General features: G+C 44.7%; 1 protein-coding gene across 2 annotated transcripts; it reads right to left on the bottom strand.

Annotated features, from left to right (window-relative positions):
* Positions 1 to 31,490: 31,490 nt before the first annotated feature.
* Positions 31,491 to 133,914, bottom strand: LOC138667041 (oocyte zinc finger protein XlCOF8.4-like). 2 transcript variants are annotated; one of them, XM_069755294.1, is made up of 7 exons: positions 133,868 to 133,914; positions 54,429 to 54,578; positions 54,123 to 54,299; positions 53,910 to 54,033; positions 53,729 to 53,826; positions 51,770 to 51,860; positions 31,505 to 32,432 (listed from the first exon to the last, which is right to left on the bottom strand). In XM_069755294.1, the coding sequence occupies exons 2-7, from the start codon at positions 54,504 to 54,506 to the stop codon at positions 31,750 to 31,752; spliced, it is 1,251 nt and encodes a 416-aa protein (XP_069611395.1). In that variant the 5' UTR covers positions 54,507 to 54,578; positions 133,868 to 133,914; the 3' UTR covers positions 31,505 to 31,749. The 2 variants fall into 2 exon arrangements, with proteins under 2 accessions (XP_069611396.1, XP_069611395.1); XM_069755295.1 differs by lacking the exon at positions 54,123 to 54,299 and having other exon boundaries at positions 31,491 to 32,432; positions 54,357 to 54,578.
* Positions 133,915 to 144,179: the final 10,265 nt, after the last annotated feature.

Genomic DNA, 144,179 nt, shown 5'->3' with positions numbered 1-144,179 from the left:
CATATTGAACCGTCACTGGTTGGTATTAAAAACTGACCCTATCCTGCGGGGATGCCTACCACAAAGACCTCTGATGACCGCACGGAGGAGTAGAAACCTTAAAGATATTGTTGTAAAAAGTCACTATGTACAGAAGAGAACCAATATTTTTGGAGTTGGTGATCCCAGGACGGGCTTCTACCTATGTGGTGGATGCCTGGCCTGTAAAAATTTGAGACGTGCCACATCCTTCATGTCATCAGATGGCCAGAAAGATTACACTATAAGGGATCACATTACCTGTAGCACTACTAATGTGGTGTATTACGCGGTGTGTCCCTGCAATTTGGTGTACGTAGGCCTTACATCTAGAGAATTGCGTGTCTGCATATGCGAACACGTAAGGCTAGGTTCAGATTGCGTTAGAGCAATCCATTTAGCGCTAAGTGCTAGCGGGTTGCGCTAACGCAATGTGATTTTCGGGGTCGCGTTTAACGTCCCCGCTCTCGCAGATCCCTGATCTGCGAGAGCGGGGAACGGACCTCGGGCGCGCCGCGGACGCTGCAAGCCGCGTCCGTGGCGTGCTACAAAACACCGGCACATCGCTAGCGCGTGCCGAAAATGACACGCGCTAGCGATGCGCGTTCCCATTGCCTTGAATGGGCGCGCTAACGGACGCGTTGCACGGCGTTAATTTCGCCGTGCAACGCTGTCCGTTAAACGCGATCCCATAACGCAATGGGAACCCAGCCTTAGGGATATAAGGGCCGCACATGACATGGAGGATGTGGCCACAATGAAACCAATTCCGAAGCATTTTCGTCTCAAACATAACAGCAATCCTGATGGCTTCAAAGCTTGGGGGATCGACAGAATTCGTGTGGTCATAAGGGGTAGTGACACTAAGCGCTTGCTGGCTCAAAGGGAATGCCGGTGGATTACGGTATTAATTACCGTGACACCGGCAGGCCTCAATGAACAGGTGAGCTTTGGTTCATTTTTGTAAGTGTAATGTGCGATATCCCAGTCTTGGTTTTTAATTCTTTGTGTGTTTTGTGGGTTATGTATGTTATGTCTTTGATATTAATTTTTGTTTTTTATTTTCAGTATTGTTCTGTTTATATCTATTATTCCCTTGATGTGTGAATTGCATAACCACCTGGGCTGCATAGTCATGCTGGAAACGATATTCTGACAGCATGAATCGGAAATATGGAGGACAGGCTGGACACTATCACCATTATCACGTTATATGAAAATGTCATGATTTTAGTATTATTATTAATTATATATTTTCATTTATTTTTTGTTATCAATTAATCAACAATATTTATATTGCGTCATTATTATTATTCACGCTCACGGTCTTTTGACATTAATTAATTAATATATTATTATATACATGATTATGTTATTTGTATTATGTATTTATTATAAATATTGTATAGTCACTGCTAATATGCATTTTATATGCGGTAATACCTTTCTGTCCCTAAGATCCGATACTTGCCCCAGTATTTTCTATCTCTATACCGGATCCTGTAGTGCGCATGTCCTCTGTGGCACGGCCCTGAGCATCGCTGATGGCGAATAGGGATGACACATGCGTTCCAATGACGTCATATCGACATGGACACTGGCACGCAGTGTTGTTCTGCCCGCCGGAAGTGATGTTCATTACGGCGTGCAGGTCAGGAGACATGCGCCAACTATACAGTTTCCGGCGCTTATGGGTATTTAATCTCGGCCCTCACACACTTTATCACCGCACCTTGAAAAAGAGCAGCGAAATGCGCGTCGGTGGCGGCGTGACACGGGTCCGGCTCCTCATTACATTATGGGTAAGCTCCCCAAATGAGTACTATAACTCTGCTACATATTATTATGCCGCAACTCTGCAAGAACCCCTGATGTTAGCTGGTATGTGTTGTTGGGAAAAGCTTCCCGGTGAAACTATGGGCACTATGCACTTTATGGTTTGATATTACTTGCCGGTACACCTGTGACTACCCTAACCCTGTATATGTGAATTCTTGTTATTATTGTATTAATTATTGATGTAATAAAGCATTGTACACGTTTTTACAAATTTTTGGACCGAGTACTCCAATTGTTTTTCTGGGTATATATAGCTCTCACGGTCAGCTGACCGTGAGAGCTAGAGTGTAGGTGATCGCCAGAGAGTTATCTCCACTGATCATCTACAAGCTCTGCTATGTTTGGATGTCAGGCATCCAGAGGTAGCAGAGCTGGACTCATCGTGGGACACTTATTAAGGACTGCGTCAAACTCAGGGAGTATACTGTTGTGTTTTTTTGTTTTTTTTTCAGAAGATCGATGGCTTTGCTTGGATTACCAGTGTAATAAAGATGGCAAAACTGTGTGGTGTTTTATTTCATTAAAATACTTTATTCTGCATGTGTGTGTTTTAATAACCCTTTACCAACTATAGGATTAATAATGGTAGGTATTAGTGATGAGCGAATATACTCGTTGCTCGGGTTTCCCACTATCACACTACAGCGAGATACAGCCGAGTCTCGCAGATTAAAACCAAGCTCTGGCACCGGCACTCCAGAGGGAGCGTGCAGCTCCATGTATTGCTATGCGGCTGCACGCTCCGCTCCGGAGTGCCGGTGCCAGAGCTTGGTTTTTAACCTGCGAGACTCGGCCGTATCTCGCTGTGTGTGATCCCGGCCTTAGTGTTCGGAGATTTAGTTTTCATCGCCGCAGCTGAATGATTTACAACTACAAACCAGCTTGAATACATGTGGGAATTCCCTAGCAACAAGACAACCCCCACATGTACTTAGGATGGCTTGTAGCTGTAAATCATTCAGCTCCGGCGATGAAAACTAAATCTCCGAACACTAACAAATAATCGGAGATCACCCGAGATCATACTAGCTCATCACTAGTATGTATCATATTGACACCTCTCCATTACTAAGCCTGCTTAATGTCACCTTACAAAGGTGACATTAACCCCTAATAACCCCATATGCCACCGCTACAGGGCAGTGGAAAGGAAGAGGCTAAGTGCCGGAATTGGGGCATCTTACAGATGCGCCATTTCTGGGGCGGCTGGGAGCTGGTATTTGTAGCTGGGGGGGGAAGCAATATCCATGGTCCCTCGCTTGGCTATGAATATCAGCCCACAGCTGCTTGCGTAGCTTTTCTGGCTATAAATTATTGGGGGACCCCACATCATTTTTTTGGTGGGCCCCCCTATTTTAATAGCCAGTAAAAGCTAAATATACAGCTGCGGGCTGATATTCATAGCCTGGGAAGCTCCAAGGGTATTAACCCCTTCCCAGGCCATAAACATCGGCCCCCAGTTGCTGGCTTTCCTTCTTTGGTACAGAAAATTGTACAGGAGCCCAGGCCATTTTTTTTTTATTACTAAATTAAACAGATATTGCATTTAAGGCCGGAGTCACACTTGCAAGAAACTTGCATGAGACTCGCACCTCAGTACCCGTCACTCGGGACCGGAGCGTTCAGCTGCATAGAAATACACGCAGCCACAGGGTATGTGCGCACGCTGCAGAAAGGTGTGCAGATTTTTCCGCACTGATTTTGGTAAATCCGCAGGTAAACCGCAATGTGGATTTATCGCGGAATTATTGCTGTTTTTCCGCGGATTCCACCTGCGGTTTTACACCTGCGGATATAGCTGCGGAACCCGCACAAAGAATTGACATGCTGCGGAATGTAAACCACTGCGTTTCCGCTGCATGTGCACTGCGGATTTTGTTTTCCAGAGGTTTACACGGTACTGTAAACTCAAGGAAAACTGTTGCAGATCTGCAGCGTCAAATCCACTGCGGATCCGCAGCGAGTGCACATAGCCACACACCGGTCCCGAGTGCCGGCGGCAGTGCCGGGTATTGAGGTGCGAGTCTCATGCAAGTTTCTTGCAAGTGTGACCCCGGCCTAGCGCAGATTTCGTGTGTGTCTGTCTTTATTTAAGGCCGGGATGACACATAATAATAATCTTTATTTTTATATATTGCTAACATATTCCCCAGCGCTTAACAGTTTGCACACATTATCACCGATGGGGCTCACAGTCTAGAATCCCTATCAGTATGTTATTGGAATGTGGGCAGAAACCCACGCAAACACGGGGAGAACATACAAACTCCTTGCAGATGTTGTCCTTGGTGGGATTTGAACCCAGGACCCCAGCGCTGCAGTGCTAACCACTGAGCCACAGTGCTGCCCCTGCATAGAAATATATGCAGCCGCACACTCCGGTCGCAAGTGCCGGTGGCAGTGCCGGGTATTAAGATGTGAGACTCGTCCGAGTTTCTCGCATGTGTGATGCCGGCCTAACTCTTTATGTACCATTTTATCATGTTTATTACTAAACATCGGGCTTGGTATTATCTATCAATATATCTATCTATCTATTATCTATTTATCAATATATCTATCCAGCTATCTATAGATCTATCTATCGATCGATATATCGATAGATAATAGATAGATACGATAGATAGATCTATCGATAGATACGTTAAATAGATATGTTGAATAGATACAATAGATAGATGCAATATATATATATATAGATAGATCTATAGATAGCTAGATCTAGAGATAGATACATGTGATAGATAGATCTATAGATAGATAGATACAATAGATATAGCTATAGATAGACAGATACGATAGATATACTGTAGCTATAGATGGATCTATCTATAGCTACTAGATTGTGGCCCGATTCTAACGCATCGGGTATTCTAGAATATGCATGTCCCCGTAGTATATGGACAATGATGATTCCAGAATTTGCAGCAGACTGTGCCCGTCGGTGATTGGTTGAGGCAACCTTTATGACATCATCGTCGCCATGGCAACCATTATGACATCTACGTCGATACTGTGCCCGTCGCTGAATCAGAAATGTGGGATTTCTACGTCCTTTATGACATCATCGTCTCTGTGCCCGTTGCTGATTGGTCGAGGCCTGGCGGCCTCGACCTATCAGAGACGCGGGATGTCTATGTCCTTTATGACATCATCGTCGCTGTGCCCGTCTCTGATTGGTCGAGGCAACCTTTATGACATCATCGTCGCCATGGCAACCATTATGACATCTACGTCGATACTGTGCCCGTCGCTGAATCAGAAATGTGGGATTTCTACGTCCTTTATGACATCATCGTCTCTGTGCCCGTCGCTGATTGGTCGAGGCCTGGCGGCCTCGACCAATCAGAGATGCGGGATTTCCAGGACAGACAGACAGACGGAAAAACCCTTAGACAATTATATATATAGATATCTATCGTATCTATCTATCAATATAGTGAAAAATTTTTTAACAGCACCAGACAAAATACCTTTACACAGTGCACGCATCCCCAGCCAGCAGTCATAGAAGGCTCATATAGAAAATGAAAGAAAAAGGGGAATCTGCACAGCAAACTTCCAAAGAAAGGTGATTTTAATGCCCAAACAGCGTGGCGACGTTTTGGATACAATCCTTTCTCAAGCCATGAGTATAATCAAAGTGCAAACATACGGTATATAGGTGCTTAATTCATCAATTCAGTACATCAGTTAATCGCAAAATATTAAAAAGTATACAGTGTATATGTAAAATATACAAAGTGCTCAGTGCATATATAAGTGATCATTCATAAAATATCATTATTGCAATAAACCATCTCCAATACTGTGCACAGTACAACTGAAATGTCATAAATAGTTAAATGATTCCAGGTGTCGCATCCCAATAGGAACCGCACTCACATGTTCCAAATAACGCTGCACGCCATGTCCTCGGTGTCCATATAATTCCATTGCGCATATCTGTGATGACACAAACCTTCCCCATAGTTCCATATACCCGCGCATGCGCACGGGCAACCATGAGGCTCATATCGCCATTTTGGAAAAGGTTCCTTTTTTTTTAAGTCTGCTGTGCTGTTTCTCCTTTTTATTTCATCAGCTATCGATATATCTATCTATCTACAGATAGATAGATTCTTCTGTTCTGTCTAGAAAGTCTTCATTCTCTTTGATGAGTTTCAAAGTTGCTATTCTTTCTTCCAGACCCCGCACCTTTTCTTCTAAAAGGGCCACTAGTCTACACTTCTGACAGGTGAAATTTGATTCTTCTTCTGGTCGATCTGTGAACATGTAGCACATGCTGCAGCTCACCATGTAGGTTGTCACATCTGCCATGTTGCTCCTAGATCCTGCTGACTTGCTGTGTGTTTTCCTTCTTGTGTAATCTACTCAGCCAAGCTCTCTTGCAATAATGTCCTACAGGCAAAAATTTGCGCGCCGTACGGCGCGCGGTTTGGTGATTCTTTCCAAGCAGCTGGTCCCGGCTGTACCCAACGATCTTCTAGCTTAGGGATACGATAGATATAGCTATAGATAAATAGATAGATGATATGATAGATAATAGATAGATAATAGAGATAGATATAGCTATAGATAAATAGATAGATGATATGATAGATAATAGATAGATTGATAATAGATAGATACTGTAGACAGATATAGCTAAAGATAAATAGATGATATGATAGATAGATAGATAGATAGATAGATAGATAGATAGATAGATAGATAGATAGATAGAGCTATAGGAGTCCAAAAATCAGAGGCAGCACACATTATAGGTTGAAGTTTTTAAAGGTGCTTAAATTTAATAGCGCATTACGGCAATGTTTCGGCCCATGGAGAGACTTTCTCAAGCTTTATGGTGTGCTGCCTCTGATTTTTGGAGTCCTATGACAAGGTTTGGTACATGCCTGGGGGTTCTGCACCTTAATTTTGCTTTTTGCTTTTTTGTAATGCTCTTAAAGGGAACCTGTCACCTGAATTTGGCGGGATCAGTTTTCGGTCATATGGGCGGAGTTTTCGGGTGTTTGATTCACCCTTTCCTTACCCGCTGGCTGCATGCTGGCCGCAATATTAGATTGAAGTTCATTCTCTGTCCTCCGTAGTACACGCCTGCGCAAGGTGACTTCAAATTAAAGTGGGGGGATTGCAAATGATGAAGTGGGGAGAGGACGGGGACTGCAAATGATAAATTCAGTGTGAGGGAGGGCCCGGGGACAGCAATTTAATTGAAAGTGGGGGGTAGGTAGAGCAAATGATGATCTAGGGGGAGAACAAATAATTAATTTTGAGGGTGGGGGAGTAAATTATGTATTGAATGTGGGGAAGAGCAGTTGATAATGAATAGAGGGTGGGAGAGAAAGACATGACAATGAATTGGGGCAGGAGGGGCATGTAAATATAATGAGTCGGGGTTAGGGTTAGAGCAGGAGGTACATAGTGGGGGGTGTTGAGGATGTGGTGACTAAGCAATTATATATTAACTAGATGGTGGCCCGATTCTAATGCATTGGGTATTCTAGACTATGCATGTTAGTATATTGCACAGCTCACGTAGTATATTGCCCAGCCACATAGTATATTGCCCAACCACGTAGTATACAGGTCCTTCTCAAAAAATTAGCATATAGTGTTAAATTTCATTATTTACCATAATGTAATGATTACAATTAAACTTTCATATATTATAGATTCATTATCCACCAACTGAAATTTGTCACGTCTTTTATTGTTTTAATACTGATGATTTTGGCATACAACTCCTGATAACCCAAAAAACCTGTCTCAATAAATTAGCATATCAAGAAAAGGTTCTCTAAATGACCTATTACCCTAATCTTCTGAATCAACTAATTAACTCTAAACACATGCAAAAGATACCTGAGGCTTTTATAAACTCCCTGCCTGGTTCATTACTCAAAACCCCCATCATGGGTAAGACTAGCGACCTGACAGATGTCAAGAAGGCCATCATTGACACCCTCAAGCAAGAGGGTAAGACCCAGAAAGAAATTTCTCAACAAATAGGCTGTTCCCAGAGTGCTGTATCAAGGCACCTCAATGGTAAGTCTGTTGGAAGGAAACAATGTGGCAGAAAACGCTGTACAACGAGAAGAGGAGACCGGACCCTGAGGAAGATTGTGGAGAAGGACCGATTCCAGACCTTGGGGAACCTGAGGAAGCAGTGGACTGAGTCTGGTGTGGAAACATCCAGAGCCACCATGCACAGGCGTGTGCAGGAAATGGGCTACAGGTGCCGAAATGGGCTACAGAGAAGCAGCACTGGACTGTTGCTAAGTGGTCCCAAGTACTTTTTTCTGATGAAAGCAAATTTTGCATGTCATTCGGAAATCAAGGTGCCAGAGTCTGGAGGAAGACTGGGGAGAAGGAAATGCCAAAATGCCTGAAGTCCAGTGTCAAGTACCCACAGTCAGTGATGGTGTGCGGTGCCATGTCAGCTGCTGGTGTTGGTCCACTGTGTTTCATCAAGGGCAGGGTCAATGCAGCTAGCTATCAGGAGATTTTGGAGCACTTCATGCTTCCATCGGCTGAAATGCTTTATGGAGATGAAGATTTCATTTTTCAGCACGACCTGGCACCTGCTCACAGTGCCAAAACCACTGGTAAATGGTTTACTGACCATGGTATTACTGTGCTCAATTGGCCTGCCAACTCTCCTGACCTGAACCCCATAGAGAATCTGTGGGATATTGTGAAGAGAAAGTTGAGAGATGCAAGACCCAACACTCTGGATGAGCTTAAGGCCGCTATTGAAGCATCCTGGGCCTCCATAACATCTCAGCAGTGTCACAGGCTGATTGCCTCCATGCCACGCCGCATTGAAGCAGTCATTTCTGCCAAAGGATTCCCGACCAAGTATTGAGTGCATAACTGAACATTATTATTTGATGTTTTTTTTGTTTGTTATTAAAAAACACTTTTATTTGATTGGATGGGTGAAATATGCTAATTTATTGAGACAGGATTTTTGGGTTATCAGGAGTTGTATGCCAAAATCATCAGTATTAAAACAATAAAAGACGTGACAAATTTCAGTTGGTGGATAATGAATCTATAATATATGAAAGTTTAATTGTAATCATTACATTATGGTAAATAATGAAATTTAACACTATATGCTAATTTTTTGAGAAGGACCTGTATTGCCCAGTCACGTACTATATTGCCCAGTCACGTAGTATATTGCCCAGCCACATAGTATATTGCCCAGCCACATAGTATATTGCCCAGCCACATAGTATATTGCCCAGTCACGTACTATATTGCCCAGTCACATACTATATTGCCCAGTCACGTGCTATATTGCCTAGCCACATAGTATATTGCCCAGTCACATAGTATATTGCCCAGCCACGTAGTATATTGCCCTGTCACGTACCATATTGCCCAGTCACGTACTATATTGCCCAGCCACATAGTATATTGCCCAGTCACGTAGGATATTGCCCAGTCACGTAGTATATTGCCCAGTCACGGAGTATATTGCCCAGCCACGTAGTATATTGCCCAGCCACGTAGTATATTGCCCAGTCACGTAGTATATTGCCCAGTCACGTAGTATATTGCCCAGTCACGTAGTATATTGCACAGCCCGCGTAGTATATTGCACAGCCCGTGTAGTTGATTCCACAGTCCGCGCAGTATATTGCCCAGCCCGCGTAGTATATTGCCCAGCCCGCGTAGTACATTGCCCAGCCCGCATAGTATATTGCCCAGCCCGCATAGTATATTGCCCAGCGCATGTAGATTGCCCAGCGTGCGTAGTATATTGCCCAGCACACATAGTATATTGCCCAGCATGCATAGTACATTGCCCAGCCCGCGTAGTACATTGCCCAGCCCGCGTAGTACATTGCCTAGCCCACGTAGTATATTGCCCAGCCCGTGTAGTATATTGCCCAGCCCACGTAGTATATTGCCCAGCCCGCATAGTATATTGCACAGCCCACGTAGTATATTGCACAGCCCGCGTAATATATTGCACAGCCCGCGTAGTATATTGCACAGCCCACGTAGTATATAGCAATGTGGACATCATATCCCGGTTAAAAAAAAAGAATTAAAATAAAAAATAGTTATATACTCACCTTCTGTTGGCACATAGTATATTGCCCAGTCACGTAGTATATTTCCCAGTCACGTAGTATATTGCCCAGTCACGGAGTATATTGCCCAGCCACGTAGTATATTGCCCAGTCACGTAGTATATTGCCCAGTCACGTAGTATATTGCCCAGTCACGTAGTCATCATCTCGTGAGATCGCAATGCATGGACCGGTCACCGGAGCTTCGCGAGGAGCGGGAAAGGCGCCGGAATGTGAGTATATGATGATTTTTTAGTTTTTTTTTATTATTTTTAACATTAGATCTTTTGACTATTGATGCTGCATAGGCAGCATCAATAGTAAAAAAAGTTGGTCACACATGGTTAATAGCAGCGGCGTTAATGGAGTGCGTTACACCGCGGCATAACGCGGTCCATTAGCGCTGCCATTAACCCTGTGTGAGCACTGACTGGAGGGGAGTACGGAGCGAGCACTGACTGCGGGGAGGAAGGAGCGGCCATGTTGCCGCCGGACTGCGCCCGTCGCTGAATGGTCGTGGCAATGGTCGTGGGCGTTTTGCCATGACCAATCAGTGACTTGGATTCCATGACAGACAGAGGCCGCGACCAATGAATATCCGTGACAGAAAAAAAGACAGACAGACAGAAGGACAGAAAGACGGAAGTGGCCCTTAGACAATTACCATATATACTCGAGTATAAGCCGACCCGAGTATAAGCTGACCCCCCTAATTTTGCCACATAAAACTGGGAAAACTTATTGACTCGAGTATAAGCCTAGGGTGGAAATGCAGCATTTACCGGTGAATTTCAAAAATAAAAATAGATCATTCTTGCCCCATAGCTGTGCCATATAGTGCTCTGCACCGTTCATATTTCCCCATAGCTGTACAATATAGTGCTCTGCACCGTTCATATTTCCTCATAGCTGTGCCATATAGTGCTCTGCACCGTTCATATTTCCCCATAGCTCTGCCATATAGTGCTCTGAACCGTTCATATTTCCCCATAGCTCTGCCATATAGTGCCCTGCACTGTTCATATTGCCCCATAGCTCTGCCATATAGTGCTCTGCACCGTTCATATTTCCCCATAGCTGTGCCATATAGTGCTGTGCACCGTTCATATTGCCCCATAGCTGTGCCATATAGTGCTCTGCACCGTTCATATTTCCCCATAGCTGTGCCATATAGTGCTCTGCACCGTTCATATTTCCCCATAGCTGCCATATAGTGCTCTGCACGTTCATATTTCCCCATAGCTGCCATATAGTGCTTGCACCATTCATATTGCCCCATAGCTCTGCCATATAGTGCTCTGCACCGTTCATATTGCCCCATAGTTGTGCCATATAGTGCTCTGCACCGTTCATATTTCCCCATAGCTGTGCCATATAGTGCTCTGCACCGTTCATATTTCCCCATAGATGCTCCACATACAGTTAGGTCCATATATATTTGGACAGACAAAACATTTTTCTAATTTTGGTTATAGACATTACCACAATGAATTTTAAACAAAACAATTCAGATGCAGTTGAAGTTCAGACTTTCAGCTTTCATTTGAGGGTATCCACATTAAAATTGGATGAAGGGTTTGGGAGTTTCAGCTCCTTAACATGTGCCACCCTGTTTTTAAAGGGACCAAAAGTAATTGGACAGGTTCAATAATTTTAAATAAAATGTTCATTTTTAGTACTTGGTTGAAAACCCTTTGTAGGCAATGACTGCCTGAAGTCTTGAACTCATGGACATCACCAGACGCTGTGTTTCCTCCTTTTTGATGCTCTGCCAGGCCTTCACTTCGGTGGTTTTCAGTTGCTGTTTGTTTGTGGGCCTGTCTGTCTGAAGTTTAGACTTTAACAAGTGAAATGCATGCTCAATTGGGTTGAGATCAGGTGACTGACTTGGCCATTCAAGAATATTCCACTTCTTTGCTTTAATAAACTCCTGGGTTGCTTTGGCTTTATGTTTTGGGTCATTGTCCATCTGTAGTATGAAACGATGACCAATCAGTTTGGCTGCATTTGGCTGGATCTGAGCACACAGTATGTCTCTGAATACCTCAGAATTCATTCGGCTGCTTCTGTCCTGTGTCACATCATCAATAAACACTAGTGCCCCAGTGCCACTGGCAGCCATGCATGCCCAAGCCATTACACTGCCTACGCCGTGTTTTACAGATGATGTGGTATGCTTTGGGTCATGAGCTGTACCACGCCTTTGCCATACTTTTCTCTTTCTATCATTCTGGTAGAGGTTGATCTTGGTTTCATCTCTCCAAAGAATGTTCTTCCAGAACTGTGCTGGCTTTTTTAGATGTTTTTTAGCAAAGTCCAGTCTAGCCTTTTTATTGCTGATGCTTATGAGTGGCTTGCACCGTGCAGTGAACCCTCTGTATTTACTTTCATGCTGTCTTCTCTTTATGATAAATTTGGATATTGATAAGCCTACCTCCTGGAGAGTGTTGTTCACTTTGTTGGCTGTTGTGAAGGGGTTTCTTTTCACCATGGAGATTATTCTGCGATCATCCACCACTGTTGTCTTCCGTGGGCGCCCAGGTCTTTTTGCATTGATGAGTTCACCAGTGCTTTCTTTCTTTCTCAGGATGTACCAAACTGTAGATTTTGCCACTCCTAATATTGTAACAATTTTTCGGATGGGTTTTTTCTGTTTTCGCAGCTTAAGGATGGCTTGTTTCACCTGCATGGAGAGCTCTTTTGACCGCATGTTTACTTCACAGCAAAACCTTCCAAATGCAAGCCCCATACCTCAAATCAACTCCAGGCCTTTTATCTGCTTAATTGAGAATGACATAACGAAGGGATTGCCCACACCTGCCCATGAAATAGCCTTGGAGTCAATTGTCCAATTACTTTTGGTCCCTTTAAAAACAGGGTGGCACATGTTAAGGAGCTGAAACTCCTAAACCCTTCATCCAATTTTAATGTGGATACCCTCAAATGAAAGCTGAAAGTCTGAACTTCAACTGCATCTGAATTGTTTTGTTTAAAATTCATTGTGGTAATGTCTATAACCAAAAATAGAAAAATGTTGTGTCTGTCCAAATATATATGGACCTAACTGTATATCTGTGCCATTGCTGCTGCTGCTGCAATAAAAAAAAAAACCACATACTCACCTCTCTTGCTTGCAGCTCCCAGCGTCCGGTCCCGGCGTCTCTCTGCACTGACTGATCAGGCAGAGGGCGGCGCACACACTATATGCGTCATCGCGCCCTCTGACCTGCACAGTCAGTGCAGATAGACGCCGGGAAGATGGAGCGGCGCCCGGGGGCTGGAACGGGGACAGGTAAATATGCGATACTTACCTGCTCCCGGCGTCCGGCTCCTTCCCCCGTACAGCTGGTCTTCGGTGCCGCAGCTTTTTCCTCTATCAGCAGTCACCGGCACCGCTGATTAGAGAAATGAATAGGCGGCTCCACCCCTATGGGAGGTGGAGCCGCTTATTCATTTCTCTAATGAGCGGTCCCACGTGACCGCTGAACAGTGGAAGAACTGCAGCACCGAAGACCGTGGGACAGGCGGGGAGCGCCAGGATCGCTGGAAGCAGGTAAGTATGCCTCAGCGCCCTCACCCGCCGACCCTGCCACCCACCTTGACTCGAGTATAAGCCGAGAGGGGCACTTTCAGCCCAAAAATTTGGGCTGAAAATCTCAGCTTATACTCGAGTATATACGGTATATAGTAGACTAGATGGTGGCCCGATTCTAACGCATCGGGTATACTAGAATATGCATGTCCACGTAGTATATTGCCCAGCCACGTAGTATATTGCCCAGCCACGTAGTATATTGCCCAACAACGTAGTATATTGCGCAGCCACGTAGTATATTGCCCAGCCACGTAGTATATTGCCCAGCCACGTAGTATATTGCCCAGTGACGTAGTTTATTGCCCAGTGACGTAGTATATTGCCCAGCCACATAGTATGTTGCCCAGCCACGTAGTATATTGCCCAGCCACATAGTATATTGCCCAGTCACGTAGTATATTGCCCAGCCACGTAGTATATTGCCCAGCCACGTAGTATATTGCCCAGCCACGTAGTATATTGCGCTGCCACGTAGTATATTGCTCTGCCACGTAGTATATTGCCCAGCCACGTAGTATATTGCCCAGCCACGTAGTATATTGTCCAGTCACATAGTATATTGCCCAGCCACATAGTATATTGCCCAGCCACATAGTATATTGCCCAGCCACGTAGTATATTGCCCAGTTACGTAGTATATTGCGCTGCCATGTAGAATATTGCCCAGCCACATAGTATATTGCCCAGCCACGTAGTATATTGCCCAGCCACATAGTATATTGCCAAGTTACGTAGTATATTGCGCTGCCACGTAGTATATTGCCCAGCCACGTAGTATATTGCCCAGCCACGTAGTATATTGCCCAGCCACGTAGTACATTGCCCAGTCACATAGTATATTGCCCAGCCACATAGTATATTGCCCAGCCACATAGTATATTGCCCAGCCACATAGTATATTGCCCTGTTACGTAGTATATTGCGCTGCCACGTAGTATATTGCCCAGTTACGTAGTATATTGCCTAGTGACGTAGTATATTGCGCAGCCACGTAGTATATTGCCCAGTGACGTAATATACAGCACAGAGCTACTTAGTATATTGACCAGTTATGTAGTATATTGCCCAGTGACATAGTATACAGCACAGAGCCACGTAGTATATTGCACAGCGACGTAGTATACAGCACGGAGCCACGTATATTGGCCAGTCACGTAGTATATTGCCCAGTTACATAGTATATTGCCCAGTGACGTAGTATACAGCACAGAGCCACGTAGTATATTGCACAGCAAAGTATTATACAGCACAGAGCCACGTAGTATATAGGCCAGTCACGTAGTATATTGCCCAGCTACGTAGTATATTGCCCAGCCAGGTTTGTCACAGGTTAAAAAATAAACATATACTCACCTTTCCGAGGGCCCCTTGTAGTCCACGGCAGCTTCCGGTTGCAGGGTTGGTATGAGCGCAGGACCTGTGATGACGTCGCGGTCACATGACCGTGATGTTGTGGCAGGTCTTTCTAGTGCAGGCGCGCAGGGCCTGTGATGATGTCGCGGTCACATGACCGTGATGTCATGGCAGGTCTTTCTCGCACAGGCGCGCAGGGCCTGTGATGACGTCGTGGTCACATGACCGTGACGTCATGGCAGGTCCTTCTCCCATACCATCTTTGCCACCGGAACCTGCAACGGAAGATGGCGGCTGGCGTCTCCCAGGTGGCTTGTTGCAAACTTTAAATGACACTTTTTATGGATATCTTTGAGAAATGGCTTTCTTCTTGCCACTCAGTGTGTGCAGTGTATGACTGAATATTGTCCTATGGACAGACTGTCCCGCCTCAGCTGTAGATCTCTGCAGTTCATCCAGAGTGATCATGGGCCTCTTGGCTGCATCTCTGATCAGTCTTCTCCTTGTTTGAGATGAAAGTTTAGAGGGACGGCCGGGTCTTGGTAGATTTGCAGTGGTATGATACTCCTTCCATTTTAATATGATCGCTTGCACAGTGCTCCTTGGGATGTTTAAAGTTTTGGAAATCAATTTGTATCCAAATCCGGCTTTACACTTCTCTACAACAGTATCACGGACCTGCCTGTTGTGTTCTTTGGTCTTCATGATGCTCTCTGTGCTTCAAACAGAACCCTGGGACTACCACAGAGCAGGTGCATTTATACGGAGACTTGATTACACACAGGTGGATTATATTTATCATCATTAGGCATTTAGGACAACATTGGATCATTCAGAGATCCACAATGAACTTCTGGAGTGAGTTTGCTGCACTGAAAGTAAAGGGGCCGAATAATATTGCACGCCCCACTTTTCAGTTTTTGAATTTCCACAAAAATGTAAAATACCGTATTTTTCCGACCATAAGACACACTTTTTTCCTCCAAATTTGGGAGGAAAGTGTGGGTGCGTCTTATGGTCGGAATGTAGCATGTGGGGAGGGGGCAGTGGCGAGTGGGGTCGCACTGTGATCCCACTTGCAGGAGGCAGAAAAATGTCCCAGCTGCCTGGAATCTAGTGCTGGGGAAAGTGCAGTAAATATTCATTAGCAAGAAGGAACATAAACCAGCTCACCCATGATTCAGCAACCAAACCTCGGGAGCACGGACCCGCTGTGTCCAGGCGTGCAAGATCCAAAAAAAGAGAAAGAAATGTCCAGCTTCACCGAGTCCGCAAAAAGGCGACTTCCCCATTAAACTTTAAACATGGAGGATACAGACTTCAGCACAACCATATGGGCAAGAATCTCAACGCGTTTCTGGAGACTAGGCTCCCTTAATCATGATTAAGGGAGCCTAGACTCGGTGAAGCTGGACATTTCTTTCTCTTTTTTTGAATATTCATTAGCCCCTTCCCCGCCCACCTGTCAGCTGAGCATGAGCGGGAAGCAGCAAAAGAATAGTCCTTCACTGAAACACACATGGTTTCCCCAGCGCTGGATTCCCGCAGCTGGGTAGATCAGTGTGTCCGGTGTAGGAGCGGGCAGCAGCAGGGGCCAGAGGAGACAGCTGCATACCTGACAGCACAGCTTCTGCCTGCCTGGCTGTGCTGGATGCTGCTGCATAAGGACCTGTGTGATGTCATGAAGTGGGCGGGCTGGAGAATCACATGACGGCACAGAGCCCTCCCTCTTCTGATGTCATCACAGGTCGTTCAGACACCCACTAGAATCTTCTGGCTTCCTCTTATGACCTGTGCTGTGGAGAGGCAACAAGAGGGAGGGCTCTGTGCAGGGAGAGGAAACAAAGGGTGGTTATTAATAGAGCACACTCGGACTGGGTCGCGGTTAGCAGTGGGGTACCACAGGGGTCATTATTGGGCCCTCTTTTTAACATATTTATTAACCCCTTAATCCCATTTGATGTACTATCCTGTCAAGGTGACCTGGGACTTAATTCCCAGGGATGGGATAGTACGTCATAGCGATCGGCCGCGCTCACGGGGGGAGCGCGACCTATCGCGGCCGGGTGTCAGCTAACTATCGCAGCTGACACCCGGTCAGCGATCTGTCACTTTACTGTGATGTCCCCCCCCCCCGGGGCAAAGTAAAGATTTAAAAAAAAATATTTACATGTGTAAAAAAAAATTAAAAATACAATTCCTAAATAGATAAAAAATATATATATATATTGTTCCAATAAATACATTCCTTTATCTAAATAATAATAATAAAAAAAGCAACAAACCGACCTATAAAACTGGCCCACTAGTTAACCCTTCAGTAAACACCGTAAAAAAACGAGGCAAAAAACAATGCTTTATTATCATACCGCCGAACAAAAAGTGGAATACCACGTGATCAAAAAGACGGATCTAAATAACCACGGCACCACTGAAAACGACATCTTGTCCCGCAAAAAACGAGCTGCCATACAGCATCATCAGCAAAAAAATAAAAAAGTTATAGTCCTCAGAATAAAGCGATAAAAACTATTTTATAGAAAAAATAATTATTTTTGTATCGTATAAAAGCGCCAAAACATAAAAAAATTATATGAATGAGGTATCGCTGTAATCTTACTGACCCGAAGAATAAAACTGCTTTATCCATTTTACCAAACGCAGAACGGTATAAACGTCCCCCCCAAAAAAAGAAATTCATGAACAGCTGTTTTTTGGTCATACTGCCTCACAAAAATTGGAATAAAAAGCAATCAAAAAATGTCACGTACCCGAAAATGGTACCAATAAAAACGTCAACTCATCCCACAAAAAACAAGACCTCACATGACTCTGTGGACCAAAATATGGAAAAAATTATAGCTCTCAAAATGTGGTAACACGAAAAAAAATTTTTGCAATTAAAAGCGTCTTTTAGTGTGTGACGGCTGCCAGTCATAAAAATCCGCTAAAAAACCTGCTATAAAAGTAAATCAAACCCCTCTTCATCACCCCCTTAGTTAGGGAAAAAATGTATTTATTTCCATTTTCCCATTAGGGTTAGGGCTAGGGTTTGGATTACATTTACGGTTGGGATTAGGGTTAGGGGTGTGTCAGGGTTAGGGTTTCAGTTAGAATTGGGAGTTTCCACTGTTTAGGCACATCAGGGCTCTCCAAACGCGACATGGCGTCCGATTTCAATTCCAGCCAATTCTGCGTTGAAAAAGTAAAACAGTGCTCCTTCCCTTCAGAGCTCTCCCGTGCACCCAAACAGGGGTTTACCCCAACATATGGGGTATCAGTGTACTCAGGAGAAATTGGACAACAACTTCTGGGGTCCAATTTCTCTTGTTACCCTTGGGAAAATAAAAATTTGGGGGGCTAAAAAACATTTTTGTAGGAAATAATGATTTTTTATTTTCACGGCTCTGCGTTATTAACTGTAGTGAACCACTTGGGGGTTCAAAGTTCTCACAATACATCTAGATAAGTTCCTTGGGGGGTCTAGTTGCCAACATGGGGTCACTTGTGGGGGGTTTCTACTGTTTTGGTACATTAGGGGCTCTGCAAACGCAATGTTACACCTGCAGACCATTCCATCTAAGTCTGCATTCCAAATGGCGCTCCTTCCCTACCGAGCTCTGCAATGCTCCCAAACGGTGGTTACCCCCCACATATGGGGTATCAGCGTACTCAGGACAAATTGAACAACAACTTTTGGGTTCCAATTTCTCATTTTCCCCTTGGGAAAATACAAAACTGGGGGCTAAAAAATAATTTTTGTGGAATTTTTTTTTTAATTTGCGTCATAAACTGTAGTGAAACACTTGGGGGTTCAAAGCTCTCACAACATATCTAGATAAGATCCATAGGGGGCCTACTTTCCAAAATGGTGTCACTTGTGGGGGGTTTCAATGTTTAGGCACATCAGGGGCTCCCCAACGCAACATGGCGTCCCATCTCAATTCCAGCCAATTTTGCATTGAAAAGTCAAACGGTGCTCCTTCCCTTCCGAGCTCTGACGTGCACCCAAACAGTGGTTTGCCCCCACATATTGGATTGGACCAAGGGAACCCAGTGGATGTAGTGTATATGGACTTTTTAAAAGCTTTTGATACGGTGCCACACAAAAGGTTGATACATAAAATGAGAATAATGGGGATAGGGGAAAATATGTGCAAGTGGGTTGAGAGCTGGCTCAGGGATAGGAAACAAAGGGTGGTTATTAATGGAGCACACTCGGACTGGGTAGCCCGGTTAGCAGTGGGGTACCACAGGGGTCAGTATTGGGCCCTCTTCTTTTTAACATATTTATTAATAACCTTGTAGAAGGCATTCAGAGTAGAATTTCAATATTTGTAGATGACACTAAACTCTGCAGGGTAATCAATACAGAGGAGGACAATTTTATATTACAGGATGATTTATGTAAACTAGAAGCTTGGGCTGATAAATGGCAAAAGAGCTTTAATGGGGATAAATGTAAGGTCATGCACTTGGGTAGAAGTAATAAGATGTATAATTATGTGCTTAATTCTAAAACTCTGGGCAAAACCGTCAATTAAAAAGACCTGGGTGTATGGGTGGATGACAAACTCATATTCAGTGGCCAGTGTCAGGCAGCTGCTACAAAGGCAAATAAAATAATGGGATGCATTAAAAGAGGCATAGATGCTCATGAGGAGAACATAATTTTACCTCTATACAAGTCACTAGTTCGACCACACTTAGAATACTGTGCACAGTTCTGGTCTCCGGTGTATAAGAAAGACATAGCTGAACTAGAGCGGGTGCAGAGAAGAGCGACCAAGGTTATTAGAGGACCGGGGGGTCTGCAATACCAAGATAGGTTATTACACTTGGGGCTATTTAGTTTGGAAAAACGAAGACTAAGGGGTGATCTTATTTTAATGTATAAATATATGAGGGGACTGTACAAAGACCTTTCTGATGATCTTTTTAATCATAGACCTGAAACAGGGACAAGGGGGCATCCTCTGCGTTTGGAGGAAAAAAGGTTTAAGCATAATAACAGACGCGGATTCTTTACTGTAAGAGCAGTGAGACTATGGAACTCTCTGCCGTATGATGTTGTAATGAGTGATTCATTACTTAAATTTAAGAGGGGACTGGATACCTTTCTGGAAAAGTATAATGTTACAGGGTATATACACTAGATTCCTCGGAACCAGGGAACTAGTCTGATTGCCGTATGTGGAGTCGGGAAGGAATTTTTTTCCCCAATGTGGAGCTTACTATTTGCCACATGGGTTTTTTTTTGCCTTCCTCTGGATCAACATGTTAGGGCATGTTAGGTTAGGCTATGGGTTGAACTAGATGGACTTATAGTCTTCCTTCAACCTTAATAACTATGTAACTATGTATGTAACTATATGGGGTATCAGTGTACTGAGGACAAATTGCACAACAACGTTTGGGGTACAATTTCTTCTGGTAACCTTGGGAAAATAAAAAATTGGGGGGCGAAAAGTTCATTTTTGTGAAAAAATATTACTTTTTATTTTTACGGCTCTACATTATAAACTTCTGTGAAGCACTTCAGGGGTCAAATTGCTCACCACACATCTAGATAAGTTCCTTAGGGGTCTACTTTCCAAAATGGTGTCACTTGTGGGGGGTTTCAATGTTTAGGCACATCAGGGGCTCTCCAAACGCAACATGGCGTCCCATCTCAATTCCAGCCAATTTTGGATTGAAAAGTCAAATGGCGATCCTTCCCTTCCGAGCTCTGCCATGCGCCCAACCAGTGGTTTACCAGCACATATGGGGTGTTAGGGTACTCAAGACAAATTGTACAACAATTTTTGGGGTCCATTTTCTCCTGTTACCCTTGGTAAAATAAAACAAATTGGAGCTGAAGTAATTTTTTTGCGAAAAAAAGTTAAATGTTCATTTTTATTTAAACATTCCAAAAATTCCTGTGAAGCACTAGAAGGGTTAATAAACTTATTCAATGTGGTTTTGAGCACCTTGAGGGGTGCAGTTTTTAGAATGGTGTCACACTTGGTTATTTTCTATCATATAGACCCCTCAAAATGACTTCATTTTTTTTAGGGACAACGTCACATTTGGTGTTGTAAAAATGAGAAATTGCTGGTCAACTTTTAACCCTTATAATTCCCTAACAAAAAAAAATGTTGTTTCCAAAATTGTGCTGATGTAAAGTAGACATGTGGGAAATGTTACTTATTATGTATTTTGTGTGACATATCTCTGTGATTTAAGGGCATAAAAATTCAAAGTTGGAAAATTGAGAAGTTTTCAAAATTTTCGCCAAATTTCCGTATTTTTCGCAAATAATTGCAGGTACTATCAAAGAAATGTTACCAGTATCATGAAGAACAATATGTCTTGAGAAAACAATGTCAGAATCACCGGGATCCGTTGAAGCGTTCCAGAGTTATAACCTCATAAAGGGACAGTGGTCAGAATTGCAAAAATTGGCCCGGTCATTAACATGCAAACCACCCTCGGGGCTTAAAGGGACTCTGTCACCTGAATTTGGAGGGAACAATTTTCAGCCATGGAGGCGGGGTTTTCGGGTGTTTGATTCACCCTTTCCTTACCCGCTGGCTGTAATATTGGATTGAAGTTCATTATCTGTCCTCCATAGTACACGCCTGCGCAAGGGAAGATTGCCTTGTGCAGGCATGTACTACGGAGGACAGAGAATGAACTTCAATCCAATATTGCAGCCAGCATGCAGCCAGCGGGTAAGGAAAGGGTGAATCAAAACCCCGAAAACCCCGCCCCTTTGGCTGAAAATTGTTCCCTCCAAATTCAGGTGACGGAGTCCCTTTAAGGGGTTAATGACCTTGTAGGGGGCATACAGAGTAGAATTTTAATTTTTGCAGATGACACTAAACTCTGCAGGGTAATCAATAAAGAGGAGGACAATTTTATATTACAGGAGGATTTATGTAAACTAGAAGCTTGGGCTGATAAATGGCAAATGAGCTTTAATGGGGATAAATGTAAGGTCATGCACTTGGGTAGAAGTAATAAGATGTATAATTATGTGCTTAATTCTAAAACTTTTTGCAAAACCATCAATGAAAAAGACCTGGGTGTATGGGTGGATGACAAACTCACATTTAGTGGCCAGTGTCAGGCAGCTGCTACAAAGGCAAATAAAATAATGGGATGCATTAAAAGAGGCATAGATGCTCATGAGGAGAACATAATTTTACCTCTATACAAGTCACTAGTTCGACCACACTTAGAATACTGTGCACAGTTCTGGTCTCCGGTGTATAAGAAAGACATAGCTGAACTGAATCGGGTGCAGAGAAGAGCGACCAAGGTTATTAGAGGACTAGGGGGTCTGCAATACCAAGATAGGTTATTATACTTGGGGCTATTTAGTTTGGAAAAACGAAGACTAAGGGGTGATCTTATTTTAATGTATAAATATATGAGGGGTCAGTACAAAGACCTTTCTGATGATCTTTTTAATCATAGACCTGAGACAGGGACAAGGGGGCATCCTCTACGTTTGGAGGAAAAAAGGTTTAAGCATAATAACAGACACGGATTCTTTACTGTAAGAGCAGTGAGACTATGGAACTCTCTGCCATATGATGTTGTAATGAGTGATTCATTACTTAAATTTAAGAGGGGATTGGATACCTTTCTTGAAAAGTATAATGTTGCAGGGTATATACACTAGATTCCTCGATAGGGCGTTGATCCAGGGAACTAGTTTGATTGCCGTATGTGGAGTCGGGAAGGAATTTTTTTCCCCAATGTGGAGCTTAGTGTTTGCCGCATGGGTTTTATTTTGCTTCCTCTGGATCAACATGTTAGTCTATGGGTTGAACTAGATCGACTTAAAGTCTTCCTTCAACCTTAACCCCTTTAAGGTTTGCACATTAATGCCTGGGCCAATTTTTACAATTGACTGACAACTGTCCCTTTATGAGGTAATAACTCTAGAATGCTTCCATTGATCCCGGTAATTCTAACATTGTTTTTTTGTAACAGATTTGGTGAAAATTTTGAAAATTTCGCATTTTTCCAACTTTGAATTTTCATGCCCTTAAATCACAGAGCTATGTCACACAAATACTTAATAAGTAACATTACCCACATGGTTATAAATACAGACACTGGCGCTCACCCAAAAAACCTAGCGATTCTCAGCTGCTGGCATAAATCAGGGTAGTGCCCCCCTAAATAGCAATAAAATTCAATACAAACAGATAGATGCCGCGCTAACATACAAAAATCGATCCTATATAGTACATAATAAATAGCAAAAACAAAAGAATAATCAGACCCTCCCCGTGAATGCACAACGTCAGAGGCTCCTTACCCCAGAAACAAATGTTCCCCTCACCGCTGCAGTACCGCACTAGCAGCACAGTCTGTTTCTCAATATATTAGGTGCCAATCCCTTCAGTTTACCTACTTATAAGACTGTCACCGCCACGTGCAAGTCCGCGCTGAGTGTGGGTAGGTGTCCCTCTGCCTGGTATGAATCACCGAGGGTCCCGGCGTGGTGCGTGCCAAAAAATACTGAGCAGCGTACCTCAGGGAAGCCCCGGCCGTATTGTATTGAAAAACATTACCCACATGTCTACTTTACATCAGCACAATTTTGTAACCAAAATTTATTTTGTTAGGAAGTTATAAGGGTTAAAAATTAAACAGCGATTTCTCATTTTTACAATACCATGTTGTTTTTAATGACCACCTCACATTTGAAGTAACTTTGAGGGTTCTATATGATAGAAAATACCCAAGTGTGACACCATTCTAAAAATTGCACCCCTCAAGGTGCTCACACTCAAGATGTTTATTAACCTGCTTCACAGGAATTTTGGGAATGTTTAAAAAAATTAACATTTAACTTTTTTTCACAAAAAATTTAATTCAGACCAAATTTTTTTATTTTACCAGGGGTAACAGGAGAAATTGGACCACAAAAGTTGTTGAGCAATTTGTCATGAGCACGCTGATACCCCATATGTGGGGGGGACCACTGTTTGGGTACTTGGCAGAGCTCGGACTGTAAGGAGCGCCATTTTATTTATTCAACGCAAAATTGGCTGGAATTAAGATCGCACACCATGTAGCACTTGGAGAGCCCCTGATCTGCCTAAACAGTGGAAACCCCCCACAAGTGACAACATTTTGGAAACTAGAGCCCCTAAGGAACTTATCTAGATGTGTGGTGAGCACTTTGAACCCCCAAGTGCTTCACAGAAGTTTATAACGTAGAGCCATAAAAATAAAAAATCATTTTTTTTCATAAAAATGATATTTTTGCCCCCAATTTTTTATTTTCCCAAGGGTAACGGGAGAAATTGGACCTCAATAGTTGTCAATTTGTCCTGAGTACGCTGATACCCCATATGTGGGGGTAAACCACTGTTTGGGTGCATGGCAGAGCTCGGAAGGGAAGGAGCGCCGTTTTACTTTTTCAGTGCAAAATTGGCAGGAATTAAGATCGCACACCATGTTGCGTTTGTTGAGCCCCTGATGTGCCTAAACAGTGGAAACCCTCCACAAGTGCCACCATTTTGGAAAATAGACCCCCTAAGGAACTTATCTAGATGTGTGGTGAGCACTTTGAACCCCCAAGTGCTTCACAGAAGTTTATAACGTAGAGCCATAAAAATAAAAAAATCATATTTTTTTCACAAAAATGATCTTTTTGCCCCCAATTTTTTAATTTCCCAAGGGTAACAAGAGAAATTGGACCACAAATGTTGTTGTGCAATTTGTCCTGAGTACGCTGATACCCCATAAGTTGGGGTAAACCACTGTTTGGGTGCATGGCAGAGCTGAGAAAGGAAGGAGCGCCAGATTTTACTGCTATGGTTTGCAGATACCATGACCTACTGGGAGAGCCCATGAGGTGCCAAAACAGCAGAACCCCCATAAGTGACCCCATTTTACGAACTACACCTCTCAATGAATCATCTAGGGGTGCAGTGATCATATTTACACCATGGATGTGTCACAGAATTAGATACCAGGACAAAATGATTATGTTTTTACCACCAAAATTTAGTTTCAGCCAAAGATTTTACATTTTCACACAAGAAGTGGGTAAAAATGGCAACAAAATTTGCTCTACAATTTCTAGTAAACCTCGCAATACCCCATATGTGGCTGTACAGTGCTACTTAGCCATGTGGAGAGACTGGGGAGGAACGGAGCACTATTTGTGTATTCAAGTGAATGGGTCTGTGCACGTCAGTGTGTTTCCACGGACAATGTGTCCATGGGAAAAAAACACGCTGGCATGTCTATTTTTTTATGTCAGCAAGGGCCATAAAATGTCCAGCACACGTGCACACAAATAACACACATGGATGTCATCCATGTGACACGTATCGGCGCCTGGGAAGAAGCGTTACAGTAAGCGCTGCTCCCCGGCACTGTGTGTTGAACACTACTCTCCTCATTCTTCCCTGCTCTGCCGGCGATCGGCGCGAGCAGAGGAGAATGATGAGAGTTATATTTAAGTAATAACAGAGGCAACAGGCAGCTGATGGGACTATTACTCCCATCAGCCTACCCCTGCTGCTGCTGCTAATAACAGTGACAGCAGGAGTGGCTTAAGGGAGTTTTCACCTGCCGCTCCTGCGCTGTAAATAAATATGGTAATTAAAAAAAATACGGCGTGCGTTCACTCCTATTTTTGATAACCTGCCAGACAAAACTCACAGCTGGGTGCGGCAACCCTCAGCTGTCAGCTTCAGCAAGGTTGGATATCAAGAATAGAGGGGTCCCCATTCCATATTTTTTAATTATTTAAATAACTTATTTAAATAAATAATAATTTTTCGAAGATAAATTAAATTTACTTTCTGAATCACCACCTCTCAACCAAACTATGTAATTTTTTATTATATATTTATATACAAATACCAGTTCTCCCTCAATTCCATAGGTTCTAAGGTAAGATTTTATTATAGAAATAATACAGAAATATAGTTGAAAACACAAGAGTATAAGTTTTAAAGCTCATGTCAATTAACGATTGGTAATAAGTTGAAAATGGTTTATACAACACCTCTCTGTTCCACAGGCATGTGCGACTCTACTGTACATGATGGGGACAACTGTCAAGGCCACTATTTGATTCTCAGCTATTCTCATCCAGTGCTGAACATTCTCATTTCCAATGGTATCTGCATCTTCAGGACATAGATCCAGTTGCATATGTAATGGTAAACACAGTGGGCGCATTATACTGTATTTGGGAAGCCCAATGGTGACCTCCTACTGAATTAGAGAACATACTGGGGGCATCATGATGTATTGGAAACACTGTGGCAGCCTCATCATGTTTTGGGAGAACAGTGGTGACTTCAGCAGGCATTGAGGGCACTGTGGGGGCATAAAAAAGTGTGTGAGGGGCTTTATGAAGGGCCTCATACTGTGTGGGAGAACAGAGGGGACATCATTGTGTAGGGAAATGCACAATGAAGACATCATACTGTCCATGTGAGGGGTAACAAAGGAGTAAAATGTGTATATGGAATTGTGGGGACATTATACTGTGTGGGGGGGATCAAACTTGTACTGTGGAGAACTATTGTGTGGGTGTTGTACTAGGTGATCATGCGTTATTGTATTTTAATGCAATGTCGTGGAGACCAAAAAAAAGTAATTCTGGCATTTTAACTTTTTTATCGCTACGCCGTTTAGAGATCAGGTTAATCCTTTTTTTATTGATAGATCGGGGGATTCTGATACCAAATATGTGTATATTTGATTTTTTTAATGTTTTATTTTGAATGGGGCAAATGGGTGGTGATTTAAACTTATTTTTTTAATATTTTTTAAAACATTTTTCTTTAACTTTTGCCATGCTTCAATAGTTTCCATAGGAGACTAGATGCTGCCATAGCCCGATCACCTCAGCTACTTAGTGGCGATAATCAGTTCGCCTCTATGTACCTGAATTACTGAATTGCATATCAGTCCTCTTTTTCTCTGAAGAGGCAATTTGCATATGACTTGCTATGAACGCCAACCACTGGGTGGTTGTTGTGAATTCTGTGGTCACAAGTGGTATTGCAGTCTCTGGGCGTCCTCCCTCAGGTGTTTTGGTGAGCTCGTTGGCTGCCTTGCTATTTAGCTCCACCTGAGTCTGTCTTCCTTGCTCCTTGTCAATGTTCCAGTGTTGGATCTGAGCTACTGCATCTTTCCTTGGGCCTGCTGCTCTGCTAGATAAGTGCTTCTAGTTTGTTTTCTGTTTTTTCTGTCCAGCTTGTTATTATCTTTTGCTGGAAGCTCTGAGAAGCAAAGGGTTGCTCCGCCGTGCTGTTAGTTCGGCACGGTGGGTCTTTTTTGCCCCTTTGCGTGGTTTTCGTTTTAGGGTTTTTTGTAGACTGCATAGTTCTCTTTGCTATCCTCGCTCTGTCTAGAATATCGGGCCTCACTTTGCTGAATCTATTTCATTCCTACGTTTGTCTTTTCATCTTGCTAACAGTCATTATATGTGGGGGCTGCCTATTCCTTTGGGGTATTTCTCTGAGGTAAGTCAGGCTTGTATTTCTATCTTCAGGCTAGTCAGCTCCTCAGGCAGTGCCGAGTTGCATAGGTAGTGATAGGCGCAATCCACTGCTGCTTCCAGTTGTGTGAGGACAGTTCAGGTACTGCAGTCTACAGAGATTCCACGTCTCAGAGCTCGTCCTATTGTTTTGGGTTTTTGCCAGATCTCTGTATGTGCGCTGATTACTGCACGCTGTGTTGCCTGATTGCCAGCCATAACAGTACTGTTGTGAATTCTGTGGTCACAAGTGGTATTGCAGTCTCTGGGCGTCCTCCCTCAGGTGTTTTGGTGGCCGTGGAAGCTTTTCAGGAGTTGAAGCGTCGTTTTTGCTGTGCCCCTGTGTTGTGTCAACCTGATGTTTCTCTTCCGTTCCAGGTCGAGGTTGATGCTTCTGAGATTGGTGCAGGGGCGGTTTTGTCACAGAGAGGTTCTGGTTGCTCAGTGTTCAAACCATGTGCTTTCTTTTCCAGGAAATTTTCTGCTGCTGAGCGTAATTATGATGTGGGCAACCGAGAGTTGCTGGCCATGAAGTGGGCATTCGAGGAGTGGCGTCATTGGCTTGAGGGTGCTAAGCATCGCGTGGTGGTTTTGACTGATCATAAGAACCTTACTTATCTTGAGTCTGCCAAGCGCTTGAATCCTAGACAGGCCCGTTGGTCGTTATTTTTTGCTCGTTTTGATTTTGTGATTTCATACCTTCCGGGCTCTAAAAATGTGAAGGCGGATGCTCTGTCTAGGAGTTTTGTGCCCGACTCTCCGGGGTTATCTGAGCCGGCGAGTATCCTCAAGGAAGGAGTCATTGTGTCTGCCATCTCCCCTGATTTGCGGAGAGTGTTGCAGAAATTTCAGGCTAATAAACCTGATCGTTGTCCGGCCGAGAAACTGTTCGTCCCTGATAGGTGGACTAGTAAAGTTATCTCTGAACTTCATTGTTCGGTGCTGGCCGGTCATCCAGGAATCTTTGGTACCAGGGAGTTGGTTGCTAGATCCTTTTGGTGGCCGTCTCTGTCGCGGGATGTGCGTGCTTTTGTGCAGTCCTGTGGAATTTGTGCTAGGGCTAAGCCCTGCTGTTCACGTGCCAGTGGGTTGCTTTTGCCCTTGCCGGTCCCGAAGAGGCCTTGGACACATATTTCGATGGATTTCATTTCTGACCTTCCCGTTTCTCAAAAGATGTCTGTCATTTGGGTGGTCTGTGATCGCTTTTCTAAAATGGTCCATCTGGTGCCCTTGGTTAAATTGCCTTCCTCCTCTGATTTGGTGCCTTTGTTCTTCCAGCATGTGGTTCGTTTACATGGCATTCCTGAGAATATTGTTTCTGACAGAGGTTCCCAGTTTGTCTCAAGGTTCTGGCGAGCCTTTTGTGGTAGGATGGGCATTGACCTATCTTTTTCCTCGGCCTTCCATCCTCAGACTAATGGCCAGACCGAACGAACCAATCAGACCTTGGAAACATATCTGAGATGTTTTGTTTCCGCTGACCAGGATGATTGGGTGTCATTTTTGCCGTTGGCTGAGTTCGCCCTGAATAATCGGGCCAGCTCGGCTACCTTGGTCTCTCCATTTTTCTGCAATTCTGGGTTCCATCCTCGTTTCTCTTCAGGACAGGTTGAGTCTTCGGACTGTCCTGGTGTGGATTATGTGGTGGACAGGTTGCAGCAGATCTGGACTCAGGTAGTGGACAATTTGACCTTGTCCCAGGAGAAGGCTCAGCTTTTCACTAATCGCAGACGCCGTGTGGGACCCCGACTTCGTGTTGGGGATCTGGTTTGGTTATCTTCTCGTCATATACCTATGAAGGTTTCCTCTCCTAAATTTAAACCTCGTTTTATTGGTCCGTATAGGATTTCTGAGATTCTCAATCCGGTGTCTTTTCGTCTGACCCTCCCAGACTCCTTTTCCATACATAATGTATTCCATAGGTCGTTGTTGAGGAGATACGTGGCACCTATGGTTCCATCTGTGGAGCCTCCTGCCCCTGTTTTGGTGGAGGGGGAATTGGAGTATATTGTGGAGAAGATTTTGGATTCTCGTGTCTCTAGACGGAAACTCCAGTATCTGGTCAAATGGAAGGGTTATGCTCAGGAAGATAATTCCTGGGTTTTTGCCTCTGATGTCCATGCCCCAGATCTTGTTCGTGCCTTTCATGTGGCTCATCCTGGTCGGCCTGGGGGTTCTGGTGAGGGTTCGGTGACCCCTCCTCAAGGGGGGGGTACTGTTGTGAATTCTGTGGTCACAAGTGGTATTGCAGTCTCTGGGCGTCCTCCCTCAGGTGTTTTGGTGAGCTCGTTGGCTGCCTTGCTATTTAGCTCCACCTGAGTCTGTCTTCCTTGCTCCTTGTCAATGTTCCAGTGTTGGATCTGAGCTACTGCATCTTTCCTTGGGCCTGCTGCTCTGCTAGATAAGTGCTTCTAGTTTGTTTTCTGTTTTTTCTGTCCAGCTTGTTATTATCTTTTGCTGGAAGCTCTGAGAAGCAAAGGGTTGCTCCGCCGTGCTGTTAGTTCGGCACGGTGGGTCTTTTTTGCCCCTTTGCGTGGTTTTCGTTTTAGGGTTTTTTGTAGACTGCATAGTTCTCTTTGCTATCCTCGCTCTGTCTAGAATATCGGGCCTCACTTTGCTGAATCTATTTCATTCCTACGTTTGTCTTTTCATCTTGCTAACAGTCATTATATGTGGGGGCTGCCTATTCCTTTGGGGTATTTCTCTGAGGTAAGTCAGGCTTGTATTTCTATCTTCAGGCTAGTCAGCTCCTCAGGCAGTGCCGAGTTGCATAGGTAGTGATAGGCGCAATCCACTGCTGCTTCCAGTTGTGTGAGGACAGTTCAGGTACTGCAGTCTACAGAGATTCCACGTCTCAGAGCTCGTCCTATTGTTTTGGGTTTTTGCCAGATCTCTGTATGTGCGCTGATTACTGCACGCTGTGTTGCCTGATTGCCAGCCATAACAGGTGGTGCTCATAGCAATCCGGTACTGACAACCATAGAGGTCTCTTGTTGTCTTGCCAATAAACCGTTGACCCCCGATCACGTGACGGGGCTGATCGGTGTGCGTATTTCCAGCACAATTGCCGGAAGCACCATTTAAATGCCATTGTTAGAGTTTGACACCAGCATGTAACTAGTTCATAGCTGCGGGTGGATCGCGATTCCACCCGTGGCTATTGTGGGCACATGTCAGCTATTCAAAACAGCTGACATGTCCCAGAAAAGATGTGGGCTCACCGCCGGAGCCCACATCAAAAGGGGGGGTACCAACATCGGTGTACTATTACGCCCAATGTCGGTAAGGGGTTAATTGGATCATAGAATCATAGAATGTTAGAGTTGGAAGGGACCTCCAGAATCATTTTGTCCAATCCCCTGTTCAATGCAGGATTCACTAAACCATCTCAGACAGATATCTGTCCAGCCTCTGTTTGAAGAATTCCATTGAAGACTTAATTTCCTGTCTCCATCTTCTTTCAAGATAGGGAAGTCATTTGCCCTTCTCCAATCTTCTAGGACTTCTCATGTTTTCCAGGGTTTTCAAAGATTTTGACTAGCAGTTCTGCAATTTCCTTGGCTAACTCTTTCAGTACCCTAGAATGTAATTCATCTGAACCAGGAGATGTTCATGTTAATTCATGTTAATTAGCTAAGTGTTCCTTCACCAGCTCTCTGTTTATGGATAGTGTGGATTCTTTTATTCCTTCAATGGCACCGTGAACATTAGTTGATGTTACAATTGCTTTCTTAGAGAACACAAATGCAAAACAGAATGTTCGATCTTCTCAACATAATTTTTGACCACTTCATCCTGTAAAACTACTAAAGCATCTTTGACTTTTCTCTTGCTTTTAACATACCCTCAAAATCATTTTTCACTGCTTTTGGTCTCCCTTGCAAGCCTTACTTCACTACTGGCTTCAGCTCTTCTAACACTTGCCCTGCATTGGATGAGACAATCAGGCATTAAATGGTTACCTTGGCAACTGATCATGTATAGCACAATCTTTCCATGGTCAATGTCGAATAGGATGGGAGCAAGCATCAGACAGCCCTTTTATACTGTAGTTATACAAAGGTAAAATACATACTTTGTTCAAATATAGGTGTTTTATTTTATATTTATCATTTTTCAATAACAAATGGTCATTGATAATTGTATACATTTTCTAATAATCATTTAGTGCACAAAATTGCTTCACCTTTCTTTTGTAGACAATTAATGTTACTATAACTTATATGCTTTTCTATTACATGTTATTAATAAATCAATGAAAAAATAAAATGGCTACTTTCCTGTGTGAGTTCTCTGATGACTGACAAGATTTGTTTTCCGATTAAAACCTTCCCACAATTTCAACATGAAAATTGTTTCTCTACTGTATGAGTTCTCTGATGTCTATCAAGATTTGATTTTCGATTATAACATTTTTCGCAAAATGAACATGAAAATGGCTTCTCCCCTGTGTGAGTTCTCTGATGTATAGTAAGTTCTGATTTATCCCTATATCCTTTCCCACATTCTGAACATGAAAATGGTTTCTGCCCTGTGTGAGTTTTCTGATGTACAGAAAGTCTTGCTTTACTAATGAAATTTTTCCCACATTCTGAACATGAAAATGGCTTCTCTCCTGAGTGAGTTAATTGATGCCTAATAAAATTTGATTTCTGATTAAAACATTTTCCACATTCTGAACAGAAAAATGGATTCTCCCCTGTGTGAATTCTCTGATGCATAACAAGACTTGCTTTACTACTGAAATATTTTCCACATTCTGGACATTTCAGTGATTTCCTCCTTCTGTAAACTATTTCATTTTCACTAGCACTTCTCTGACTTTCATTTTGCATATTTGTCTTTGATGAAGCAAAAGTGAGAACCTTTTCAAAATGATCAAATGGTAGATTATTTCTGAGTTGAGCTTGAGGTGTATTTGCAAAAATTATAGGTTCTTCACATGTATCTTGGGTGCTACTATGATTATCAGCTGCAAAATCTGAGAATAACTCATGCCCCTCGGAGCTCCTGGTAATGTCATCTGCCAAGAATAAAAAGGATTTTATTATTTTTATATAACATGCATTTTATTTAATTTTTTATATATACTTTATATCATTTCCATAAAAACTGTAATAAAATTCAATTACCAACAGACTAAGGCAGTAGAGCACAAAGATGGGCTGGTAGTTTTCATGTTAGGCCACCAGATTATAAGCTTTCAAATTTTCTCTTCTCTATTGTAGCAATATTCTCTGTAGGTTCATGTTTCACTGTGTCTGTCACCAAACATTTCCTGCGCTGTATATAGGGGTCTCTATGAGGGCTACTGCGCTATATATAGGGGCTCTGCTAGGGCTCCTGCGTTGTATATAGGGGGCTCTGTGATGGCTCCTGTGTTGTTTAGAGGGGGCTCTGTTAGGGCTCCTGCGTTGTATATAGGGGGCTCTGTGATGGCTCCTGCGCTGTTTATAGGGGGCTCGGTTAGGGCTCCTGCATTGTTTATAGGGGGCTCTGTGAGGGCTCCTGTGCTGTTTATAGGGGGCTCTGTGAGAGCTCCTGTGCTGTATATAGGGGCTCTGTGAGGGCTCCTGCGCTGTATATAGGGGGCTCTGTTAGGGCTCCTGCATTGTATATAGGGGGCACTGTGATGTCTCCTGCGCTTTATATAGGGGGCTCTGTGAGGCTGTGTGTGCTAACACTGTATATAGAAGGCTATGTGAGTGCTCATTCTGTACAATGGGAAGCTATGTGGGGGCACACACTGTAGTAAGTCTTTTACAGGATACTGTTGTATGGAATAGTGCAGTCTAGTACAATATTCCATACTTTTATTTGTGGCGTACCACCAGATGCCAGACATATAATGTAATCTATATATATAAGAGGCATCATGATTACTCGCTAATCCCGCCCCCTGCACAGTAGCTCTGCCCCCCACCACATCACCACAAATAATCCCGCCCCCCACCCCATTACCACACACAATTCCGCCCCCTCCACATTACCACACACAATCCTGCCCCCCACCACATTACCACACACAATCCACACCACATCACCACACATAATCCTGCCCACCCACCACATCACCACACATAATCTCTCTCCCCCACCACATCACCACACATAATCCTGCCCCCAACACATCACCACACATAATCCTGCCCCCCACCACATCACCACACACAATCCCACCCCCCAACACATCAACACACATAATCCCGCCCCCCACATCACCACACATAATCCTGCCCCCCACCACATCACCGCACATAATCCCACCCCTCCACCACATCACCACACATAATCCCGCCCCCACCACATCACCACACACAATCCCGCCCCCACCACATTACCACACATAATCCCGCCCCCCACCACATTACCACACGAGGCTCCGTCCCCACACATTACCACACGAGGCTCCGTCCTCACACATTACCACAGGAGGCTCCGTCTTCACACATTACCACACGAGGCTCCGTCCCCACACATTACCACACGAGGCTCCGTCCTCACACATGTGATTGTGTTTACAGAGAAATTTTAACTTAATTTATGTTTCGTTATGAAATTTGTTTAGATGCTGGAATGAATAAAAAATGCACATCTTTCTGAATCCAGTTTGTTTTTGATTTTACACTGTGAATAAAATGTATTATTCAGATTTCTAATGATTACTATTGTTATTAACTTCATTTTAAGTTAATTTACCAACTGCGAAAGCGCTATTGAATGTTGTCATTATTTACTTTAGTTTAATCACCAGCAGCGTTAATTAGATAGCAATGAGCGTGCCGAGCGTTAGCTGGCTGGAAACAGCTAGTATAATTTATACATGGTTGGTCTCCGCTGGTTCCAGCAGTTATCACATAACCATAAGGAGGCGCTTTACACATTTGGTGGCCTGTGCCAACTAGAGTATCAGCTACGTCTTGCAATGTTCTCCTATTCACCGACATAGCTGACTTTCGAGTTGTCACCTGACAGCAAGTATGGCTGCGCTGGAACTGACAGAACCAAGTCGTAACAGATATATAGTGTATATATGGGGCCCTGTGAACTCTGTATGCCCCTGCTTGAAGGCAATAATAATGAGGGCAATCTAGTTTGTTGATGGGGCTCCCATAGCCAGATTCCTCACATCATGAGCAGCGTGCCAGGCAGGGTAGGGGGCTCAGACATATTTCTTACACAGGGGCCAAACACTGTCAGTGTCCTTCTCTGGGTCAATGTAATGACAAATTTGTAAAAAAAAAAAAAAAAGAATAATAAAAAAAGTGAGCTGAGGTAAAACAACAGGAACGTTTACTGGGAAAATAGCAAGCCACACCAGTTTCACAGAAGCAAGTCAGATCTTAACTGGAAGTGGACAGCAGGATTTTAGGAGCTTAAAGGGAACCTGTCACCTGAATTTGGCGGGACTGGTTTTGGGTCATATGGGCGGAGTTTTCGTGTGTTTGATTCACCCTTTGCTTACCCGCTGGCTGCATGCTGGCTGCAATATTAGATTGAAGTTCATTCTACGTCCTCCATAGTACACGCTTGCGCAAGGCAAGATTGCCTTGTGCAGGCATGTACTACGGAGGACAGAGAATGAACTTCAATCCAATATTGCGGCCAGCATGCAGCCAGCGGGTAAGGAAAGGGTGAATCAAACACCCGAAAACTCCGCCCATATGACCCAAAACCAGTCCCGCCAAATTCAGGTGACAGGTTCCCTTTAAATAGCTTGGAGCCCCACCCAGACCATACAGCAGAGAAAAAACACTGGCAGAAATGAATTCAATATTCAGGGTTGCCAACCTACTTTTACATTTTATCTGAACAACTGGACCAAAATTCACAGACATTCAAAATTTGCCACACCCTCAAAGACCACATCCCAAAGGTAAAAAATAAGGATATATATTTAGAATTACACTCTATCTATAGACACAAACATATACAGTACATACACACAGAATAATACAGAAACAAAGTATTACACCCAACTAAATCTTCTGGACTCCAGCAGTAGTATATGCATACCACAGTGCACCACACAGTTACATAGCTTCTCTGGTGCTGCATATTTATTTATTTTACTCACTTATATAGCGCCATTAATTCCACAGCACATTACAGACATTGTTGGCACTGTCCCCATTTGGGCTCATAATCTAAATTCCTGATCATTATGTCTTTGCAGTGTGAGAGGAAATCGGAGAACCCGGAGAAAACCACGCAAATATGGCGAGAATATACAACCTCCTTTCAGAGGTTGTCCTTGGTGGGACCCCAACACTGCAAGGCTGCAGTGCTAACCACTGAGCCACCGTGCTGCCAGTGGACACACAGCATTGTATCTTAATTAACCAGACATCTATTTTTAGCAAACCAAGAAGAATAGGCTGTTATCTGTATGTTGGCTTTTGAATTTAAGCATTTCTTTCTGGTTGGTCAAGAAAACAGACTTTTGTTTGTGTAAACCTGTAATATTGACTTGTAAGCTGATATGTGATATAACATAGTGTGCTATTATGCTTGATGACTTGTGTTATGTTAATTATGGATTGGGTAGCCCAGAAATTTTGTTGATTTTTAAAACCGAGGAGAAAAATCTATGCAAATAGATTACATAATCAAACAAGGCAACTTGGTCGTAACCATTCTTCCCCTTATCTGTGATGCTGGACTGAAGGACACTGGTTAAACATAAAAAGAGGTGACATGCCTCAAAGAAACAGAGAGAATCAGAGACAGAGAGTCAGCCAGATATTCTGGCAAGACATCCAAACATCCAGGGGACCCTACAGGATTGCTGCCAATACATAATGGCCCCATCATGAGGGACACATATCTAGAATTCTACAGGAAACAACCTAGGAAACCTCGGCCCTGGTTGGAAGAATACAGACCTGATCCATTAACCATTGCTGAACCATGGATATGTTTGGAGAAAGCCAGGATTGGGACACACCGGTCGCCTGGTTCCAGGGAGATGTTCGGAGAAGCCAGGTTGTGACCCTTGGGTCAGCTGGCTTTGTACGTGAATGGACTGTCATCTTAGCTATGCCTGTCATTACCTCCTCTCTGTGTGCGTGCCACAGGTGGGTAGCTGACGCTGGGAGCTCTGAAGTAACAGCTGCCATTATCCTGGTGAGACAGCGGGAGGGTGAGACTCTGTAATGTGCACCATTTTGCTGGGACTGTTCTACATGTTATCTGCCTGTTTTGTAGTTCAATAAAGCATCACCACACTGTTTTACCCTCACCCTGTGTTGTCTGAGTTGAAAGGGAGAGTGGGCATTCGGCGGACAATCCCTGGTCCATCCCTGGCTAGCGGACCTGGGACCCTGCCAACCCCCATGTCTCCACACTGGCCACCAAGAAATTAATATACATATCAATGTGTGATGCTATCATATCGCCATGCTTACTATGATATACACTGCTCAAAAATATAAAGAGAACAATTAAACAACAAAATGTAACTTCAAGTCAATCAAACTTTTCTGAAAACAACCTGTCCAGTTATGAAGCAATACCGATTGTGATTCAAGCTCTCCTGCTGTTGTGCAAAGGGAATAGATAACAGGTAGAAATGATAGGCAATTTGCAAGAAACCCCCTATAAAAGAGTGGTTCTGCAGATACTAACCAAAGACTATTTCTTGTTTCTGATCCTTTTTGGCTGTTTTGGTCACTTTTACATTTTGGCATTGCTTTCACCCCTAGAGGTACTGTACAGTAGCATGAAGCGGTGTCTACAACCCACAGAAGTTGCTCACGTAGTGCAGCTCATCCAGAATGAGAGGTGTTTGTCAGCACAGTGTTCAGAGCAAAGAGCAGATACCAGGAGACAGGAAAGAACACCAGGAAACATGGAAGGGGCCGGAGGAGGACAACAGCCCAGAAGCAGGACTACTACCTCCTCCTTCGTGCAAGGAGTAACAGGAGCAGCAGTGCCAGAGCCCTGCAAAATGACCTCCAGCAGGTCACTAACATCCATGTGTCTGCTCAAACTGTCAGAAACAGACTCCACAAGTGGGTGTTGTGCTTACAACCTAACACCATGCAGGGCTATTGGCATTTGCCAGAGAACACCAAGATTGGCAGATTCCACATTGTGGCCCTGTGCTCTTCACAGACTTTCCTGGAGAGTCAGTCGATGATGGTTCTGGCGAACTGCTAATGTGTCAAGTCTGGCGGTGGGAGTCATCAGACCATACGATTGGAACCACAGTGGTAGGGCACAATGAATCGTGGAGCAGCTGTGGGGAGAGAGATGGGAGAGCTGCCCAGCCAGGGACTGGAGGGAACACAGCAAAAGTGCAGGATGTCAAATGCCAGAACAGTGTCTCTTGTTCTGAGGCAGCCAGAGGAGGATGAAGAGCGGTGAAGAGAGTAAGCACGAGAAAGAAGCCCACGCTTACCACTGATTAGCTGATATCTACTGATCCTCATCTCGTCTTCGTCTGGAGAAGAGTGCACATGCATAGTGGTAAGCTTTGAGGCTATGTGCACACATTGCGGATTTTGCTGCGGGTCCGCAGCAGTTTTCCATGAGTTTACAGTACCATGTACTGTAAATCTGCAGGTAAAACGCAGTGCTACCGCTGTGGAAAATTCCGCAGACCTCAAGAATACGTGTGCACATAGCATGAAGGAAAACAAAATCACGGGCGGTGCTTTTTCTTCTGGACACTACAGATGGCAGAAAAAAGCACCTGCTTTTCATGGACTGTCTGTAAATATTCTGACGGTTGGCAACCCAGTCTATATTTCCCAGCCTAGATGGAACCCAGAGGACATAAACCACCCAGTGGCCAGCACTCATAGCAAATCAGTAATTCAGCTACATAGAGGCGATCTGACCATCGCCTGTATGTAGCTGTGCCGATCAGGCTATGGCAGCTTCTAGGCTCCTATGGAGACTATTGAAGCATGGCAAAAGTTAAAGAAATTTTTTTTAAAAATATAAAAAATAAAATAAAAATAAAAGTTCAAATCACCCCCTTGCCACATTCAAAATAAAACAATAAAAAAAAGTATCAAACCTATATTTGGTATCGACGAGTTCAGAATTGCCCAGTCTATCAATAAAAAAGGATTAAACTGATAGCTAAACGACGTAATGCTAAAAAAAAATAAAAACGCCAGAATTACATTTTCTTGGTCGCGGTGACATTGCATTAAAATGCAATAACGGGCGATCTAAAGAATGTATCTGCACCAAAATGGTATCATTAAAACATCAGCTCAGCACACAAAAACTAAGCCCACACCCAACCCGAGATCATGAAAAATGGAGACACTATGGGTATCGGAAAAATGGCACAATTTTTTCTTTTAGCAATGTTTGGAATTTTTTTTCACCACTTAAATAAAAAAGAACCTAAATATGTTTGGTGTCTGGATCAACATGTTAGGGCAAGTTAGGTTAGGCTATGGGTTGAACTAGATGGACTTAAAGTCTTCCTTCAACCTTAATAACTATGTAACTATGTAACTATGTCTATGAACTTGTAATGACCTGGAGAATCATAATGGTAGGTCAGATTTAGAATTTAGTGAACATAGCAAAAAAGCCAAACAAAAAACAAGTGTGGGATTGCACTTTTTTTGCAATTTCACGGCACTCGGAAATTTTTCCCCTTTTCTAGTATACGACATGGTAAAACCAATGATGTCGTTCAAAAGTACAACTCGTCCCGCGAAAAATAAGCCCTCACATGGCCATATTGATGGAAAAATAAAAAAAGTTATGGCTCTGGGAAAGAGGGGAGCAAAAAAAGAGAATACAAAACGAAAAAAAGCTCCGATCATGAAGGGGTTAAGGGAGTGGGAACTGATCTAACATGTCCTTTATTTGGTCTGAATGTCCAGTACAAAACCGACGGCGTAGGGCCTGGTCATTCTACTGTGAATCTATGGTTCCTTGCCAAACCTTTTCACAGTGATACTCAGTGATACTTTGCCCTGGAAAGAGAGCAGGCTATTTACTTTTTTGCCAAAGCAACATGGATAGGGTCATCGAACTGGAGCACTAATTTTACAAAATAGGAGTCAACTGTGGAGAGTTCTGGAGCATCAGGGAAAAGAGAAAAAGGTGCAAATCTAGGGGGACACACTGCAGGAGGAAAATTATAAATCCAACAATCTGGCTTTCAGAATGAGACAAAAGTGAGCAGAGCCTCAAATGCAGGCAACAACTTTCCCTAAAGAACTTTCCTACGGTCACCTGATAATCAGTTATTGAGGTCAACCTTGCCTTCAGAAAAATATTATGGGACGTACTGCAAAGGCTTGGGCCTAACCGCTTTCATTTTGCTGAAACCATACAGCAGTCTTGCATGTTATCCCCACCGCATGGAGGGAGTCCATATGGCCAGTGATACTGTTATGTCCGTCAGAGGTCACAGGCTCAAAAAGACTACTTCCGATAAACTTGGTACAAGCCACTTCATCTAGCAGAGATCCCAGAGGAACCCCTGTCTTCACCCTTTAAACTACAAGGATCTGGTCTTAATACTGGTTCCAATAGATTTCTTAAGGTACCTTCACACATAACGATTTTGTTAATGATATCGTTGCAACGTCACACTTTTTGTGACGTAGCAACGATCCCGCTAACGATCTCGTTATGTGTGACAGCGACCAACGATCAGGCCCCTGCTGGGAGATTGTTGATCGCTGGGGATTGATCAGGACTTTTTTTTGGTCGCTGATCACCCGCTGTAATCGCTATCGGCGTGTGTGACGCCGATCCAGCGATGTGTTCACTTGTCTGTCACGTCCCCTGCCGTCAGCTTCCCTGCACTGACTGTCAGCGCCGGCCGTAAAGCAGAGCACAGCGGTGACGTCACCGCTGTGCTCTGCTTTACGGCCGGCGCTGACACAGTCAGTGCGGGAAACTGACGGCGGGGGACGTGACAGACATCGGAATGTAAGTATGTACTGTTTTTTTTTTTTACTTTTACAATGGTAACTAGGGTAAATATCGGGTTACTAAGCGCGGCCCTGCACTTAGTAACCCGATGTTTACCCTGGTTACCCGGGGACTTCGGCATTGTTGAAGACAGTTTCAACGATGCCGAAGTCGTTCCCCTGATCGTTGGTCGCTGGAGAGAGCTGTCTGTGTGACAGCTCCCCAGCGACCACACAACGACTTACCAACGATCACGGCCAGGTCGTATCGCTGGTCCTGATCATTGGTAAGTCGTTTAGTGTAACGGTAATAATAATAATAATCATTTTTTAATTTATATAGCGCCAACATATTCCGCAGCGCTTTACAACTTATAGAGGGGACTTGTACAGACAATAGACATTACAGCATAACAGAGATCACAGTTCAAAACAGATACCAGGAGGAATGAGGGCCCTGCTCGCAAGCTTACAAACTATGAGGAAAAGGGGAGACACGAGAGGTGGATGGTAACAATTGCTCTAGTTATTCGGACCAGCCATAGTGTAAGGCTCGGGTGTTGATGTAAAGCTGCACGGTACCTTTACATGGAAGCGCTGATGTCTGGAGGAGCAAACCCGAGGCAAGAGAATGGTTAGGTAGCCAGGTCAGGGTCAGTGTACGGACAAAATCGTAAAAATGAATAATTATCAAAAAATGAGCCGAGGTCAAAGAACAGGAATGTCCACTGGGAGAATAGCGAGGCACAAGCACACAGAAGCAAGTCAGATTATGATTTGCAGTGGACAGCAGGATTTCTGGAGGATGAATAGCTAGTAGCCCCACACAGATCACACAGCAGGGAGCAAACACTGATAGGGGGACACAAAACAAGAGAGCAACCAGAGTGCAGCGCCACCTGCAGAGAAATGCATGTAACCAGTTTTACCTATGCCTTTGCAACATCATTGAATTATAGTGTCTTGTGATAACTTTTCCAGCAATGCCATCTGTTGACATGTTCCCTTATGGCAGCCTGTTTATTTCTGCTTCATTGTTACTGTGCAGTCTAACTTTTCTCCTTGAGGCTGCCGTAGGTTCCCAACAGCGTCTGCACTAGCCTTACCCATTCTGTCTTCAGCAGCCATCTTGGCCCCCTTGAAAGATGACACGCTGATTATTCTCTCAGAATTTTCTGCCTTTCTGGTTGTTTACCTCAGCACAGCACAGTCGATGAGTTATTATGTGCCCCTTGTTAGGGCTCACCATACTGTATGATGCAGGTGTTGTGTTCTTCATGTTTTCTTATCGAATAGTCTCTCTTCTGTCATTATAACTATCTCCACTACCTGCTATGTCATGTAATTATGTTGTATGTGTCCTGTACCATGTGTAATGTTATGTACCTCAGATAAACTGTATGCTTTGTAATTTCATTTTTGTTGTAGTTTTACACTGATCCTATCAATAAAGTTGTAAAGGATCTCCTGCATTGATCTCAGCACATCTATAGGAAAGAGTGTAGCTGTCTGTCAACTCAATCTCCCAGAACAGAGTTTGGGTGCCAGAACAGTAAAACGATTACTATAGAACGTGGTTGAAGAACAGACAAAGGCTTCTATCAGAGAGTAGTCAGGCTGCATACAGATGTAAAAATCACAGGAACGTGGGATGCAGTGACGAACAGGAGGCAGAACAAGAGTTAACTGGTTTATTACCAGGATTACTTCACGCAGGGAGAGAAAGAGTTAAGGGGGAAGTAAAATTGGGTTTTGTGTCAGGGTATGAACAAACGGTTACGAAACTGGTAAACTTATCAGTCTGATGGTTTCCGGGCTGTGGAAGCTTGAAATCCCACGGTGGCACCGTAGGTGACGTGTGAAGTCTCTGGCCTGGTCTTGAAGGAAGGTGAGGCACTGTCTCCCGATGGAAACGGTGTATCCTGGTTCTCTTAGGTGAGGTAACTGCTTACAGAGGTAATGTCCACGAAGTGAAGCAGTCTCTGTCACCACTGGAAGATATCTCTGAACAATGCTGGTGCCGAGGAAGTGATTACCCGGTACTCGATAATCCGCCTGGTCAGATTTAGGACACACACTCATGGCAGACAGCGGAACAGTGCGGGTCTGAGCTTCAGTCGTCAGAATGCATGGACACCCGAATTCATTCATGTCCCTCATGGTCAGTGTGCGCAAGGTCTGAGGTACTGCAGTGCGGGCCTGTGTTATCGCGCAGCCCCACGGAGAGTGAGTCAACTTTCTCCTGCTGCACGCTCTATCTTCCCGCAAAGTGTCCCGCTTTCCTGCGCACAATCCCTTTTATCCCTGACACGCCCCTTACAGTTGAGTGCAAAGGTCTGTCCGGGTTGGAAAGCTTCCCCCCCACCAAAAATGGTGACAGCCCCGATAGTTCCGGAACTGGCACGGGAGAAGCATCACTGGCCCGGTCCATCTTCCTACACAGCCACAATGTGAGATAGAGGATCTGAAGATTACCAACACGCTCCCATGTAAGCTCATTAGCTTCAAGGAAGTCTGCAAGCAGTACGACAATTGCCACTGCCAGGTCGAAGCCAGAAACCACCAAAGTGAGAGCTGCCTTCGCTGAAATAGAGTTGAAATTAAGGAATAAAAAAGCACATCTTGAAGATTACCTTGCAAAACTCACAATGGACAAGGAAGCACTCAGCAGCAGAAGTCGAGGCACAAGTTCCAGCTTAATACTCAGACCCAAACTTAGTCATTGCGGTATCGCATGACACACTTCAGGCTATGTGCTACAGCACACCCCATTAGATGACTATCTAAATTCAGTTCCAAGAGCGAGACCAAACCCTGCCAATCATCAATTTAAAATCCTACCAGTCATCGACCCTCATTCACCAATCATCCCGCATTAAGCATAATGGTTATTCTGTCTACCTACTATCACCTGTGACCTGGAGAACTTCCTTCACAAACACCACTGCTGGCCTAGACATCTCTTCCAGTAAAAAGATTGACATCTTGGTTAAGTGGCTAGGAAATGAATTGGCAGAACATGCAAAATGCATCAGAGATATCGATATCAACCACCTGAGCAAAGGCTTGTACATATTATGGGAGAGGCTTGATGAATGCTAAGGCTCCTCAGAGATGATAGAAGAATCCCTCTTTAAAAAGTGGGAAGACTTTCCTAAAATCTTTAACAAAAGCTTTCACAAGAGAATTGAGAGACCTCTTGGTAAAACTCCAAGTCGCCAAGACTGAAGGAGACTTGCTAGGCCTCATGTCCCTAGACACAGCCAGGGGTATCAAATCCATTGTGCAGAAGCTATCTTATAGCTTGCAAGAGAAATGGGTCAACCGGGGGGAGCTCCGATTACAAACAGCAACACAACATGCTTTTCCTTCCATTCTGTTTCTATGTAGACTTTGTGCGCCAGCAGGCTAAGATCAGGAATGAGCCCAGCTTCGACTTTTCCACCAAAGATACTGCCAAACCAAGAACAGGTAAGACTGCTTCAGTCCATAACTCCAGAAGCACACCTATCATTGTGCACAAAACAAATGTTTCTTCTACAGATTCGTTATAAAAGACCTGTAGTACAGCAGAAACCGAAGGTTCACTAATGAAAAATCGCAACAGGGAGTGCCTCCTACATAAAAAGGCCTCACCACCTGCAAAAGTGCATGAGCTTTAGGGAAAAATCTCTTAAAGATCGTAGAATCTTCCACAAAGAGAACAACATATGCTACAGGTGTTGTGCATCTATATCTCACTTTGCTAGAGACTGCAAAGCCAGTATTAATTGTTTGAGTGTAACAGCCAAGAGCACAATACTGTTCTACACCCAGTGCCAGCACCACAAACTCACTCACCCATAGACCAACCTACAGAGCATGGCGACTAGTGGACAGACAGTGCACCTTCAGTAAGTGTCACGCCAGTGTACTAAAGTCTGCGGAGAAGGTCTTAGTAACAAATCCTGCTTGAAAATCTGCCTTGTCACAGTTTACCTTATAGGCCACAGCAGGTACGGACTGGGGCTGAATTTCAGCCCTAGCATTTGAGATCACACAGGCCCATGGTGTCCCGCCCCGAGCACCAGATGGGGATATATTACTAATATTACCCTGAATGGAGGAAAGCAAGATTTACTACAAGACCAATATTTCTAATGATATCAATGTCACAACTCTTAATAGTATGTGTGTCTTCAGTGGCGTAACTTGAAACTCATGGGCCTGGATGCAAAAGCTCCAACTGGGCCCCCAAATATTTTAAATCTTTAATAGCAATAGTCTTTTTCTATGGGCCAAAGGGACTTTTAGGACCCCCTAGGCTCCAGAGCCCGGGTGCGATTGCAGCCCCTGCACCTGTTGTAGTTACGCCCCTGGGTGTCTTGAGAACACTGATTGTGTTAACAACGTAGCAGACAAGGCAGCCCTTGACCAGACAGGCCCTTCTGGAATTTGCCAGAATTGCCAGATGGCCAGTCCAGCCCTGGGCCACAGAGAAAAGATGGTTAAACTCTATTCTATCTTCCACAATCAAAGCAATATATCGCTTGCCAGCTCAGTTAATTCATCCTACTCACTTAAAACTTACAAAGGGGTGAGTGCAAAATCTGGGAGAAGAGCCACAGTTTATCAAATCAAGTCCATAGGGCAGACATCCTTACCTCTTCCTACATTAATTGAGTGCAATTGGGTCCAGAACAATAGAGAATAGATCCCCACACCAGAAGCAGCTCTACATCATCCTCACTTGAGAAGCATAGTGCATCTCATTCCCACACTCAATCATTAAGCCAAGTTGGTACTTTTGCTGGGGAGAGACATCATCAGAGTTCACAAAGTGAGGAAGCAGATATACGGTCCTCACATCTAGCCCTATGCTCATAAACTAGACTTGGGATGGGTCATCTTAGGAGATGTTTGCCTAGGAAACGCTCACAAACTAAATAACGTCAACTAACTCCTCTACATCTTACCTCCCTCCCATGTTCCTCCTTTTGTCTTTCCTTCTCCTTCCCCTTTTTATTATTTTTCTTGAAACCTTTAAATGCCAAATGAAGGACCCTGATGGGTGTGATTCCTTCACAACATAATTTATTGTTATTTTGTTTAATCCTTATAAGTCTTCTTGTATCTCCCGAATCTATAAAGGTCATGTGTGGCCAATATGTTTCACCTATATAACTACACCAAGTTTTGACTGCTTTTATATGAAATATCTTTAAAATTTGATTAATAAAACAGATTGAACATAAATGAGTGCCAGATACATTTTTAGCCCGTGTACCAGTTTTTGCAATCCACATGGTCATTAGTTGTTTTCGCTAACGGAAAAAAAATCTAGAGGTTTTTCAAAGTTCTATCAACTGTTCAGTCAAGAATGAGCAGCACTCAGACGACACACAGATGGCACACAGTGTTATCTGTTTTTTTCACAGACACATTCACTTGAATAGGTGAGTTTAACTGCTTACCGACAGATGACGTACCATGTAAATTATATGCTGGCCCTGTGACTTTGATGCAGGCTCACAAGCTGAACATGCATATTTGCAAGCAGATGATTGCTGTGATAATCAGCCATCATCTGCCCACAACAGGTGCAGGCAGCCGTGGCTGTTAACCTGGTAAACCCTGTCAATTTCTGAAAGCGGCATTTACACCATTCCGGCAGGAGGTCGTATCATTCTATGCACCCATTGGCGACCCCGTGTTGTAATGTAATGTGATGCACAAAAAAAACAATAAGAGGTGATCAAAACATTGTATCTACCCCAAAATTATATCATTAAAAACATAGGCTCAAGGCACAAAAAACAAGCCCTCACATTGCTCCACATCCTGAAAATTAAAAATGTTACGGCCCTTGTAAAACAGTGTCAGAAGCCTGCATTAAAGGCAAGGACACGGACTATGATGTACTTGTACGTCAACTGTCATGATTAGGTTAAATGAAACAATAACTATGCATGTTTGGTATCTCTGTAACTGTACTGACCTGGAGAAGCATATTGGAAGGTAATTTTTACAGTAAAATGGATGCTGTAAATAAACCCAAAACACAATTGTGGAATTGCTTATTTTTTCTTAATCACTACACTTGGAAATTTTTCCCTGCTTTCCACTACATCATATGATAAAATGGGTTATGTCATTCATAAGTACAACTTGTCCCGCAAAATATAAGCCCTCAGACACATATTGACGGAAAAATGAAAAAAATTTATGGTTCTTGGAATATGGGGAGGAAAATACAAATAAAAATAACCAAAAAAAGCTCCATCCTTAAGAGGTTAATCTGAAAATCAGATAAAAAAATGGACGTTTCACTTTTTTTCTCAGGCAGTTATAGGCTGTGTTCATATTTGTGTTTTGCGGTGTTTCCTGATTTCTGTTATTTTTTTGAGCAGAAAAAAAGAATTAATGTCTCAAATTCATCTGTTGCTCAACTGATTAAAGGGAACCTGTTACCAGGTTTGGCAGATACGAATTCAGCCACCTCCTTTCAGGGCTTATATACAGTATTCTATAATGCTGTATATAAGCCCCCAACCAGACCTGGAAGAGAAGAAAAATAACTTTTATTATACTCACCTGAAGGGCGGTTTGGTCCGAGGGCTGTCACTCTTCTTGGTCTGGCACCTCCCATCTTCTTGGAATGCCGCCCTCCTTCTTGGTTCATGTGGATGATGCGTCCCTGCATCATCCACACAGGCTCCTCGGCATCGCGCTCCTGCGTAAGCATACTTATCTGCCCCGTTAAGGGCAGAGCAAAATCCTGCAGTGCGCAGGCGCTGAGCCTCTCTCACCTTTCCCGGGGCCTGCGCACTGCAGATAAGTACGCCTGCGCAGGAGCACAATGCCGATTAGCCTATGTGGATGATGCAGGCACGTGTCATCCACATGAAGCAAGCAGGAGGACGGCATCGCAAGAAGATGGGGGCGCCAGACTAAGAAGAGCGACATTCCTCGGACCGCTCCGCAGGGGAGTATAATAAAAGTTATTTTTCTTCTCTTCCAGAACTGGTTGAGGACTAATATACAGCATTATAGAATGCTGTATATCAGGCCCGAAAGGCGGTGGCTCTAACTCGTATCGGCCTAACATGGTGATCCCTTTAAATAAAGCAAAGTGGCACAATTGATTATTATGTGGTTCGCCTGAATTCCAAAATATATCCATATTTAGAACCGAAAACAAAGTTCTGAATGATGCTTTTTTTACCATTATAACAATTGACATGGATAAAAAGAATTCAACCACTATGGTCACACCATTTACCACTCACCATAAATCATGTACTCACTATATTTTACAGGTTGTTACTATTGCACAAACTATGTCCATGGTGATTGTAATTATTTTGCATCTCTACTTCATTGTATAATGTACTTGTGGCACCCCAGGGGTCCGGGTGCCACAGTGGTATTGCCTGCCTCTCGGGGAGGGTGATGCCATTCCTGGAAGCGAGAAGGGATCTCCTTAACAGGTAACACAAGCATACAACACTTTCCTGACTCCAGGCCAGAAGGGGGAGCTCTAAACCCGGTTTCAAGGTAGCTTCCCTAAAAGATCTGGTCTGGAGGAGGAGTTAGAGTCAGTCATGCAGGTAGTGTTCTACAAAGGAAACCACTTTCCACCAAAGGAAACCACTTTCCAGCTTTCCACTTGAGGAAAGCTAATGCATCAAGAACCTTGCAAACAGCGCAGAAAGGAAGGCTTCTAACCCCACCTGGCTAGGGGGATTCTGAACCGCTTCAAGGCTGCCTGGATTCCAAAGATCACCTGTAAGATGTACCCCGGACTGCACTGGCAATAAAAGGTAAGGAGACTGCAAACCCTATGCCCTCCAATTATTGCATTATTGCACTACAACCCCTCATAGACTGTTCTGGTAGCCTTGGGGCCTCTGCGCCACCTGTTGGGAGCAAGACTATCTAAGCTGCATCACCATCGGCCCCAGCAGATCCCTTTATGCAGCGTTGGCCATCCCTAGTTGAGTACCACAGGTCGCATCACGAAAATTACTCTATAGACTTTATTTCCCACTACACTTTAATTTCCCTTTAATTGGACGCCCAGGGCCACGGACCGAGTCACCGCTACTGTGACACATCCCCTTTAAGAACCGGCCCGGAACCCAGTTACCCATGGTCCTAGCGTGCGCTCCATTTTTGGCATCACGAACAGGATGGACCACCCTGAAAAATCGGGTCCTGTGCGCCATGGACTTTGTTAAATTGTTTGACTGCCGCCAGTGTTGCACCACGTGGCGAGTGAGGAATGGAGAACATGTGCTGTCGTGGGTGGAGCTCGAGGAAGGGCGCAAAATCTGGACCCACCCACTGTAAAGACCTGTATGTGAAAAGGACTTGTCTGTCAGGAGGACGGATTTGCCCCCTGAAATAGCTAGCGGGAAAGCAGAGGAAATACCGCCTACAGAAAAAAGAAGAAGAGAAGTGCGTGGGAGCAGGATGGCTGCACGCTACCCGATTGATGCAATGGCGGGCGGCAGTGAAGAGCCGCAGAAACAGATGAAAGGAGAAGCGAACGTCCCTGTCCCGCAGCATAAAACCCTGGACCAGCTGAAGGCAATGGATGCGGAGCTCCTCAGCGCTGAGATGGAGGAGCTGGCACAACAACTCCAGTGGTCGCCGCTGGCAGCGGTGACCGCGTGGATGGAGGCATTGCTGAGAAGACTGACCAGGCGACAGATGGCCTCGCCACCAACAACATCTCCAACTGCAGTGGAGGAGGAGACCAGAGGAGACTTTTTTTCCTTTATGGGAGGTTCTTTTGCTTGAAAACGTTCAAGCAAAAGAACCTCCCATAAGGGGAAAAAAGTTGGTGTTTACCTGTTACAGTTGAAATGCATTTCAAAAATGTTTGTATGTCTTCACCTGTTTATTGTTCACCAACAAAAAGAAGGAGGGACAACACACAGATGCTCCCAAAAGAGGAAAACATTATTAAAGTTTTTGTCAATAAGTGTAAAATGTCCTCAATATAAATGAGTGCTACTGTGAACCAAATGGACACTCGGCAATTAGCAACCAAAACACCACGAAGGAAAAATCGATTAACAGTCCAGAATTAAAATTTACTTTATTAATATCTCAGATAGAAATGACAGAAAAAAAATCGATCAAAAGTTACATGAAATTATGCTCAATGAATTGACATAATGCATTATGTCAGTTCATTGAGCATAATTTCATGTAACTTTTGATCGATTTTTTCTGTCATTTTTATCTGAGATATTAATAAAGTAAATTTTAATTCTGGACTGTTAATCGTTTTTTCCTTCGGGATGTTTTATCTGTTTATTGTTTATGTTTTCCCAGTCCGGGAGTACTGGATTTAACGGGATGGGGGAAATGTGGCACCCCAGGGGTCCAGGTGCCACAGTAGTATTGCCTGCCTCTCGGGGATGGTGATGCCATGTTTAGAAGTGAGAAGGGATCCCCTTAACAGGTAACACAAGAACAAAACACTTTCCTCACTCCAGGCCAGAAGGGGGAGCTCTAAACCCTGTTTCAGGGTAGCTTCCCTATAAGTTCTGGTCTGGAGGAGGAGTTAGAGTCAGTCTGTCTGAGACAGTGAAGGGAGAGAAGGCACAGCAAGAGAGAGATACTGGGAGTGGAGCTGCGATTGAGCTCACCCCCAGGATTGAGCACGGAAACCGGACACCGGAGTCCGAGGGTGTGTGGGAACTGTATGCCCCACAGCAGAAACCAGAGGACAGGAGATTGCAGCTCTCCTGGCCACAACTGACACCCGAAGGCACAGCAGCAGATTAGAGCCCGGAGTCACCACAACAGAGGGACACCTGTAAAAAGGCTCGAGCTGCCTGCCATGTGGGTAGTGTTCTACAAAGGGACAGATTGAGTGAGGGACTTGAGGAAAGCTAATGCATCAAGAACCTTGCAAACAGCGCAGAATGAAAGGCTTCTAACCATATCTGGCTAGGGGGATTCCAAACCGCTCCTAGGCTGCCCAGATTCTAAAGATCACCTGTAACCTGTGCCCCGGACTGCACTGGCAATTAAAAGGTAAAGAGACTGCAAACCCTGTGTCCTCCAATTATTGCATTTTTGCACTAAAACCCCTCATAGACTGTCCTAGTAGCCCTGGGGCCTCTGCTCCACCTGTGGGGAGCAAGACCATCTAAGCTGCATCACCATCGGCACCAGCGGATCCCTTTAAGCAGTGTCGGCCATCTCTGGCCGAGTATCACAGGTGGCATCACGAACATTACTCTATAGACTTTATTTACCACTACACTTTAATTTCCCTTCAATTGTACTCTCAGGGCCACGGACCGGGCCACCGCTACCGTGACACATCCCCTTTAAGGACCGACCTGGTACCGAGTTTCCCACAGTCCTAGAGGGCGCTCCATACTGCCATAATGATATATTGGGCAGCACAGTGGCTCAGTGGTTAGTACTGTTGCTTTGCAGCGCTGGGGTCCTGGTTTCAAATCCCACCATGGACAACATCTTCAAGGAGTTTGTATGTACCCTCCATGTTTGTGTGGGTTTCCTCCGGGTACTCCGGTTTTCTCCCACACTACAAAGACATACTGATAGGGAATTTCAATTATGAGCCCCATTGAGAGAGTGATGATAATGTGTGTAAAGTACTACGGAATCTGATAGCGCTATATAAGCAATGATTAATAATAATTATTATTATAGACCAATATATTCTGCTTGTAAAAAATGCCATTGAGGTTTTTAGGCTGAGAATAATCTATAGTATATAACAGTGCAGCCTTTGAATTTGCTTTTTTTTAAAAAAACAGACACGGTGCCTCCTACATGCTGTAAACTTAAAATAGGTGGAGACATAGGCAGATTAGTGGAGGAAGAGCTCACCGTCTGGAGTTGTGCATCTACTGACATTACAGTAGAATTATGGTCTGTCAGCTGCTGCTCCTCAAGGAAACAACACTGTAGGATACATAACAATATGGAAAAAATGAAAGACATTGGCGCTGCTGATAATGACCATCCAAATAGTAGAAGATGAAATAGGTTCCTTTATTGGTATCACATTGAGGCTACTTGTATTGATACTGAACTGGTATTTGGCCTGATGAAGATGCCAATTCGGTATTGTGATGTGTAGACTGTATGTATTATGCTTTCATAATTGCATCTTTTATTCTTTGGACGATCATTATCTGCAGCACCCCTGTCTGCCATTTTCTTCTATATTGTTCTGAGGTTCCCAACACTAACAATCTTCAAAAGTATATGTAGAGGCATCCAGTGAGCACAGTGTCCTGTGATGGCCAGGACTCAGAATACAGAAGGATCTCCTCTACAGCAGCTCAGAAGTGATTATGGCAAAAATAGTGTCAAAAGGTGATTTTTGTTTTTAAACACCAAATCTTTATGTGTAAGAGCCACAAGTAAAGTTCGGAATAAAAACCATAAAAACATTCAACACAAATTCTAAAAGCCATTGACTACTCACCTGGATAGTAATCTGTAGAAATCTCCTTTTTACACCACTCATCGCCCCCCACATATGTCTCTGTAGTGCTAATATGGAGCAGATCTTCACTCTGAAACAAAAAAATTTAAAAGTCACAGACAGATGGAGAAGACGTGTGGAATGATTTAGAAGACCAAAAAAGATCATTTAACATGATAATTGTGAGAAGATCCAGACATCATCTAGTGTCTATGATCAGCTTTATATCCAATTCAAAAGATCAGCAGACCAGTAATGCTGCAAGTATATACCACTGGGGTATGCAATGCTGGTTAAAAGAGACTAGCAGACTTGGAGGGGCTCAACTGTACAGCAATACAATCTTCAAAAATTACGAAAGTAGAATAAAAATGAGTGGCACTCACTAATGATGCATTATTTTATATTTTTTTTATATAAGTTCACACGTTCAAATGTCAAAATACCACAAAAATATATTTGCAAATGTCGGGGCCACTGGTGTACCCATTGCGGTACCAGCTGCCTGTGTATACCAGTGGTCCGCAAATTGAAAGGAATTATGTTCTGAAAGAATATATAAATATTTACACATAAATCCCAACAGTTAACCTTCAGTGTTATTATTCTTCAGTAATCCTGTAGGATGTGTTTATACAGGTCCCGATATCGATCGTTGCCAGCTGGAATCCTTCTTGCCAACCAAGCTGGTCCAGTATTTGTAAACAAATTCATGTGTCCTTTATTTACAAGGGAGTTTTCTTAACCAATTGGCATAACATCCAGTCCAAACATCTGTAAAGAAGTAACTGAACCCCGTCCAACTATTACAGGATGTACAGGTGGATTGCCTATATATTTCTGGATTTTGGCAATAAAATACCAGTATGGTTTTAGCATATTCTGCCACTAGTTTGTAGAACTGCCAGCCCTCCAGAGGTTACGCCTATGGGAAGGAGTATCAGGACTTCAAGAACCAGCTTACAATGAGGAGTGGCCACAGCAGTAAAACAAAGTGGAAGGAAAAGCATCGCCCAGTAAGGTGTAACTTCTAGGATGGCTAGACATTGGTTCCTGGAGAAACGAAAGTCATCGATAACGTGTGGCCTGCAAGGGCTAGCCCTAGTCCACACTTAGCCAGGACCCCCACTTTCATGTAGCCTGCCGAGGTGTCAGATGCAAGCCCACGGCTACCACCCCACTCCACGTTACAAGACCCTTATAATGGAAGCAATTCATAACTACATGACCCTTGTGACATGGATCATTGTACTTATACAGATGACTCAACAGTTGACATGAAGGGATGAATTTGGTCAGACACAATACTCAGGTAAGCCGCAGTATCTAAACATCCATCCACAGGTATCAGAGGACCCAGGATGTGCTCACACAATATTTTCCATACCTTTAATCCACCTCCACCAGCTAGAAATGTTGACACCTGACAAGAAGGGAACATGGATTCATGCTTCTGCATAAATAAAATTTTCTTACTGTTTTGATAGAAAGCAATGGCACTGGAACTGGTCATCTGCTGCTATAGCCCAATTGTGTTAAGGAATGATCAGTACACACATTGGTATTCATCTGCAATTTGTATGACTGTGCACCTGTTTTCAGAACAATTCTTGATGTCTTTGTTGATGAGTTGCTTATTTCTATAAGATCTAATAACACTGGAACTCTTTTATTATCTCACTATTCTCAGTATACTTTTGACATCCTTGCACATAAATACCTCATAATCTACCAGTGATCACCTTGTGCAAAGTCGTGTCGTGTCTAATAAGTCACAGATGGAAAAGTGCTGCTGCCTAATTTCCACGCTTTGAACCTCCAGTTGGGAAAGAGCAGATGTCCCTAATAAATTGGCCGTTCATTGCATAATACTGATGGATAAAACAAGACTAAACAATAGGCCTTCACAGCTTTCTATAAATCATGGGGAAGACTTCATGACACCTTCTCTCCGTCTACCTTATAATTCTGAGGAAGATTGGAATTTTCTTGTTTACAGTCCTGTGGAAGAAGATGACGGGGACATCTCTCTGGTTTTGTCCTCTCACTGGATAGAACTGGAGGAAACACATACAGGGACTGAATTCATTCTTTACATACAGATAATTATAGGTCGTGTGTATCTAGCCCTGTCTATTACCTGGTGATGTGATGGGCTCGGGAACCTCCATCATGACGTCCTTGTAGAGATCTTTGTGCCCTTCTAAATACTCCCACTCCTCCATTGAGAAATAGACAGCGACATCCTGACACCTTATAGGAACCTAATACATACAATGACACAGTCATCTCTTATACAATATCTCTTCATAGTGTTACTGTAATAATGTCCCAGCATTCCAAGCAGTGTCACCTCTCCAGTCAGCAGCTCAATCATCTTGTAGATGAGTTCTAGGATCTTCTGGTCATTGATGTCCTCATGCATCAGGAAGTGAGGTGGAGGCCCCATGATTGAGTTTGGGGGTCTTCCACCTCCCTCAGACACAGGGGTTTGACTGCGCTCTCTGGAGGGCTTTACTAATATGTAATCCTGATTAAGGAAAGACACATAAATAAATCTCACTACAGATATTTCCAGAGTCCTTACCTCTGCAGTTCTGTCCATCTGTTATTCCCATAGATAAGAATGATGTAATGTGACGTCATCAGAATCTCTCACCTGACCAATAAGCTGGAAAAGGATCTCTAGGGTGAGGTGTAATATTCTCTCCGCCATCTTGTCCCTGTTCCTATCCATCCTTGTAAGGTCACTCAGAAGAATTCTCTTATATAGAAGATCTCCACTGAGAGGGTCTGATATTGTAAGGACCTGAATTGGGAGAAGATGACAATGTAAAATTATAAAGAACCCATGCAAGAAATCTCTGGAGATTTTACCGACTTCACATGATCACTACATACACTCATGGGCCTGTCCTGCCTTCGGTATAACACAAAATCAAATTATAATCACTGTCATGGTCAGTCCCTCACATAGCCTCTTATGTCACATGGTAACTACAGTAAATGCTGACACTCAAATAGTTCAATAATGTCTTCTTTACCCAGGCTGATCCCGACCATCAAAGGGGTATTCTCAAGTTTGAAAATTATCACCTATCTGTGTTATATGGGAGAACATCCTGATTATTGGGAGTCCAAACAGTATCACCCTTGATTTAGGATCATGTAGGGAGTAAACAAGTGACGTTTATGTGGCTAGAGACCTGTGTGAGAACACTTGTCATGGTTGATGGGACGGCCAGTGGTTGGTGAGACCCGCTAGTCTGCATTTTTGCTTAGTGAGATTCACAGATTAATGCATGTTGATGATTTATGCATGTAGTAGTTAAATTATTGCAATTTTTGCATCTACTGAGTTGTTTTTTGCAAAGTTGGCAGATAATGTAAGTTGGGTAATCTTTGGCGGTCTCAAAAAGGCCCAGGCTAGGTAACCCTTTCCTACGCTGCGAACTTCAGACTCGCAACTGCTGCTGGCCACAGCCAGAGTTGTGGCTTAGGATGCAGTGCTTCTCGTGGTTGCATGACTCCGTATCTATTGTGCAAGCTGCAAAGCAACCTCTTCGTCTTCCTCCTCCTCTGCTGAGCTACTCAGCTGCATGCCTCTGGGCTCACACCAAGTGGGATCTACAACCTCATCGTCATCTTCTCTTTTCTCCCACTCCTTGACCTGAGAGTCACCCTCCTACTTGTCCTGCCCTGACAGCACAGTACAGTCCACATGAGCCTCAGGTATCTAAGTCTCATCAGGATCTCCTCCACCCCTGGGGTTAACGTATGGTGATGAGGATCTGGATTCTGCTGTGACCTTACTTCGTCCAGCCCTGGATCCAACAGGAAAAATTTTAGGCATTGGTGCAGAATCTTTCCTCCTCTTGATTATGTTAATCTTTGGAGCATACCTCTGATGCCCATGGAATAGAACATCTCTGCAGAATGGCCCATCTGTGGTTCCCCACAGTCAGTGGGCCAGTTGGAGAGTTTGGACGTAGGAGGAAACAATGGTAATTAGCGAGCCACCTCTGAGGATTGTACTGTGTGTGATGTTAAGGTTGGGGGAAGAGGAGGAGAGGCCACTTGATTCAGCACTTGCCATACTCTGGAGCACATGCTCTTTCTGGCCCTCATCTACAAGGCGTACCGTTGTGCTCCCAGATCTCCTCCATGACAAAGGTAACTTACTGAAATGCGCATTGGGGCGGATGCGCGCCTTCTGGATACCTAACCTACACCCTGCTGCTGGTAAGGATAATGGTCCCAATACTTTTTCTTGATGGTACTCCTACAGACATGGCTGAATGGAGGTCTGAACACACTATGGGAGCAGTGGTAGTTGTGGTTTAGGTTTCGGCAGTAACCCATTTCACCTTGTCACTTATTTTTATATATTTTCTATTTACTCCACTGGCTGGGCTGTTTATATGGGAATATGGCTTATAAGATATAAGATCTATTATTATTATTATTACTGCTGGAATATCCTGGTGTTGCGCGTTTATATGACACATATGTGGCAGTAGTGTCTTGCTGTTGTTTTCATTCCCTTGCACTTTTGTTCATGTTAACATTAGTGTTGAGCATTCCGATACTGCAAATATCGGGTATCAGCCGATATTCGCGGTATCGGAATTCTGATACTGAGTTCCGATACTTTTGCAATATCGGATACTGGAATCGGAAGTTCCCATAATGCAAAGAGCCAGTTTTATTTAATTCAGCCAATGAAGAATCCTAAGAAGTGTGGGCACACCCTGTTCTGCATGTTAGGCATGTAACTACTGGCATGGCTGTGATTGGCTGCTGAAATGATGTCATGATGCACTATAAAAGCCGCTGCCGCCATTTTGGGTTCACTCTGCTGTGAATTCAGTTAGTGACAGGACGCTGTTGTTCTGACTGAGGGATAGTTTGAGATAGCGATTTACTTCACTGTGCTTTACCCAGGCTAATTTAGCAACTGCTGTGTGAGAACCTTGTTTTTGCCTTGCAGCGCTGTTCACGGCTGTCTGCAAGGTCTCTGTGTTAGTGCAGCTCACTCTGTAGTCTGTTCTGCAGCCACAGCTGGTTGTAGTCAGCTCAGCGTGCGTCACTGCCTCATACTGTTCCATTGTCCTTTTTTCAATTAGTGATGCATGCTGCACATTTTTCCTGATTTATCCTATTAGTGGCTTTCCATCAATATCCTGCTAGATTGTGGAAAAACACAATATAGGAATAGATAGAGGAGCTTTCTTTTGGCCTTGCAGCGCTGTTCACGGCTGTGTGCAAGGTCTCTGTGTGAGTTCAGCTCACGCTGTAGTCTGTTTTGCAGCCACAGCTGGTTGTAGTCAGCTCAGCGTGCGTCACTGCCTCATACTGTTCCATTGTCCTTTTTTCAATTAGTGCTGCCTGCTGCACATTTTTCCTGATTTATCCTATTAGTGGGTATCCATCTGTATCCTGCTAGATTGTGGAAAAACACTATATAGGCGTACATAGAGGAGCCTTTCTGCAGCCTTGTGCCCTGCAGCCCCAGCCAGATTAGTATTAAGGTACCATCACACTCAGCGACGCTGCAGCAATATAAACAACGAGCCGATCGCTGGAGCGTCGCTGTTTAGGTCGCTGTAGAGACATCAAACACAGCAACTCCAGAACGATGCAGGAGCGATCCAGTGACGTAACGGCGACTCACTTATTGTTCTCGCTGGTTGTTAGCTCCATGTAAAACATTGCTGGCATCGTTGCTTTTGCTGTCAAACATGATGATACACACCGACCTGACAACGAAATAAAGTTCTGGACTTCTAGCTCCGACCAGCAATGGCACAGCGGGATCCAGATCGCTGCTGCGTGTCAAACACAACGAGATCGCTATCCAGGACGCTGCAACGTCACGGATCGTTGTCGTTCTCGTTGTAAAGTTGCTGAGTGTGAAGGTACCTTTAGGCTATGTTTTGGAGCCTCTATTGCATTGTAGGTTACCTTCCTGCGTTGTAATCGCTACAAAAAGTTTGTGATACTATCGGTTTTACATCTTTGGGCATATCCAGTGTCTTTTTGTGAAAAAAAACAAAAAGTTACCGTAATAAAGTTCACCAAACACTCCACTTTACAGTTGTGTAGGCGACACTAGCTCATATTAAAGTCTAGTCCACACTTTATAAAATTAGTGTTTCTTATACCTGTTAGCAGCTGTTCAGGAATAAGCACACTAAGCCATTAGAACTTTTCTGCCTATCTTTATCAGTCTACCAAGATGAAGAAGGCAGGGCGCAAGGCATGTGGTCATGGGCGTGGAGTTTCTATAGGGAGAGGACGTGGGGATTCTGTGCCTGCTGCGGGCAGCGGGGACTCATCATCCCCCAGTTTTAGCAGGGAACAGTCCTTCATGCGCAGCTTTGTAGGAGCTCGCCGTACCCCACTGCTGCGGGACGAACAAATTGAAGACGTTGTCGGATGGATGGCAGCTAACGCATCGACTTCAATTAGTGCCACATCCTCTCAGGCACAGAGCACTGAAGAGCACCCATCTGTCTCTTCACCACTTGCCAAATTTCCCAGGCAGTCAGAAGCCCAGGACAGGAGCCATCTCTACTTTTGTTCTCTAAATCTCTTGGCTTGGAAAGAGGGGGCCAGCCAAGCAGCATTCGAGAAACTGAAGAAGAGGCAGTATGCAGTGATGCACAACTGCTTTGTCTCTCTGAATCTGAAGAGGTGGGTGGGCCAGTGCCTACGGTCAGCACACCTCAGTACGCATCTGATGATGAGACTCAGGTGCCACTTTCTGGTGCATACAGTGCTGCCGAGACTACCCAGGAGAAGCAGTTGTTGGAAGAGGGTAGTGTAGATGAAGAAGTCCTTGACCCATCATGGTGTGAGGTACAGCAAGGTGGTGGGAGCAGCTCTGAGGAAGAGATTCCCCGAACGGCCCAAAAAGGACGGAGAGGGAGGGGGAAGACTGCGTTGCATGTAGCCTCTACTTCGGCACCCATTAGGAGCATGCCTCTTCCAAAACCCAAAACGGGCGCTCCCAAGACTTGCAGTGCCGGGTTCTTTTTTGACACAGTTGCAGATGACATTTGCTTTGTCAAATGCAAGCTGTGTAATCAGAAAGTCAAAAGAGGGAAAAGTGTCAGCAAACTCAATATCACAAATATGTGGAAACATGTGCGGACCAAGCACGTGGTGGAGTTACAAAAACACACTGAAGACCTAGGCCAACCTACAGCGGCACCTACCACCTCTTCAGCTCGTGTTGTAGCCTCTTCCTCCAGCTCACACACAGCTGGTTCGGCTTCCTTACAGGATCGCCATGGAAGAACATCTGGCACTGTTGTACAGAAACCCAGTGTAATTCCACCCTGTCATCCTCACACTCCCAGCCCAGTCTACAGCCATCAGAAGCACAGGCATGGGAGAAAATGCGGCCATTCTCAGCAAACCACCCCCGAGCACAGGATCTGAATGCTGGCATTGCAAAACTACTGTCCCTTGAAATGCTCTCATTCAGGCTGGTGGAGACTGACACCTTCCGTAACTTCATGGTATTGGCAGTCCCACAATACAATGTGCCCAGCCGCTTTTATTTCAGCAGGCAAGCCGTCCCTGCCCTGCAAAAGCATGTGGAGGGAAACATTAAACATGCGCTACTAAACGCCTTCAGTAGCAAGGTCCACCTCACCACCGATGCGTGGACCAGTCACCATGGACAGGGACGATACCTTTCCCTCACTGCCCATTGGGTAAATGTTGTGGAGCTGGATACAGATCTTGAGAGTGGTGCTGTACGTGTTCTGCCAACTCCAAGGATTGCAGGAATCCAGACTGTACACATTGACTCCTCCTTATACTCCAGTTCCTCTGAATCAGCGCTGCAGGAGCTGTCACAGTCTACCTCCACATGGACCCGTGAATGCTTACCTATTACGGCCGATATGAGCACAGCCGTGGCCAAACATTAACAGGCCATATTGAAATTAACTTCTTTGGGGGAATCGAAGCCACACAGTGCAGGAGCTCTGGAATGCCATCAAGCAGGAGAGTGACGTGTGGTTTGTGCCAGCGAATCTCCAGCCAGGCATGGTAGTGTGTGACAATGGTCAAAATCTGGTGGCAGCTCTGGGCCTAGGCAACCTCACTTACATCCCATGTCTGGCACATGTGCTCAACTTGGTCGTGCAGAGTTTTTTGAGGGACTATCCGGATCTTGATGCACTGTTGCACAAGGTCCGCCTAGAGTGTACTCACTTGCGGCGTTCCAGCATGGCAAGATCGCGCATTGCAGCTCTGCAGCGCCGATTCAGCCTTCCGGAACATCGCATCATATGGGACCTACCCACCAGGTGGAATTCAACGTTACATATGTTGGAGTGGTTGTGTGAGCAGCAGGCAGCAGTAATGGAGTACCAGCTGCATCAGGCACAAAAAAGTCGCACTGCGCACCGTTCAGACTTCACAACCACTGAGTGGGCCACTATGAAGGACATCTGCGAGGTTTTGCGTGCGTTCAATGACTCCACGCGGATGGCGAGTGCAGATGATGCACTAGTCAGCATGACTATCCCCCTTATCTGCCTGCTTGAAAAAAACACTGCAAGTGCTAAGGGAGGAGGTTATGAAAGAGGTGGAGGATGAGGAGTCACAAATGCCATCTGCTTCTGGACAGTCTGCGCAACATGGTTCCTCACAAAGGCCTAGGCAGGGGACACTTTGTGAGGAGGATGAGGAGGAGTCAATGGAGGAGGAAGACATCTGTCCAGAGGAGGGAGTTATACAAATCTCCAGTAGTCAGTATGTAGAGCGAGGGTGGGGTGATGCAGAGCAAGCAGAGATCACGTCTCAAGCAGGGGACAGCGTTTCTTGGCAAGTTGGCAGTCTGCAGCACATGGTTGATTTCATGCTGCAGTGCCTGAGAAACGACCGCCGCATCGTCAACATTCTCAACACGGCTGATTATTGGGTGTACACCCTCCTAGATCCTCGCTACCGGGACAACTTACAAAGCCTCATAACACCGTTGAACCGGGAGTGTAAAATGCGGGACTACCAAGACACAATGGTGCATTCCATCATGTTCTCCATTCCAACCGAGAGCAGTGCTGCTAGTGCTTTACAAAGCAGCTCAGTGCGTCAAGGCAGTGGAGGAAGCTCTGCACAAAGAGGGAGCAGAAGTAGTGCCTCAGCACAAGGCAAGACCAGTTTGGCCCAAATGTGGCAAAGTTTTGTGTGCCCGTCACAAATGTCTACACCATCACAGACGTCTCCAGTCAGCAGGAGGCCACGTTTCCGTCAGATGGTAACAGACTACATGTCTTGCCCTCTCAGTGTTGTCACACACGGCTCTTCCCCCTTCAAGTTTTGGGTCTCTAAGCTGGATACATGGCCAGAGCTTAGCCAGTATGCATTGGAGGTGCTGGTTTGCACTGCTGCTAGTGTATTATCGGAACGCGTCTTTAGTGCCGCAGGTGGTGTACTAACAGACCGTCGCATGCGACTATCCTCCGATAACATTGACCGGCTTACTTTTCTGAAAATGAACAAGGCCTGGATATCACAGGAATTTGCCACTTCTCTTCCAGATTAAATAATTGGTTGGCAACAGTATCCAGGTCTCCTGTTGTGTTCATGTTTCTACCACCTGAACTGTAATCCCTGGGCTCCAACACCGCCAGTTGCTGCTCAGAAGTGCCGTCTGCACAGTCAACACTTGCTGCCGTGTTATTAGGGTTCAGTAACGTCAGCTGATCCCCAGCTTTGTATCCGGCAATTTCTCCTGCTCCGTCCACAATCACGCAACAACAGATATTAAACTTGCTCCAATTAGGCCTCATCCTACACTCTGCTTCTCCTGGATTCCCTGGGCTCCAACACCGCCAGTTGCTGCTCAGAAGTGCCGTCTGCACAGTCAACAGTTGCTCCTCTGTTATTGGGGTTCAGTAACGCCAGCTGCTCCCCGGCTGTGTATCCGGCAATTTCTCCTGTTCCCTCCACATTAAGACTACAACAGATATTAAACTTGCTCAAATTAGGCCTCGGCCTACACTCTGCTTCAAGCATTGACCCTGGGCTCCAACACCGCCAGTTGCTGCTCGGAAGTGCCGTCTGCACATTCAACAGTTGCTCCTCTGTTATTGGGGTTCAGTAACACCAGGTGCTTCCCTGCTGTGTATCCGGCAATTTCTTCTGCTCCCTCCACACTCACACTACTACAAATATTAAAGGGAACCTGTCCCCCCCAGGCATTTGTAACTAAAAGAGCCACCTTGTGCAGCACTGATGCTGCATTTGGACAAGGTGGTCTTTTAGTTATGCTCCTTGCACACGCTGAACTAAACACTTATAAAATGTGCCCCCTCATACTGTGAAAGTCCCGGAGGCCTATGATTTATTCAAACTGCGGGGCTGGGATTCATGGGCATGCGCAGTGCATATCTTCGCCTCTTACACATCTCCCTCCGCCTTCTTCAGACTGTGCGGCGTCAGCTGATCCCTAATCGCCGTAGCATGCACTTTCGGGATCAGCTGACGCCGCACAGTCTGAAGAAGGAGGAAGGAGATGAGTGAGAGACGAAGATATGCACTGCACATGCCCATGAATCCCAGCCCCGCAGTGTGAATTTATTGGGCTGGGATTCACAGTGTCATAAGACACTGTGGGGCGGGATTTCGGGCAGCGCGGCCGCACAAGCGCAGTCTGCCTGACAACAAATGATGTCAGAAGATGGGCAGCGCTAACTGCGCATGCCCAAGGGATAACATAACAGCACAGGCTCCGGGACAGATTCAAACAATGCTGAGGAAGCGGCGCACCGCGCCAAGGGGGTATGAATGACGGGTGTGCTGCATCTCATTTAGAAGGAAAGTCCTGCCTCCGGGATGGTTTCACGGTATGAGGGGGCACATTTTATACGTGTTTACTTCAGCATGTGCAAGGAGTATAACTGTTGTGAATTCTGTTGTCGGGCTCCCTCCTGTGGTCATGAATGGTACTTCGGCTGGTTCTGTCCATGGACTTCCTCTGGTGGGTGTTTCTGAGTTTCACAGGTGACTAGGTCAATTCGTTAGCTGCTGCTCTATTTAACTCCACTTAGATCTTTGCTCTATGCCACCTGTCAATGTTCCAGTATTGGTCTAGTTCACTCCTGGATCGTTCTTGTGACCTGTCTTCCCATCAGAAGCTAAGTTCCAGCTTGTATTTCTTTGGTTTTCTATTTTTCTGTCCAGCTTGCTATTTAATTTGTTGTCTTGCTTGCTGGAAGCTCTCGGACGCAGAGGGAGCGCCTCCGCACCGTGAGTCGGTGCGGAGGGTCTTTTTGCACCCTCTGCGTGGTCTTTTTGTAGGTTTTTGTGCTGACCGCAAAGTAACCTTTCCTATCCTCGGTCTGTTCAGTAAGTCGGGCCTCACTTTGCTAAATCTATTTCATCTCTGTGTTTGTATTTTCATCTTTACTCACAGTCATTATATGTGGGGGGCTGCCTTTTCCTTTGGGGAATTTCTCTGAGGCAAGGTAGGCTTTATTTTTCTATCTTCAGGGCTAGCTAGTTTCTTAGGCTGTGCCGAGTTGCATAGGGAGCGTTGGCGCAATCCACGGCTATTTCTAGTGTGTTTGATAGGTTTAGGGATTGCGGTCAGCAGAGTTCCCACGTCCCAGAGCTCGTCCTTATTATCAGTAACTATCAGGTCATTCCGTGTGCTCTTAACCACCAGGTCCATTATTGTCCTGACCACCAGGTCATAACAGTACAGGTGGCCAAAAGTACTAATGCATCTCAATAGAGGGATAAGAGAAGTTCTGAGACCATTTTTTTTTCTTTGCAGTGTGTTTTGTCTCTATTTTCCCCTTTACCTCTGGGTGGTTCAGGACACTGGTGTAAACATGGACATTCAAGGTCTGTCCTCTTGGATGGATAATCTCACTACAAGGATACAAAACATTCAAGATTTTGTGGTTCAGAATCCGATGTCAGAGCCTAGGATTCCAATTCCTGATTTGTTTTTTTGGTGATAGATCTAAGTTCTTGAATTTCAAAAATAATTGTAAATTGTTTCTTGCCTTGAAACCTCGCTCCTCAGGTGACCCTGTTCAACAAGTAAAGATCATTATTTCTTTGTTACGTGGTGACCCTCAAGACTGGGCATTTTCCCTTGCGCCAGGAGATCCGGCATTGCGTGATGTTGATGCGTTTTTCCTGGCGCTTGGATTGCTTTATGACGAACCTAATTCAGTGGATCAGGCAGAGAAAATCTTGCTGGCTCTGTGTCAGGGTCAGGATGAAGCGGAGATATATTGTCAGAAGTTTAGAAAGTGGTCTGTGCTCACTCAGTGGAATGAATGTGCCCTGGCAGCAATCTTCAGAAAGGGTCTCTCTGAAGCCCTTAAGGATGTCATGGTGTGGTTTCCCATGCCTGCTGGTCTGAATGAGTCTGTGTCCTTGGCCATTCAGATCGATCGACGCTTGCGTGAGCGTAAAGCTGTGCACCATTTGGCGGTACTATCTGAGCATGGGCCTGAGCCTATGCAATGTGATAGGACTTTGACCAGAGCTGAACGGCAAGAACACAGACGTCGGAATGGGCTATGTTTTTACTGTGGTGATTCCACTCATGCTATCTCCGATTGTCCTAAGTGCACTAAGCGGTTCGCTAGGTCTGCCACCATTGGTACGGTACAGTCTAAATTTCTATTGTCTGTTACTCTGATTTGCTCTTTGTCATCCTATTCTGTTATGGCATTTGTGGATTCAGGCGCTGCCCTGAATTTGATGGACTTGGAGTATGCTAGGCGCTGTGGTTTTTTCTTGGAGCCCTTGCAGTATCCTATTCCATTGAGAGGAATTGATGCTACGCCTTTGGCCAAGAATAAGCCTCAGTATTGGACCCAATTGACCATGTGCATGGCTCCTGCACATCAGGAGGATATCCGCTTTCTGGTGTTGCATAATCTGCATGATGTGGTCGTTTTGGGGTTGCCATGGCTACAGGTTCATAATCCAGTATTGGACTGGAAATCTATGTCTGTGTCCAGTTGGGGTTGCCAGGGGGTACATGGTGATGTTCCATTTTTGTCTATTTCGTCTTCCACTCCTTCTGAAGTTCCAGAGTTTTTGTCGGATTATCGGGATGTATTTGATGAGCCCAAAGCCAGTGCCCTACCTCCTCATAGGGATTGCGATTGTGCAATTAATTTGATTCCTGGTAGTAAGTTTCCTAAGGGCCGATTGTTCAATTTATCTGTGCCAGAACACGCCGCTATGCGGAGTTATATAAAGGAATCCTTGGAGAAAGGCCATATTTGCCCGTCGTCATCACCGTTAGGAGCAGGGTTCTTTTTTGTGGCCAAGAAGGATGGTTCTTTGAGACCTTGTATTGATTACCGCCTTCTTAATAAAATTACAGTCAAATTTCAGTATCCTTTGCCGCTGCTGTCTGATTTGTTTGCTCGGATTAAGGGGGCTAGTTGGTTCACCAAGATAGATCTTCGAGGGGCGTATAATCTTGTGCGTATTAAACAAGGCGATGAATGGAAAACTGCATTTAATACGCCCGAGGGCCATTTTGAGTACCTGGTTATGCCATTCGGGCTTTCCAATGCTCCATCAGTATTTCAGTCCTTTATGCATGACATCTTCCGAGAGTACCTGGATAAATTCCTGATTGTGTATTTGGATGATATTTTGGTCTTTTCGGATGATTGGGAGTCTCATGTGAAGCAGGTCAGAATGGTGTTCCAGGTCCTTCGTGCGATTTCCTTGTTTGTGAAGGGGTCAAAGTGTCTCTTTGGAGTTCAGAAGGTTTCATTTTTGGGGTTCATGTTTTCCCCTTCTACTATCGAGATGGACCCTGTTAAAGTTCAGGCCATTTATGATTGGACTCAGCAGACATCTGTGAAGAGCCTGCAAAAGTTCCTGGGCTTTGCTAATTTTTATCGGCGCTTCATCGCTAATTTTTCTACTGTTGCTAAACCGTTGACTGATTTGACCAAGAAGGGTGCTGATGTGGTCAATTGGTCTTCTGCGGCTGTAGAGGCTTTTCAGGAGTTGAAGCGTCGTTTTTCTTCTGCCCCTGTGTTGTGCCAGCCAGATGTTTCGCTTCCGTTTCAGGTTGAGGTTGATGCTTCTGAGATTGGAGCAGGGGCTGTTTTGTCGCAAAGAAGTTCTGATGGCTCGGTGATGAAGCCATGTGCTTTCTTTTCTAGAAAGTTTTCGCCTGCTGAGCGTAACTATGATGTTGGTAATCGTGAATTGTTGGCCATGAAGTGGGCATTCGAGGAGTGGCGTCATTGGCTGGAAGGAGCCAAGCATCACGTGGTGATCTTGATAGATCACAAGAATTTGACTTATCTTGAGTCTGCCAAACGGTTGAATCCGAGACAGGCTTGATGGTCGTTATTTTTCTACCGTTTTGATTTTGTGGTTTCGTACCTTCCAGGCTCTAAGAATGTGAAGGCTGATGCCCTGTCAAGGAGTTTTGTGCCTGACTCTCCGGGTGTTCCTGAGCCGGTGGGTATTCTCAAAGAGGGGGTAATTTTGTCTGCCATCTCCCCTGATTTGCGGCGGGTGCTGCAAAAATTTCAGGCTGATAGACCTGACCGTTGCCCAGCGGAGAAACTGTTTGTCCCTGATAGATGGACTAGTAGAGTTATCTCTGAGATTCATTGTTCAGTGTTGGCTGGGCATCCTGGAATCTTTGGTACCAGAGATTTGGTGGCTAGATCCTTCTGGTGGCCGTCTTTGTCGCGGGATGTGCGTTCTTTTGTGCAGTCCTGTGGGACTTGTGCTCGGGCTAAGCCCAGCTGTTCTCGTGCCAGTGGGTTGCTTTTGCCCTTGCCGGTCCCGAAGAGGCCCTGGACGCATATTTCTATGGATTTTATTTCAGATCTCCCCGTCTCTCAAAGGATGTCGGTCATTTGGGTGGTTTGTGATCGCTTTTCTAAGATGGTCCATTTCGTACCTTTGTCTAAATTGCCTTCCTCCTCTGATTTGGTGCCATTATTTTTCCAGCATGTGGTTCGTTTACATGGTATCCCGGAGAACATCGTTTCTGACAGAGATTCCCAGTTTGTTTCAAGGTTTTGGCGATCCTTTTGTGCTAGGATGGGCATTGATTTGTCTTTTTCCTCAGCTTTCCATCCTCAGACAAATGGCCAAACCGAACGAACTAATCAAACTTTGGAAACATATCTGAGATGCTTTGTTTCTGCTGATCAGGATGATTGGGTGTCCTTTTTGCCGTTGGCTGAGTTCGCCCTTAATAATCGGGCCAGCTCGGCTACTTTGGTTTTGCCGTTTTTCTGCAATTCTGGTTTCCATCCTCGTTTCTCTTCAGGGCAGGTTGAGTCTTCAGACTGTCCTGGTGTAGATACTGTGGTGGATCGGTTGCAGCAGATTTGGACTCATGTGGTGGACAATTTGACATTGTCCCAGGAGAAGGCTCAACGTTTCGCTAACCGCCGGCGCTGTGTGGGTCCTTCGTGTTGGGGATTTGGTTTGGTTGTCATCCCGTTATTTTCCTTTGAAGGTTTCCTCTCCTAAGTTTAAGCCTCGTTTCATTGGTCCATATAAGATTTCTGAGGTTATCAATCCTGTGTCATTTCGTTTGGCCCTTCCTGCTTCTTTTGCCATCCATAATGTGTTCCATAGGTCGTTATTGCGGAGATACGTGGCGCCTGTGGTTCCATCCGTTGATCCTCCTGCCCCGGTGTTAGTTGAGGGGGAGTTGGAGTATGTGGTGGAGAAGATTTTGGATTCTCGTGTTTCGAGATGGAAACTCCAGTACCTGGTCAAGTGGAAGGGTTATGGTCAGGAAGATAATTCCTGGGTTTTTGCCTCTGATGTTCATGCTGCCAATCTGGTTCGTGCCTTTCATTTGGCTCATCCTGGTCGGCCTGGGGGCTCTGGTGAGGGTTCGGTGACCCCTCCTCAAGGGGGGGGGTACTGTTGTGAATTCTGTTGTCGGGCTCCCTCCTGTGGTCATGAATGGTACTTCGGCTGGTTCTGTCCATGGACTTCCTCTGGTGGGTGTTTCTGAGTTTCACAGGTTTCTAGGTTAATTCGTTAGCTGCTGCTCTATTTAACTCCACTTAGATCTTTGCTCTATGCCACCTGTCAATGTTCCAGTATTGGTCTAGTTCACTCCTGGATCGTTCTTGTGACCTGTCTTCCCATCAGAAGCTAAGTTCCAGCTTGTATTTCTTTGGTTTTCTATTTTTCTGTCCAGCTTGCTATTTAATTTGTTGTCTTGCTTGCTGGAAGCTCTGGGACGCAGAGGGAGCGCCTCCGCACCGTGAGTCGGTACGGAGGGTCTTTTTGCGCCCTCTGCGTGGTCTTTTTGTAGGTTTTTGTGCTGACTGCAAAGTAACCTTTCCTATCCTCGGTCTGTTCAGTAAGTCGGGCCTCACTTTGCTAAATCTATTTCATCTCTGTGTTTGTATTTTCATCTTTACTCACAGTCATTATATGTGGGGGGCTGCCTTTTCCTTTGGGGAATTTCTCTGAGGCAAGGTAGGCTTTATTTTTCTATCTTCAGGGCTAGCTAGTTTCTTAGGCTGTGCCGAGTTGCATAGGGAGCGTTAGGCGCAATCCACGGCTATTTCTAGTGTGTTTGATAGGTTTAGGGATTGCGGTAAGCAGAGTTCCCACGTCCCAGAGCTCGTCCTTATTATCAGTAACTATCAGGTCATTCCGTGTGCTCTTAACCACCAGGTCCATTATTGTCCTGACCACCAGGTCATAACATATAACTAAAAGAGTCACCTTTTCCTTGTGCAGCATTAGTGCTGCACAAGGTGGCTCTTTTAGTTACAAACACCTGGGGGGGTTACAGGTTCCCTTTCAACTTGCTATAATTAGGCTTCAGCCTACACTCTGTTCCTCCTGTAATCCCTGGGCTCCAACAATGCCAGTTGCTGCTCGGAAGTGCCGTCTGCACAGTCAACACATGCTCCAGTGTTTTGGGGTTCAGTAACGTCAGCTGATCCCCAGCTGTGTGTGCGGCAATTTCTCCTGCTCCCTCCACATTGACACTACTACAGATTTTAAACTTGCTCCAGTTAGGCCTCAGCCTACACTCTGTTTCTCCTGTAATCCCTGGGCTCCAACACCGCCAGTTGCTGCTCAGAAGTGTCTTTGGCACGGGTACTCCCTCCTGCCCAGCCTGTTTCCAGCACGCCAGCTTTTTCCGGGTAGTGTCAAGGTCACTTTGCCTCCAATACGTTGTCCTGTCGGGTTGCGGTCGGGTTAGCCGACTCTATGGTGCCTGCAGTTTAGGTGCTTCCTATGTGGGCTGTGGGAACTGGCAATCAAGGCTGGTTCCGTAGTGCCAATAGGACAAGCTCCCCCTGTAGGACTGTGGGTTTTCGGTAACTCCGGCTGGCTCTGTCATGATTCCAATGGCAGGGAATCACAAAAGGACAAGCACCAACGAGCTCTAGGGTGATGGAACCTGAGCTGACTGCGACCCTAAACCTGAACACACAAATAACAATAGCCGGGGAACGTGCCTACGTTGATCCTAGACGTCTCGCACCAGCCGAAGATCTAACTTCCCCTATTAGAAGAAACACAGACCTCTCTTGCCTCCAGAGAAATACCCCACAAAAATAGCAGCCCCCCACATATAATGACGGTGAAATGAGAGGAAGGCACATACACAGTATGAAATCAGATTCAGCAAAATGAGGCCTGCTAAAACTAGATAGCAGAGGATACAAAAGTAAACTGCGCGGTCAGCAAAAAACCCTTCAAAAAACCATCCTGTAATTACTTGAACTCATGTTCCAACTCATGGAACATGAGGAGCAATTACAGCCCGCTAGAGCAACCAGCAGCAAAGAAACAATTATATGCAAGCTGGACAAGACAAAAATAAATCAAAACGTGGAACAAGAAAATCAAAAACTTAGCTTGTCCTGAAGATTACTGAAGCCAGAAGCTGAGGTAACAAAACACTCTGATAACCTTGATAGCCGGCGGGGAAATGACAAGAAAGCCCGGTTAAATAGGAAACTCCCAAATCCTAATAGAACAGGTGGACACCAGAGACAGCAGAACACAAATCACCCAGTACCATCAGTAACCACCAGAGGGAGCCCAAAAACAGAACTCACAACAGTACCCCCCCCTTGAGGAGGGGTCACCGAACCCTCACGAGAACCACCAGGGCGACCAGGATGAGCCCTATGAAAAGCGCGGACCAAATCATCAGCATGAACATCAGAGGCAACCACCCAAGAATTATCCTCCTGACCATAACCCTTCCACTTGACCAAATATTGGAGTTTCCGTCTGGAAACACGAGAATCCAAGATCTTCTCCACAACATACTCCAATTCTCCCTCCACCAGCACCGGAGCAGGAGGCTCAGGCGAAGGAACAACAGGTACCTCATACCTCCGCAACAACGACCGATGGAACACATTATAAATAGCAAACGATGCCGGGAGATCCAAACGAAACGACACAGGGTTAAGAATTTCCAAGATCCTATAAGGACCGATGAACCGAGGCTTGAACTTAGGAGAAGAGACCTTCATAGGAACAAAACGAGAAGACAACCACACCAAGTCCCCAACACGAAGTCGAGGACCCACGCGGCGACGGCGATTAGCAAACTGCCTTCTCCTGGGACAACTTCAAATTGTCCACCACATGACTCCAAATCTGATGCAACCTATCCACCACCATGTCCACTCCAGGACAATCAGAAGGCTCCACCTGACCAGAAGAAAAACGAGGATGAAACCCCGAATTACAAAAGAAAGGAGAAACCAAGGTAGCAGAACTAGCCCGATTATTAAGGGCAAACTCGGCCAGCGGCAAAAAGGTAACCCAGTCATCCTGATCAGCAGAAACAAAACACCTCAAATAAGTTTCCGAGGTCTGATTATTTCGCTCCGTCTGGCCATTCGTCTGAGGGTGGAATGCAGACGAAAAGGACAAATCAATGCCCATCTTAGCACAGAACGTCCGCCAAAATCTAGACACAAACTGGGATCCCCTGTCAGAAACGATGTTCTCCGGAATCCCATGCAAACGAACCACGTTCTGGAAAAACAGAGGGACCAACTCAGAGGAGGAAGGCAACTTAGGCAAGGGTACAAGATGAACCATTTTAGAAAAGCGGTCACACACAACCCAGATGACGGACATTTTTTGAGAGACAGGGAGATCCGAAATAAAGTCCATGGAAATGTGCGTCCAAGGCCTCTTCGGGATAGGCAAAGGTGACAACAATCCACTGGCTCGAGAACAGCAAGGCTTAGCCCGAGCACAAACCTCACAAGACTGCACAAAAGAACGTACATCCCTAGACAAGGAAGGCCACCAAAAAGACCTGGCCACCAAGTCTCTAGTACCAAATATTCCAGGATGACCTGCCAACGCAGAAGAATGGACCTCAGAGATGACTCTACTGGTCCAGCTATCCGGAACAAACAGTCTCTCAGGCGGACAACGATCAGGTTTACCCGCCTGAAACTCCTGCAAAGCACGTCGCAAGTCTGGGAAGACGGCCGACAAAATCACCCCATCCCTAAGGATACCAGTGGGCTCAGAATTTCCAGGGGAGTCAGGCACAAAACTCCTAGAAAGAGCATCCGCCTTCACATTCTTTGAACCTGGCAGGTATGAAACCACAAAATTGAAACGAGAGAAAAACAGTGACCAACGAGCCTGTCTAGGATTCAGACGCCTGGCAGACTCAAGGTAAATCAGATTTTTGTGATCAGTCAAGACCACCACACGATGTCTAGCACCCTCCAGCCAATGACGCCACTCCTCAAATGCCCACTTCATGGCCAAAAGTTCCCGATTACCCACATCATAATTCCGCTAAGCGGGCGAAAATTTTCTAGAAAAGAACGCACATGGCTTCATCACCGAGCAATCGGAGCTTCTCTGTGACAAAACCGCCCCCGCTCCAATCTCGGAAGCATCAACCTCAACTTGGAAAGGAAGCGAAACATCAGGCTGACGCAACACAGGAGCAGAAGAAAACCGGCGTTTAAGTTCCTGAAAGGCCTCCACAGCCGCAGGAGACCAATCAGCAACATCAGCACCCTTCTTAGTCAAATCCGTCAAAGGCTTAACAACACTAGAAAAATTAGTTATAAAACGACGATAGAAATTAGCAAAGCCCAAGAACTTCTGCAAACTCTTAAGAGATGCAGGCTGCGTCCAGTCACAAATAGCCCGAACCTTGACGGGATCCATCTCAATAGTAGAAGGGGAAAAAATATACCCCAAGAAAGAAATCTTCTGGACTCCAAAGAGACACTTTGAGCCCTTTACAAACAAGGAATTAGCCCGCAGGACCTGAAACACCTTCCTGACCTGCTGAACATGAGACTCCCAGTCATCAGAAAAAAACAAAATATCATCCAAATACACAATCATAAATTTATCCAGATATTCACGGAAAATATCGTGCATAAAGGACTGGAAGACTGAAGGAGCATTAGAAAGTCCGAAAGGCATTACCAAATACTCAAAATGGCCCTCAGGCGTATTAAATGCGGTTTTCCACTCATCACCTTGCTTTATTCGTATAAGATTATACGCACCCCGGAGATCAATCTTAGTGAACCATTTAGCCCCCTTAATGCGAGCAAACAAATCAGTCAACAAAGGCAAAGGATACTGATATTTTACGGTAATCTTATTCAAAAGACGATAATCTATACAAGGTCTCAAGGACCCATCTTTCTTGGCCACGAAAAAAAAACCTGCTCCCAAAGGGGACGAAGATGGACGGATATGTCCCTTTTCCAAGGACTCCTTAACATAATCCCGCATAGCAGTATGCTCTGGCACTGACAGATTGAACAAACGACCTTTAGGAAATTTACTACCAGGAATTAAATCTATAGCACAATCGCAATCCCTGTGAGGAGGAAGCGAACTGAGCTTAGGCTCCTCAAAAACATCCCGATAATCCGACAAAAATACAGGAACCTCAGAAGGAGTAGATGAAGCGATAGAAATCGGAGGTGCATCATCATAAACCCCCTGACATCCCCAGCTTAACACAGACATTGTTTTCCAGTCAAGGACTGGATTATGAGTTTGTAACCATGGCAGACCAAGTACTAGAACATCATGTAAATTATACAACACCAGGAAGCCAATCACCTCCTGATGAACGGGAGTCATACGCATGGTCACTTGTGTCCAGTACTGAGGTTTATTCATAGCTAAAGGTGTAGAGTCAATTCCCTTCAAAGGAATAGGGACTTCCAGAGGCTCAAGACTAAACCCACATCGCTTGGCAAATGACCAATCCATAAGACTCAGGGCAGCGCCTGAATCTACATAGGCATCGACGGAAATGGATGATAATGAGCAAATCAGAGTCACAGACAGAATGAACTTAGACTGTAACGTACTAATGGCAACAGACTTATCAACCTTTTTTGTGCGTTTAGAGCATGCTGATATAACATGAGCTGAATCACCACAATAAAAGCACAACCCATTTTTCCGCCTATAGTTTTGCCGTTCACTTCTAGACTGAACTCTATCGCATTGCATTGTCTCAAGTGCCTGTTCAGAAGACACCGCCAAATGGTGCACAGGTTTGCGCTCCCGTAAACGCCGATCAATCTGAATAGCCATAGTCATAGACTCATTCAGACCCGTAGGCGCAGGGAACCCCACCATAACATCTTTAATGGCCTCAGAAAGGCCATCTCTGAACTTTGCAGCCAGGGCGCACTCATTCCACTGAGTAAGCACTGACCATTTCCGAAATTTTTGACAATATATTTCTGCTTCATCTTGCCCCTGAGAGAGAGCTAATAAACCTTTTTCAGCCTGAATCTCTTGGTTAGGTTCCTCATAGAGCAAACCCAATGCCAGAAAAAACGCATCCACATTAAGCAACGCAGGATCCCCTGGTGCCAATGCAAATGCCCAATTTTGAGGGTCACCCCACAGGAAAGATATAATAATCTTAACCTGCTGAGCAGGGTCTCCAGAAGAGCGAGATTTCAAAGAAAGGAACAGCTTGCAATTGTTCCTAAAATTCAGAAAACTAGATCTATCTCCAGCAAAGAACTCTGGAATAGGAATTCTAGGTTCAGACATAGGAGCATGTACAACAAAATCTTGTATATTTTGAACCTTAGCAGCAAGATTATTCAAGCTGGAAGCTAAACTCTGGACGTCCATGATAAACAGCTAAGGTCAGAGCCATTCAAGGATTAAGAGGAGGAAAAAAAAAAAAAAAAAATCAGCCAGGCAGCAACCTCAGAGGAGAAAAAAAAAAAAAAAAACTTCCTCAGACTACTTTTCCTCCTACTTCAGCCTAAACATTTTGGGTCGGCTATACTGTCATGATTCCAATGGCAGGGAATCACAAAAGGACAAGCACCAACGAGCTCTAGGGTGATGGAACCTGAGCTGACCGCGACCCTAAACCTGAACACACAAATAACAATAGCCGGGGAACGTGCCTACGTTGATCCTAGACGTCTCGCACCAGCCGAAGATCTAACTTCCCCTATTAGAAGAAGCACAGACCTCTCTTGCCTCCAGAGAAATACCCCACAGAAATAGCAGCCCCCCACATATAATGACGGTGAAATGAGAGGAAGGCACATACACAGTATGAAATCAGATTCAGCAAAATGAGGCCCGCTAAAACTAGATAGCAGAGGATACAAAAGTAAACTGCGCGGTCAGCAAAAAACCCTTCAAAAAACCATCCTGTAATTACTTGAACTCATGTTCCAACTCATGGAACATGAGGAGCAATTACAGCCCGCTAGAGCAACCAGCAGCAAAGAAACAATTATATGCAAGCTGGACAAGACAAAAATAAATCAAAACGTGGAACAAGAAAATCAAAAACTTAGCTTGTCCTGAAGATTACTGAAGCCAGAAGCTGAGGTAACAAAACACTCTGATAACCTTGATAGCCGGCGGGGAAATGACAAGAAAGCCCGGTTAAATAGGAAACTCCCAAATCCTAATAGAACAGGTGGACACCAGAGACAGCAGAACACAAATCACCCAGTACCATCAGTAACCACCAGAGGGAACCCAAAAACAGAACTCACAACATGGCTCGTGACCTAGCAATTTCTTTTTCATGTGGACCTTCTGCTGCCTACCTGAGTTCCAGCACCATTAGCTGGTTCTTTGGAAGTCAATCTTGAATAGGTACCCCTGGTTCCAGTACCGTCAGCTGGTTCCAGGCAGAACCTTTGGCTTAGGTGCCTCCTTCTCGGTATCTGAGTTCCACCAACGTCTGGTGGTCCTTGGTAGTGGTTTCTGGCACGGGTACCTCCTGCTTAGTAACCGGGTTCCAGTACCATCAGCTGGTCCTCGGTAGTTCCATTGGCTTTTGTACCTTTGGCTACCCATCCAGGTTCCAGTACTGTCAGCTGGTTCCAGGCAGAGCCTTTGGCTTAGGTGCCTCCTTCTCGGTATCCGAGTTCCACCAACATCTGGTGGTCCTTGGTAGTGCTTTCTGGCATGGGTACCTCCTGCTTAGTAACCGGGTTCCAGTACCGTCAGCTGGTCCTTGGTAGTTCCATTGGCTCTTGTACCTCCGGGTAGCCATCCGGGTTCCAGTACCATCAGCTGGTTCTTGGCAGTTCCTCAGCCTTCTTGTACCTTCTGCTACATTTCCAAGTTCAAGCTTTTAGAAATGGTTTTTGCTAATCACTCTGGATCTCCCTGACGACGACCCTAAAGACGACGACCCTGAAGACCACCCCGAAGAAGACGACGACCCCGGAGACGACAACCCCAGAGACGACGACCCTGAAGACCAACCCGAAGAAGATGACGACCACGGAGACAACGACCCTGGAGACGACGACCGCAGAGACGACGACCCCGGAGACGATGACCCCGGAGACGACGACCCCGGAGACGACGACCCTGAAGATGACGACACTGAAGACGACGACCCTGAAGACGACCAAGAAGCAGAAGAACAAGAAGCTGCAGAACAAAATGCAGAAGAACATTAAGCATAAGACTAAAAATCAGAGTAAAAGATATTATCTAAATTATAAGCAGAAGAAGACTAAGCAGTGTATGGGGGTGAGTCCGTTCCTCCTCGTGGTGCCCCTGGAAAAAACCTGCTGCTGCAGGCCAAACTGAATGCGGACAAATCCTGTTGTAAATCTTTTGTGACAGGCAGAACCGAAGGTGTAATCTTCAAACTTTTATAGGTAAAACTACAGGAATGCCTGTCACAAATAAGAATATGATGAAGAAGAATATGAAGAAGATGAAGAAGTAGAATATGAATAAGAAGAATAGTTGAATAAGAAGAATATGAAGAATGTAAAAAAAAAGAATAATAAGAAGATGAATAAGGTGAAGAAGAAGTTGATGAAAATATGCTGCTGCTGAGGATGATGAAGAAGAAAGTTTGGGAGAAGTAAAAAAGAAGGTGAAGAGCATGGAAGTAGTGAAACAAATATCTGACAAAATATAAAAAAAATCTTAACATAGTCAATATCTTGGTAACTCCGAATGTCTTAAAAAAAAATTAATTCCTGCTATTCCATTTGATTGGGCAAAACCTCTATGCCTTTAATGTCTCCTCCACCTCCCCCAATACATTCTAAATTATTCTTAGTTGTTTTCCTTCATGTAGAATTAACCTACAAGGAAAGAAAGTGTGTATTTTTTGTCCCATTGACTTGCATTGGTTTCCTGTATCGGTATCGGCGATATTTTTGGGATATCGGCCGATCCAATCCGATACCGATATTTTCGGATATTGGAAGGTATCGCTCAACACTAGTTAACATTAATAAAATTTGATAACTTTTTAAACATTATTGACCTAGTATCATCTTTTATTGTGTTGTTATTATGTTGATATAAGACATACATTTTTCTGTGGAAAATTAATATTGTGCCCCTTCTATGCTCCAGACCTCTTGATTAGCTGCTCTGGTGTGAATGCAGCATCAATGTCTGATTGTCTATTCATTCCTAATGCTTTTCTCTTAGCACACAGTGTGCGCTTGCATGGGAGTCATGGCGTGGTGCCTGCTGCGCTGAGATGTGCAGTGCTTCAGAAACCTCGCCGCAGAGGCAGGAGCAGTGGCAGGACAAGAAGAGGTGAGTATTGTATTTTTAATTTTTTTTAAAATCCGTGAATACATTGTAATGGCCAAAATAATGTGTACAGGACTTTGAGGAGTGCATTACACTGTGTGGAGGACTATGAGGTGCATTATACTATAAGGAGGACTATGTTGAATGCAGTATACTGTATGGAGGACTATGGGGGTGCATTATACTATATGGAGGACTATGGGGGATGCATTCTACAATATGGAGGACTATGTGTAGTGAACTTTACTATATAGAGGATTATTGAGGTGCCTTCTACTATATGGAGGACTATAGGGTGCATAGAACTGCATGGAGGACTATAGATGGGTGCATTATACTACATGGAGGACTAAGGGGTGCATTTATGGGAAGTGCATTATACTGTATGGAGGACTAGGGATGTGCATTATTATTATTTATTATTATAGTGCCATTTATTCCATGGTGCTTTACATGTGAGATGTTACATATAGGATCTTGGGGGTGCATTATTCTATATGGAGGACTGGGGGTGCATTATATCATATGGAGGACTAGGCGGGGTGCATTATACTATATGGAGGACTATGGGGAGTGCATTATATTATTTGGAGAACTATAGAAAGTGCACTATACTATATGGAAGGCAATGTGGGGACCATCATACTAAATGAAGGGCTATGTATTAAAAAAATCACAAAATAAAGAAAAAAAAAAGAATAAAATATGAATCCAATAAATACATTTATGTAAAAACAAATATAAAAAAAGTACACATATTTAGTGTTGCCGCATCAGGAACAACGTGTCCCATAAAACTGTCCCGTAAGGCTACTTTCACACACATCCGTCGGTACGGGGCTGTCGCAAACCGTCAGCCCGACGTACCGACGGACGTTGTGCTAATTAGCACAACGTGGGCAGCGGATGCAGTTTTACAACTCATCCGCTGCCCATTATGAGTTGCGGGGAGGAGGGGGCGGAGTTTCGGCCGCACATGCGTGGTCGAAAATGGCGGACTCGACGCAAAGAAAAACATTACATGCAACTTTTTTTGTGCCGACGGTCCGCCAAAACACTACGCACGATGGATGCAACGTGTGGCCATAAGTCGCAATGCGTCGGCTAATGCAAGTCTATGGAGAAAAAACGCATGCTGCGGGCAAATTTGCAGGATGCGTTTTTTCTCCAAAACGACACATTGTGACGTACGTCCAACGACGCTAGTGTGAAAGTAGCCTTAGTTAATACCTTCAGTGAACACAGTAAAAAAATAGAAAAAACTTGTCAAAAAAACTATGCTTTTTCATCTTATCGCTGAACAAAAAGTGAATAAAAATTAGATAAAAATAAGTCAGGGGTCTCAAACTGCATTCCTCAAGGGCTGCAAACTGTGCGTGTTTTCAAGATTTCCTTAGCATTGCACTAGGTGCTAGAATCATTATCTGTGCAGGTGATTAAGTTATCACCTATGCAATACAAGGAAATCCTGAAAATATGATCTGTTTGCAGCTCTTGAGGAATGCAGCTTGAGACCTCTGAAATAAGTATAAGTAGAACGTAAATAAAAATAATTAGCTAAAAACGTAATATTGTCCTGCAAAAATCAAGCTGCCCTTATAGCTCTGTCAGCGGAGAAGTAAAAAATGTATACATTTCAGAATATAGCAATGCAAAAACAAATCCTTTTCCTATAAATTTGTTTTTATTGTGTAAAAGCGGAAACAAAACATTAAAAAAATTATAAAATACATTACAAAATGTTGTATCTCTGTAGTCGTACTGACCTGAAGAATAAAGCTATCTTATCAATTTATCCACATGGTAAAAGCATAAAAAAAACCTCCAGGAGGGGGCAGGAATAGGCGAAGTAAATGGAGGCCCCCCATGACTGAACTTGGTCATGGGCTCCAGTTTAAATAAAAATAGCCACATTGATTGGCCAATAGTAGGGTGGGAGGGGTTATGAGAGGGAAGGTGGGGGCTATATAGAGAAAAGTGCGGGAAACTGGGCACACTTTTAGCCGGCAGTTCAGGATCTTAGTGAGAGCAGCCATCCACACAGCCTTTCTACCTACCTGAAGAGGCCTGGGGAGCGATCAGCCATGGAGTCGGTGGATATCTTAGTTGGGCGCTTGAGAGACGCAGCCAGGTCCAGAAGAGGAGGATGGCTGGAAGAGCAGCTGGCAGCGCTGCTCTGGCAGCGGGAGCACCGGAGCCCAGCAGCAGAAGAGGCCGGCGCACGAGGCCTCCGCAGCGACTATCACCTGAGGTGAGCACGCACGGCCGGCGCAGGCCTAGGAGCCCCTCCCGGGACCCTGCGGAGGCCGGGTGCAGCAGTGCGGCGTCCCCCCACTGTGCTCCCTCCGGCAGGAATCCTCCTTGCCGGCCGGTTGGTGTGGGGAGCAGGAGAGGCGCGCAGCGTGGAAGAGCGACGCCGGAAGTGAGGACGGCAGCGCGGCCCACAGCTCCGAGGACCAGGAGTGCAGCCGCGGCAAGTCCGGAGCACAGCCGCATGACGTCCGGGGTGGCGGGTACCGGCGGTACGAATGAAGGTGCGGCGAGCGGCGGAAGATGGACGGCAGGAGAAAGGCCAGGCAGAGGGCGTGCAGGAGGTCGGATGACGGCGGATGCTGCGGTGCAGGCGGCATCTGAGCTGAGGACAGCGGGAGACGAGCGCAGGTCTGGAGGAGCGGCGGGCAGTGGGACCCCACTGTCTGGCAGGCGGAGTGGTCAGGAGCCTGAGAGGGAACAGAGGTCTGCGGAGCAAGTACGGTCCAGGTCCGGGAGAAAGTCGGTCGAACGTGGAGCAGCTGACGCTCAGGTCCCCCCTGGTGACATGGAGGCCAGGGGCGCGGGCCGGGAGCAGCACGATGGTGCCGAAGAATCGTGGTCGGACAGAGAACCTGATGCTGGGGATGATCGGCGGGATGCGCAGCTCGGTGAGTACCATGCTATTTCTGACTTGTCGCCCAGAGGGGCTTTTGGTGAGGGGGATAGAGGTGATCAGGCGTCGGGTGGGCGGGCGCCGGACATTGGGGGGAGCAGCGGGGCGTCTGAGCCGGCGCTGCGGGATGTACTGTTGGGCGTGTCGCAATTGCTGAGTAGTTTACAGAGTGGGGCAGTGAGGGAAGCGGGGGTATCACCGGCCAGGGCTTGGCTACCTGGGGCCGGGGCTTCGGGTTCGTCTACAATGGATTCTGGGAGTCTGTTAGTGGGCGAACATTCGCCATCAGTGTCTGGAGTGTCTGTATCCGTGCAAACGGAGAAGAATAAAGGGGATACGGTAAAGTTGGATGATAGAGCTAAAGGCGAGGTGTATGTGTGTTTTGAGGGGCCGTTGGGGGCTCATTTGAAGAAGGAGGTAAAAGAAAAGGTTTGGCGCGATGATTACGTGGAGATTTTTTCTTTGCTGCCATTAGAAAAGTTTAATCTCGATAAGGGAAAAAAGGACGATAGTAAGAAAGAGGAAGAAGAGAAGAGGAGGTGGCGACTTATACCGCAGACGTTCATTAATTGGTTGCAAGCATTCGCTATACTAGCGAGCGTAATAGGTGAAAAGGCCCCGGAGAATTGTTCCGGTTTATTTTGTTATCTTGATGCGATAGGTGAAGCGCATCGTACTTATGGCGGACAGGCTTGGTTACGCTATGATGAACAGTTCAGGCAGAGGAAAGCGGTAAGGCCTGAAATACGTTGGGATCAAAAGGACATCGGGCTCTGGTTAAAAGTGATGGCTCCTAGCAGATACGGGCAGTCTTTTCATGGGGGCAGAAGTAGCTCCGGACAACAGGCGGGACATAGCGGTAGTGGTCAGGGGGGACAGGGATCTAAAGAAAAATCAGGAACGTGCTGGCAATTCAATGAGGGCCAGTGTAAGTTGGGAACACCTGCAGATTTAAACATGTGTGTTCCCATTGTAGCGGAGTTTCGCATGGGGCTTCCAAATGTTTCAAAAAAGCAAGAGGCAAGCCGTCAGTGGGTGCCGGTCAAGGGGGAGACACCAGTGAGGCTGGAAAGGATGGCCCCCTTTCTAAGTAGGTATCCGGATCAGGAGAAGGCCGGTGTTATTGCACGGGGTTTTGCGGAGGGTTTTCGTATCCCCCCTCCAGAACACGTTGTTCCGTTTTCAAAAAAGAATTTGAGGTCAGCAGTGGCTCAGGCAGGTGTGGTGAATGATAAGTTGAGGAAGGAGGTGGAGTTGGGGAGAATGGCTGGCCCGTTTACTTGTTTGCCGATAGAGGGACTGATCATCTCACCGTTGGGGGTGGTCCCCAAAAAAGAGCCGAATAAATTCCGTTTAATTCATCATTTGTCGTACCCAAAGGGGTTGTCTGTGAATGACGGCATTTCGCAGGAGTTGTGTTCAGTTGTTTATACGTCGTTTGACATGGCAGTGCACTGGGTCCGCTGTTACGGGCCAGGAGCCTTGTTGGCAAAGACGGATGTGGAGTCGGCTTTTCGTTTGCTTCTGATTCATCCGGATAGCATCCCGTTGTTGGGGATGTGTTGGAATGATGGTTACTATGTAGACAGATGTCTACCGATGGGTTGTTCCATTTCGTGTTCCTTGTTTGAATCTTTTAGTACGTTTCTGGAATGGGTGGTTAGAGAAGTGGCTGGTGTTCCATCCGTCATTCATTATTTGGATGACTTTTTGTTCATAGGTCCTCCTGACTCGAATGTGTGCAGGAATATTTTGGCGGCTATGGAGTGGGTAGCGGATCATTTCGGCGTTCCCCTTGCTAGGGAAAAAACTGAGGGCCCTTGTACGGTGTTGAGCTTTCTTGGAATTCTGATAGACTCTGAAAACATGGAATGCAGGCTTCCGGACGATAAATTGTTGGCGCTGAAACAGGAAGTGAGTCGCGTGGCTAAGCTGAGGAAAGTGACATTGAAGGAATTGCAGTCTCTGCTCGGTCGGTTGAATTTTGCATGTAGGATTATGCCCATGGGGCGCATATTTTGCCGAAGGTTGTCCAGGGCGACGGCTGGTGTGCGGTCCCCGCATCATTTCATTCGACTTGGTCAAGAGCACAAAAACGACTTGTTGGTATGGCATAATTTCTTGGAGCAATATAACGGTCGCTCGTTGATGCAGCAGCAGTTGGTGAGTAATTTTGATTGCGAGATCTACACGGACGCAGCTGGAAGTGTGGGTTTTGGGGCCTATTGCGCAGGCCAATGGAGTGTTGGAGCCTGGCCGGACTGCTGGCACACGAGTGGTTTCACAAAGAATCTGGCCTTGTTGGAGTTGTTTCCCATTGTGGTAGCGGTATTCATTTGGGGGGACGCGTTTGAAAATCGTAGGATTAGATTCCACTGTGACAACATGAGTGTCGTGTCCGTGATCAACTCGTTATCGGCATCGTCACTGCCCGTAATAAAATTAGTGAGAGAACTTGTCTTAAGATGTTTGAAGATCAATACATGGATTTCTGCGGTTCATGTGCCTGGCGTTCAAAATTCGTTAGTGGATGCATTATCTCGTTTACAGTGGGAGCGTTTCCGGGAGTTGGCACCAGAAGCGGACGCAGCAGGAGCAGTATGCCCTTCGCACTTGTGGCAGATACCTATGGAGGAGCGGGACGGTTGATTCGGGCCTCGGTTACGAGTCAGATCTGGGCGTCTTATGAAGCTTCCTGGAATGTTTGGCAGAGTTCTTTGGCGCAGTGGGGGGAATTGGTGTCTGACGAAGACAAGTCGTTAGCTGTTTTGTCATTGGTGGGTAGGGCGGCGGATGCAGGTTGGTCGGTTTTGAAAGTAAATAAGTTTGTGACCGGGTTAGCTTTTGGTTTTAAGCTTGAGGGCTCAGTAGATGTGACGAAGAATTTTTTGGTGCTGCAGGCACTGAAGGGTTATAGGAGAGATGTTAGACGGGTGGATGGGCGCAGGCCTATTTCGTTTCAGGTGCTTGAACGTTTGGGTGGTGTTCTGGGTGATATATGCTGCTCTCATTTTGAAGCGGTGTTGTTTCGTTTGGCTTTTTCCTTTGCATTTTTTGGGGCGTTACGTTTAGGTGAATTGGTGTCTCGTAGCAGGGTTCAAGCGGGTGGTTTATTGGCGCAAGATGTGGATTTCTGGTCTGGGGGCATCGTTTTTTGGATACGTCGTTCAAAGACGGATCAGACAGGGGTTGGAAAAAGAGTTGTGTTGGGTAAAGTTTCGGGGACATTGATGTGCCCTGAACAATGTTTACGTGAGTATTGGTCTTTATGGTCGGGTCGTACGGGACCATTGTTGTGCCATCAGGACGGGGTCTTCTTGTCCCATTTCCAATTTATAGCAATTCTGCATAAAAGTTTGAGGGTTTTGGGTTTTTTCGCGGTCCGATTTCGGTTCGCATTCCTTCAGGATAGGGGCAGCGTCAGAGGCTGACAGCCTTGGCTTGGGGTCGGATGTTATCAAGCGTATTGGGCGTTGGAGCTCAAGCCGTTATCAGTCCTATATCCGACACTAAAATGGTTGGTTTGTTTAAGTTAAATGGCATTATGTTAACGGTTACTGTTATTGTATATTGCAGGTCGGGAGCCATATCTCGTATGGAATTTTGGACATTCTTTTGTCTATTGGGGGGCACATCGGGTGGATGCCAGGCCGGACGGTAGGCAATTGGGTCTCAGCCGAAAAGATGCGGTAGTTCGGTGGCTGGGTTTTCGAGGTATGGTGTGGAGCAGGGCGATTCCTTGTTTTTCCCGTGCGGTCCGTTTGGATAGAGCACCGGATATCGTGGTTTTTCATTTAGGAGGGAACGATTTAGTTTCCAAACCAGTGAGGGAGTTGATACGGGACATTCGTTCCGATTTTCTCCGGTTGTGGACGGCCTTCCCCGGTGTTCTAACTATATGGTCGAACATTGTTCCTCGTAAAAATTGGAGGGGTGCGCGATCAGTCAAGGGTATTAACAGGGCTCGGGTGAAGTTGAACAGGGCAATTGCCAAGTTTGTAGCCAGAAATGGTGGTATATGTGTTCGGCACTTTGATTTAGAGTCGGGTGTTGGTGAATATTGGAGAGACGACGGGGTGCACTTGAACGAGGTGGGGATTGATTTATGGGCCTTGTCCATTCAGGAAGGAATTGAAAAAGCGTTAGTGTCTTTGGGGCACTCGCGGGCCTGAGGTGTTCAGGGCGGCGAGTTTGTGGCGGGGGTGGGGTTCTTGGAGTTTATGCGGATTCAGCGGCGAAGGAATTTGATGGAAATTCCGGACAGTTAAATGGGTTTGGTGCTCTGGCATTTTGGTTACAGGCTCTGGACGGGGTGTTTACCCTGGGAGCTGGTGGTGGTTTAATTGTTCCCAAAACGGGAATTATGGTGCCCCTGAGCTGGTGTTACGGCTGGGGGTAAATTGAGGTGTTTTACGTTTTTTGGTTTTGCCAAAATAATTTGAAGCCAGAACGTTTTTTCCCGGTGGGCTCCAAGAACCTCCCCTCGAATTATTTGCATAAAATTATGCTAATGTTTATTTAAATGTTTTTGTTTGTTTGTTAATAAACTGGCCACTGTGGCCATAATTATCCAAAGACAATGGAGTTACGTTTTTATTGGTAATGTGGGTTTGCTTATAGCAATGGTGGTTGGGGGGGTTGGAATTGTTAGTAAGGGAGCCATATTGGCCATACACGGTCAAGAATTGTTGGTTTTTGTCCATTCTGCCTTGCAAAAATTGGAATAGAAAGTGATCAAAAAAGTTATGTGCCCAAAAATGGTACCAATAAAAACGTCAACTTGTCTAGCAAAAAAACAAGCCCTCACATGACTGTCAGCAAAAATATAGAAAAATTCTAGGTCTCAAAATATGGTGATGTAAAAATTTTGTTTTGCAAAACAAACCATTTTTAGTGTGCGACAGCAGCCAAAAGTAAAGCTCGGCTCACATTTATCCTGTGCTGTATGCTGAGTACTTGCATCAGGGCTTCCGCATAAATCTTTGAAATATGTGATTCAGACAGAACCCCAGGCGGGAGATCTATAATATAACGCTGGGAGCGTCACTCTGTCCGAAGCCTTTATAGACTGCGCAGGCGCAAGCGCCGGCGCAGTCTGGCCCCCACAGAATGACGCTCCCAGGAGATCGCGGTATGCGTAAGCACTGAACGCATACCGCGATCTCCACCGGAGAGTCAGGGACCGACAGGAGGGTAAGTATATCCACCTTTCCCCGTTCCAGCGCTGCGTGCGGCTCCGTCTCCCGGCTCCTCTGCTGTGACAGTTCAGAGGGCGCGATGACGCGCTTAATGCGCGCCGGCACCGCCCTCTGACTTACCAGTCACAGGCAGAGGAGCCGGGGTGTGTCTTCAAGAAAATGGCGCCGGAAAACGCGGACTGCGCAGGCGCCGATTCCTGCTGCCGGAATCGGCGCCTGCGCAGTCTGCGCTTTCCGGCACCATTTTCTTGAAGACACACTCCGGCTCCACTGCAGGTGTGTCTTCAAGAAAATGGCGCCGGAAAGCGCGGACTGCGCAGGCACCGATTCCTGCTGCCGGAATCGGCGCCTGCGCAGTCCGCGCTTTCCGGCGCCATTTTCTTGAAGACACACCTGCAGTGGAGCCGGACGATAGGTGAGTATGATATATATATTTTTTTTATATGGCAGCAGCATACGGGGGCATACACACTGGAGCGTCTTATGGGGGGCATATAATACAATGGTGGCGCAGGATGGGAGCAGCACATGACAGAACGGGGCAGGATGGCAGCAGCACATGACAGAACGGGCGCAGGATGGCAGCAGCACATGACAGAACGGGCGCAGGATGGGAGCAGCACATGAAAGAACAGGGGCAGAATGGCAGCAGCACATGACAGAACGGGCGCAGGATGGAAGCAGCACATGACAGAACGGGCGCAGAATGGCAGCAGCACATGACAGAACGGGCGCAGGATGGCAGCAGCACATGACAGAACGGGCGCAGGATGGGAGCAGCACATGACAGAACGGGCGCAGGATGGGAGCAGCACATGACAGAACGGGCGCAGGATGTCAGCAGCACATGACAGAACGGGCGCAGGATGGGAGCATCACATGACAGAACAGGGGAGCAGGATGGGAGCAGCACATGACAGAACGGGCGCAGGATGGCAGCAGCACATAGCAGAATGGGCGCAGGATGGGAGCAGCACATGACAGAACGGGGGCGCAGGATGGGAGCAGCACATGACAGAACGGGTGCAGGATGGCAGCAGCACATGACAGAATGGGCGCAGGATGGCAGCAGCACATGACAGAACGGGCGCAGGATGGGAGCAGCACATGACAGAACGGGCGCAGGATGGCAGCAGCACATGACAGAACGGGCGCAGGATGGGAGCAGCACATGACAGAACAGGGGAGCAGGATGGCAGCAGCACATGACAGAATGGGCGCAGGATGGCAGCAGCACATGACAGAACGGGCGCAGGATGGGAGCAGCACATGACAGAACGGGCGCAGGATGGCAGCAGCACATGACAGAACGGGCGCAGGATGGGAGCAGCACATGACAGAACAGGGGAGCAGGATGGGAGCAGCACATGACAGAACGGGGGCGCAGGATGGGAGCAGCACATGACAGAACGGGGGCGCAGGATGGGAGCAGCACATGACAGAACGGGGGCGCAGGATGGGAGCAGCACATGACAGAACGGGGGCGCAGGATGGGAGCAGCACATGACAGGATGGGAGCAGCAAATGACAGAATGGAGGCGCAGGATGGGAGCAGCACATGACAGAACGGGCGCAGGATGGCAGCAGCACATGACAGAATGGGCGCAGGATGGCAGCAGCACATGACAGAACGGGCGCAGGATGGGAGCAGCACATGACAGAACAGGGGAGCAGGATGGGAGCAGCACATGACAGAACGGGGGCACAGGATGGGAGCAGCACATGACAGAACGGGGGCGCAGGATGGGAGCAGCACATGACAGAACGGGGGCGCAGGATGGGAGCAGCACATGACAGGATGGGAGCAGCAAATGACAGAATGGAGGCGCAGGATGGGAGCAGCACATGACAGAACGGGGGCGCAGGATGGGAGCAGCACATGACAGAACGGGGGCGCAGGATGGGAGCAGCACATGACAGGATGGGGATGCAGGATGGAGCAGCACATGACAGAATGGGGGCGCAGGATGGAGCAGCACATGACAGGATGGGGACGCAGGATGGAGCAGCACATGACAGGATGGGGACGCAGGATGGAGCAGCACATACCAGGACAATATAAATGCTCGCCACCCGGGTGTAGAACGGGTTCAATAGCTAGTTCCCTATAATGAGGCAGATGGAAGCACTTTGGATACCATTTGACCTGTGATCCAGCAGTGTTTTTTAAGGAGTGCATAAAAAGTGCTCAGCCACAGTTATGTGCACCTCTAAAAAGAATGACATCGCTGAACAGAGGCCAGATGGAGTCCAGAGTAAGGCCGGGGTCACACTTAGCGTAGGGAAATACGGTCCATTTTTTACAGGCGTAATATGCAGAAATGATCCGAAAACAGTGATCCGTATGTAATCCGTAGGCAGGGTGTTGCTGCATATTTTACGAGTGTCATCCTCCGTATGTAATCTGTATGACATCCGTAATGTGTTTTTTTCATGCAACCTTACAAAATGGACATATAATGGATCCATGAGCTCAAATATTCGTGAAAACATATACAGATATATGTATATATATATATGTCATTGAGACACACACACATATATATATATATATATATATATACATACAGTTAGGTCCATATATATTTGGACAGAGACAACATTTTTCTAATTTTGGTTATAGATATTACCACAATGAATTTTAAACAAAACAATTCAGATGCAGTTAAAGTTCAGACTTTCAGCTTTCATTTGAGGTTATCCACATTAAAATTGGATGAAGGGTTTAGGAGTTTCAGCTCCTTAACATGTGCCACCCTGTTTTTAAAGAGACCAAAAGTTATTGGACAGATTCAATAATTTTAAATAAAATGTTCATTTATAGTACTTGGTTGAAAACCCTTTGTTGGCAATGAGGGCCTGAAGTCTTGAACTCATGGACATCACCAGATGCTGTGTTTCCTCCTTTTTGGTGCTTTGCCAGGCCTTCACTGCGGTGGTTTTCAGTTGCTGTTTGTTTGTGGGCCTTTCTGTCTGAAGTTTTGTATTTAAAAAGTTAAATGCATGGTCAATATGGTTGAGATCAGGTGACTGACTTGGCTATTCAAGAATATTCCACTTTTTTGCTTTAATAAACTCCTGGGTTGCTTTGGCTTTATGTTTTGGGTCATTGTCCATCTGTAGTATGAAACGACGACCAAACAGTTTGGCTGCATTTGGCTGGATCTGAGCACACAGTATGGCTCTGAATACCTCAGAATTCTATAGGCTGCTTCTGTCCTGTGTCACATCATCAATAAACACTAGTGACCCAGTGCCACTGGCAGCCGTGCATGCCCAAGCCATCACACTGCCTCCGTCGTGTTTTACAGATGATGTGGTATGCTTTGGATCATGAGCTGTACCACGCCTTCGCCATAATTTTCTCTTTCCATCATTCTGGTAGAGGTTGATCTTGGTTTCATCTGTCCAAAGAATGTTTTTCCAGAACTGTGCTGGCTTTTTTAGAGTTTTTTAGCAAAGTCCAGTCTAGCCTTTTTATTCTTGATGCTTATGAGTGGCTTGCACCGTGCAGTGAACCCTCTGTATTTACTTTCATGCAGTCTTTTCTTTATGGTAGATTTGGATATTGATACGCCAACCTCCTGGAGAGTGTTGTTCACTTGGTTAGCTGTTGTGAAGGGGTTTCTCTTCACCATGGAGATTATTCTGCGATCATCCACTGCTGTTGTCTTCTGTGGGCGCCCAGGTCTTTTTGCATTGATGAGTTCACCAGTGCTTTATTTCTTTCTCAGGATGTACCAAACTGTAGATTTTGCCACTCCTAATATTGTAGCAATTTCTCGGATGGGTTTTTTCTGTTTTCGCAGCTTAAGGATGGCATGTTTCACCTGCATGGAGAGCTCCTTTGACCGCATGTTTACTTCACAGCAAAACCTTCCAAATGCAAGCACCACACCTCAGATCAACTCCAGGCCTTTTATCTGCTTAATTGAGAATGACATAACGAAGGGATTGCCCACACCTGTCCATGAAATAGCCTTAGAGTCAATTGTCCAATTACTTTTGGTCCCTTTAAAAACAGGGTGGCACATGTTAAGGAGCTGAAACTCCTAAACCCTTCATCCAATTTTAATGTGGATACCCTCAAATGAAAGCTGAAAGTCTGAACTTCAACTGCATCTGAATTGTTTTGTTTAAAATTCATTGTGGTAATGTCTATAACCAAAATTAGAAAAATTTTGTCTCTGTCCAAATATATATGGACCGAACTGTATATATATATCTACTATATAATTGTCTAAGGGTCACTTCCGTCTGTCTGTATGTCCTTCTGTCACGGTTATTTATTCGCTGATTGGTCTCGGCAGCTGCCTGTCATGGCTGCCACGACCAATCAGTGACGGGCACAGTCTGATTAGTCCCTACCCTACTCCCCTGCACTCACTGCCCGGCGCCTGCTCCATAATCCCCTCCACTCACCGCTCATACAGGGTTAATGGCAGCGGTAACGGCCCGCGGTGTAACGCACTCTGTTACCGCTGCTATTAACCCTGTGTGTCCCCAACTATTTACTATTGATGCTGCCTATGCAGCATCAATAGTAAAAATGTCATGTTAAAAATAATTAAAAAAAAAAACCTGCAATACTCACCATCCGCCGCCTTTCCCGCTCCTCGCGACGCTCCCTGGACCGCTCCATTGCAAGCGGCAGCTTCCGGTCCCAGGGCTGGTGCGCGACTAGGACCTGCCATGACGTCACGGTCAAGTGACCGCGACATCATCATAGGTCCTGCTCACACCAGCCCTGGGACCGGAAGCTGCCGCTTGCAATGGAGCGGTCCCGGGAGCGTCGCGAGGAGCGGGAAAGGCGGTGGATGGTGAGTATAGCAGGACTTCAACGGGCCTTCGGAAGGTGAGTATATGTTTATTTTTTTTAAGTCTCTATACTACGGGGCTCTGTGCTGGGCAATATACTACGTGGCTGGGCAATATACTACGTGGTGACAATATACTAATGTAAGGTGACATTAAGCCTGGTTAATAATGGAAAGATGTCAATAAGACACCTATCCATTATTAATCCAATAGTAGTAAAGGGTTAATAATACACACATTATGAATAAATTATTTTAATGAAATAAATACACACATGGGGTTGTAAAATCTTTATTGTATGCTCAATCCACCTGAAAACTCTCATTCTGTAAAAGAAAAAAAAGAAAAAAACAATATCCCATACCTTTCCGGCGACTAGTCATGTCCCACTCTGTAAATCCATCTGAAGGGGTTAAATACATTTACAACCAGGAGCCTGCTAATGCAGCTGTTGCTCCTGAATGTAAAAACTGGGGAAAAAATGGAATGCAGGGGAACATGGCATTGTAGACTTGCGGTGATGCACCCCCTGCTGGGATAAACTCATATGAACTCTAGAGTTCATATGAGTTTATGCAGACCAATTCATCTAAGTCTGCATTCCAAATGATGCTCCTTCCCTTCCGAGCTCTGCCATGCGCTGAAACGGTGGTTCCCCCCCACATATCGGGTATCAGCGTACTCAGGACAAATTTGACAACAACATTTAGGGTCCAATTTCTCATGTTACCCTTGGAAAAATACAAAACTGGGGGCTAAAAAATAATTTTTGTGGAAAAAAAATTTTGTTTGATTTTTATGGCTCTGCATTATAAACTTCTGTGAAGCCCTTGGTGGGTCAAAGTGCTCACCACACATCTAGATAAGTTACTAGGGTGGTCTACTTTCCAAAATGGTGTCACTTGTGGGGGGTTTCAATCTTTAGGCACATCAGTGGCTCTCCAAATGCAACATGGCATCCCATCTCAATTCCTGTCAATTTTGCATTGAAAAGTCAAACGGCGCTCCTTATCTTCCGAGCTCTCCCATGCACCCAAACAGTGGTTTGCCCCCACATATGGGGTATCGATGTACTCAGGACAAATTGTACAACAACTTTTGGGGTCCATTTTCTCCTGTTACCCTTGGTAAATTAAAACAAATTGGAGCTGAAGTAAACTTTTTGTGAAAAAAAGTTAAATGTTCATTTTTATTTAAACATTCCAAAAATTCCTGTGAAACACCTGAAGGGTTAATAAACTTCTTGAATGTAGTTTTGAGTACCTTGAGGGGTGCAGTTTTTTGAATGGTGTCACACTTGGTTATTTTCTATCATATAGACCTCTCAAAATGACTTCAAATGAGATGTGGTCCCTAAAAAAAAATGGTGTTGTAAAAATGAGAAATTGCTGGTCAAATTTTAACCCTTATAACTCCCTAACAAAAAAAAAATTTGGTTCCAAAATTGTGCTGATGTAAAGTAGACATGTGGGAAATGTTACTTATTAAGTATTCTGTGTGACATATCTCTGTGATTTAATTGCATAAAAATTCAAAGTTGGAAAATTGCGAAATGTTCAAAATTTTTGCCAAATTTCAATTTTTTTCACAAATAAATGCAAATAAACACAGGTAATATCAAATAAATTTTACCACTATCATGAAGTACAATATGTCTCGAGAAAATAATGTCAGAATCACCAGGATCCGTTGAAGCGTTCCAGAGTTATAACCTCATAAAGGGACAGTGGTCAGAATTGTAAAAATTGGCCTGGTCATTAACGAGCAAACCACCCTTGGGGGTAAAGGGGTTAATATCTGCCCTCAGTCACTGGCTTTCCCACTCTGGCGGAGAAAATTGCGCTGGAGCCCATGCCAGTTTTTTCCGTGATTTAACCCTTTATTTTAACAGCTAGAGCCACCAAATTTTGCACACAGACACTGCTAACATTAGTAGTGAGGAATATGTAAAAAAATAAGGGATATGAAATGATTTACTGTATGTAAACCATGTCTCATATCCTGTCGGTTTGACAAGGAGATAGCAAAAGCCGACAGTTGAATTACCAGCTTTTATGCCATCAAGCTCAGTATTAAAAAAAAATATATATATATATATGTCTCAATGATAGTGTATATATATATATATATATATATATATATATATATAGAAAATAGAATTGGAACAGCACAATTGCTCACCAGCGGGTGCCAGGCCTCCTGAGTAGAGTAGTCCAATCCTCTACCCAAAAATATACAAAAAGAAGCAAAAGAGGCTTGAAAAAGGCTCAGTGTGAGCCGAAACGTCGCACAGAGATGTGGGCTGAATAAACCTCACTGTTTTCACCCTGACAAGGATTTGGAGTGCTGCCTTCTTTTGCTTCTTTTTATATATATATATATATATATATATATATATATATATATATATATATATATACACACTTACTAGATTGTGGCCCGATTCTAACGCATCGGGTATTCTAGAATATGCATGTCCCCGTAGTATATGGACAATGATGATTCCAGAATTCGCGGCAGACTGTGCCCGTCGCTGATTGGTCGAGGCAACCTTTATGACATCATTGTCGCCATGGCAACCATTATAACATCTACGTCGATACTGTGCCCGTAGCTGAATCAGAAACGCAGGATTTCTACGTCCTTTATGACATCATCGTCGCTGTGCCCGTCGCTGATTGGTCGAGGCCTGGCAGCCTCGACCAATAAGACGCGGGATGTCTACGTCCTTTATGACATCATCGTCGCTGTGCCCGTCGCTGATTGGTCGAGGCCTGGCAGCCTCGACCAATCAGAAACGTGGGATTTCTACGTCGATGCTGTGCCCGTCGCTGATTGAGACGCTGATCAGAGACGCGGGATTTCCAGGACAGACAGACAGACAGACAGAAAGACAGACAGACAGACGGAAAAACCCTTAGGCAATTATATATATAGATAGTGTATATATATATATATATATATATATATATATATATATATACACTATGTGTAGACATTTATTTGATCTATTCTATTCTAACCTGTCAGTGTGATTTTACTGTATACCGCACTGAATTACCGGCTTTTTTATAGAACACCGCTGCATATTTCTCGCAAGTCACACTGATGGTCCGTATGTAATTCGTATTTTTCTCGCCTCCATAGACTTTCATTGGCGATTTTTTTTTGCGCAATACACTGACAAACACAGCATACTGCGATTTTCTATGCACATAAAATACAGCTGCGAAATATACGGCAGATAGGAGCTGCCCCATAGAGAAACATTGGTCAGTGTGCAATGTGTTGTTTTTGCGCCTCTCATACGTCCGTAAAACTCTCTAGTGTGACCCCAGCGTAACTCTGCTGCCTCATTATAATTAAACATAAATGTACAAGGATAAGGGAGACACCAGAAATCTATATACATAATTGTCTAAGGGGTACTTCCGTCTGTCTGTCCTTCTGTCACGGATATTCATTGGTCGTGGGCTCTGTCTATCATGGAAATCCAAGTCGCTGATTGGTCGCCACAAAACAGCCACAACCAATCGGCGACGGGCACAGTCCGGAAGAAAATAGCCGCTCCATAATCCCCGCAGTCAGTGTCCCTGGCGCTCCGCTCCCCGCAGTCAGTGTCCCTGGCGCTCCGCTTCCTGCAGTCAGTGTCCCCGGCGCTCCGCTCCCCGCAGTGTCCCCGGCGCTCCGCTCCCCGCAGTCAGTGTGCCCGGTTCTCCGCTCCCCGCAGTCAGTATCCCCGGCGCTCCGCTGCTTACTCCCCGCAGTCAGTGTCCCTGGCGCCTGCTCCATACTCCCCTCCCGTCACCGCTAACACAGGGTTAATGCCGGCGGTAACGGACCGCGTTGCCGCGGGTAACGCATTCCGTTACCGCCACTAATAACCCTGTGTGTCCCCAACCTTTTACTATTGATGCTGCCTATGCGGCATCAATAGTAAAAAAAAAGTAATGTTAAAAATAGTAAAAAAACAAAAAACCTGCTATACCCACCCTCCATTGTCCGCTGAGTCGCTCGATCCTGCCGCCATCTTCCTTTCCCAGCGATGCTTTGCGAAATTACCCACAGGACTTAGCGGTCTCGCGAGACCGCTAAGTCATATGGGTAATTTCACAAAGCATCCTGGGAACGCAAGATGGCGGCAGCCGCGCGCCCATCTGCACAGGATCCCAGGAGGCGGAGAGACGGGACGCAGTGGAGTAGCGACGAGAATGGTGAGTATATTAAACTACAAGGGGCCCTCGGATCGTTAGGTGAGTATGTTTATTTTTTATTTTTTTTAACCTGTGACATACGTGGCGTCACTGGGCAATATACTACGTGCCTCTGTGCTGTATACTACGTCGCTGTGCAATATACTACGTCACTGGGCAATATACTACGTCGCTGTGCAATATACTACGTGGCTCTGTGCTGTATCCTACGTGTCTGGACAATATACTACGTCACTGGGCAATATACTACGTGGCTCTGCTGTATACTACATCGCTGTGCAATATACTATGTGGCTCTGTGCTGTATACTACTTGGCTGGGCATATACTACGTGACTGGGCAATATACTATGTGACTGGGCAATATACTACGTGACTGGGCAATATACTACGTGACTGGGCAATATACTACGTCGCTGGCCAATATACTACGTAAATGGGCAATATACTACGTAACTGGGCAATATACTACGTGGCTGGGCAATATACTATGTGGCTGGGCAATATACTACGTCGCTGGGCAATATACTACGTGGACATGCATATTCTAGACTACCCGATGTGTTAGAATCGGGCCACCATCTAGTATTATAATAAATATGTAAATAAAAGTTAAATACTTAGTGGTGTCAGTATGGACAAATGGAAGAAAAGCACTTGGATAAACAGGAGAAACTGACAAACAACAGAAAACTAAGACATGGTTAGAGAAGTAAGTTTCAAAATGTCAGGACTATAAAGAAATGTAAATAAAATTGCCTTCATTAACTACTACAAGGGCATGTGGTGGCATAGTTGGTGCTCACAAAAATAATAAAATAAACATTTAAAATGAGTAATCCGTTATAACTACAAACACAGCCGCAGCCCGCAGGTATTATAGAGGAATAATTGTACACATAAATATATCAATAAAGTACAAAGCGCCAGAAGCAAGAAAAGGGACATATGTGACCATGAATATACGGCAAAAAAATCTGAAGTATACATGCTAATGCAAAATGGATATATTAGTTCACATATGATGTCAAGGGGAGCATGTAAAATCCACAAAGGATGGAAAAGTATTATACAGACATGTGGCACCCCAGGAATTCGGGTATCATAGTGATGCTGACCTCCTCTCGGGGAGGGTAGTGCTATGCCTGGAGACAGGAGGGATCACCTTTGGCAGGTAATCTTGCATTCAACACATTCTGGCTCCAGACCAAGAGGGGAAGCTCAAAACCCGGTTTTAGGGCAGCTTCCTATATCCATCCTGGTCTGGAGGAGGAGCCAGTTCAGTTGAGAATGAACAGAGACAGGGAAGGAGCAGAGGAGAGATCAAGGGCTAGAGGAGGCTGCGAGTGGGCCTTCTTTAAGCCAGAGCACAGAAACTGGGCATCGGGAACTGCAAGCCCCCCAGCAGAACCGGAGGGCAGAGAGCTTAACGTGACCTGCCCACACCAAACCTGAGGTACAGCAGCATTTTAGAGCCTGGAGTTAACGTGTCAAGGTCCCCAAGAGTATGGCTCAAGATGCATACCGTGCAGGTGCTGGAGAGAAAGTGTTCCTTGTTAGGACTACAGGTAGCAAGGGACTAGAAACCAGCGCATAAGTGGAAGGTCCCAACCTGACCTGCCAAAGGGATCCCTACTTGTTTGCAGGCTGCCTGGACTCCATCTCTACCTGTACCTGGTACCCTGGACTGTGGTCTGCAACATCAGTAAACCAGGTAAAAATTGCAATCCTGCATCCTCTACTTATTCACCGGCGACCAACCATCCTTGCCACACACCTTGGGAGCCCTGGGGACCACGCTTCACCTGTGGGAAACGTCACCTTTGGGTCCACTGGGTGGTACCCTTCTGGGAGGTGTGGAATCGGGAGCCTGGCATAGTCATGTTTGGTTTATGTACTGTGTGACTTTACTTTAGTAAACTTTAATTTCTCTATACCTGAAGTTGTGCGGTGTAATCAAGTCCTACATGTCTCTTTCCTTGTCCACATGTCCAGCTGCCACAGAACCCTGATCTCTGCCCTCCCCTAGTTTGGGTAGGCCCGGGTCCCACTCTGTGGTATAAAGAGTCTGTATATAGACTTTATTAAAACCTTAAAAAGACAATTCCCTCAAATTTGAGTTCCCAAGGCACGGACCGGGTCACTGCCACCGTGACCACCCCTTTAACTGCGACCGGACCCGGTGCCGAGTACCCCAGGCCCTGGCGGGCGACTCAGACACATATCAAGTACAGCACCATGGATTCAATGGTGCTATATAAATAGTATGAGAATATAAAGGTAAATGCTAACTAAGGTGTTTTAGGGTATGTAACACCAAGGTAGTGTAAAGGATCGAAATTCAGGGTAGTAAAGTCATAGTAGTGCTGGAAACTTACTTCTCTAACCATATCTCGGTTTTCTGTTCTTTGTCGGTGCCTCATTATATAGTGAATGGATCCCTCGGGGGTTTCATCTAAATCACATCACTTGTACATTTAGATGGAAACCACAAAGTAAGTGCTCAGCGCATAGTGCAGGATAAATGTGATCCCAAATGTTATGTAAAATGTTCCCAACAAAAGAGTCAGCTCAATCCACAAAAAAAGTCGTCCCCACTCAGGTTCATCATCTGCTATAGTAAATATAGTTGGCTTCTACGTTAATGATGACACACAGGCTCTGTAAAAAGCAATATGATTCCCTACTCCCCCAAAACAAATCCAGCGAATCCTGTGCTCTCAAATCCAAATGCCCCCTCCCTTGTGAGCCCCACAGTGTGCATATGGATCGCCCCCAAGGGCCGTGGGGTACTCTGTACCAGGTCCTGCGGTTCACATGGGGATGTCTGTTATGATCAGGTGACCTTGGAGCAGCATGAATAACTTTCACTGGAGTAGGTGGTAACTATACTGACCGCAAACCTTAAACTTAACACCGCAACTAGAAGTAGCCGTGGGGTGTGCCTAACAAAACCTAGACACCTCGACACAGCCAGAGGACTAAATACCCCTATAGATGGAAATAGGAATTTCTACCTTGCCTCAGAGCAGAACCCCAAAGGATAGGCAGCCCCCCACAAATATTGACTGTGAGTAGTAGAGGAAAAGACACACGCAGGCAGGAAACAAGATTTAGCAAATGAGGCACACACTAGCTAAATAGGAAAGGATAGGACAGGATACTAAGCGGTCAGTATTAAAAATCCTTCCAAAAATACCCACAGCAGAAAATACAAAAACTCCACCATCTAACTAAAGATGTGGAGCGTATATCTGCAACTCCAGAGAATCCAACAAGACTGAGAAAACACTGACACAGTCTGAGCTGTCCAATAGAAAAACAAAATGAATAGCACAGACTATAAGCACACTGCATGTGTGCCACAGAAACAAAAACCAGACACTTATCTTTGCTGAATTGGCAGCTAAGCAGGAGAAGCCAGAAAGTGATCCAACACTTCACAAGAAACATTGACAACTGGCAAGGACTAATGAATCCTGCACACCTAAATATCCTAGTCAGAACTGCAATCAGCAGATACACCTGGCCAGGACTGCAACTCAGAGACAACTGCATTCCCACCTACAACCACTGGAGGGAACCCAAGAGCAGAATTCACAACAGATGTCACGGTGGCTGACCCGGTCCGTGGCCCTGGGACGTCCGTATAAAAGAGGAAAGGTCTTTAAAGGGATAGAGTTTATGTTCGTGACGTCACCTGTGGTATTCAGTCAGGGTGACCGACGCTGCTTTAAGGGGTCCGCTGGGGTGATGTTATGGCAGCTAGATGGTATACCTTCCCACAGGTGAAGTATGTCCCCAGGGCTTTCCAGTGTGTAGGTGGTGGTATGGTGAATGGCGCAGAGAAGAACGAGGACATAAGGTTGCAGTCTCTTTACCTTTACTGAAGACTTCAGAATCCACAGTCCAGGGCACCAGATCACAGGGCAGGCAGAGTCCGGCCGGTTTGGAGGCAAGTCCAGAGTTCCCTTGTCCAGGTGGAAATCAGTAGCCTTCCCTTGTGCTGCGGTTGTGTAGTGCCTTACTGCCTATGGCTTCACATAAGGGTCTCACAGATGCGATGTTTCGCTCTCTCTGCCCCCGTATAGGATAGGACAAAACCCGTATGACTGGTGACTTGACCTCCTTTGACCTTCTGTCCTCCTCAGACTCTGGTCTGGAACTAACAGAACTCCTGACTGGAGCTCTGTCAGGAACTGACTCCTGTCTGGAACTAACTAACTTTCCCTACAGACTACCAGTTATATATACAGGTCCTTCTCAAAAAATTAGCATATAGTGTTAAATTTCATTATTTACCATAATGTAATGATTACAATTAAACTTTCATATATTATAGATTCATTATCCACCAACTGAAATTTGTCAGGTCTTTTATTGTTTTAATACTGATGATTTTGGCATACAACTCCTGATAACCCAAAAAACCTGTCTCAATAAATTAGCATATTTCACCCATCCAATCAAATAAAAGTGTTTTTTAATAACAAACAAAAAAAACATCAAATAATAATGTTCAGTTATGCACTCAATACTTGGTCGGGAATCCTTTGGCAGAAATGACTGCTTCAATGCGGCGTGGCATGGAGGCAATCAGCCTGTGACACTGCTGAGATGTTATGGAGGCCCAGGATGCTTCAATAGCGGCCTTAAGCTCATCCAGAGTGTTGGGTCTTGCGTCTCTCAACTTTCTCTTCACAATATCCCACAGATTCTCTATGGGGTTCAGGTCAGGAGAGTTGGCAGGCCAATTGAGCACAGTAATACCATAGTCAGTAAACCATTTACCAGTGGTTTTGGCACTGTGAGCAGGTGCCAGGTCGTGCTGAAAAATGAAATCTTCATCTCCATAAAGCATTTCAGCCGATGGAAGCATGAAGTGCTCCAAAATCTCCTGATAGCTAGCTGCATTGACCCTGCCCTTGATGAAGCACAGTGGACCAACACCAGCAGCTGACATGGCACCCCACACCATCACTGACTGTGGGTACTTGACACTGGACTTCAGGCATTTTGGCATTTCCTTCTCCCCAGTCTTCCTCCAGACTCTGGCACCTTGATTTCCGAATGACATGCAAAATTTGCTTTCATCAGAAAAAAGTACTTGGGACCACTTAGCAACAGTCCAGTGCTGCTTCTCTGTAGCCCAGGTCAGGCGCCTCTGCCGCTGTTTATGGTTCAAAAGTGGCTTTACCTGGGGAATGCGGCACCTGTAGCCCATTTCCTGCACACGCCTGTGCACGGTGGCTCTGGATGTTTCCACACCAGACTCAGTCCACTGCTTCCTCAGGTTCCCCAAGGTCTGGAATCGGTCCTTCTCCACAATCTTCCTCAGGGTCCGGTCTCCTCTTCTCGTTGTACAGCGTTTTCTGCCACATTGTTTCCTTCCAACAGACTTACCATTGAGGTGCCTTGATACAGCACTCTGGGAACAGCCTATTTGTTGAGAAATTTCTTTCTGGGTCTTACCCTCTTGCTTGAGGGTGTCAATGATGGCCTTCTTGACATCTGTCAGGTCGCTAGTCTTACCCATGATGGGGGTTTTGAGTAATGAACCAGGCAGGGAGTTCATAAAAGCCTCAGGTATCTTTTGCATGTGTTTAGAGTTAATTAGTTGATTCAGAAGATTAGGGTAATAGGTCGTTTAGAGAACCTTTTCTTGATATGCTAATTTATTGAGACAGTTTTTTTGGGTTATCAGGAGTTGTATGCCAAAATCATCAGTATTAAAACAATAAAAGACCTGACAAATTTCAGTTAGTGGATAATGAATCTATAATATATGAAAGTTTAATTGTAATCATTACATTATGGTAAATAATGAAATTTAACACTATATGCTAATTTTTTGAGAAGGACCTGTATGTGGGGAGTGACCTAATAAATAGGAGCAGAAGCTCCCCCTGGTGGTCTGGAGTGTAAAATGTGTTGCATGTTTGTGATACCTGGATGCAGTTATCCTTCTTTGCCTCCAAACGTAGCATCACTCTCCCTGAGAGGAAAGCAATACCACTGCCACAACCAGGACCCTGGGGCGCCGCACATAAACCATAGTCAGCATCCACGCTTGGCATTTCTGTAGTGATGTGAGCCCACCTAATTTACGGGTGCATGTCTCCAGAAGTACGAGCTGGGCACAATGTATGGTCACAACAAAGTCCTGGTAACTACAACATACTGGACACTACAATGTATGGGCACTACACTGGCAGATTTGCAATTTTCACTCAGCTACATCCAGTGCTGCTTGTTTCTGGAAAACACCCACGGAGTCAAAATCATCACACCTGTAGATAAATTCTCAAGGGGGTGTAGTTTCCATAGTGGGGACACTTGAGGGGGATTCTGCTCCTCTGGCACTTAGGGGTATATATATGGAGCCCAGAAACTATTCTATGATAATATTTTCACCAAGAGTCAAATAGCGCTCCTTCCCTCCCAAACCTCGACGTGTTGCTATGCAATCCTGTAAAACCACATATGGAGTATTGCCACGTTCAGCAGAAATTGTGTGACAAATGTTGGTGCCATTTTTACCCATTTCATTGTGTGACAATGTAAAATCTGGGGCTAAAACTAAATTTTTGTAGTAGAAATGTAAGTATTTTTTCTTCACTGCCCAATGGTATAACACAGCTGTGGTGTCATTGTGATTACTGCACCCCTAGATTCATTAATTGAGATGAGCATTTTGTAAAATGAGGTGGCAAATGGGGGGTTCTGCTGTTCTGGCACCATAGGAGCTCTGCCAAATGTGACATTGTGTTAGGTTTGGCGGATTGCACTAAATAAAATTACCGTAATAATAAAGTGCAATCGCAACTTGGGGTCCACCATGCAGAGATGAATAACTGCTGCTAGAGAACAATGACGGAACACACAGCGAGCGATTGCTTGTACACACAGAGTTAACGCCACTCAGTGTGAACAGGAGGTTGAGTTCCCAAGCTCTGTTACTCCACAGAGAGGAACAGCACAAACAAGTACTGAGTGCTGTGTCCAGTTAAACGTCACTAAACAAGCACATATTTTTCCGTCAATATGGCCGTGTGAAGGTTTATTTTTTGGGGGACGAGCTGACGTTTTTGTGCAAATACGTTCTTTTGATTGCCCTTTTTTGCATTTTAATGCAATGTCACGGCGACCAAAAAAAAAGTAATTTTGACATTTTGATTATTTTTATCTCTATGCCGTTTAATGATCATGGCAATTCTTTTTTTTATTGATAGATCGGTTGATTCCGAACGCGATCGGGTGATTTGAACTTTTATTTTTTTATATTTTTAAACACTCTTTTTTTTTACATTTGGCATGCTATAACAGGCAATAAAAAGAATGTATCTGCATAAACGTGGCATCATTAAAAATGTCAGCTCATCCCACAGCCATATTAATGGAAAAATAAAAAAGTTATGGCTCTGGAAAGAAGGGGAGCGAAAAACGAAAATGAAAAAGCTCCGGTCATGAAGGGGTTAAAAACCTTACGTGATGCAGACTTTTGGAGCACATATTCATGCTCAGCATATTAAAATCTATAAGATACATTAACATTTTCTCAGGGGACAAGAACTTCACTGAAATTTGTTGCGCAGTGTAATCCGTGTTATTTGCATTATAACAGAATATTATAATGTTTCGTATCATTTCTCAAAAACCTTATGTGATAGAAAAAATCTGAAGTAATTTCTGAAATCAGCCTGAAAAAATTGTCCAAAGGACCAAACCTTTGTAAGGCTAAGTTCACATTTGCGTATGTGTCCGCAGAGTATCGACTGCATGTGCAAACGCATGTGAACACAGCGTTTTCTATCCGCATGTTCTTATGCATGATGTCAAAAAACGCTGCGATTGCTTGCGTTTGTATACGTTTTTGCATGCATTTGTGTTGTTTATGCGCATGCATAAGTTATTTCCCAATGGGTGTGGCTTATGGATTTTCTATATATAGAGACATTGCAGAGCAGAAATTCGCTCCTTTGGATGCTGCTGCTGCAAGGTGGAGAGCGTGGAGAGCTTCAATATGAATCTGGATTTATCTTTGAAATTGGCTTTTTCTTTCGCTGTGGCTTGTGAGGAAGAAAGGAGAAGAGAAAGATGGAGAAGACATCCTCGTCGCTTTTGGCAACAACCCATTGTTGAACTCCGACAGAGCCGTGGCGCCTACCACTCATTGTACACAGAGCTTCATGAAAACCCGGCAAAGTTTTTTGACTACACCAGGATGTCGCAACTCAGCTTCGATGATTTGCTGCAACGTGTCCGAGAATACATTAGCAGGCATGACACCGAACTACATACCACAATTCCTGCTGAGGAACGTCTGTTGGTGACCATAAGGTACGTAATTTTGAACAATAAACACCTGTCTTTACTATTATTGTTACAAAAGCCATGTACTGATTTATTTGTTCCTTTGTCTGTTCTGCAGATTCCTGGTTACCGAAGAGACCTTAAGATCTCTACCTTTTCAGTTTCGAATTGGACTGTCCACCCTTTCTGGGATTGTTGGAGACACTTGTCATGCATTGTGTGATGTTCTGCATGCCGACTTCCTCCCTTGACCCACAGCTGAACTTTGGATGAAAAATGCTGCTAAATTCAATGAAGTGTGTAATTTTCCTAACTGTGTGGGGGCTGTGGATGGCAAACATATTTGGATTCTGCAACCTGCAGGAAGTGGATCTGAATACTTCAATTATAAAAATACTTTTCCATTGTTCTGATGGCATTTGCAGAAGCTGAATGTTGATTTGTTGCCGTTGGCTCATTTGGAGGAGGAAATGACTCACAGACTTTCAAACACTCGGACATGGGACAACGATTGTATGGGAATGATTTTAAATTTCCCCGCCACAACCTCTTCCTAACATTGAAGGACCGCCAATGCCGTTTGGTATTGTTGGTGATGACGCCTTTCAAATGTCTGGTAACCTTCTAAAACCGTACTCAAGTCTGGACTTGAGTCACACAAAAAGGATTTTCAACAACTGACTGACAAGGGCACAAAGAACTGTGGAGTGTGCCTTTGGTTTGCTGGCATCTAAATGGCACATTTTGTACACAGCCATAAATCTAAAAATATAGACAATTGATGAATTTGTGAAAGCATGTGTTTTTCTGTATAACTACATCCTGTCAAAAGAGCAACCCAACTTTGAACTTGAGGAAACTGTTAATACCACATTGCAGGATTACCAACATCACCTTCTCAGGTCTACAGTTGAAGTTGCCCAAATGAGGGATAAGTTTGCAGCCTATTTTGTTTCTAATAGTGGACGTGTGTCATGGCAAGATGAAATGGTTTAACCTGTAAATAAATTGTACCTGTAATGTTATGTATTTGTAATGTAATGTACCTGTATATGTTTTCGGAGTCGAATATTAACTCCTTGAATCTAACTTGTATAATAAACACCTTAACCCCTTCATGACCCAGCCTATTTTGACCTTAACCCCTTCCCGACCTTTGACGCATACGCTGCGTCATGAAAGTCGGTGCCATTCCGACTCATGACGCAGCATATGCGTCATGGAAAGATCGCGTCCCTGCAGATCGGGTGAAAGGGTTAACTCCCATTTCACCCGATCTGCAAGGACAGGGGGAGTGGTAGTTTAGCCCAGGGGGGGTGGCTTCACCCCCTCGTGGCTACGATCGCTCTGATTGGCTGTTGAAAGTGAAACTGCCAATCAGAGCGATTTGTAATATTTCACCTAAAAAAATGGTGAAATATTACAATCCAGCCATGGCCGATGCTGCAATATCATCGGCCATGGCTGGACACACTAATGTGAACCTACCCCACCCCTCCGATCGCCCCCCTAGCCCCCCGATCTGTGGTCCGCTCCCCTCGGTCCTGTGCTCCGCTCCCCCGTCCTCCTGCCCACTCCCCCCGTGCTCCAATCACACCCCCCGTGCTCCAATCAAACCCCCCGCACTCCGATCCCACCCCCCGCACAGCGATCCCACCCCCGCACAGCGATCCCCCCCCCGTGCTCCGATCCACCCGCCCGCACAGCGATCCCCCACTCCGCGCTCCAATCCACCCCCCGTGTTCCGATCCACTCCCCCGTGCTCCGATGCCCCCCCCGTGCCCTGATCTCCCCCCCCTTATACTTACCTGGCCTCCCGGGGACCGTCCGTCTTCTTTCCTGGGCGCCGCCATCTTCCAAAATGGCGGGCGCATGCGCAGTGCGCCCGCCAAATCTGCCGGCCGGCAGATTCGTTCCAGAGTGAATTTTGATCACTGAGATATAATCTATCTCAGTGATCAAAATAAAAAAAGTAAATGACCCCCCCCCCCTTTGTCACTCCCATAGGTAGGGACAATAAAAAAAATATTTTTTTTTTCCACTAAGGTTGGGGTAAGAACTAGGGTTAGGGTTAGGGGTAGGGTTAGGGGTAGGGTTAGGGGTAGGGTTAGGGTTTCGGTATGTGCACACGTATTCTGGTCCTCTGCGGATTTTTCCGCTGCGGATTTGATAAATCTGCAGTGCTAAACCGCTGCGGATTTATGGCGGATTTACCGCGTTTTTTCTGCGCATTTCAATGAGGTTTTACAACAGCGATTTTCTATTTGAGCAGTTGTAAAACCGCTGCGGAATCCGCAGAAAGAAGTGACATGCTGCGGAATGTAAACCGCTGCGTTTCCGTGCAGTTTTTCTGCAGCATGTGTACAGCGATTTTTGTTTCCCATAGGTTTGCATTGAACTGTAATCTCATGGGAAACTGCTGCGGATTCCGTTAGAATTAGGCTATGTGCACACGGTGCGGATTGGCCGCTGCGGATCCGCAGCGGATTGGCCGCTGCGGATTCGCAGCAGTGTTCCATCAGGTTTACAGTACCATGTAAACATATGGAAAGCCAAATCCGCTGTGCCCATGGTGCGGAAAATACCGCGCGGGAACGCTGCGTTGTATTTTCCGCAGCATGTCAATTCTTTGTGCGGATTCCGCAGCGTTTTACACCTGTTCCTCAATAGGAATCCGCAGGTGAAATCCGGACAAAAAACACTGGAAATCCGCGGTAAATCCGCAGGTAAAACGCAGTGCCTTTTACCCGTGGATTTTTCAAAAATGGTGCTGAAAAATCTCATACGAATCCGCAACGTGGGCACATAGCCTTAGGGCTAGGGTTGGGTTGGAATTAGGGTTGTGGTTAGGGTTAGGGGTGTGTTGGGGTTACGGGTGTGTTGGGGTTAGGGTTGTGATTAGGGTTATGGCTACAGTTGGGATTAGAGTTAGGGGTGTGTTGGGGTTAGTGTTGGAGTTAGAATTGAGGGGTTTCCACTGTTTAGGCACATTATGGCGCCACCATTGATTCCAGCCAATCTTGTATTCAAAAAGTCAAATGGTGCTCCCTCACTTCCGAGCCCCGACGTGTGCCCAAACAGTGGTTTACCCCCACATATGGGGTACCAGCATACTCAGGACAAACTGCGCAACAATTACTTGGGTCCAATTTCTCCTGTTACCCTTGAGAAAATAAAAAATTGCTTGCTAAAACATCATTTTTGAGGAAAGAAAAATGATTTTTTATTTTCACGGCTCTGCGTTGTAAACGTCAGTGAAGCACTTGGGGGTTCAAAGTGCTCACCACATATCTAGATAAGTACCTTGTGGGGTCTAGTTTCCAAAATGGGGTCACTTGTGGGGGGTTTCTACTGTTTAGGCACACCAGGGGCTCTGCAAACGCAACATGACGTCCGCAGACCATTCCATCAAAGTCTGCATTTCAAAAGTCACTACTTCCCTTCTGAGCCCTGACGTGTGCCCAAACAGTGGTTTACCCCCACACATGGGGTATCAGCGTACTCAGGAGAAACTGGACAACAACTTTTGGGGTCCAATTTCTCCTGTAACCCTTGGGAAAATAAAAAATTCTGGGCTAAAAAATTATTTTTGAGGAAAGAAAACGTATTTATTATTTTCACGGCTCTGTGTTATAAACTTCTGTAAAGCACTTGGGGGTTGAAAGTGCTCACCACATATCTAGATAAGTTCCTTTGGGGGTCTAGTTTCCAAAATGGGGTCACTTGTGTGGGGTTTCTACTGTTTAGGCACACCAGGGGCTCTGCAAACGCAACGTGACGCCCGCAGACCATTCCATCAAAGTCTGCATTTCAAAAGTCACTACTTCCCTTCTGAGCCCCCACGTGTGCCCAAACAGTGGTTTACCCCCACACATGGGGTATCAGCGTACTCAGGAGAAACTGGACAACAACATTTGTGGTCCAATTTCTCCTGTAACCATTGGGAAAATAAAAAATTCTGGGCTAAAAAATTATTTTTGAGGAAAGAAAACGTATTTATTATTTTCACTGCTCTGTGTTATGAACTTCTGTGAAGCACTTGGGGGTTCAAAGTGCTCACCTCACATCTAGATAAGTTCCTTTCGGGGTCTAGTTTCCAAAATGGGGTCACTTGTGGTGGGTTTCTACTGTTTAGCCACATCAGGGGCTCTGCAAACGCAACGTGACGCCCGCAGAGCATTCCATCAAAGTCTGCATTTCAAAACGTCACTACTTCACTTCCGAGCCCCAGCATGTGCCTAAACAGTGGTTTACCCCCACATATTGGGTATCAGCGTACTCAGGAGAAACTGGACAACAACTTTTGGGGTCAAATTTCTCCTGTTACCCTTGGGAAAATAAAAAATTGCGGGCTAAAAAATCATTTTTGAGAAAAGAATTTTTTATTTTTATTTTCATGGCTCTGCGTTATAAACTTCTGTGAAGCACTTGAGGGTTCAAAGTGCTCACCACACATCTAGATTAGTTCCTTTGGGGGTCTAGTTTCCAAAATGGGGTCATTTGTGGGGGATCTCTAATGTTTAGGCACACAGGGGCTCTCCAAACGCGACATGGTGTCCGCTAATGATTGGAGCTAATTTTCCATTTAAAAAGCCAAATGGCGTGCCTTCCCTTCTGAGCCCTGCCGTGCGCCCAAACAGTGGTTTACCCCCACATATGGGGTATCTGCGTACTCAGGACAAACTGGACAACAACATTTGTGGTCCAATTTCTCCTATTACCATTGGCAAAATAGGAAATTCCAGGCTAAAAATCATTTTTGAGAAAAGAAAAATTATTTTTTGTTTTCATGGCCCTGCATTATAAACTTCTGTGAAGCACCTGGGGGTTTAAAGTGCTCAGTATGCATCTAGATAAGTTCCTTGGGGGGTCTAGTTTCCAAAATGGGGTCACTTGTGGGGGAGCTCTATTGCATAGGCACACAGGGGCTCTCCAAATGCGACATGGTGTCCGCTAACAAATGGAGCTAATTTTCCATTCAAAAAGTCAAAAGGTGCGCCTTCCCTTCTGAGCCCTGCCGTGTGCCCAAACAGTGGTTTACCCCCACATATGAGGTATCGGCGTACTCGGGAGAAATTGCTCAACAAATTTTAGGATCCATTTTATCCTATTGCCCATGTGAAAATGAAAAAATTGAGGCGAAAATAAATTTTTTGTGAAAAAAAAGTACTTTTTCATTTTTACGGATCAATTTGTGAAGCACCTGAGGGTTTAAAGTGCTCACTAGGCATCTAGATAAGTGTTATGAAGGCAATCCAGTAACACAGTGTGCCAGCAGTCAGAGCACATGCAGTGATCTGACAATAACCCAAAAAAAATAGAACGAGCTCTGAGACGTGGAATCTCTGTAGACCGCAATACCTGAACCTATCCTAAACACAACTAAAGGCAGCTGTGGATTGCGCCTGTCACTACCTATGCAACTCGGCACAGCCTGAGGAGCTGACTAGCCTGAAGATAGAAAAACAAGCCTGACTTGCCTCAGAGAAATACCCCAAAGGAAAAGGCAGCCCCCCACATATAATGACTGTTAGCAAGATGAAAAGACAAACGTAGGGATGAAATAGATTCAGCAAAGTGAGGCCCGATATTCTAGATAGAGCGAGGATAGCAAAGAGAACTTTGCAGTCTACAAAAAACCCTAAAGCAAAAAACCACGCAAAGGGGGCAAAAAGACCCACCGTGCCGAACTAACGGCACGGCGGTGCACCCTTTGCGTCTCAGAGCTTCCAGCAAAAACGAATAGACAAGCTGGACAGAAAAAGTAGCAACAAAAGCAAAGAAACACTTATCTAAGCAGAGCAGCAGGCCACAGGAAAGATCCAGAAGCTCAGGTCCAACACTGGAACATTGACAAGGAGCAAGGAAGACAGAATCAGGTGGAGTTAAATAACAAAGCAGCCAACGAGCTCACCAGAACACCTGAGGGAGGAAGCTCAGAAGCTGCAGTACCACTTGTGACCACAGGAGTGAATTCAGCCACAGAATTCACAACAGTACCCCCCCCTTGAGGAGGGGTCACCGAACCCTCACCAGAGCCCCCAGGCCGACCAGGATGAGCCACATGAAAGGCACGAACAAGATCTGGAGCATGGACATCAGAGGCAAAAACCCAGGAATTATCTTCCTGACCATAACCCTTCCATTTAACCAGATACTGGAGTTTCCGTCTAGAAACACGAGAATCCAAAATTTTCTCCACAATATACTCCAATTCTCCCTCCACCAAAACCGGGGCAGGAGGTTCAACAGATGGAACCATAGGTGCCACGTATCTCCGCAACAACGACCTATGGAATACATTATGTATGGAAAAGGAGTCTGGGAGGGTCAGACGAAAAGACACAGGATTGAGAATCTCAGAAATCCTATACGGACCAATAAAATGAGGTTTAAATTTAGGAGAGGAAACCTTCATAGGAATATGACGAGAAGATAACCAAACCAGATCCCCAACACGAAGTCGGGGACCCACACGGCGTCTGCGATTAGCGAAAAGTTGAGCCTTCTCCTGGGACAAGGCCAAATTGTCCACTACCTGAGTCCAGATCTGCTGCAACCTGTCCACCACAGAATCCACACCAGGACAGTCCGAAGACTCAACCTGTCCTGAAGAGAAACGAGGATGGAACCCAGAATTGCAGAAAAATAGAGAGACCAAGGTAGCCGAGCTGGCCCGATTATTAAGGGCGAACTCAGCCAACGGCAAAAAGGACACCCAATCATCCTGGTCTGCAGAAACAAAACATCTCAGATATGTCTCCAAGGTCTGATTGGTTCGTTCGGTCTGGCCATTAGTCTGAGGATGGAAAGCCGAGGAAAAAGACAGGTCAATGCCCATCCTGCCACAAAAGGCTTGCCAAAACCTCGAAACAAACTGGGAACCTCTGTCAGAAACAATATTCTCAGGAATGCCATGCAAACGAACCACATGCTGGAAGAACAAAGGCACCAAATCAGAGGAGGAAGGCAATTTAACCAAGGGCACCAGATGGACCATTTTAGAAAAGCGATCACAGACCACCCAAATGACTGACATCTTTTGAGAAACGGGAAGGTCAGAAATGAAATCCATTGAAATATGTGTCCAAGGCCTCTTTGGGACCGGCAAGGGCAAAAGCAACCCACTGGCACGTGAACAGCAGGGCTTAGCCCTAGCACAAATCCCACAGGACTGCACAAAAGTACGTACATCCCGTGACAGAGATGGCCACCAGAAGGATCTAGCCACTAACTCTCTGGTACCAAAGATTCCAGGATGACCAGCCAACACCGAACAATGAAGTTCAGAGATAATTTTAGTAGTCCACCTATCAGGGACGAACAGTTTCTCCGCCGGACAACGATCAGGTTTATTCGCCTGAAATTTTAGCAACACTCGCCGCAAATCAGGGGAGATGGCAGACACAATGACTCCTTCCTTGAGGATACTCGCCGGCTCAGATGAACCCGGAGAGTCGGGCACAAAACTCCTAGACAGAGCATCCGCCTTCACATTTTTAGAGCCCGGAAGGTACGAAATCACAAAATCGAAGCGGGCAAAAAATAACGACCAACGGGCCTGTCTAGGATTCAAGCGCTTGGCAGACTCGAGATAAGTAAGGTTCTTATGATCAGTCAATACCACCACGCGATGCTTAGCTCCTTCAAGCCAATGACGCCATTCCTCGAATGCCCACTTCATGGCCAGCAACTCTCGGTTGCCCACATCATAATTACGCTCAGCAGCCGAAAACTTCCTGGAAAAGAAAGCACATGGTTTCAACACTGAGCAACCAGAACCTCTCTGTGACAAAACCGCCCCTGCTCCAATCTCAGAAGCATCAACCTCGACCTGGAACGGAAGAGAAACATCTGGTTGACACAACACAGGGGCTGAACAAAAACGATGCTTCAACTCCTGAAAAGCTTCCACAGCAGCAGAAGACCAATTAACCAAATCAGCACCCTTCTTGGTCAAATCGGTCAATGGTTTGGCAATGCTAGAAAAATTAAAGATGAAGCGACGATAAAAATTAGCAAAGCCCAGGAATTTTTGCAGACTTTTCAGAGATGTCGGCTGAGTCCAATCCTGGATGGCTTGGACCTTAACCGGATCCATCTCGATAGTAGAAGGGGAAAAGATGAACCCCAAAAATGAAACTTTCTGCACACCGAAGAGACACTTTGATCCCTTCACAAACAAAGAATTAGCACGCAGGACCTGGAAAACCATTCTGACCTGCTTCACATGAGAGTCCCAATCATCTGAGAAGATCAAAATGTCATCCAAGTAAACAATCAGGAATTTATCCAGATACTCACGGAAGATGTCATGCATAAAAGACTGAAACACAGATGGAGCATTGGCAAGTCCGAACGGCATCACTAGATACTCAAAATGACCCTCGGGCGTATTAAATGCAGTTTTCCATTCATCTCCTTGCCTGATTCTCACCAGATTATACGCACCACGAAGATCTATCTTAGTGAACCAACTAGCCCCCTTAATCCGAGCAAACAAGTCAGATAACAATGGCAAGGGATACTGAAATTTAACAGTGATCTTATTAAGAAGGCGGTAATCAATACATGGTCTCAGCGAACCATCCTTCTTGGCTACAAAAAAGAACCCTGCTCCCAGTGGTGATGACGATGGGCGAATATGTCCCTTCTCCAGGGATTCCTTCACATAACTGCGCATAGCGGAGTGTTCAGGCACAGATAAATTAAATAATCGACCTTTAGGGAATTTACTACCAGGAATCAAATTGATAGCACAATCACAATCCCTATGCGGAGGTAGGGCATCGGACTTGGGCTCTTCAAATACATCCTGATAATCAGACAAGAACTCTGGGAACTCAGAAGGAGTGGATGACGAAATAGACAAAAATGGAACATCACCATGTACCCCCTGACAACCCCAGCTGGATACCGACATAGAGTTCCAATCCAATACTGGATTATGGGTTTGCAGCCATGGCAACCCCAACACGACCACATCATGCAGATTATGTAGCACCAGAAAGCGAATAACTTCCTTATGTGCAGGAGCCATGCACATGGTCAGCTGGGTCCAGTACTGAGGTTTATTCTTGGCCAAAGGTGTAGCATCAATTCCTCTCAACGGAATAGGACACCGCAAAGGCTCCAAGAAAAACCCACAACATTTAGCATAATCCAAATCCATCAGATTCAGGGCAGCGCCTGAATCCACAAACGCCATGACAGAATACGATGACAAAGAGCATATCAAGGTAATGGACAGAAGGAATTTGGATTGTACAGTACCAATGACGGCAGACCTATCGAACCACTTAGTGCGCTTAGGACAATCAGAAATAGCATGAGTGGAATCACCACAGTAGAAACACAGACCATTCAGACGTCTGTGTTCTTGCCGTTCAACTCTGGTCATAGTCCTATCGCACTGCATAGGCTCAGGTTTAATCTTAGACAATACCGCCAAATGGTGCACAGATTTACGCTCGAGCAAGCGTCGACCGATCTGAATGGCCAAAGACATAGACTCATTCAAACCAGCAGGCATAGGAAAACCCACCATGACATCCTTAAGAGCCTCAGAGAGACCCTTTCTGAACAAAGCTGCCAGTGCAGATTCATTCCACAGAGTGAGTACAGACCACTTCCTAAATTTCTGACAATACACTTCTATATCATCCTGACCCTGGCACAAAGCCAGCAAATTTTTCTCAGCCTGATCCACTGAATTAGGCTCATCGTAAAGCAATCCGAGCGCCAGGAAAAACGCATTTACATTACTCAATGCAGGGTCTCCTGGCGCAAGAGAAAATGCCCAGTCCTGAGGGTCGCCGCGCAAAAAAGAAATAATAATCAAAACCTGTTGAATAGGATTACCAGAAGAATGAGGTTTCAAGGCCAGAAATAGTTTACAATTATTTTTGAAATTAAGAAACTTAGTTCTATCACCAAAAAACAAATCAGGAATAGGAATTCTTGGTTCTAACATAGATTTCTGATCAATAGTATCTTGAATCCTTTGTACATTTGTAACGAGATTATCCATTGAAGAGCACAGACCCTGAATATCCATGTCCACACCTGTGTCCTGAAACACCCAAATGTCTAGGGGAAAAAAAAGACTGAACACAGAGCTGAGAAAAAAAAATGATGTCAGAACTTCTTTTTTCCCTCTATTGAGAATCATTAGGTTGGCTTCTTGTACTGTTATGAAGGCAATCCAGTAACACAGTGTGCCAGCAGTCAGAGCACATGCAGTGATCTGACAATAACCCAAAAACAATAGAACGAGCTCTGAGACGTGGAATCTCTGTAGACCGCAATACCTGAACCTATCCTAAGCACAACTAAAGGCAGCTGTGGATTGCGCCTGTCACTACCTATGCAACTCGGCACAGCCTGAGGAGCTGACTAGCCTGAAGATAGAAAAACAAGCCTGACTTGCCTCAGAGAAATACCCCAAAGGAAAAGGCAGCCCCCCACATATAATCACTGTTAGCAAGATGAAAAGACAAACGTAGGGATGAAATAGATTCAGCAAAGTGAGGCCCGATATTCTAGATAGAGCGAGGATAGCAAAGAGAACTTTGCAGTCTACAAAAAACCCTAAAGCAAAAAACCACGCAAAGGGGGCAAAAAGACCCACCGTGCCGAACTAACGGCACGGCGGTGCACCCTTTGCGTCTCAGAGCTTCCAGCAAAAACGAATAGACAAGCTGGACAGAAAAAGTAGCAACAAAAGCAAAGAAACACTTATCTAAGCAGAGCAGCAGGCCACAGGAAAGATCCAGAAGCTCAGGTCCAACACTGGAACATTGACAAGGAGCAAGGAAGACAGAATCAGGTGGAGTTAAATAACAAAGCAGCCAACGAGCTCACCAGAACACCTGAGGGAGGAAGCTCAGAAGCTGCAGTACCACTTGTGACCACAGGAGTGAATTCAGCCACAGAATTCACAACAGATAAGTTCCTTGGGGGGTCCAGTTTCCAAAATGGGGTCACTTGTTGGGGAGCTCCAATGTTTAAGCACACAGGGTCTCTCCAAACGCGACATGGTGTCTGCTAACGATGGAGATAATTTTTCATTCAAAAAGTCAAATGGCGCTCCTTCCCTTCCGAGCCTTACCATGTGCCCAAACAGTGGTTTACCCCCACATGTGAGGTATCGGTGTGCTCAGGAGAAATTGCCAAACAAATTTTAGGATCCATTTTATCCTGTTGTCCATGTGAAAATGAAAAAATTGAGGCTAAAAGAATTTTTTTTGTGAAAAAATAGTACTTTTTCATTTTTACGGATCAATTTGTGAAGCAGCTGGGGGTTTAAAGGGCTCACTATGCATCTAGATAAGTTCCTTGGGGCGTCTAGTTTCCAAAATGGGGTCACTTGTGGGGGAGCTCCAATTTTTAGGCACACGGGGGCTCTCCAAACTTGACATGGTGTCCGCTAAAGAGTGCAGCCAATTTTTCATTCAAAAAGTCAAATGGCGCTCCTTCCCTTCCAAGCCCTGCCGTGCGCCCAAACAGTGGTTTACCCCCACATATGAGGTATCAGCGTACTCAGGACAAATTGGACAACAACTTTCGTGGTTCAGTTTCTCCTTTTACCATTGGGAAAATACAAAAATTGTTGCTGAAAAATCATTTTTGTGACTAAAAAGTTAAATGTTCATTTTTTCCTTCCATGTTGCTTCTGCTGCTGTGAAGCACCTGAAGGGTTAATAAACTTCTTGAATGTGGTTTTGAGTACCTTGAGGGGTGCAGTTTTTAGAATGGTGTCACTTTTAGGTATTTTCAGCCATATAGACCCCTCAAACTGACTTTAAATGTGAGGTGGTCCCTAAAAAAAATGGTTTTGTAAATTTCATTGTAAAAATGAGAAATCGCTGGTCAAATTTTAACCCTTATAACTTCCTAGCAAAAAAAAATTTTGTTTCCAAAATTGTGCTGATGTAAAGTAGACGTGTGGGAAATGTTATTTATTAACTATTTTGTGTCACATACCTCTCTGGTTTAACAGAATAAAAATTCAAAATGTGAAAATTGCGAAATTTTCAAAATTTTCGCCAAATTTCCGTTTTTATCACAAATAAACACAGAATTTATTGACCTAAATTTACCACTAACATGAAGCCCAATATATCACGAAAAAACAATCTCAGAACCGCTAGGATCCATTGAAGCGTTCCTGAGTTATTACCTCATAAAGGGACACTGGTCAGAATTGCAAAAAACGGCAAGGTCTTTGAGGTCAAAATAGGCTGGGTCATGAAGGGGTTAATGACCTTGCCGTTTTTTGCAATTCTGACCAGTGTCCCTTTATGAGGTAATAACTCGGGAACACTTCAACGGATCGTAACGGTTCTGAGATTGATCTTTTCGTGACATATTGGGCTTCATGTTAGTGGTAAATTTAGGTCAATAATTTTGCATTTATTTGTGAAAAAAATGGAAATTTGGCTAAAATTTTGAAAATTTTGCAATTTTCAAATTTAGAATTTTTATTCTGTTAAACCAGAGAGTTGTGTGACACAAAATAGTTAATAAATAACATTTCCCACATGTCTACTTTACATCAGCACAATTTTGGAAACAAAATTTTTTTTTACTAAGAAGTTATAAGGGTTAAAATTTGACCAGCGATTTCTCATTTTTACAACGAAATTTACAAAACCATTTTTTTTTAGACCACCCCACATTTGAAGTTTGAGGGGTCTGTATGGCTGAAAATGTTGCAGAGTGCGTCTTCTTGCAGTCACCGCTGTACTTAGGAAAGCTTCAATTAGCAAGATATCTTGAGTAAACAGTATTTACTTCATACTGGATAAACATGAGATACAATTCAGTGTCACACAGTCCGTGCACTGAAGACAACACATTCATGAAGAAAAGCAAAACCGAAAGTAAGTAAACAACCAACCACTGAGAGCTTCCCTCCCCATTTTACAGCAAGTATATAACTTTACACACTATCGCCATCTGCTGTCTGGTTAGTATAAAGTCCTCCTTTCACTTATAATAAGTCCCAATCTGTTGCATATGCCAACACCCTTTCTCAACAGTAAGGACTTATTCAATCAAACCCAACTTTTTTATTAGTCTCTGATGTTTATCAGCATTCAACGCCTTCGTGAAAATGTCTGCTGTCATTTCTTCAGTAGGACAGTACTCTAACTTCAAGACTCCTTGTTCCTGATGATCTCTCAAGAAATGATATTTCACATCAATATGCTTGGTTCTTGGATTGACTCTTTCCATCTGAGCAAGAACAAGACATCCTTGATTGTCCTCTTTTAGTTTTGTTGGTGCCAACTGTGGTTGTCCTAATTCTGTCAACAATTGTCTTAACCACAGTACTTCTTGACTCGCATGTGCTGCTGCAACATATTCTGCTTCTGTTGAAGATAGTGTCACAATTGACTGTTTCTTACTTGTCCAACTTATTGGTCCACCTGAGAGGAAAAAAATATGTCCACTGGTAGATCTTCTGTCAGTTGGATCTCCAGCCCAATCTGCATCAACATATCCTGTTAAAATGCAATCATCGCTTGTGGGTAATTTCAGCTTAACATTGCTAGTTCCTTTCAAATAACGCATCACTCTCTTCACGGCATTCCAATCAGCTTTATTTGGTTTTGATACCTTTCTACTCAGGATTCCTACTGCTGCTGCGATGTCTGGTCTTGTAATGGTCGCTAGATACAGTAGTTTTCCTATTGCTGTTCTGTATTCTTCATTATTTGGTAGCATATTTTGTTCACTGTTCATCTCTTTGAGATAATTAGTTTCCATTGGAGACTTTACTGTTTTTGCATCCTTTAATCCAAATTTTTCTGTTATGTCTTGAATCATGTGATTTTGATTCAGTAGGAAACTTCCATCTTCTTCTCTTTCTACTTGTATTCCTAGGTATTGTTTTACATTTCCCAAGTCTTTGATTTCGAAATGTTGCTTCAGGATTTTTAGAATGTTTTCGTTATCCCTTTCTTGTTCAAAACAAATCAAAATGTCGTCTACATATATGAGTATGTAAATCCATCTATTAATCAGCCTTTTTGTGTATAAGCATGGATCAGTTTTGCTTCTTTGAAATTTTTCATTTGTAAGTACTTCCGTGATTTTGTCATTCCACGCTTTAGCTGCTTGCTTTAAACCATATATGCTTTTCTGTAGTTTACAAACTTTGTTTTTTGTTTGGATTTCTTTCATCTTTGAATCCTGGAGGTTGTTCCATATAAATGTCTTCTGTTAATCTCCATTCAGAAAAGCTGTCTTTACATCCAGATGTCTCAGTTGCATCTGTTTCATTGCTGCAACTGTAAGTAAAGTTCTTATTGTAGTGTGTTTGACAACTGGAGCAAATGTTTCATCATAGTCTTCTCCATATTTTTGAGAATACCCTTTAGCTACGAGTCTTGCTCGGTATCTTTCAGCTGTGCCATCTGTTTGGTATTTAACTTTAAAAATCCATTTACATCCTATGGTTTTTCTTCCTTCTGGTAAATCTGTCAGTGTCCATGTATTTGAATCTTGCATGGATTTAATTTCTGTTTCTGTTGCTTCTATCCATTTATTAGCTTCTTCTACAGGCAGTTTAGATATTTCTTTCCAAGAAGTAGGCTCATAGATTTTTCTTGTGTTTGTCTTGTATGAGAGACGTTTTGGTGGTTTTCCTTTGTTCACTCTCATTGAACGTCTTGGTTCTGTGTCTGTTTGTAGTTGTGATTCTTCACTTTCAGTATTTTGTTCTTCATTAACTTCTGCTTCTTTCTCATCAGATATTTCTTCAGTTGTGTCATTATTGGTTTTCTCATTTTTTGTTTCAACTGAAATCATAATGTCTTCATTCAAATCTTCAATGAATGTCACACTGTTACTCACCGTAACTCTGTCTGTTTTGGGATCTAGGATTCTGTATCCTTTGCAATTTTCACTATATCCAACAAATATTCCTTCCATGGATCTGTTTTGAAGTTTGGAACGTTTTTCTGTTGGAATGAATATGAAAACTTTACATCCAAAAGCTTTTAAATGATTGACACTTGGTTTCATACCTTGCCACAGTTCATATGGAGTTTTCGTCAGTTTTCTGGAAAAAAGTCTGTTCTGTAGATAAGTAGCTGTCATTGCTGCCTCACCCCAATATTTCTCTGGTAGTTTGGAATCCGTCAGCATACATCTTATCATCTCTATTAGAGTTCTGTTTTTTCTTTCTGCTACTCCATTTTGTTCAGGTGTGTATGGAACAGTTTTCTGGTGTTCTATCCCATTTTGTCTTAAGTAGTCTATTCTGTGACTTGTAAATTCACCTCCATTATCACTTCTGATGACAATTGGCTTCCTTTGAAATTTGTTACTTGATCTTGTTACATAGTCTACAAGTTTATCAAAAACTTCACTTTTGTTTTTAATTAAGTATGTGACTGTGTATCTTGAGTAATCATCTATAAAAGTCAACATGTATCTATTGCCTCCTGATGTAGTCACTTTCATGGGTCCACATAAGTCAGTATGCACCAAATCAAGTGGTCTTTCGCTTTTCATCTCACTTTCTTTTGGAATAGATATCCTTGTGGCTTTGGATTTTATACAACAATCACATCTTATGGTAATTGAGCAATCTGATATCTTTAAATCTTTTGTCAATTCTTTTCTCTGTAGTTCCCTTATACTGTCAGGGTGTCTATGTCCTAGACGTCTATGCCACATGTGAATACAGTTTTTGTGATCATGTGTACATACCTTCATCTGTTCCTTTGTTGTGTCAAAATGATATAATTGTTCATCTGCCTTGACTTTGGTTATCACCTTGTTTCCTGCAATAATTGCACACTCATTGTCTTTGAATTTCACTGTAAGTCCTTTTGCTGTTAAACGTTTCACAGATAATAATCCGCCTTCCAATTTTGGAACATACAACACATCTTGTACAAGTATCTTTGAATCTTGCCCGAACTTGTTTGAACAATTTAGCATACCTTGTCCGATACCTTCTGCGGTTATTTTGCTTCCATCTGCGAGATAAATGGCTTCTTTCTTATCTAAATCAAGATCAGTAAAGAAATTCTTGTCACTTGTCATATGACTCGTTGCTCCTGAATCAATAAACCAACCAAGTGATGATTTCTTGTCTGTTACTTCAAATGTGCCATTCCAATTATTCTCACATGAATTGGAAATTGTGTTTTTTACTTTCTCTGTATGCTTTTTATGTTGTAATTTTTGTTGTTCTGCTTTCCATATGGTACAGTCTTTCTTTAAATGACCTTTTTTCATACATCTGAAGCATTCTCTTGTCTCTTTATTATAGGGTTTTTGGAATTCTGTAGCTTTAAGAGCGTTTTCACTGTCCTTTTCAGTAGAAGAATCATTTCTTTGTTCTTTTCTTCTCTGATATTCATCTATTAGTCTTGTTTTCACAAAATCTAATGTAATGTCAGTTTCTGGTCTCGTCTCAAGGGCATTTATCAAGGCTGTATACGAATCTGGTAAACTGCACAACAATATAGCTGCTACATGACTTTCTTTAATATCTTCACCAATAGATCTTAGCTGTGATATCACTTCCATCATTGAGAATATGTGCTTCTGCATATCGTCATTTGCACTCAATCTCATACTGTACAGCTTTCTTAATAAAAACAACTTGTGATTCAAGCTAGGTCTTTCATACAGTTTTCTTAATGCTTCCCACATTCCCTTAGCTGTTTCTTCATTTCTTATATGTATTAATTGAGCATCATCCACTAATAAGCTAATGGTGGCTCTAGCTTTTATATCCTTCTTATCCCATGTCTGATTATCTTGATCTGGTCTAGCTGTAACAATTACTTCCCATAGATCATCCTTAGATAACAACATCTCTACTTTGAATTTCCATAACTGATAATTTTCACTATTCAGTTTAGCTACTGTAAATTTCAGTTCTGTGGTACTCATCATCTTTATATAGTCTTACTTGTTTAGAGAGTTGTACTGAAGATATTCTCCTGTATGTCCTGTGAATTCTCTGCAATTATATACAGCTCCTGGGATGCTGAATTCCTCTGTCACTCTGTATCTGGATTTAGTTCCTTCTGTTTACAGAGCTTATCTGTGTGCTCCGTTATCTGGGCTATAAACCAGGATCCTTCTGCCTGAGCTTGTAGTGCAGACCTGTAGTGTCTGGGGTGCCGGGGTTATCTGGGCCCATAACCTGTTGCAGAGTGCGTCTTCTTGCAGTCACCGCTGTACTTAGGAAAGCTTCAATCAGCAAGATATCTTGAGTAAACAGTATTTACTTCATACTGGATAAACATGAGATACAATTCAGTGTCACACAGTCCGTGCACTGAAGACAACACATTCATGAAGAAAAGCAAAACCGAAAGTAAGTAAACAACCAACCACTGAGAGCTTCCCTCCCCATATTACAGCAAGTATATAACTTTACACACTAGTGCCATCTGCTGTCTGGTTAGTATAAAGTCCTCCTTTCACTTATAATAAGTCCCAATCTGTTGCATATGCCAACAGAAAATACCCAAAAGTGACACCATTCTAAAAACTGCACCCCTCAAGGTACTCAAAACCACATTCAAGAAGTTTATTAACCCTTCAGGTACTTCACAGCAGCAGAAGCAACATGGAAGGAAAAAATAAACATTTAAATTTTTAGTCACAAAAATTATGTTTTAGCAACAATTTTTTTTATTTTCCCAAGGGTAAAAAGAGAAACTGGACCCCAAACGTTATTGTACTATTTGTCCTGAGTACGCCGATACCTCATATGTGGGGGGGGGGGAACCACTGTCTGGTCGCACGACAGGGCTATGAAGGGAAGGAGCGCCATTTGACTTTTTCAATGAAAAATTGGCTCCAATCTTTAGCGGACACCATGTCGCGTTTGGAGAGCCCCTGTGTGCCTAAACATTGTAGCTCCCCCACAAGTGACCCCATTTTGGAAACTAGACCCCCCAAGGAACTTATCTAGATATGTGGTGAGCACTTTGAACCCCCAAGTGCTTCACAGCAGTTTACAACGCAGAGCCGTGAAAATAAAAAAGAATTTTTCTTTCCTCAAAAATGATGTTTTAGCAAGCAATTTTTTATTTTCACAAGGGTAACAGGAGAAATTAGACCCCAATAGTTGTTGCCCAGTTTGTCCTGAGTACACTGATACCCCATATGTGGGGGTAAACCACTGTTTGGGCACACGTCGGGGCTCGGAAGGGAAGTAGTGACTTTTGAAATGCAGACTTTGATGGAATGGTCTGCGGGCGTCACGTTGCATTTGCAGAGCTCCTGATGTGCCTAAACAGTAGAAACCCCACACAAGTGACCCCATTTTGGAAACTAGACCCCCCAAGGAACTTATCTAGATGTGTGGTGAGCACTTTCAACCCCCAAGTGCTTCACAGAAGTTTATAACGCAGAGCCGTGAAAATAAAAAATAATTTTTCTTTCCTCAAAAATTATGTTTTAGCAAGCAATTTTTTTTATTTTCGCAACTGTAACAGGAGAAATTGGACAACAATAGTTGTTGCCCAGTTTGTCCTGAGTATGCTGGTACCCCATATGTGGGGGTAAACCACTGTTTGGGCGCACATCGGGGCTCGGAAGGGAGGGAGCACCATTTGACTTTTTGAACGCAAGATTGGCTGGAATCAATGGTGGCGCCATGTTGCGTTTGGAGACCCCTGATGTGCCTAAACAGTGGAAACCCCTCAATTCTAACTCCAACACTAACCCCAACACACCCCTAACCCTTATCCCAACTGTAGCCATAACCCTAATCACAACCCTAACCCCAACACACCCGTAACCCTAATCCCAACCATAACCATAATCCTAACCCTAATCCCAACCCTAACCCTAATCCCAACCCTAACCACAACTTTAAACCCAACACACCCCTAACCCTATCCATAACCCTAACAAGCCTAATCTTAACCCTATTTCCAACCCTAGCCCTAATTCCAACCCTAACTCTAATTCCAACCCTAACCCTAAGGCTATTTGCCCACGTTGCGGATTCGTGAGAGATTTTTCTGCACGATTTTTGAAAAATCCGCAGGTAAAAGGCACTGCGTTTTACCTGCGGATTTACAGCGGATTTCCAGTGTTTTTTTGTGCGGATTTCACCTGCAGATTCCTATTGAGGAACAGGTGTAAAACGCTTCGGAATCCGCACAAAATTGATATGCTGCAGAAAATACAACGCAGCGTTTCCGCGCGGTATTTTCCGCGCGGTATTTTCCGTACGATGGGCAAAGCGGATTTGGTTTTCCATAGGTTTACATGGTACTCTAAACCTGATGGAAAACTGCTACGAATTCGCAGAGGCCAATCCGCTGCGGATCCGCGACCAATCTGCTGCAGATCCGTGGCCATTCCATTGCGGATCTGCAGCCAAATCTGCACCGTGTGCACATACCCTAACCCTAGCCCTAACCCTAGTTCTAACCCTAACCCTAGTGGAAAAAAAAATATATATATTTTCTTTATTTTATTATTGTCCCTACCTATGGGGGTGATAAAGGGGGGGGGTCATTTACTATTTTTTTATTTTGATCACAGTGATCAAAATATACCTGGAACGAATCTGCCGGCCGGCTGATTTGGCGGGCGCACTGCGCATGCGCCCGCCATTTTGGAAGATGGCGGCGCCCATGGAGAAGACGGACGGACACCGGGAGGCTCGGTATGTGGGGGGGGGAGGTCAGAGTATGGGGGGATCGGAGGATGGGGGGTGGCATCGGAGCACGGGGGGAGCGGGCAGGGGGATGGGGGAGCAGACAGGATGACGGAGCGGAGCACAGGGTTTCCAGCCATGGCCGATGATATTGCAGCATCGGCCATGGCTGGATTGTAATATTTCACCAGTTTTTATAGGTGAAATATTACAAATCGCTTTGACTGGCAGTTTCACTTTCAACAGCCAATCAGAGCCATCGTAGCCACGGGGGGGAGAGGGGTGAAGATCTGTCCCTGCAGATCTGGTAAAATTGAAGTTAACCCTTTCACCCGATCTGCAGGGACTCGATCCCTCCATGAGGCCACATAGGCGTCACAGGTTGGATTGGCACCGACTTTCATGACGCCTACATGGCGTCAAAGGTCGGGAAGTGGTTAACTGATACACCCGTTCATACTTCACTCTACAATACACACATGGTTAAATAAAGAGATAAAGAAAACACAATGAGACTGGTATTGTGAATCAAAAACAATTTTTACTAACAGAAATAAAAAAAAATTCAATTTTTTTTAAAAAAAAGGAAAAATGATTAATTAAAAATGATTAATTACTTTTGGGGTCTGTGGGAGGAAGTAACATGGTGGACCAGGGGGGGATTTCAGGATGTGATGGTAGGTTAGGAGTGGTTGGGGAAGTTGTTACAGGGGAAGTGTAAGACAATTGGAGGATTGGGTCAGACACATTGGGGGAAGAGGACACGTTAGGAGTGGAAAACAAGTTGGAAGGGATTGACACATTGGAAGGGAAAGAACGAAGCGAAGGTTAGGAGACACTAGAAAACACAGACACATTAGGAGGTGAGGGTTGAAGGGGTACAGGTAATATTTTTTTCCCATTTTTTCTCCTCTGAGACTTGGTTTTTGTGTGGGCTGCTGCACTTGGCATGATCGTGGAACAGGATGGCTTGGCTGCTGCACTCGGCATGATTGTGGAGCAGGACAGCTGGGCTGCTACACTCGGCTGCGTGGTGGTGGAAGTGGATGGCTGGGCTGCTGCACTCAGCTGCACAGTGAAGCTGGGTATTCTAGGCAATGTTGTAATGTCCAGCGGTGGTGGTGGTGTTAGATAAGTCCCTTGGTGAGTCGGTGCTGGCGGATTCTGCCACAGCTGCTATCCTGGAGCTTGTTGCCCTATAGGGAAAGAACTTTGTGCCTGCTGCTGATATCGGGACCGCTGCATGACCTTGGTATAAGCATCATGACAGGCCTTCATTGCAAACAGCTGGAGATCAGGACTAGTGATTTCAGTCATGCCCCGTTCTATAGTGGAAAAATAATGTTGCACCGGTCTATTAAGGTCGCCTTCCAGGCGGTCAAGGCGTTTGTGGACTTCCTGTAAGAGTGTGTTCCATCCTATCCACAAACGCCATCATCCCAGCCTGGAAGACCGAGCTTAAGTGAATAAACTCGGGCATGACCGACCTCTCCCAAGCCCTCTGCCACTGCCGAGCAGACCCAAGTAAAGTAGTGGCAGAGGGCTGGGAGAGGGGAAAACCAGAAGTACCAGCTTCCTGTTCCCCAGCATGTGAAGCCTTCCTGGTTGCTAAATCGCTGGTGGATGATTGGGATGGTGTCGATTCGTTGGCTGGTTGATGAGGGGCAGCTCCAACAGAGGAAGATCCAGGTTCTACAGTGCTGCTCCAGATTCTGTGTGGAAATTAAATAGAACAGGATTATTACAAAAAAGAATAAATTAAATAATAGTGAAAGACAACACAAAAGATATTCACGTTCGCTGAGAAAGCGCTGGCCTCAGAAAAGAAAGCTCTTTATGATATTTGTATTTTCTTAGTTTTCGCGCTGCACCACTTCGAACCTGAATCTACTCGCTCATGTCCTTATTGAAGCGATCCTTCATCGAACGCCAACAAACTTTTATTCTCTTCTTTGTGAAGAGGAAGAAAAAACAATTGTTAAAAGACAGCAAAATTTACAGAAAAACAGAGGCGGACAAAATAGCTATACTTACCAAAATCTTTTCTGTTTTTTGTCGTTACATGGTCCCAATCATCCAGTAGCGATCTGGCCACTTCGTCTCTGAGTCTTCGGATCAAGATTGAGTCGGAATGATTCCGATCATGGGGGTCCCACAACGCTGCTTGGTCTTGCACTGCTTGAATCAGTTGGTCATTATCTACAGGGCTGCCACTAGGAATTTCAGGGCCCCATACTGGCAAAATTTTCAGGGCCCCCTTAAGACTCCGCCCAGGCTCCACCCCATCCCCGCCTCCACCCCTCGAACTGTCCACAGCCCCACCGCTGTCTCTTGGCAAAACTCCACTTCTCACAAATCACACATTAACAGTTCCCATCACCAGATCAAACACATAGCCAGCAGCTTTTGTTTTGGCCAAAAGGTTTTCTTAATCTGAGACGACAACAAGGTAGACTCTTTTGGCCGGGCCCTACTCTAATCTATTAAACATTTGTTAAAATATGCAATACAATTTAGGTGTATTTTTATTTATTTTTCAATTTTTCAAATGACCAATAATATCACATACAAGGGACAAATACCACAACACCATGACCAGACACCATATTATCACCACATAGTAAGGAACAAATACCGCCACACCATGTGCAGACCACATATACCACCACAGTGACTGAACAATATCACATACAAGGGACAAATACCACCGCAGCATGTCCAGACCATATATTACCATCACATGGTGACCAACTACATACAAGGAACAAATACCAACACAACATGAACAGACCACATATTACCACCACACAGTGACCGAATAATAGCACATACAAGGAACAAATACCGCTACACCATGGCCGGACAACATATTACCACCACATTGTGACTGAATCGTACAATACTGATCATTATTTTTATACTATCACCATAAGTGTCATTATACACAGGAGATCTGTACTTAGTATGCAGTGTGTACAGGTAATACAGTGGTCACCGATGCCATCATACACAGGAGCTCTTTACATAGTGTCAGTGTACAGGTAATATAGGGATCACCAGTGACATTATACACAGGAGCTCTGTATATAGGGTACAGTGTACATATAATACAGTGATCACTAGTGACATTATACACAGGAGCTCTGTATATAGTGTATAGTGTACAGATAATATAGTGATCACCAGAGACATTATACACAGGAGCTCTGTATACAGTATACAGTGTATGGTGTCAGTCTCAAGGTAACATACTCACCAGTGACGTCTCTAGCTAAAGTCCTTCATCTTTGCGTTTCTTTTTAATCCAGCGCAGACCGCTATCACTTCTTTCTGCCAGGACTCGTCTCTGCATAAAATAACATAGTTATCTAGAGCACCGCTTCCAGAGCACATTCCCCATTTTTTCCCTTTCTTCTACACTACACATCTGACTACAGACATTCACCCACCATTAATATATAATTGGTTATTATGCAACCCACCATTCCAAATATAAATTATAATCCGCCACTGTGCCCCCACTATCTGTATATAGCCACTTTCCCCATGTAATATATAAATTAATTAGCCCCTGTATTCTTTCTCCCAATTTATTACCAGTCACTTTATCCTCAACGACCCCCACTATTTACGTCCCGCTCTAACCCAGGGGTGTCAAACTGCATTCCTCGAGGGCTGCAAACAGGTCATGTTTTCAGGATTTCCTTGTACTGCACAGGTAATAATTTAATCACCTACACACATAATGATTGCAGCACCTTGTGCAATGCTAAGGAAATCTTGAAAACACGCATGGTTTGAGGCCCTCGAGGAATGCAGTTTGACACCCCTGCTCTAACCCTTCCCCCAATTCATTATAGTTACATGCCCCTTCTGCCTCAATTCATTGACATGTCTTCTCTCTCTCCCACCCTCTCTTCATTAATAATTATCAATTGCTCTTCCCCACCCTCAAAATTCAATATTTGTTCTCCCTACCTTCAATACACCATTTGCTCTTCCCACCCCCACCTTCAATTCAATTGCTGTCCAGGTCCCTCACACTCACTTCATGTGCAGTCCCCATCACCCCCACTTCATCATTTAGTCCCCTATCATCATTTAGTCCCCTATCCCCCGCCACTTCATCTGCAGTCCCCCTTACTTCATCATTTGCAGCCCCCTATCATTTCATCATGTGCAGAACCCCCTCAAACACACTTCATCATCTGCAGTCCCTATCACTCCCACATCATTTCCTGCCCCCATCACCCCCACATCATCATTTGCAGTCCCCATCACCCCACATCATCATTTGCAGTTCCCATCACCCCCACATCATTTGCAGTCCCCATCACCCCCACATCATTTGCAGTCCCCATCACCCCACATCATCCTTTGCAGTCCGCCCACATCATTTGCAGTCCCCATCACCCCCACATCATCATTTGCAGTCCCCATCACCCCCACATCATCATTTGCAGTCCCCATCACCCCCACATCATTTGCAGTCCCCCCACATCATTTGCAGTCCCCATCACCCCCACATCATCATTTGCAGTCCCCATCAACCCCACATCATTTGCAGTCCCCATCACCCCCACATCATTTGCAGTCCCCAACACCCACACATCATTTGCAGTCTCCATCACCCCCACATCATTTGCAGTCCCCATCACCCTCAAATCATCATTTGCAGTCCCCATCACCCCCACATCATCATTTGCAGTCCCCATCACCCCCACATCATTTGCAGTCCCCATCACCCCCACATCATTTGCAGTCCCCAACACCCACACATCATTTGCAGTCTCCATCACCCCCACATCATTTGCAGTCCCCATCACCCTCACATCATCATTTGCAGTCCCCATCACCCCCACATCATCATTTGCAGTCCCCATCACCCCCACATCATTTGCAGTCCCCATCACCCCCACATCATTTGCAGTTCCCCCACATCATTTGCAGTCCCCCCACATCATTTGAGATCCCCAACCCCCATATCATCATTTGCAGTCCCCATCACCCCCACATCATCATTTGCAGTTCCCCCACATCATTTGCAGTCCCCATCACCCCCATATCATCATTTGCAGTCCACATCACCCCCACATCATCATTTGCAGTCTCCCCACATCATTTGCAGTCCCCATCACCCCCACATCATTTGCAGTCCCCATCACCCCCACATCATGATTTGCAGTCCCCCCACATCATTTGCAGTCCCCATCACCCCCACATCATCATTTGCAGTCCCCATCACCCCCACATCATTTGCAGTCCCCATCACCCCCACATCATTTGCAGTCTCCATCACCCCCACATCATTTGCAGTCCCCATCACCCTCACATCATCATTTGCAGTCCCCATCACCCCCACATCATCATTTGCAGTCCCCATCACCCCCACATCATTTGCAGTCCCCATCACCCCCACATCATTTGCAGTTCCCCCACATCATTTGCAGTCCCCCCACATCATTTGAGATCCCCAACCCCCATATCATCATTTGCAGTCCCCATCACCCCCACATCATCATTTGCAGTTCCCCCACATCATTTGCAGTCCCCATCACCCCCATATCATCATTTGCAGTCCACATCACCCCCACATCATCATTTGCAGTCTCCCCACATCATTTGCAGTCCCCATCACCCCCACATCATTTGCAGTCCCCATCACCCCCACATCATGATTTGCAGTCCCCCCACATCATTTGCAGTCCCCATCACCCCCACATCATCATTTGCAGTCCCCATCACCCCCACATCATTTGCAGTCCCCATCACCCCCACATCATTTGCAGTCCCCATCACCCACACATCATTTGCAGTCTCCATCACCCCCACATCATTTGCAGTCCCCATCACCCTCACATCATCATTTGCAGTCCCCATCACCCCCACATCATCATTTGCAGTTCCCCCACATCATTTGCAGTCCCCATCACCCCCATATCATTTGCAGTCCACATCACCCCCACATCATCATTTGCAGTCTCCCCACATCATTTGCAGTCCCCATCACCCCCACATCATTTGCAGTCCCCATCACCCCCACATCATGATTTGCAGTCCCCCCACATCATTTGCAGTCCCCATCACCCCCACATCATCATTTGCAGTCCCCATCACCCCCACATCATTTGCAGTCCCCATCACCCCCACATCATTTGCAGTCCCCATCACCCACACATCATTTGCAGTCTCCATCACCCCCACATCATTTGCAGTCCCCATCACCCTCACATCATCATTTGCAGTCCCCATCACCCCCACATCATCATTTGCAGTCCCCATCACCCCCACATCATTTGCAGTCCCCATCACCCCCACATCATTTGCAGTCCCCATCACCCCCACATCATCATTTGCAGTCCCCCCACATCATTTGCAGTCCCCCCACATCATTTGCAGTCCCCATCACCCCCACATCATCATTTGCAGTTCCCCCACATCATTTGCAGTCCCCCCACATCATTTGCAGTCCCCATCACCCCCATATCATCATTTGCAGTCCACATCACCCCCACATCATCATTTGCAGTCCCCCCACATCATTTGCAGTCCCCATCACCCCCACATCATCATTTGCAGTCTCCCCACATCATTTGCAGTCCCCATCACCCCCACATCATTTGCAGTCCCCATCACCCCCACATCATGATTTGCAGTCCCCCCACATCATTTGCAGTCCCCATCACCCCCACATCATCATTTGCAGTCCTCATCACCCCCACATCATCATTTGCAGTCCCCCCACATCATTTGCAGTCCCCATCACCCCCACATCATTATTTGCAGTCCCCATCACCCCACATCATCATTTGCAGTCCCCATCACCCCCACATCATCATTTGCAGTCCCCATCACTCCCACATCATTTGCAGTCCCCATCACCCCCACATCATCATTTGCAGTCCCCCCACATCATTTGCAGTCCCCCCACATCATTTGCAGTCCCCATCACCCCCACATCATTTGCAGTCCCCATCACCCCCACATCATCATTTGCAGTCCCCCCACATCATTTGCAGTCCCCCCACATCATTTGCAGTCCCCCCACATCATTTGCAGTCCCCATCACCCCCACATCATTTGCAGTCCCCATCACCCCCACATCATCATTTGCAGTCCCCATCACCCCACATCGTCATTTGCAGTCCCCATCACCCCCACATCATTTGCAGTCCACATCACCCCCACATCATCATTTGCAGTCCCCCCACATCATTTGCAGTCCACCCACATCATTTGCAGTCCCCCCACATCATTTGCAGTCCCCATCACCTCCACATCATTTGCAGTCCCCCCACATCATTTGCAGTCCCCCAACATCATTTGCAGTCCCCATCACCCCCACATCATTTGCAGTCCCCATCACCTCCACATCATCATTTGCAGTCCCCATCACCCCACATCATCATTTGCAGTCCCCATCACCCCCACCTCATTTGCAGTCCCCATCACCCCCACATCATCATTTGCAGTCCCCCCACATCATTTGCAATCCCCCCACATCATTTGCAGTCCCCATAACCCCCACATCATTTGCAGTCCCCATCACCCCCACATCATTTGCAGTCCCCATCACCCCCATATCATCATTTGCAGTCCCCATCACCCCCACATCATTTGCAGTCCCCATCACCCCCACATCATTTGCAGTCCCCATCACCCCCATATCATCATTTGCAGTCCCCATCACCCCCACATCATTTGCAGTTCCAATCACCCCATATCATCATTTGCAGTTCCCATCACCCCCACATCATCATTTGCAGTCCCCTATCCCCCTTCACTTCATCTGCAGTCCCCCTTACATCATTTGCAGCCCCCTATAATTTCATCATGTGCAGTACTCCCTAAAACACACTAAATCATCTGCAGTCTCACTCCCCCCACCTCACCTATTTAAAAAAACAAAAATGTTTTTTTATACTTACCTCAGTCGTTCCCGGGGCGTCTAGTGTTTCCAGCAGTGAAGCAGCAGCTAGAATGTATGGGCTGCTGAGAGGACCTGACAGGAGCCCCTACATTCTAGCACATTCACTACTGAGACTGCTAGAATGTATGGGCTGTAGTCAGGACCTGCAGGGAGCCCATACATTCTAGCTACAGCCGAGCAGGAGCTGCGCAGCCGACTAGGTGAGACGGCCGTGCACAGCGCCAAAACGGCTCCCGGGCCCCAGCGCCGACGTGTGTGCTGCAGTGCACAGTATTTTAGTGCATGATGGGGCCCGATCAGTAGAAGCACAACAGTGGGGCCCCGGATCTGCGGGCCCCTATGTGTACTGCTGCAGACCGGACCCCATACAGCAGTAACGGCTGTAATGCCCTGATGGCGGCCCTGATTATCTATGTCACGTTGTGGAACCTATAGATGAAATACCAAAAAAGAATTTGTTAGTAAAAATGACAACAAATTCAATAACAACTCTAATAAAGGATACTTACACCTCGTCTTTCCTCCTCAGCAACTTGAGGCCGACGACCCTGGGAAGAATCACTTCCACTTGACTGCTCCTGCTCTTCAAAAGTGTCAGGTACCTGTAAAGAAAATACATGACTTTACACATGTCTAGTATTGGCAGTCAATACATACCAATCAGTAAATCAAATGTGATTACATAATCCGTGTCATGCCCACTTTCAGAACCTTCAGTGGACGACATGTTGAGTAGGCAGCAATCATGTGAAACACTAGAGAGAAAAAAAAAGACAAATGTAACTTGTTCAATGCAAAACACAATTTAGCCAAAAAAAAGGACACATACTTACATTACAGACAGTAGTCCAAGCACATAGCAGGCACCACACAACAGGAACCGCAGCACAGCACCAGGAAGGACTGAAGAACAGCACCAGAACATCAGCACCGGGACCAAGAGAGCAGCACCAGCACCAAGAGAGCAGCACCAGCACCAGCACCAAGACAGCAGCACCTAATCTACAAGGAATGGAAAAAAAAATTCTGTACACAGTACAGAGTGCAAAGACAGACATTTTCAAAGCTTCTCTACTTACAAAGACGGCAGCACGGGGACTAAGACAGCAGCACCAGGAACAAGACGGCAGCAATGGGACCAATACAGCGGCACCGGGACCAAGACGGAGGCATTGGGACCAAGATAGAGGCACTTAATCTGCAAGTAATGTAAAAAAAAAATCTGTACGAAGTACAGAGTGCAAAGACGGAAAGACATTTTCACATCTTCTATACTTACATATAGACGGCACCACTGGGACCAAGACAGAGGCACTGGGACCAAGACAGAGGCACCGGGATCAAGACAGAGGCATCGGGATCAAGACAGAGGCACCGGGATCAAGACAGAGGCACTGGGACCAAGGCAGCGGCATCGGGATGGCAGCAACAAACAGTCTAGAAGCAACAGAAAAAAACATAAGTACAGAGTACAGAATGCAGTGAGAGACAGACAGACCTTTTCAAAGCTTCTATACTTACATCCTGAGTCTTCTGCCTTCTTCCAAAGTCCTGTGGCCGCATCAAGAGTCTTGAGAGTAATGGACTTCCTGTATCCAGGCCCCCTTTTATACAGCAATTTTCAGGTGGTTACATTATTTCCAAGGCAAAATTAGTCAGAAGTATGCATGCGTATCGAACGGAAGCATACACATGTCCTTGCATAACCATGTGTTCCCATAGACAGTAATGCGTTTTTTTACGCAATCAACCGCAATCTTACGCATGCGGACCATTTCGCAATTTTTGCCGCTACAAAAAATGCAACATGTTGCGTTCAGCGGAACCCGCCGCTTACCTCCAAACAAAGCTTGCGTACGCATCCGCAATTGAACGCATGCAAAAACATGTCACTGTGTACACAATGTTAAAGATTTGTATGCCTGATGCATGCGGATCGTACGCTGCGCACACAGATGCAAATGTGAACCCGGCCTAACAGTGGTATCCACTGGCAATAACCACACTTAAATGATACTATCGCACAGGCGTGTGCCCATGAGAGGCTTTTATCCACTAGGCTCATGTCCAGTTGGACAGGATCTTGCCCATGGACCAATCGGAGCTGCGACATCACCAGAGCAGCTGACGTCCATCCACCAATAGAAGTACGCCACATCACGGGCATGCTCAGTAAGGTGATTTCTGGACTTAGAGTCCAGAGCGTCAGGTCCCCGCTGCTTATGGCTTACTATAGACTTGGCTGAAGAGCCAGCAGTAACCAAGCAAACACCACGAGCCTGAGCAAGACACTGAGACCACGTCTATGCTCAGCAGCACCCATAGCAGCTGAAGCTGAATGGGAGACTGCAGAGGCAGATAAGGCTTGGGATCTATCCTGTGCAGCGGGACAATCCCAACGCCTAACACATGGCACCCTCAAATCATTCCAGCAAAATGTGCACTACAATATGGTGCTCCTTCCCTTCTGAGCTTTGCACTGTGCCTTAAAAGTAGTTTTCAACCACATATGCAGTATTGGCACAGCCAGAAGAAATTGCATTGCATATTTTGTGGTCCATTCTCCTATTATCCCTTCTGAAAATTTGAAGCCAAAGTAACATTTTAGTAGGAAAAATCGTAATTTTCCATTGACTCAGCCCAACATTATACAATTCCGTGGATAGTTTGAGCGTTAAAAATGCTCACTACACTGCTAGATTAATTTCTCAAGATGTGTAGTTTCCAAATTGGGGTCACTTTTGGGGGTTTCTGCTGTTCTGGCATGTTAGGGTCATTCACAATCTGTTCCAGCCAAAATTGGAGTCTAGGATTCAATTGGCTTATTCCCTTCCGAGGTCTGCTGTGTGCCCAAACAGTAGTTTTCCACCACATATGGGGTATCTGTGTACTCAGGATAAATTGAACCACAAATTGTATGGTTACTTTTGCAACATTTTTGTGGGAAAAGTGTATTTGTTCATTTTCACAGCTCAAATGATATAAAATTCTGTGAAGCACTTGTGGGATCAATGTGCTCATCACACCTCTAGTTACGTTCATGAGGGATATAGTTTTCAAAATGAGGTCACTTTTTTTTTTCACTGTTTAGGCACATCAGGGGCTCTGCAAACGCAACATTGTGTCTGCTAATTATTCCAACCAATTTTGCGTTCCAAAAATCAATTGGTGCTCCTTCCCTTCCTTGCGCCAAAGCAGTAGTTTTCCACCACATACAAGGTATCGCCGTACTCAGGAGAAACTGCAAACAAATTTTAGGGTCCAATATCTCCAGCTACCTTTGTGAAAATAAAAAAAATTGGAGCTAAAGTGAAATTTTTGTGAAAAAAATTAAATGTTCATTTTTTCCTTCCACATTTAAAAAATTCCTATGAAGCACCTGAAGGGTTAATAAACCTCTTGTTGAATGTGGTTTTGATGATCTTGCGGGGTGCATTTTTTAGAATGGTGTCACTTTTGGGCATTTTCTGTCATATAGGCCTCTCAAAGTCTCTTCAAATGTGATGTGGTCCCTACAAAAATGGTTTTGTAAATTTTGTTGGAAAAATGAGAAATCGCTGTGAAACATTATTTATTAACTATTTTGTGTGACAACTCTCTGGTTTAAGGGCATAAAAATTAAAAATTTGAAAATCGCTAAACTTTTGACACATTTCTGATATTTTCACAAATAAATAAATAATAAAGTTATATTGAATAAATTTTACAACTATCATGAAGTACAGTATGTAATAAGAAAACAGTCTCAGAATCAGCGGGATCCGTTAACGTTTTCCAGAGTTATTACCTCATAAAATGAAATACATTTAGGACTTGTGTGTGAATCTGATGGAGTTTTAGGTCAAATTAATTCATAAATATTTCTAAAGAGTTCCCGACCTTTCAGGCTCCGCTGTATATTCTAGGGGTCAGAGAGACCCCGACCTTCAGCCCATTAGGGTTTAGTCCTGTTCCCCCATCACACACTCCCTGCTCCCTCATTACCTGTCACCAGTGCAGACGTCGTCTCTCACATGGAGCAAAATGGAGACTGGCTCCTCCCCTCCATGGGACTGATCACATGACTGTGACATCATCACAGGTCCTGGAAGCACCGAACAGTCATACAGTGGGGAAAATGAGTATTTGATACACTGCCGATTTTACAAGTTTTCCCACCTACAAAGAATCGAGAGGTCTGTAATGTGTATCGTAGGTACACTTCAATTGTGAGAGGCAGAATCTAAAAAAAATGCAGAAAATCACATTGTGTGATTCTTACATAATTAATTTGCATTTTGTTGCATGAAATACGTACTTGATAAAACAGAAAAGCAGAACTTAATATTTGGTACAGAAACCTTTGTTTGCAATTACAGAGGTCAGACATTTCCTGCAGTTCTTGGCCACGTTTGCACACACTGCAGCAGGGATTTTGGCCCACTCCTCCATAAAGATCGTATCCAGATCTTTCAGGTTTCAGGGCTGTCGCCGCTGGGCAACATTGAGTTTCAGCTCCCTCCAAAGATTTTCTATTGGGTTCAGGTCTGGAGACTGGCTAGGCCACTCCATGACCTTGAAATGTTTCTTACGGAGCCACTCTTTTCTTGTCCAGGCTGTGTGTTTCAGGTCATTGTCATGTTGGAAGACCCAGCCACAACCCATCGTCAATGCTCTTACTGAAGGAAGGAGGTTGTTGTCCAAAATCTCGCTGTACATAAACCCATCTATCTTCCCTTCAATTCGGTGCTGTCATCCTGTCCCCTTTGCGGAAAAGCACCCACGAAGTACGATGTTTCCCTACCATTCTTCAGGGTTGGGATGGTGTTCTTGAGGTTGTCCTCATCCTTCTTCCTCCAAACACGAGTGGAGTTCATACCAAAAACTTCTATTTAGATCTCATCTGACCACATGACATTCTCCCATGCCTCCTCTGGATCATTCAGATAGTCTTTGATGAACTTCACATGTGCTGGCGTGAGCAGGCTTAGAGTGTTACTAACAGTAATGTTTGAGATTGTGGTCCCAGTTCTCTTCAGGTCATTGACCAGGTCCTCCCATGTAGTTCTGGGCTGATTCCTGACCTTTATCAGAATCATCATTACCCCACGAGGTGATATCTTGTATAGAGCCCCAGACAAAGGAAGATTGACAGTCATCTTGTGTTTCTTACATTTTCTAATAATTGCGCCAAAAGTTGTTGCATTGCCACCAAGCTGCTTACCTATTGTCCTGTAGCCCATCCCAACCTTGTGCAGGTCTACAATTTTGTCCCTGGTGTCCTTAGACAGCTCTTTGGTCTTGGCCATGGTGGAGAGATTGGAATGTGATAGATTGCGTGGACAGGTGTTTTTTTACAGGTAACGAGTTGAAACAGGTGTAATTAATACAGGTAATGAGTGCAGAGTAGGAGGCTTATAAAAGAAAAACTAACAGGTCTGTGAGAGCCAGAATTCTTGCTGGGTGGTAGGTGATCAAATACTTATTTCATGCAATAAAATGCAATCTAATTATTTAAAAATCATACAATGTGATTTTCTGTGTTTTTTTTTTTTCATTTTTAGTTTCTGTCTCTCACAGTTGAGGTGTACCTATGATAAAAATTACAGACTTCTCCATTCTTTATGGGTGGGAAAACTTGAAAAATTGTCAGTATATCAAATACTTATTTTCCCCACTCCTGCCAAGTATATGATAGTGTTTGTTATTTTTAAATAAATTTGCAAACCATTGTGCATTTTTAGTTCAAATAAAGGACTTTATTCTGGGTGTCTTTTACAGACAATAAGACTATGAAAATAAGACTATGGGGTTAGTAATGTATAGGTGTCTTGTAGATGCCTATCCATTACTGTTATGAACAGGTGATTCAGAACCACAATGGACCTAGTGGTTAAGAGCACACAAAGTGACCTGATAGTTACTAACATAGGACGAGCTCTGAGACGTGGGAACTCTGCTGACCGCAATCCCTAATCCTATCATACCACACTAAAGGTAGCCATGGAGCGCTCCTGACCAGACCTAGGCGCCTCGGGCACAGCCTGAGAAACTAGCTAGCCCTGAAGATAGAAAAATAAGCCTACCTTGCCTCAGAGCGTCTCAGAGCTTCCAGCAAGCAAGAAAAACCAATATAGCAAGCTGGACAGAAAAAATAGCAAACAAAAGTAACACAAGCAAAACTTAGCTTATGCAGGGCAGACAGGCCACAAGAACGATCCAGGAGAGAGCAAGACCAATACTGGAACATTGACTGGAGGCCAGGAACAAAGAACTAGGTGGAGTTAAATTGAGCAGCACCTAACGACTTAACCTCGTCACCTGAGGAAGGAAACTCAGAAGCCGCAGCCCCACTCACATCCACCAGAGGAAGCTCATAGACAGAACAAGCCGAAGTACCACTCATGACCACAGGAGGGAGCTTGACCACAGAATTCACAACACATTACTAACTGTTAGGCTTGATGTCACCAGAAAATACAATGATGATATCAACCTCACGAATATGAGCCTCACTTGCCACCGCCACGGGGCAAGTGGGAAGAGCTGGGCAATGTGCCACAATTGGCACATCTAATAGATGTGCCTTTTCTGGGGTGGCTGCAGGCTGCTATTTTTAGGCTGGGGGGTCAATATCCTCGACTACTTTTCAGCCTGAGAATACCAGCTTTAGATTGTCCGGATGCCAAAAATGGGAGGACCAAACATTGTTTTTTTAAATTATTTACTTAAATAATTAAAAAAAACGGCATGGGGACCCATCTATTCTTGATAGCCAGCCCTGATTAAGCTGACAGCTGAAGGTCTTGGATAGTAATCCGGTTTAACACACGAAAATCTAACAAGCAACACAGGTCCCCATCTTTCTTCTTAATAAAGAAGAACACCGCCGCTATGAGCAAAGAGGAGGGTCTGATATGTCCCTTAGCAAAACTTTCAGAGATGTAATCCTTCATGTAATACAAAGAAAATGATTTGCAGACACACAGTACATAAGAAAATTGTATCATGTGAGGGTAACCACTATAAGGGTTAAAGGGAACCTTTCACCCCCAAAATCGAAGGTGAGCTAAGCCCACCAGCATCAAGGGCTTATCAACAGCATTCTGGAATGCTGTAGATAAGCCCCTGATATATCCTAAAAGATGAGAAAAAGAGGTTAGATTATACTCACCCAGGGGCGGTCCCGGTCGTGGTCCGGCACCTCCTATCTTCATCAGATGATATCCTCGTCTTGTCTTCGCGCTGCGGCTTCGGCGCAGGCGTACTTTGTCTGCCCTGTAGAGGGCAGAGCAAAGTACTGCAGTGCGCAGGCGCCGGGCCTCTCTGACCTTTCCGGGGCCTGCACACTGCAGTACTTTGCTCTGCCCTCAACAGGGCAGACAAAGTACGCCTGCGCCAGAGCCGCAGCGTGAAGACAAGAAGAGGACGTCATCATAAGAAGATGTGAGGCCCCGAACCGTGACGTCCATCGTACCAGGACCGCTCCTGGGTGAGTATAATCTAACCTCTTTCTCATCTTTTAGGATACATTGGGGGCTTATCTACAGCATTCCAGAATCCTGTAGATAAGCCCCTGATGCTGGTGGGCTTCGCTCCCCTTCGATTTTGGGGGTGACAGGTTCCCATTAATTCAGACCAATACCGCCACTTTATTATTATTATATGCTGCAAATATGATGAGCAAATCAAGACCCCCATAGCTATGACCCCATACACCGCAGTGTTCTAAAGGAAATTAGCAAAACTAACTAAATAATTAAGGCCTTTTGGTTTAACAGTATCAAGTGTGGTGATCCATTTGATGTCCCTTTGATGTAGCATCCTAACAAAGTTACCACCCCTAGCCCCAACATGGCCCTTATCTATACCCCGAAATTGACGTAGACGCCAATTGCAGTCGTGATAGTCTTTAAAATGCTTGGTGATGTTTTTTTAATTTCAACAATTTATCCAGTGCCACAATTTTAGCAGCATTTTTTATGTCTCTGATATGTTCCAAAATTCTAACTCTGAACTCTAGTGATGTCAGGCCTGCATATATTAATTTTAATGAGCATATAGTCCAATATATGATGCCAGTGGAATGACAGTTAATGAATTGTACGATTTTGAACGCAAGTCCATTAGATGAGCCAGAGAAGTCAAAGGCTCTATCTACTTGGGGGCATGCACCACGTGATCCGCAGAGGTAGGAACCCCATTTTTGGCTTTGTTGGCCAATAAATTGAAATTGTGAAGGGGAAGGAGGGATGTAATGACTCCGAACTAACGTGTAATTAAGTGTTGGAGCTCTTTTCAGTGTTGGCCAATACCCTCTAAAAATGTCCCTCATTTCGCTCGATTGACCATGATATGAGGTAATTAGTCTCACCTGTTGATCCTTTTTGGTGGGTGCGTTTTAAGAAGGTGGTCGTATCCTTGTTGTATGACATTGTTGCTATAATGTCTTGCCTTGAATCTCTTTTTTAGTTCATTGGCTTGGCTGTAGAATGATTCATCAATAGAACAAATGCATCAAGCTCTAAGAAAATGTCCCATTGGAATTGGTTTAATTACCTATGGAGGATGAGAGAATCTAGCACTGAGAAGAGAGTTTACAGCAGTGTTTTCCTATATTTATCAATAGAAATAGATCCATCATCCATTTATTTATTTTAAAATCTAGGAAGTCAATTTCCTTTGAGCTCAATGCATAAGTTAGATGGATGTTCAATCGATTTTCATTAAGTTTATCAAGAAAAGCATTCAGATCATGTTCACCTCCCTTGCCAGATGATGAAAAGATCATCTATAAAGCGGACCCACATGTGTACCGCACCTCGATCACCACCCGGGAAGTCAATACTGTGTTCCCAATAACCCAGAAATAGGCCTGGATATGAAGGTGTGCAGGATGCACCCATAGCGGTACCTCTTGTCTGCAGGTATATGCTGCCCTTAAGTAAAAAATAATTATTTGTGAGTATGAAATGAATAGCGCTATCAGGAGGTCCACCAGGTGATGATTGAGGTTGGTTGTGTGGAGATAGAACTCTGCCGCTTTGAGCCCATCCTCATGATCAATACAAGTATATAAAGACGCAACATCATCTGTAGCCAATATGATATCATGATCGAATGTGATTTCCTGTAATCTGATCAAAAGTTCCACCGAGTCTCTAATATACTAGGGGAGATTTTGCACAAGAGGTTTTAAACATAAGCTGGTATTACCCAAAACTATCGGGTGTCCTGGTGGTTCTATGATGTCCTTATGCACCTTTGGTAGAAGGTGTAAAGTCGGGGTAACTGGACTATCATCAACCAATCCCTCATAAACATATTTAGTGATAATATTGTTGTCAACAGCTATTTTAAGGATGGTAAGGAGTTCATTACTGAGAGCTACAGTTGGATTTTTTTCCTGCTTTTTATAGCAAGATCTGTAACCAAGTTGCCTAAAGGCTTCCTTCTCATATTTGTCCATAAAGCCATAACACATCTCCTCCCTTGTCTGCTCTCTTCATGACTATATCCTTCATAGATCTCAGTTCTCTCAGAGCCTTGTATTGCTTAAAATTTAAATTGTCATGTGTTCTCTGAGGGGGAAGTAATCTGAGAGGACACAATCATGAGTTTCTTTCAGGGTAAGCTCTCGGCTGAATGGTATAGCTCCGAGTTCCGTCAATGGTCCACTGAGGTGTCCTGGGATGACTCTGCGCTGAGATGTCAGTTCAGGAGAGGACTGTCGGATCACTTGAAGGACGCTCTGGCTCTCCATCCACCTCCCAGCTCATTGGAGGAGGCTATGATCCGTATGGATCGGAGGTTGCGGGAGAGAGGTGTTACACAGTGAGAGCTCCCGTTGCTCCCTGCTAATCCTGTTGTTTTGCCACCGTCTGAACCTATGGAGGTGGGGGCCACCAACCTCAAGGAGAAGCAGAGGAGATGGCGATGTGAAGGAAAGCTGTGTTTTTACTACGGAGATCCCGGACATTGGAAAAAGGACTGTTTCTCCTGCTCACCGACTAACAAGCGGCTGAGTCTGGGTGATTGTCGAGGAGGTCACCCAGACTCTCAGGTATCTTTTTTCTCATTCTCTAAAGTATTTTTGGAACTGGAACTTAAATGTGGCAGTTGCTTTACGCCAACTTCTGCTTTTGAAGACTGGGGATCATCCATGAACTTTATTGACTCTATCTTGGTGACCAAATGTAAGTTACCTTACCCCTTAGACCCCAGTCCAGAGCCTCTCACCTAGCCAAATTCGCACTGACGAGGGCCAACAGCCCGAAACATCGTGTCTGGATGGATACTCAAATCAGGACAGCTATTAGAAAAAATTGGCAGATTTTGGGACTGATTTGAGAGAGACTTGGTAGAAAAAGGTCCATTATTTGCGTGCCGACGGAGCAAAAATATCAGAGATTGCCTTGTACATAATCGCTTTGTGTCAAATCAGGAGAATTGGTTGAGAGTTAGTGTCCCAAAGGGGAATTTTAAGTGTGGCCAATGTAATTTCTGCATATACCATCTTACAGGTAATAAGGTAAAAATTGGCCCAATTCACCATACAGTGCACAATTTCATTTCCTGTAGAACTACATACATTGTGTATGTGATCTTTTGCCCATGTGGAATTTTTTACATCGGCAAAACGATCCGTCCTTTATTTGTGCGAGTAAGGGACATTTTAATTCTATACGCACAGGGAATGTGAGGCAACATCATGAAGGTAATACTCAAATATTGCGATTTGCTGGGCTAGAGAAAGTCTCCTTACCGCAACAAGGAGGAGATCTGCACCGTCTTCTATTGAGGAGAGAAGCAAGGTGGATATTACGCGCAGGCGCATTAGAACCTATTGGTCTCAATGAGAAGATAGACATGTCAGTCTTTCTTTAAGATAATATTGACAATTTATGGTTCCCGAAACATATGATCATATTGTGGTGTATATTTGCAATGTTTTTAAATTGTTTGTTGTAGGTTTTTTCACTTATATTCTGATAAGCGGTTGTTTACCTGCTATGACGTCTGATGAGTTGGGAGGAGCCAAAAAGACTGCACAGGTAAAGAGCCCTGAAGACACAAAAGAGAATAGTAAAACCAAAAACACTCAGTTTGAAAAAATGTTGCAGTAATCCGCAAGTGCTAGTAAAAGATGTAAAAAACAGGGTATTTGGTTGATACGTTTTTTGCAAAAAATGTATACTAAGCTGCTCTACCAATCTTCACGGTATACCCTTATCAGAGCAGTCCTAACTAATGTATGCAATCCCTATCTGATGTATTTAAAAACCTGATCATCTGTATATAACCTGTGTGAACAGGGTTCAGAGAGGAAAAATCCATGTGTGCATACAGGGTAGAACAGCTTTTGTGCAGATAGCCCAAGAGGAGTGGTGGAACTCCCCAGTCTTGTAGACACAAGAGAACAATTATGGAAACAGGAACACATGGGCTACTTGCACAGTGAACAAGTCTGTATGATCATGTTCACACACCACCAAGAAACCTGAAGACACAAAAGAGAATAGTAAAACCAAAAACACTCAGTTTGAAAAAATGTTGCAGTAATCCGCAAGTGCTAGTAAAAGATGTAAAAAACAGGGTATTTGGTTGATACGTTTTTTGCAAAAAATGTATACTAAGCTGCTCTACCAATCTTCACGGTATACCCTTATCAGAGCAGTCCTAACTAATGTATGCAATCCCTATCTGATGTATTTAAAAACCTGATCATCTGTATATAACCTGTGTGAACAGGGTTCAGAGAGGAAAAATCCATGTGTGCATACAGGGTAGAACAGCTTTTGTGCAGATAGCCCAAGAGGAGTGGTGGAACTCCCCAGTCTTGTAGACACAAGAGAACAATTATGGAAACAGGAACACATGGGCTACTTGCACAGTGAACAAGTCTGTATGATAATGTTCACACACCACCAAGAAACCTGAAGACACAAAAGAGAATAGTAAAACCAAAAACACTCAGTTTGAAAAAATGTTGCAGTAATCCGCAAGTGCTAGTAAAAGATGTAAAAAACAGGGTATTTGGTTGATACGTTTTTTGCAAAAAATGTATACTAAGCTGCTCTACCAATCTTCACGGTATACCCTTATCAGAGCAGTCCTAACTAATGTATGCAATCCCTATCTGATGTATTTAAAAACCTGATCATCTGTATATAACCTGTGTGAACAGGGTTCAGAGAGGAAAAATCCATGTGTGCATACAGGGTAGAACAGCTTTTGTGCAGATAGCCCAAGAGGAGTGGTGGAACTCCCCAGTCTTGTAGACACAAGAGAACAATTATGGAAACAGGAACACATGGGCTACTTGCACAGTGAACAAGTCTGTATGATCATGTTCACACACCACCAAGAAACCTGAAGACACAAAAGAGAATAGTAAAACCAAAAACACTCAGTTTGAAAAAATGTTGCAGTAATCCGCAAGTGCTAGTAAAAGATGTAAAAAACAGGGTATTTGGTTGATACGTTTTTTGCAAAAAATGTATACTAAGCTGCTCTACCAATCTTCACGGTATACCCTTATCAGAGCAGTCCTAACTAATGTATGCAATCCCTATCTGATGTATTTAAAAACCTGATCATCTGTATATAACCTGTGTGAACAGGGTTCAGAGAGGAAAAATCCATGTGTGCATACAGGGTAGAACAGCTTTTGTGCAGATAGCCCAAGAGGAGTGGAGGAACTCCCCAGTCTTGTAGACACAAGAGAACAATTATGGAAACAGGAACACATGGGCTACTTGCACAGTGAACAAGTCTGTATGATCATGTTCACACACCACCAAGAAACCTGAAGACACAAAAGAGAATAGTAAAACCAAAAACACTCAGTTTGAAAAAATGTTGCAGTAATCCGCAAGTGCTAGTAAAAGATGTAAAAAACAGGGTATTTGGTTGATACGTTTTTTGCAAAAAATGTATACTAAGCTGCTCTACCAATCTTCACGGTATACCCTTATCAGAGCAGTCCTAACTAATGTATGCAATCCCTATCTGATGTATTTAAAAACCTGATCATCTGTATATAACCTGTGTGAACAGGGTTCAGAGAGGAAAAATCCATGTGTGCATACAGGGTAGAACAGCTTTTGTGCAGATAGCCCAAGAGGAGTGGTGGAACTCCCCAGTCTTGTAGACACAAGAGAACAATTATGGAAACAGGAACACATGGGCTACTTGCACAGTGAACAAGTCTGTATGATCATGTTCACACACCACCAAGAAACCTGAAGACACAAAAGAGAATAGTAAAACCAAAAACACTCAGTTTGAAAAAATGTTGCAGTAATCCGCAAGTGCTAGTAAAAGATGTAAAAAACAGGGTATTTGGTTGATACGTTTTTTGCAAAAAATGTATACTAAGCTGCTCTACCAATCTTCACGGTATACCCTTATCAGAGCAGTCCTAACTAATGTATGCAATCCCTATCTGATGTATTTAAAAACCTGATCATCTGTATATAACCTGTGTGAACAGGGTTCAGAGAGGAAAAATCCATGTGTGCATACAGGGTAGAACAGCTTTTGTGCAGATAGCCCAAGAGGAGTGGTGGAACTCCCCAGTCTTGTAGACACAAGAGAACAATTATGGAAACAGGAACACATGGGCTACTTGCACAGTGAACAAGTCTGTATGATCATGTTCACACACCACCAAGAAACCTGAAGACACAAAAGAGAATAGTAAAACCAAAAACACTCAGTTTGAAAAAATGTTGCAGTAATCCGCAAGTGCTAGTAAAAGATGTAAAAAACAGGGTATTTGGTTGATACGTTTTTTGCAAAAAATGTATACTAAGCTGCTCTACCAATCTTCACGGTATACCCTTATCAGAGCAGTCCTAACTAATGTATGCAATCCCTATCTGATGTATTTAAAAACCTGATCATCTGTATATAACCTGTGTGAACAGGGTTCAGAGAGGAAAAATCCATGTGTGCATACAGGGTAGAACAGCTTTTGTGCAGATAGCCCAAGAGGAGTGGTGGAACTCCCCAGTCTTGTAGACACAAGAGAACAATTATGGAAACAGGAACACATGGGCTACTTGCACAGTGAACAAGTCTGTATGATCATGTTCACACACCACCAAGAAACCTGAAGACACAAAAGAGAATAGTAAAACCAAAAACACTCAGTTTGAAAAAATGTTGCAGTAATCCGCAAGTGCTAGTAAAAGATGTAAAAAACAGGGTATTTGGTTGATACGTTTTTTGCAAAAAATGTATACTAAGCTGCTCTACCAATCTTCACGGTATACCCTTATCAGAGCAGTCCTAACTAATGTATGCAATCCCT

This window comes from Ranitomeya imitator, chromosome 2 (genome assembly GCF_032444005.1).
Source record: "Ranitomeya imitator isolate aRanImi1 chromosome 2, aRanImi1.pri, whole genome shotgun sequence".
In the NCBI taxonomy this organism is placed as follows: domain Eukaryota; kingdom Metazoa; phylum Chordata; class Amphibia; order Anura; family Dendrobatidae; genus Ranitomeya; species Ranitomeya imitator.
Note: the sequence above shows the minus strand (reverse complement) of the source record. Positions and strands in the feature narration are given on the sequence as shown.

What these genes read in the sequence shown, in the direction of transcription:
- LOC138667041 (XM_069755294.1), bottom strand. Translation starts at nt 54,506, where the DNA reads ATGGATAGGAACAGGGACAAGATGGCGGAGAGAATATTACACCTCACC. An exon ending in TTGAGCTGCTGACTGGAGAG is followed by an intron (nt 54,034 to 54,122) that starts GTGACACTGCTT and finishes TGTATGTATTAG; the next exon opens with GTTCCTATAAGGTGTCAGGA. An exon ending in ATCTTCCTCAGAATTATAAG is followed by an intron (nt 51,861 to 53,728) that starts GTAGACGGAGAG and finishes TTTTTGTTTCAG; the next exon opens with AGTGAAGATCTGCTCCATAT.